We start from the raw sequence: 144179 nt of genomic DNA, 5'->3' as shown, positions 1-144179 counted from the left end.
TTGAAACACAACTATTGTCAATGTCCATAATAATATTAGTGTAAGACTCTAAATCAGCAACAAATGCTTCAATCTTAATATTATTATATTTGACCATTATATTCATAATGTCTAACCCAGTCTTGTTAAAAAGATCATGTAATTCATCCAACATAGGTTTATTGCCATCGACCCCATTTGGGTATCTCCACACTCTCAGTCCTTTCGGTACCATCCCCAGCTCAATATTCCTAGTTAAATAGCTGTTTTCAAGCTGGGTTCTCTTCAGTTTAAACAGTTTGTGCTCAAACTCTTTCAGTAATTCAGCCAAAGTTTTACCCATAATAGCATTGTTTTGATTAATGGGTTCGCAGTCAGAAGCAAAATTAAAACTATTGGATTTCCAATAGGCAGTGTTAAGACCAATTGGCTGCTTGTTACCAATGTCAAAACGCACTTCCTTAACATTCCCATTAAACAATGGGGGAACATTACAATCAGTTGTAACTGGCACAGTACCTGTGTGAGGGGTTGCTTGAGTAAGTGGCATGCCTAAACTCCCCAGTGAAGGTGAAATAGATGTAGGCAAATGTCTCTCAGTAAGGCTTTTAATTTGAATGGAATGTTCCTCTAGTTGAACATTAATTCGTTGTAATAAATCCATAATGCTGGTCAAGGAACATTTGTTCTCCATAACAAAATCCAAACCAAGAACCAAACCTCCACAATGGACCAAAACTGAAGAAAAAGGAAAACGAATCCAGGCCAACACAGGTTTATTAACGAAACACAGACGAAAGTTTACCTAGGTTTCGTCCACATAGGACTTCTTCAGAATACTGAAGTCACAATTAAAAACCATGTATATATATATACAACACCCATCAATCCAATTAAACAATTAAACAAAATTAATCAAATTTAAAAGTATACACATCGTCACTGCATACTATAAAATGCCTACAATAGATACATAGAATGCAAACAACTTTTGAACATTCTGTTTAATACTGCCTACTAAACTAAATAAAAATATATAAATATATGAATATAAATGTATATAAATAGAATATATAAATTGTTGCTAAAAATCTATACAACAACTATAACAATGATAAATATATTGTAACATACAATATTATATTAGTGAAAAATGTATATAAAAATGTGTATGTAGAGATGTATGTATATAAATAAAAATGTTTAAGTAAGAAAGAAATAAAAAATACAAAATACTAAATCCATAATAATGTTTGCACTACCGCCCAAAAATATGCTTCAATTTAAGATAGGGCTTTGCACTGTACTGCAAATTACAGAAATTAAGTTAAATGCAAGCCAATTGGCTACAATATCTATACCTGGTGTGGGTATCCACAGTAAGCGGGAGAATGCCCCTGATCTCAGAGTGTGGTTCTATGGTGTTCCAGTCTAGAGTCTTCACTATCAAACCTATTCCTGGGTCTAGCAATTAGTGACAGCTCTTTTGTTCAAATTTGTCCTCTCTTCTGGTTCAAAGTTGTGAAGTCAAGACATCTTCTGTTCAGATTCTTCCTCGCTTTGGGTTCCAGGTGGTGAAGTCAGTGCGAAACAGGGCTAGATAAAGGGTTGGAAACTATAAGGTATCATGTGAAAGGGCAGTTAACCAATCTCCTGAGAGAGGGGGTGGTACCATGGGGCCCAGGGTGTGGTTAGATGATGTAATCAGTATGTGTGTAGGCTGTCAATCAAACTAGAAGGCACCTCTAACAAAAAAGGAAAGGCTAATTTCAAAATGAGTAGTAGAAAACATTTTTAAATACCTGAAAGTTGCAATTTAAGCGTGTATGCACCACAAGGCGAAAAAGCATTTTCATACTCCTGACAGTCACTATTTAGATCTGTACTCGTCTTGAGATCATGAAAAAAAAATGAAACAGGGTGACTTGTTTTCTGTGTTACTAGTTCACCAGATAAACCATGCCAAGGTAGATGCTGTGATCTACAGAATGTAATTTCTTGACTGGCTTTTTCATATTAACAGCAGCAATTAGAGTTAATTATGAATTTATTTCCAAATCTTGGGTTAAACACTGCAAGTATTTTAGGTGTAGCTTATGCTTTACTTTCCTGAGTGCAAGCACACTATCCTAATCTGCCAGCTTAACTCCATTTTTTCAAGGTTGTCATTTTTGTTTCTTTCAATTGGACCCATAGTGAGCTTGTCCATGATGTGAAAGTACAAATTTCCATAGTCTGGGAAATCAAGGCAGTGCTTCATTAGTTGTTTTTTGAGGATCTGGAGCCTGATGTCAGACAGGCAGTGTGCCACCCAGATTTTGAACTTGTTCACAGTTTTCCCTATGTAAAAACAACTGCAGCCATTACATTGTGCATGGTATAGCACAAAAGCATTACTGCAATTACCAGAACAAGTGCTGTTACCTTTTCTCCTGAATACTGGGCAAAAGAAGTACTCCTTCTTGCTCATGTAGTTGCAGTAAGTTCAAAAGGTGACTGAGGTGGGGGGAGGGGTTCCACAGGGGTAAGTTCCTCTGTTGTCCTCCTCTGGTCTGAATTTGCACCCTACCCAGTTCCTGAGTGTATTGAAAACAAAACAAGGATGGGGTCATAGGAGGATTTCCAGTTGTTCATTGTCTGCAGTCACCACCCATTTGTCAGTCATGATCTTTCTGACTGTTTTGTAATCTGCTGTAAATGTGAGAACTATGCTTCTTTTTCTTTTGTCCTCCTGAGGTGTTGGTTTCTCTTGACCCCAGGTAATCTCATGGGGTGAGATGATTCTCTCAAAATGGGGTCCTCTGCATTCTTTAAAGTCCAATGGGGTTAAGGATAGAATTCAGTAATCTACTGCTGTACACTCATACAGGAGGTATTGGTGTAGGCTGATTAGATTTGTGATGAAATCTCTATGCTCTTTAAAGAAACATACAATTCTCATCCCCTGAGATTTTACATTTCTCTTAGCAATCTGGGGGTGCATGCATTTACTGTGTAGCAGCATATTAACCCTGTTTGGTTTTCTGAACAGGTTATTGGAGAGCCATTTTTTTCAGTGTCCTTAGATATGGTTATGTCTAAAAAGCAGATAGAGAATTTGCTTTGACAGGCTGTGAATCTCAGGAAGCTAGTGGGATTACTAATACGGTTGTAAATGTCATTCAGTGTGGCTTCATTCCCCTCCCAGATAATAAAGATGTCACCAGTGTGACAGAAATAGCACTTAAACGATGCAATGTTGGGACTTTGGTACACTGCATCCTTCTTCCATTTTCCAAGACCCACATTGGCCAGACTTGGTGTCATGGCTGCCCCCATAGTTATTCCAGTAGTCTGCTTATAAAACCTGTTGTTAAACATGAATTAATTGTTCCTAAGGGTTAGATCCATTAACCTTACTAGAACCCCTGTCCCTCCTGGCAATACATTCCTGTCCTTTTCATATAACTCAGCCTGAATACAGTAGCTGTGTGAAAGCACTGTATAAAGTGCTTCCACAATTTTTATGACCAGGATTGGGAATCACTGACTGAATATCTCTAATTTTACTCAGAAACTCCAGAGTGTCTAAAATAAAACATTTGTTGGCCTCTGCCATTGGTTTTATCTAGGAATTATTGTAGATAGTTATGGAAACACCACTTGCCACTAATAGCCTATATGGAGGATCAGAGATATTCTTATGGGGTTTTAGGATCCCTAAGAAGCTTGGTATTTTTGGGTGGGGGATGATCAAAAAGTCAGAAAGTGTAGCATCTAGTAAATTCATCCTTATGCAGCATTCTTAGTTGCTCTCTCAAATTATTATAAGCAACATTCACAATGTTAAAATGACATTTACTGTAAAATCTGGTATTGCCAAGCATGGCCTCAGTCTTGCAGTTATAAGTGGCTATATCAGTGACTAAGATGCACTTATCAGCCTTCATTATTCTGAAAGTCTTATCTCTGCTCAGATTTTTTTTCAAATACCCAGTTCCTCTTGCTACTGTTGTATAACTTCTTCCTAGGTGGTTTACCAAGGGTCCTGCGTATATTACCCTTACAGTTGCTCTCATACACAGGATTGGGTGCACAGGGGGGGCAAAAGACACTGGGCTTTTTACATTTTATACCATTGTCATTTCTATCAGGGTTGCTTCCATCCTCATTTTTGTCACTGAAAAATACTTTAAGATTCAAATTTCTCATTAACATCTATCACAGGTTTCTACCAAGTTACTTCTGTTAAAAGATACAAGTTTACGAGTCAGACCTACACCTAAGAATTCTTGCAATAGCTGAGTTAACAGTTTTGTAAAGTGATTCCAGACCTTAATCCTAACTTGTTGTTGGTTCTGGTGGGTCCCTTCTGTTGTGCTGATCTCTCCATGTCTCGCAGCTCCCTGGCCACTTTCCAGGACCTGTTCCTCTGTTGCTGGTGCCCTTGTGGAAACCTGAGTCAGGGTGAAAGGTTGCTCCATTGTGTGCCTCCCTGTTGAGGTCTGGTGGTTCCAGCTGGTGGGTGTCTCCCTCTGTGGTGTTATCCTCATGCCCTGTTGCCTCATGCTGGTGGTGGGTGCAACTAAGTCAGGTCCAGGTTCCTGGTGGCCATGGTTAAAATCTTGTCTGATGCCTTCTTCCACATCTGTCTAGTCAGAAATATGTGTGGCCAGGGTCCCTTGTGTCCCAAACTCATGCTTAAATTGGTGGAGAGGTTTATCGTGCCTCCAGTGGCCAGCAGAACATTTCCTATCATTTTACAAATGAGAAAATAAAGCATCATCTGCATTTGTTTCACAACTTGTGGGGGAAGAGATCTGAAAGGCATAATCTAAGCCAGAAAAATCTTCTTCTTCAGAGAAAGATGAGGAGTGTCTTTTTCTTTTCACAGGAATAGAAAAAGAAAATGTATATAAAGATTGAATGGTACGAAAAGCCCGAGGGGCCTGAGCAGAGTTAAAACAGTCCTCTTCTTTGCTGGTTTTCTGACAGGAAAGTGGAGTAGAGGGATTAAAATATGTTTTGTTTTCTGTGTACACTTACAAGGAACTTTCAGATGTATGGCCTAAGGATGGAAGCAGTAGGTCTAACCTTCATCATGCCCAGGATGTCCTCATGTACAAGACGCTGATGAATCACTCCTTCAATCTGTCAAAACTAGCCCAGGTTCTCTATTCTAAGCTAATTTAGCAATACAGTCAGTCATATCAGATGTGCTGTGACCTTTAGTGATAATGGCCTCCAAAGGGGGCGATATTACAAGGACCAAGAAAAACAGACAGTTTGGGGGGCGCAAAGGCATCTTGGCAGAGTTACCTACCTCAGACTGTCTAAAAGAACTGAACATCTGGTTACTATCAAGTGCATATCCAGTAGATTTTATTTCTTTTCTGACTGAGTGGGAAAATTTGAGGGCAAGGCCAGTGATGCCATGGCAGTGTGAGCTAAGGTCTGGAGATGTTTGTTTTTGTGGTAAGTCATAAGAGTATTTACTCTGGTTTGAGTTGTTTAGGGTAAATGCCTGACAAATATGACAGTTTTACATTTTGCACAAAATGAGTTGCTAGCTGTGTAAATGGAGCATGAAGCCAACACCATAAAATAAATTATCCACTCAAAACGACCAACGTTCCAACCATAGGCAGAAAGTAAAAAATAATTCCAATAGCATGTTCTAAAACTGTTTTATTCTCTTCCAAACAGCTTAAACTTCAAAAGGTTAGCACATTCGTGGTTATATCACACCATTTCATCAGACCATAAAAAGCTGTTAAAAGCATTGATTAATATAGCATTTCACAAAATCAGTCATCCTATCACTGCACTGCACTAATTAACAATTTAAAGAAGCAGAAACATATATAAATATATACTATTACTAACATCCACGTCTCATGTTCATAATAAAACTTTAAATATTGCTCTACATAATTAAATTTCCTAATAAATATGCAAATGTTTGCTAAGTATAATCCATATTATATAAAAATGTAAAAAATACATATCTAGACATATATATATATATATATATATATATGTATGTATGTCTGTATGTATGTATGTATAAACAGCTAAAATATCAAACACATATCCCCTAAGAATAAATAAATCAGTTGTATTATGTAATATGCAGTTTGTGTATAGACATTCATGTACATGAAATATAGCTGTTCATCTAGAAGGACGTCTACTTTTTAAAAAGACTTCTATTTTTTTAAATAGGTTTCAGGGGTATTCTGTCATTTATTCCTTTGCCCCTGTCTGCCCTTAACCTAATGATCCATCTAGTCTCTGAGGTTTCAGTGTGATTAATCAAACCCCCCCCTCTTTCATTCTCAAATACCTGTTCTAATACCTGAAACTTAAATACATGTGATGCATCAGTAAGGGAGACATGTTTTGCCAGGGCATTAGTAATAACACATTTCCTAATGTTCAACAAATGTTGACGTATATGAAACCTCAACTCCCTGTTGGCTTTTCCACCATAAAAAGATGAACATATCTCACAAACTCCCAAATATATCACATTCTTACTATTGCAGTTCGCTTTTACCTTAAAAGTAAACATCTTTTGCATGTCTGGATGAAAAAAGTGTTATGTGCTATAAAAGGGCACTGATTACATTTCATACAGGGTACAGTACCCATTACACCTTCCTGCTGCCCCTTGAATTCATGTTGATAAGACAACATTCTTTTTAATGATTTTTTGTTTTTAAAAAGGAAGCTTGGTCTATCACCTACTAGTTCTCTAATTGCTGGATCATGTGTTAGGACTGGCCAGTATTTCCTAACTGTTTCTGTTACTACATCAACATTGCTGGAGTAGTAAGTGGGTACTCTCACTACCTGCCCCATATTTCCTTTTTTCTTATGGGTGTACGTTCTCTGTTTGGATGAAAAATATGGTTTCCCAACATCTTTTCTTTTGACTATACTCTCCTTCATTATGCTGTCCATTTTATTGTCCTTATAACCTCTCTCGTATAACCCTGTCCTTAAGTTATTTATTTCTTCTTTAAACTTAACATCTTCTGCTTCCAACCTAGATGTTCTAAGGACTTGTCCTTTTACTATATTATCAAAAATATAGCCAGAATGTATACTACTCCTGTGGATAAAGGTATTCTTATAGCAGTCTTTCTGATATATGCTTGTAGAGAATTCTCCTTCTACACGTTTGTATATATTTACATCTAAAAAATGTATCTGCTCATTAGAAAATTGCATTTCAAATCGCAAAAACTGTGTACTAATATCCAATCCACAATGGCACATTCTGAGTTCACTCTCATTCTCTTTCCACAACAGGAAAAGGTCATCCACAAATCGTCTATAAAAGACGATTTGATTCCATTTTCCTGATACAATCTGCTCTCTCCCACATCGCCATAACTAGATTTGCGTAGCTATTGGCACTTAGCGTGTCCACAGCCACACCTTCTTTTTGTAGGTATAAGCAATGGTTAAATAGCATCACATTATGCTTCAAAATCAAATCCATAAGTAGGCATACTAAATCTATTTTCCTATGATCACATGTGCCATCATTAACCTAACATTCCCTTAGCATTTCTATACCTATTGTATTTGGGATAGATGTAAATAAAGAGCAGACATCCATGGTTATCTAATATTAATGAACTCCTTTCTTCTTTTGTGCATTCTAAAAAATCATACACATCCTGTAGAAATTGTTTTGTATCTCTTAAAATAAAAGGATTGGTGTCTACCACTATTCTAATAGTTTTTTCTACAAAGATGGATAAAGGCTCTGTTAGCCAATTCCTGCCTGACACTATCAGTCTAAGAGGAAATTTATATGGGTTCTTATGAATTTTCAGTAAACCCTGTATTATCGGTGTCAAAGGTTTAGACACCGAGAAATAATCATATAAGTCTCTGTCAGTCCATCTAGCAAACAATCATATAGCGCTATTTCAATACTACTCACTATTCCTTCCAAATCAGATTCCTTTATTAATTTATATGTTCTCTCATCACTCAACATTTCCAGCATACTCTCTTTATATAAAGATGTATTCATTATCACTATTGGGCCTCCCTTGTCTGCAGGTTTAATTGTTATATTGTAATCAGACTGCAGCCCTTTTAAAGCCTGTTCCTCATTTCTAGATATATTGCTTCTCATCATATGTATATTATCTTTGTTACTCAACATATCAAAAACTTCATCTTCACATAGTTTAATAAACATATCTATATTAGGCTGGCCCATTGGCACAAAAGTGCTCGTTTTTTTAAAAATAGAAACATTGTTATTATTTGTACCATTAAATAGCAGCTTCAGTTGTAAATTCCTGCTAAACATTTTAAGATCTAAAATAGTGCCTGTTACCTCTAAGGACTGTGTAGGGATGAATGACAATCCCCAGTTCAATAGTGAAAGTTCTGCTGGTGACAAACATTTATTGGAAATATTCCAAATTAATGTTCCATTCTTTGTCTCCAAATGCATTTGGTTCTGGTCGAAGACTCCTGTGAATATTTCTGCTTCGTTCTGCTGCTCGAACGACCCCTTTGTTCCATTAACGGACCCAAACATATGGGGAGTGTTGAAAAAAACAGGTCTTGTCCTGTCTGATTCAGTGCCTGTTGATTAACAGTTCCCTTTGATGTATTCAGATGTTGCACATCCATATTTTCAGCATTTCTGCTCTTTTGTATCAAATCCTCTCTTTCCTGTTGTTCCTCTATCAAAAAAACACTCACCAGTGCTGCTGTTGCCTTCTGTTTGGTGCCAAGACGTTCACTTTCATTACTCCACTCTTTATCTCCCCGGTTTGACTGCTTAACTTCCATTTTTTTCTCTGAATCATTTAGGGTAGTCTTGGGTAGTTCTGTTTGTTCTACCCATGCTTTGGGCCATACAAAAATATGACCCTCCTTAAAGTCTGCAGTGTCCTATTCCAAAGTATGGAACTTCTGTCTTAATAGTTTATTTTCATATGCTGTAATAGAATCTAATAGAATGCCCATTCTCTCTTGCACTACCTGTGCCGGATAATTTTCATGTATTTTATTCTCTTGCTTCAGGATCTCTTCTATGATAGCCTTCTCCTCTTTTCCTCTTGATTCAATTAATAAATGCATATAATTGAAACTTGTTTCCAAGTTAAGCTGCTGCCACTTGGAAAGCAGTTCAGGCTGTCTTTCACCTTGAGTGGGCATTTTTAATATTCTAAGCCCTCTCTGTATCACTTTGTGTTTTAGGCAAGCCTCTAAGTGATAACACTGGGCTTGTTTTCTTTTCCATTTATATAGGGCATCCTCTAATACATGCACCTCCTTCAAAAACTGTGTGTAGTCAATGCCAGGTGCATCATGCCCTTTTTTTAAAGTCAGTGCATGTTGGATTAAGTAATGGATTACCTTTTCTCTTGGTTTGTTCCAACATTTTAGCAAACTTCACACAATTAGCCATTCTTTGCGATTTAAGAGCATTCCCTTCACATAGTTCATTACCATTCTGTATGGATCTCTCAATCTCTCCAATTGATCCTTTTCTCTCATGCCATTGTCACAGCTTGCCAACTACAAGAATTCACCTGTCCAATGTGCACAAAATGAGTTGCTAGCTGTGTAAATGGAGCATGAGGCCAACACCATAAAATAAATAATCCACTCAAAACGACCAACGTTCCAACCATAAGCAGAAAGTAAAAAATAATTCCAATAGTATGTTCTAAAACTGCTTTATTTTCTTCCAAACAGCTTAAACTTCAAAAGGTTAGTGCAGTGATAGGATGACTGATTTTGTGAAATGCTATATTAATCAATGCTTTTAACAGCTTTTTATGGTCTGATGACGTTTTGTGATATAACCATGAAGTTTAAGCTGTTTGTAAGAAAATAAACCAGTTTTAGAACATACTGTAGGAATTATTTCTTACTTTCTGCCTATGGTTGGAATGTTGGTCATTTTGAGTGGATTATTTAGTTTTACATTTTGTTCAGCCAGCCCCTAAACAGAATAAACAACTCAAGTGAGAGCCCTTGTACATTTCTTTTTCTTGAGACACATAAAAATTTCTTACAAAAATTTCTTGAAAAGAGTTAGAAACCTCCAATGAAGCTGACCAAAACAGATGACTAGTAGTCTGGATACATGGACTAGCAGTAGCAGTAAGAAAGTTTTGGTATTTCCATATGTTCCATTTGTACTAGCATATCAGCTTGTGCTAAGGGCAGATGTAAGGCACATGAGGGAGGAGCCTGAACTTTGCAGAGGGGCCAGAATCCCAGGATAAGAACCATTTAAATACTGCAACAGTCATTTTATGAAGAAAATCATTCCACTCTCTGACAATAGTTTCCAATAATAATTTTTTTAATAAAGTTACTGAAAATGCAATTACTACTAGAACTTTGATGCTTAATAAATATTGTAAAGTATGTGAAATTTAGTTGTTCCTCTGAATACAGCATCATGGTCTTTATAGTCTCATGGATTCTATAAATTCTGTTAATTTATGCTTGAACAAACTATTAAAAGGACTCATGCTTTTACTTTTAACATTGGCATTTTATATATATATATATATATATATATATATATATGTATATATAGAGAGATTTGTCAACAGCACTACAGATAGCATAGGTTCTGTTTTGGTACTAGTGTCACTACTGTGAACTTTCTAAATGGATGAATTCAGTTCTTCCTGACTAGTCTGGTTGCACCTTTTCAATAAAGAATTCTCACTTATAAGTTTCTCTGTTCAGTAGATATTCTCATGTGGAGTGGAGGCAACAGAATCAAGATTTACTCATTATAGATATTTTAGGGGGTAAATCTATTCTGGCTTATAAAGCTTTTAATGATAACATTTGGTAGGCTCTTTAAGGTATTAATAAATCTGTTAATTCTTCAGGTTATTGGAAATAAATGATGCACTTCCCTTTCTAGGCACAAGTTTATTTAAGCACTGTATTTAACATCAGTAACTTAAGCTGTGGTGGTACAGCGGTAGCGTCGTTGCCTCACAGCAAGAGGTTCTCCTGTCCGATTTTCAGCTGGAGTGCCTTCTGTGGGGAGTCTGCATGTCCTCCCCGCAGTCGTGTGGCCTCCGAAAGACATGTGTGAATGGGCGTGCCTTCGCTGAAGGTTGGGCTGGCAACTCGGCACCATAAAAAAAAAATCTACTGCCAATCATTAGCAGACCGGAGTTCCGCTGTGGTGACCCCTAACCGGGAATAACCGAAAAGACAAACAAACATTTAACATCAGTAACTTAACTCCTTACAAAGGGCTCATGCCAGCTCAAAAGTTCAAGTAATTGCAAAACTTATGTTGGCCCATTTAAAGGTGTTATTTTACAACTGTCTTTCAATTTCTTTAGTGTTTTCTCTTAGTGAACCACACATTTTTCACTTTTTTCTTTCAGACTTAAAGGAATTTTTTTTGTGTTAATACCTCTCAGAGCTCTTTGCGAGGGAAATATACTACTGAGATTATTTCAAGACTATGGATCCAGTTACCATGTAATGTTAGGACCTCAATAAATATTACTCCGTTTAAACAGAATCTAGAACTACAGTGGATATAAAATGTGTACACACCCTTGTTAAAGTGCCAGGTTTTTGTGATATAAAAAAATGAGACCACAATAAATAATTTTAAAACTTTTCCAACCTTTAATGTGACCTGTAACCTGTACAATTCAATTGAAAAACAAACAAATCTGTTAGGGGAAAAAATATAAAAAAACAAAGCAAAAAAAAAAAAAACATACAAATAAACTGGTTGCGTAAGTGTGCACACCCTTAAACTAATACTTTGTTGAAGTACCTTTTGATTTAATTACAACATTCAGTCTTCTTGGGTAGGAGTCAATCAGCATGGCACATCTTGACTTGGCAAGATTTGCCCACTCATCCTTGCAAAAGCGTTCCAAATATGTCAGATTGCAAGGGCATCTCTTGTGCACAGCCGTCTTCAGGTCCCCCCACAGATTTTCCATAATTTTCTTCTGGTGAAGCCATTCTTTTGTTGATTTGGTTGTATGCTTGGGGTCATTGTCATGCTGAAAGGTGAAATTCCTCTTCATCTTCAGCTTTCTAGCAGACACCTGAAGGTTTTGGGCCAAAAGTGACTGTTATTCGGAACTGTTCATAATTCCCTCCACCTTGACTAAAGCCCCAGTTCCAGCTGAAGAAAAGCAATCCCAAAGCAGGATACTGCCCCCACCATGCTTCAGCGTGGGGATGGTGTTTTTTTGGTGATGTGAAGCGTTGTTTTTGTGCCAAACGTACCTTTTGGAATTGTGGCCAAAAAGTTCAACCTTGGTCTCATCAGACCATAACACATTGTGCCACATGCTTTTTGGAGACTTGATGTATTGTTTTGCAAATTTTAGCCGGGCCTGGATGTTTTTCTGTGTAAGAAAAGGCTTCAGTCTTGCAACCCTACCCCATAGTTCAGACATATGGAGAATACGAGAGATTGTTGTCACATGTAGTACACAACCAGTACTTGCCAGAAATTCCTGCAGCTCCTTCAGTGTTGCTGTGGGTCTCTTGGCAGCCTCTCTGACCAGTTTTCATCTTGTCTTTTCATCAATTTTGGAGGGATGTCCAGTTCTTTGCAACGTCACTGTTGTCCCATATTTCTTCACTTTTTGATGGCTGTCTTCACTATGTTCTATGGTATATCCAATGCTGTGGAAATTTTTTGTACCCTTCTCCTGACTGATACCTTTCAACAATAAGATCCCTTTGGTGCTTTGTAAGCTCTCTGTGAACCATGGCTTTTGCTGTAGCAGGCAACTGAGTAAATGTCAGGAAAATCCAACTAGGACAGCTGAACTTTATTTGGGGTTAATCAGAATCTCTTTAATTGATGGCAGGTGTGTACCAAGAAGACTGAATGCTGTAATTAAATCAAAAGGTGCTTCAACAAAGTATGTTTAAGGGTGTGCACACTTATGCAACCAGCTTATTGTAAGTTTTTTAGTTTTTTATATTTTTCCCCTAACATATTTGTTTGTTTTTCAATTGAATTGTACAGGTTAAAGGTCACATTAAAGGTGGGAAAGGTTTTTAAATAATTTATTGTGGTCTCATTTTTATATCACAAAAACCTGGTATTTTAACAGGGGTGTGTACACTTTTTTAAATCCACAATTGTTCTGCAATTCTGACACCTGCTTGCTTTCCCATTAACAATTTTAAATTATCCTTTACACTGTATCAGCAAAGGAAAGCTCCTCCAAGTAAGAATCTGGGGACATAGTGTTCTCCTCTTCAGACAAAAAAAAACAGGTGAGTAAATCTGAGAGAAGAAACCTACGTAATCCCCCTCTGAATGACTTTTCATCATCATCTGAAGTATTCCATTGTCTCTTCAAAGTAGAGGAAGGGCATAAAAAAGAACTGAGGGGGCTTAAGAGAGACTGAAACCTTAAATAGCCCTTTAGAAAAATCACATAGGTTGGTACTAGGCTATCGACCCTAGGGCCTATACAAGCCTAGTCATAACAATTCCCTGGCTATTTCTTCCCACACTATTTACTTCCCTGGACCCCTGTCTAGCAGGGCGACTGACGTGATCCCCGGGGTGAATTTCCTTTCTCCCATCCAATTGTCAAGGTTCCTTTTGAAGAGAGCCAAAGAGGCGCTCTGCTTGACATGTATGGGCAGTCTATTCCAGAGTCTGGGGAGTCTCTGGGTCAGGAACCTATCCCTCCAGCATGTTTTGTTTACTAAGATGACAAGGTTTAGATCCCTGGAGCGTGTGGCTCTGACGGATTGGGATTTCTTTAAGTGTAGCATGTCCAACAGCTCTGGGTTTGACATGCCCTTGCATGTTAAGCAGAGATCACCTCTGAGTAGATGATATGCGACAGTATAGCTGAAGTTTTTTAAGGCGGTCAGCATAGGGCATCTGCTTTAGGCCTGTGATTCTTTTAGTGAGGTATTTCTGTGGCCTTTCCAGTTGTTGCAGATGTCTTGAGAGATACATACCAAATGGGGCATTGTACCACTCCTTCTCTGGATCTCCGACAGAAGGGGGCGAAGCAGAGGTATGCTTGGTTTTCTGCTTTTTCCTAGAACGATGAAGAGCTTGTACAAAACAAGGAGGTTCTGACCCCTGATGTACTTCAGTTTGGAAACAATGGTATTTCCTGTCTGATAAGCATCTGAGAAATGCCACTGGTTCCCTATGAAATAATCAGCCTTAGTTCTTCCTTTGCAGCAGTGGCAGTCATCTGATCCGTAGCGGTTAACATGCTAAGGGGTAATGCTTTGTCAACCTCCAATGGGTTTGTGACAATAGCAGCAGTCGATGCATCCAGATGGCCTGAGTACTCATTAAAAGACACAACAGAGAAGTCCAGATTGACCCACACAGCAGGATCATCAAATTTATTTTTCTTAGGCTTCTTCAGTTGATGTAGCGTAGCTTAGCAGGAAGAATCAGATTCCTCTTAATGCTCCTTTAGCCTCTGATTTTTTCAAATAGATCTTAAGAGATGACAAATGGCTCTTAAGAGTATTAGGAATACAGGGCTGACAAACAGTACACCATCTATAGTCTTGACTGGCAATTAGGAAAAATAAACATAGTATGGTTGTCCCCATAAGGTATTTACCTTACAAAATCATATCAAAAAGATTCATTTTGTCAGACATTAAAAAAAAAGACAAAGCTTCCCCAAAGAAGGTACTTAACTGCCCTGGGGAAATAGAACTGGCAAACATCTTACATCTGACAGATGGAAAAACAGAAACATAGGTTCAGTGTTCAGGCTGGCAGTGAGAAAGTTCTGAGGTACTTTGCACCCATATGTCCCTTATGTACCACATAGCCTTGGTTAGATTTATATCCTCATTTACTTTTCATCTTCCATTTCTATTAATATTCCATTTTATAACCTTCATTGTATTATTATAACATGAAAAGAACAGTATCAAATGCGTCTATATTACAATGTCGATACGTAATATCAAACACCTAAACATCGAACTGTATTCATCGAAATGCACTTCCCACGTAGCAATCCCACGTAAGTAACCTAACCTAAAACAACCCCACCCATTTGAGGGGCTTTGTCCCCCCAACTAAATATACCAACTCCAAGATCGCACTACAGCTGAGAAAAGGACAACATCGTGTAGCTGGCCAACTACATCTTTGCCCTGGAAGTATTAATTGATTTGCATAAATGCATTTCGATAAATACAGTTCGATGTTTAGGCATTTGATATTACATTTCAACGTCGTACTACAGAACCTATCAAATCATAAACAAAAGTTATATTCTTTCCGTAACATTAAATCCAGATTGTCTCCTTTTTTTAATTTTTGCAATCTTTTGGGTTTCTAATACCATGACGGGAATGGACCTCATTCCTAAGTCAAAGTGCAATTAAAGTTCATGAAATTATTATTGTTTCACTCGTTATTGTCAGACAAAATTGCTCTTGGCAGCACCCGCAGTATGCCCAGTAATGACTCCTTCTGCAGTTCGTATGGAGTTACATGTATTGGTAGCATATCTAAATAAGATTTTAAGCTTTCCTTTACAAGACATTTCGCTCCTACTACTATTGGAACTATCTGGGTATCTTTCTTCCACATTGCTCTCGTTTCTGCTTGGAGATCCTGATATTTTATAACTCTATGTCTCTCTGTGCGCAGGACACTGTAGTCACTGGGTGTGGTGATTTCAATGATCAGTGCTACTCTTGTCTTCTTTTCCTAGACCACTATATCTGTTTTTCTAGCATCTATCTTTTGAATTGTTGGTAATGGATGATCCCATGTAATGTAGACTTCATCATTTTCTATGATGCTTTGTGGCTCATGTTGCCACGGCTTTTCATCCACTTCAAAACAATAATGTTTGCACAATCTCCAGTGCAACAGTCTTGCCACATTATTGTGCCTTTCAGTATACAGTCCTTCTGCCATAACTTTTGTATCCGATGTTATCTTTTCTGTCCTACTCAGTGGATTGGGCAGATTCCCCAACTAATTGTCCAGAATGGCAGAGCTGAAGAGTACACGGGATCTAGATTGCATATCCAACTTGTAATGACAAATAAAGGAGTGAAAAGTATACCAAGTAGCTGCAGCATAAGTCACCTGTACGGGTACTTTGCAAACTAGGCGGGAGAAGCTGTAACTGCTCTGGTTGAATGAGCTCTTGGCTTGTGAGGTAGAGAGAAATAATTTTCTTTATCTACAAAAGTAATGCAATTCAAAAACCACATTGACAATGTGACATTTAAAACACCACATACCAATTTGGCTCTTGAAAAAGAAATAAAAAATTGATCTGTTTTCCTTAAACCATTGGTAGGATGCAGGTAAAAACTCAAATGACAGTGGACACCCATCAAATGTAAGGTGTATTCTCATTTATTAGAAAAACTGGTAAGTTAATGGACTGGTTAATGGCAGTGTCTGAGGCCACTTTTGGAAGAAAACTTGGACTGTTTCGAAGAGATACCTTGTCCTTATGAAAGATTAAGAATGGAAGCTTGCAAGATAAGGCCTGCAAACTCAGAAATTCTCTTAGCTGACGTTATGGCCACCATGAAAATAGTTTTACAAGATAGAAATTTCAGCTCTGCTGATGGTTCAAAAGGAGGTCAAGTGAAAGCTTGAAGTAATAACATAAATGTCCCAGGGAGGAACTGGATCCTTGATACAGGGTCTGAGAAGGAATGTTCTCCCCAAAAGAAAGTTTCAAGGATGCAACAGAGTTTTGGTTTTCTCCCACATCCCAGAAGGGATATAGCTGCTAAATGCACTTTAAAGGCAGAAAGACTAACACTTTTGTGAAATAATCCCACCAAATAATCCAGAATAGGTGGTAAAGGTACTGACAAATTATCTAAAACCTTTGAAGATGCCCAGAAAAGCAAACCTCTTCCGTTTACTGTTGTAAATCTTTCTAGTGTTCATTTTTTATGAAAGGATAAAATATGGATCGCTGACCTGAAAAGCCTGGCATCCCTGAACATCACTGTAATTGGAAGAACCACTTTCCTGAAATAATCTCACCAAAAAATACAGAATAGGTGGTAAAGATGCTGAGAAAGGATCTCGAAACCTTTGAAGATGCCCAGACAGCAAACATATTCCATTTACCTTTGTAAATCTATCTAGTGTTAATTTTTTGCAAAAAGGGTAAAATGTGCATTGTTGACCTGGAAAGCCTGGCATCCCTGACCATCACTGGAACTGGAAGAACCAAGCAGTTAGTTTCAGGGCTTTTAACTCCTGATAACGCTAAACGGATGGTTGAGAGAGAAGATCTGCAAGAGGGTCCAGCACCCAGGAAGTGGAGTTTTACGTGAGGCCAAAGGAAGGGGAACCAAAACTGATGGGGCCAGAATGAGGCAATGGGAATCACCATTGCCTTGTACCAAATAGCCTTCTGAAGAAATTTTTGTTACGAGGGGAAAAGCGGAAATGCATATAGGAGACCGGGGATCAAGAACCAGAGCATTCTTCAGTAATTAACCCTCTCAGGAGATCCGGGAAAAACAGCTGCTGCACTTGGTGCTCAGATGGGATGCAGACAGAGCACAGCATGGGTGGCCCCAGCAATTGACAATCATGGTTGCCACTCGTGTGGCAGAAGAACAGACCTACACATTTTGTCCTCTAAAACACTTGCTCTCCCTCTGATGTGCATTGCCACTAGAAAGTGTTGGGAAGATATTGCTCACTGCTGCACCCACATAACTTCACTACATAATGGTATGAACAGCCATGTTGTCCATCTGGAAAGCTATCACACCCTGAGGAGAGAATAGGGCAAGGCCTGAAACACTAGGAGGAGATTGTGATCATCTTAAAGATACTGACATAAAGTCTGGCTTCTGCCGATGATCACATGCCTTGAACAGTCTTGCCTTTAAAACATCCCCCCACCCCCACCCCACCACAGAAGGGAGGTGTCCATGGTCATAGTGGATTTAGGGGGTGGAAAAATGGAAGGTTGACCCCCATATCACTAGGGGAGAGGTCAACTACTAATGGATGTGATATCTGCATTTTAGCATAAGATGGATTTTGAATCACGTGGATTGATGAGTCATTGACTATTGGATAGAGGGTCCACTGCAGTACTGTCATATAAAATCTCGCTTGAAGAGCCAGTGTAATGGATGCATTAATTGATCCCAGTAGTCAAAGTATAAGTTTTGGTGGGGGATTTGAAGAACAGAGGATCTCGGAAAGTTGGTGATGTAGGGAGAGTACTCGAGCTCAGACGTTTGGCAACTTGAGAGGTTGTGCACCTATGAATTCTACTGTCCAAGTTGGTGCCAGCTGGCTTTTGTTTAGGTTTACATTAATCCCCAAGTGATGAGAGAACTGAAGCAAGAAGTTCCTGGATTGAATTAGCAAATCCTTAGTGGATGTGGTGAGTAATTAGTCTACACAAGGAAACACTTGGAAAACTTGCAGACTCAGAAATACTGCCATCACAGTCATGCACTTGATGAACACCCTGGGAGCTGTGGTGAGACCAAAGGGCAGTTTTCTGAACTGGAAGTGTCTGGCCAAAAGCTGAAAGTGGAGAAAATTCCTGTACTGCTTCTCTCTCTATCTTGATATGATAGCAGGCACCCTAGAGGTCTAATGAGCACATCCAGTTGTACTTCCTCAGAAGAGACCGAATGGACTGAAACATGAACATCTGGAATTATGTCTGTTTCATAAACTGATCAAAATGATTGAGGTCCAGAATGAGAAGTTCCCTGTCTATTTTGGAACCAAAAAGAATAATAAATAGACTTCAGATCCTTGCTGGTCTGAACGGACCTCCTGGATGACTCATTTTTCTAGCAGCTTTGAAACTTCTGCTGCTGCCAATTTCCTCTGGGTGGACCATTGGAAATGTTCCTCTTGTTTGCTGGGGGAAACAGAAGGGAACAGTATAGCCACTAGTGATTATTTTCTGCATCCTAGAATCTTGAATGGCTAGTTAGGCATGCACGTGCAGCTCTCTTCACACTGGGGAATGTGGACATCTGTGCTGTACTGAGACTTGGTATAAAGGCGCAGAAAGTTTTCCAGCAGTGCAAAGCTACAGTGCCTTCCACACATTTAAACCAACAGCAGCACAGACAGAGGCTAAAGGTGGAGGTGTCTAGATCCACATTAGTAACAAATACAACTCCAGCTTGCTTAAACAGGATGATGCTCTACTAGAGGCGCTCACCATCCAACCAAATATCCTATTCATGAGAGACTAACTACTCTTCTATAGACTGGGAAATGTACACTGCCTTTAATTCACAGGCATGTTTCCTGGACTTTATCAACAGGAACACTCTGGACCAGATAGTGCACACTCCAACCAGATAAAACATACTGAACCTAGTGAACACCACCACGGGAAAGCAGTGCACCCTCCCTTCTCTGTCATGTCCTCAATGGTAAGGTTGGACCACAAAAACGTTTCCTTTAAATAAAAACTAACCTGGAAAAGCCAACTAAACCCATAACAGTTAGGAACTATTTTAAAGCAGACTGCATCCTACTATGAGAGAGGTTTTTTTTTAATTCATGACTCCCCTAAACACCAATAATACAGCTACCTATGCAGAATTATTCACAGAAACCCAGTACAAACATGCAAACTGTTGCATTGAGGCTGTTATACCTACAAGAAATGAACCCAAATCTAACACCAAAAACAAACCCCACTGATGGAATCCCTGCCTTAACTGGATATATAACAAAAGAAAAAAGTCATGTCCAGAATCAGAAAGATCAAGTCTCATAGAGACTAGAACGCTCCAATTTAACTAAACAAGAAATTAAGAGGCCAAATAAAGTCCACCAAGGCCACTTTCAAGGCAAGATAGGCTCCCAAGGTAAGGAAATCACAAAACCTTTCTTCAGTTATGTCAGGAACCATCAAGGCAACACTCAGCAGTGTGCAGAACTGGTCATAAATGGCACAACCTTCATTGACCACAGTGACATAGTGAATTTACTGGCTAATAAATTTAGCTCTAACTTCACCCCCCCCACTCCCCCCAATACTCCCTGTGAAATCACTTTTAGCATATCCCAACTATCAACACGCATCAGGTCCTGGCGGCGCTTACTAAGGCCAAAAACACTGCCTCTATGGACCCAACAATATCCCTGACTGCCTCTTAAACAGCCTAAAACATGACCTAGAAGGACTACTTGAAGCACTCTTCAGCTACAGCCTCAAAACAGGTTACGTGTCAGGTGAATGGAGGACTTCAATGGACTTCAATGGTCATCCCTCTTGATAAGGGTGGACCATCAACTGACCTCAGGAACTACAGATCCATAAGTCTGACAAATCTAATATGCAAAGCCATGGAAAGAATTATAATGGAAATGATCAACAAAGACATTGGCAACCTATAGACACTGAACCCATCCCAGTTTGGTTTTGTTAAGGGAAGGTCTTGCTTATTCAGCCTAGTAGACTTCTACAAGAGGGTCTCCAAGGCTATAGGTGAGGGGGAAATTTGTACATACTGCCTACCTTGACCTGGCTAAGGCATCTGATGCAATACTCCACTCGGGTATTATTGAAAAACTCTCAGAACTAGTTATAAATCCCTACATAACTCACTGGATTGCTGGCAGGCTCACAGATCGAACCCAAAAGTCAGGACTGGTGAGGTCACCTGAAACAGGAGATTGGTCACTAGCAGAGTACTCCAGGGCTCTGTGCTGAGCCCACTACTGTTTGCCATCTACTTTTCAGAAGTCAATGCTAATGTCAAAGGCCTATGTCTCACCAACTTTGCAGATGACAGTAAATTGAGAGCTATCACAGACCCCCCCCCCCCCCACGGCACCAACATACACTGCCTTAGGCCTTATCTCTATACTCAGTCTCCTAAAGGTGAGAGAGATGATCTATGCCTGGCATATAAAGCATCCTCAGATCCAGCTCTGATGGATCTCTTGCATACCTGCAAAACAAATAGCACCATAAACACCGGATCCAAGGACCTGAACTTTGCCTGCGACATAAACAGAACATGCTGGAGAGACTGATTTGTGTCTCAGAGAATCCTGCACTATGGAATAAGCTCCCATTTACATGATGCAGACCCTATTCAAACAAACCTTGATCATTAGACGGGCATCCACAAACTCATCCCAGATCTGGCCCTTATGTCTCTGATGCACAGAAGTTGACAGTAAGTAAGTTAATCCCCAACTAACATACCACGTACAGACAGACACACACAACCCTTAGCTACCTCCTTAATAACATACACCACCATATAGGCTTCCAGTCTATCTGGGGACAAAACTGGGTCGGGCTGCAAAGCTAGGTATATAAAGACTCTGGTGGTCATTAGGGTAGTATAATCCTATGAAAGGATTCAAAGTGCAAAGCATTTGGGACAATCATCTATCTCAAAAACCAAAACAAAACAAAAAAATTATCAAATGATAGCCTCGATAAATGCATTAAAGACCTTGACATACTTGTGAACTCCAGGACCTCTGCTGGTAATCACATATACCACTGCAATGCATAAATAAACAAGGTGTGGCCAGATCTTATCCCCTGTGTGAAAGTACAGTTTTGTACCTACCATAAATGTAGATGTTCGAAGATCTACATTGCTGCAGTCCTTACATATGGGGTAGTCCGCTGTCCTCGGTCGGCCCGAATACCAAAGTATTAGGCTGACGTCGGTCAAGGCGCTTAAAACTGACATCAGGACGTCAGGGTACAAAAGCGCATGACCGACGTCATTTCCTCAGTCTTTTCTTGCCCCAGATGTCAGAAGGCCCTAACAAGACAGGCCAAAGCCAAAAACCAGCAAAACCCAACCAACCACCCGTGCACTAACCATATTTACAATATGTACAACACAAACCACACCACCACCTTCAACAACAGAGGGGAAGGAGGGAGGGTAAATTGGACTGCAGCAATGTAGATCTTCGAACATCTACATTTATGATAGGTACAAAACTGTACTATGTTCTTCATCTCACATTGCTGCAGTCCTTACATATGGGTAGAATCCCAAAGCAGAGGTAAGGGAGGATGGCAAAACTATAAAGCATTAGGAGCTGCCAACATGCCTTGTAAAATTGCAGTTGCAAATCCAGCCCTAGATTTAGAGTAAAGTGGAAGGTGGTAATGCTTAGAGAAAGTATGCACTGAACTCCAAGTAGCTGCTTCCAAAATATCTTTAGTAGCCACCCCTTAAAAAGCTGTAGAAGTGGCAGTAGCCCTAGTGGAATGAGGCCTAATCCCAGCTGGAATCTCCTTACCATGATGGGAATAACAGAAAGCAATACAAAAACCAATCCACTTAGAAATAGTTTGTTTTAAAACAGGTTTGCCCTGAGAACCCAAAGCAAAAGAAACAAACAACTGCTGAGACTGCCTGAACCCTTTAGTTCTGCTCAAATAATATCGCAACTGTCTGTGAATATCCAAAGTGTGCAAAATCTTTTCCCCTTTATTTTGGGGGTTTGCATAAAAAGTAGGCAAATGAATAGTTTGGTTTAAAGCCACACTAGAAACCACTTTAGGCATAAAAGAAGGGTTAGTATGCAAAGACACCCTATCCTTGTGGAAAATTAAGAAAGGCTCAACTGCCATAAGGGCCTGTAATTCAGAAACCCTTCTCAGAGGTAATGGCCAACAAAAAAGCAGTCTTCCAAGATAAATATTTCAACTCTGCCAATGCTGCAGGCTCAAAAGGTTGTAGAGTGAGTTTCTCCAACACAAAATTGAGATCCCAAGCAGGAGTAGGAGCTCTACGTGGGGGTCTTATATTCTTTGCCCCTCTAAGGAATTGCTTAAACAAAGGCTGAGAAAATAATGGTGGGTCACAGTCATAGTGAGCAGAGATTGCTGCAGCATGAACCTTTATAGAGGAGAAGGACAAACCTTTGTCCAATAACTCAGTAAGGTATTGAAGCGCCACACTTAAATTAGGTTTAGAAACATCAAAGTCCTTTGCTGTACTCCAAAATAAAAATCTCCTCCATTTATCTGCGTAAACTTTCCTTGTACTAGGCCTTCTGGCCTCCAAAATAACATTCAAAACTTGTTGTGGAAGCTGAGACCCTCCAGGGTTTAAACCAGAATATGCCAGGCTGTCAGATGTAGAGAATGAAGTTTGACATTGAGTAAATGACCGTTCTCCTGAGACAGCAGGTGAGGAATCGAAGGCAAAGGCCATGGAGGCTCCTGTACCAGACTTCTCAGTAATGGGTACCAGTGCTGTCGAGGCCAATCTGCAGCTATTAAAATCATGTTTGGCTTGTCCTGTCTGACCTTCAGCAGTACCTTTGGGAGGAGAGGCAGAGGTGGAAAGGCATACACGTGAAGATTGCTCCAATTGAATGAGAGAGCATCCACTTTCCAAGCTGAGGGATGAAACCGTTTTGTGCAAAACTTTGGCAGCTGGTAATTTAGTGGAGAAGCGAACAGATCTATGTCTGGAGTTCCCCATAACACTGTCAACCTCTGGAATACATGAGGATCCAATTTCCACTCATGGGGATCCATAATTTGTCTGCTCAACACATCTGCTAAGGAGTTCTGTGCTCCTGGCAGAAACCTTGCCTGAAGATTTAGCTGTAAACTGAGAGCAGTCTCCCACAAAATCATTGCTTGTCTGCATAGAGGATAAGAATGTTCCCCTTGCTTGTTGATGTACCACATGACAGTTGTGTTGTCTGTTTGAATCAACACCTGCCCTGGAAGAAGTAAATCCTTGAAAGCTATCAAGCTATCAATGCAAATTGGACTGCTAACATCTCCTTCAAGTTGATATGTAGATGTTGAAGTCTGGCAGGCCACGTGTCTTGTATCCATTTTCCATTTAGATGAGCTCCCCAAGCTTTGTCTGAGGCATCTGTCGTTAAAATCTGACTCGCCTCTGGCCGGGTCACAGAGAGTCCCTTGTTTAGGTGACATTCCTGAGCCCACCACAAAAATTCCTTTTGAATGCAAGGTATTATTTGAATGACAGTGTCCAAATCTTGGCAGTGTTGTGTCCATACATTCTTGAGATACCATTGTAGATTCCTCATATGCAGTTTGGCATTGGGAAGTACCAGAATACAAGATGCCATGAACCCCAAGGCTTGAAGGACTGTCCTTGCAGTCAGCCTGGACTGATGAGACAACTGGTGGAAGTAAAGAGAAAGATTCTTTTGTTTGTCCGGGGTCAAAAAGGCCATCTGGGATGCTGTATTCAGTCTCACACCCAGAAAGCACATGTCCTGAGAGGGTACTAGACTGGACTTTATTTCGTTCACAGAATACCCCAGGCATCTTAACACTGCCATCACATACTGTAAATGATGAAGAAGTTCGTCCTTTCTTGGGCCAGTATCAGGCAATCGTCCAAATAAGGATAGATCTGTATTCCTCTTAGCCTGAAAAAAGCTACCACTGGAGCCAGAACCTTCGTGAACACTCTGGGTGCAGTAGATAAGCCAAAGGGCAATGCAGAGAACTGATAATGTGAAGTCCCAGCCCGAAAACGCAGATACTTCCTGCAACTGGGCCTGATAGGAACATGAAGGTAAGCCTCTTTGAGATCCAGAGTCACCATCCAGTGATCTTTGCCCAGCAGAGGTAAAAGCTGTTGTAACGTTAACATTTTGAACTTGGGAATGTCCAGATATGTGTTGAGAATGGATAAATCCAAAATTGGTCTCCACGTGTTTCCTTTCTTTGGTACTAGAAACAGGCGAGAATAAAATCCTAGGCCCACTTCTGGCAGAGGAACCGTTTGTATGGCCCCTATTTGAAGTAGTAAAGAAATTTGCTTGCGAGCCTCTAGTCTTTGCTGAGGAGGAACGTCCGGCATGCCTTTGAAAGGAGGCAAGGTATGGAAATAAAACTTGTAACCCTGGTGTATGATATCCAATACCCATTTGTCTTGGGTAATCAACATCCAATTTTCCTTGGAGTGTGCTAACCTTCCTCCCAAAGGTGCTGCCAGGCAAGAAGGATCTGGCAGCTGAAAAAGTAGGTCATTGGGCCTGTTTACGAAAGGACTGGCCCCTGCCCTCACCCGAAGATTGTGCAGGTGAACTCCCTGTTCTAGGCCTGAAAGAACTCTGAGCTCTGCCCCTACCACGTCTAGATCTACCCCTAGACTGAGAATCATAAGAAGGATACGTCCACCCCTTAGCAGGCCAATTCCTACTAAACTTCGGAGGCTGAACTTGCAAAAAATCCTTAACAGCCTGCATAGACTTAGCCTTGTCTTCCATTTTCTTCAAGACTGATTCCACAGGTGAACCAAACAACACATCAGACTGCAAAGGAGCATCCAAAATCCTTGTCTTAACATGGTCAGATAAATTCTGATCCTTTAACCAGGCGTGCCTGCGAAGAACTGAGCCAGTGGCAGCCACCCTAGACGAGGCCTGCACAGCATCAAAACCACACTGTAATGAATGCTTACCCACTTGTTCAGAGACATGCACCAAATCTTGCAACTCTTTACACTCAATGCCTTCCGCCAGAGCATCCACCTTAGACTTCAATTGAGAAAGAAGAAAGTTTTGATATTTCAACATATGAAACTGGCAATTCAAAGCCCTCATAGCTAAGGTAGAAGATGTATAGACCTTCTTTCCCCATCTATCCAAAGCTCTGGCTTCTTTATCTAGAGGAACCGGATTTTTTACAACAGAGGCCTTGACACCCTTAGGTCCCTGACTAATAGTTTCTGGGTCCGCCCTAGGACTCTTATAAAGATATTTATGAGCCTCAGGCACCCTGTAATACCTATCCGGTTTAACAGGAGCAGGAGGCAGAGAATCAGGATTAAGTGAAGCCTCTGCAAACACATCTTCCACAACATCCAGAACAGGGGTATAGCCAAGGGCCTATGCTGGGGTAACAGCAAAACTCCCTAAGCCTTTTCCTAGAATCAGAGAAGTCCTGACCTTCCCACTTAAAATGTTCCCTCATAGAATGAAGTGTCTCTGAAAAGAAAAATCCTCTGGAGGAGAAGCAGAAGGAGTGGAATCATCTGCATCAGAATCAGAATAAGGAGAATACTCCTGCAAGTCTTCAGCTGAAGACTCTGAAATATCCGAAGCCTGCTCAAAACTTCCCAACTCTGGCTCCACCCTAGGCCTCTTATCAGGAGGGGCATAGAACCTCTAATCAGAGTAATTAAATCTTCTGCCATTTTAAGCATGTGCTTCTTAGGCACAGACCCTGCTGAACTAGGAGTGACACCAACAGAAGCTGAAACTGGCCTGCCTCTGGGAGAAGCCTTGGAAACAGAAGGAGAAGGCCTAACCACCCTAGGAAGGGAGGGAGTACAGTAACTTGGGAAGCCCCTTCAGCCTGACCTGCCTCCTGAGAGACCACCTCCTGCAAAATCAAAGTCTCCCCTGAGACTCCAGAGAAGTCTCCGGAACCACCGGTTCCACTGAAGCCTCTAAAGAACCGGCGTCCGAACGGACGACTCATCTTGCCTGGGTTTAACTGTTTTGTCTTTGCGCTTCGCAGAAGCGGCCGGAGAATCCGGCGGCATATTATAATTGCACCGCTTCCCAAAGACCAGCCTAGCACAATCCAACCTTCGCTTAATAGTGCGTTTATTGAACCTAGCACAAAAGCGACACCCAACAACGTCGTGCTCAGGCCCCAAACAAGGAATACACAAAGAATGATAATCCCTATGCGGTATCTGTTTCTCACAAGAAATACAGTTATTCACTTTTTCTGACATCCGGTAAAACACTGAGGCAAGAAAAAACCAAAATAATCCCCAACGGGGTACTTAGCCAACTTGGATTCGGTCTGAAACTCCGAATTCGAAAAATTTCAGAACGCCGAACGGCACTTGCAACGCTGCTTCTGCATCGGACCATGCGGCAAAAAAGACTGAGGAAATGGCGTCGGTCATGCGCTTTTGTACCCTGACGTCCTGATGTCAGTTTTAAGCGCCTTGACCGACGTCAGCCTAATACTTTGGTATTCGGGCCGACCGAGGACAGCGGACTACCCCATATGTAAGGACTGCAGCAATGTGAGATGAAGAACATCTAGCCATGATAGCCTGCAAACCTGCAACTCAGCACAATCTAATACTGCAGGCTAATTACATTCCATCAGAGCAGAACACAGTAGCAGGCACATTCAGCAGATCCTGGACAAACCCTCATGAATGAATGTTATATCCACTGCTTTTCTGGCAGGTTAGACATCAGTAGGGAACTCCTCAGACAGATCTGTTTGCCTCCGTTCACAACACATAATTAAAGAAATTCTGCTCTAGGACATCTTGCAGTAAGGCCTGGAAGATGGATCCTTTTTCCTTTCCCATGGACAGGAATGTTCCTATTATGCTTTCACCCTCTTCCTCCAATAAACAGAGTTGTTTTAAAGATCCATAAGGACACTTCAAAAATCATTCACATTAACTCCCTCTTGATCCAGAAAACACTGTTTCTCCCTTCTCATGAAAATGGCGAAGGGCAACTACCACAGACTTCTCCACAGAATGGGTCTACTCATATAAGCCAAGAGATTACTGATTCACCACAACCTACAGAAACTTCATTTGACTGCTTGGATGATAGAATTTCGATCCCAGTTTAGGGTTACCACCTGTCCCACTTTACGAGGGACAGTCCCTCTTTTGGCAGTTGTGTCCCGACAAAAAAAATTTAAAAATGGCAAATGTCCTGAGATTTTAGGACAAAATTATTTCCTATATTTTATGTAATAGTTGCATAAAACAATTATTCTGTATCTAAAATACCTAAATGTTATAAGAAACAGAATAAGCAACTAAAATGCTGCAAGAATAAGCTTTTATGTAGGCAAAAAAGTTAAGTTCTATCCTTTGTACTGACCTTGGGTATGTGTCAGCCTGTAAAATCTGATGTTTGTCCTGAAAATGTCCCACTTTGGCCAATAAAAGGTGGCAACCCTATCCCAGTTAGGTACATTTTCTCAGAAAATGTGCAACTGGTATTAAAGGAGGCTTGAAATACTGCTACTAGGAAATTTTATTCAGCCAAATGGAAGAGATTTTCTTGTTAGTGCCATAAAAGAACCAAGATCCACCCCAAGGCAGAAGCCACTATGGTTTTCCACTACACCTGTATGAAATGCTTACATCAGGCCTTTTTTAGTCATCCATTAAAATTCATCTTTTGACTATTTCTCTGTCTGTCTTCCTTTAGATCTCCCCTTTCTTCCTTATTCCAGGTAAAACCACTTTTGAAAGGTGGGTTGCATATCTATCCATCTCAGATTTAGCTGGCTCCTCCCTAGGATCGCAACTATATTTTTTTAGAAAAAACTCATTCTACTACCCTTTGAACCAGCTCTTCAAGCTGACGTGGAAGTTCTTGACATGGAAAATTGCTTTACTCACGGCTCTGAATACGGCAATGTGAGTATCAGATTTGCAGGTTTTGATGGTGACTCAATCCTTCCTCAAATGAAGAGTGAATCTTACATACTCCTGACATCCACAAACACCTCAGATACTTCACTGACAGAACAAAAAATCAAAGAGCTTTGGATCAGCTCTTTATCTCTTTCAATGCAAGCAAAAAAGGGATGGCCAGTGTCAAATCAGTTTTTAGACAGTTATCCCATTCTATATTTTTGTTATTCTCACTACAGTAAATCCCTCCCCTCAGAATGCTAAAGCTTACTCTACCAGAGCTCTGACTACTTCTAATGCATTTTGGAAAGGGGTACACTCAAGAAATATTAGGTTTTCTTTTCACACCTTTGCCAAGCATTACAAAACTGAATCATCTTCCATGTTTAGAGCAGGATTTGCTAGATCAAATCTCCAGGGGCTCCTGATTTCAGTCCCGCTGTCCTCCTTCCTAGCTATCTAGGCTTTGGCAATCATCCTGTACAGTTATATACTACTACTACAACAGTGATTTAATGTTGAACATGGTACAGTTGGGCAAGTAACTTGTTCGAATAGTACAATAGAACAGTACTGCAACCCTCCTTCCATTCCTAATAACCAATCATTCTGGTGGTTATCATCCCTTTCTGCATTCTATTTATATATATATATATATATATATATATATATATATATATATATATATATATATATACATACACACACACACACACACACACACACACACACACACACACACACACACACAACATATTTGGCTAAGGCAGGGCTCCCTTTGCATCAGACCCTTTTCCTCCTAGAACATAACTATTTTAACCTGGTCAAGCTGCTTCCAAACTATAGCCTCCTTCCTGGAGACAGGCAAGGAAGCTCTGAATTTTGGTGATTGCATTACTTCCTTTACAGCAATACCCTCTCCTGCTTCCGTGGTCATACAGTTTGTGTAGAAGGTGCCCAAAAGCTTTAGTATACTGGTAGGGCACACTGACCTTGGCAGGATACACCCCATACACTGATTTACTATAGTAACAGTGATCTTCTATCAGAACATCTGCTGTCATGGCAAGTTTAATTACACAACTGTACTTTCTTTGTCATTTCCTTCCAGTAAATTCCAGCATCTTCTTGCCTATTTTTTAATACTCCTACTTGCAGGCATTCTCACTGGTAAAATCTCCTTTCACCATTCCCATGCTGACTCTCTTCGTGCAATGTTTTCTTCTATGTTATGAATATAATATTCTGTATAGTTGTTAGTTATTCTACTTGAGGACTTGCACCAAAATCCTAGTCTATTCTCAAAATCCATATTTCATAACCATACTTTTCCACTTTGACTTGTACCCTTCTTCTTGAGTTGTGCTTATGAAGTTCAGCTACATAGCTCTGCAGTAGCCTCTTCAAATCAGGAACCCCTAAAACATCTTGTGTGGACAGAATAAGTTTCCCTCACCTAACTCTTGTCCTCTTCCCCTCAAATACTTTCAACTCTATTAATCATTCACAATTTTCCTTTGGCTGATAAAAATATGTAAAACCTGCATAGAAGAAATAGGGGACAGAAATATTTTCATTGCTGGTATTGCACTATCCATGTCCACAATAAAGGGCTTTCCTTTTCTCTCTCTCTCTCTCTCTTTTTATTTGCATCATCTTTTGTTTACTTTCTTCCCATACAGTTATAGCAGCCATAACATAATCCTTTTTAATACATACACCCAAATATTTCATCTTACCATGGTCCCCATACATATGGATGTCGCTTAACCAATTTATTCATTGGTACTTACTACTATTTGTTTTATGTTCATTTATTTTATATCCTGAAAAGATTTGAAACTGTCTTAACATGTTGCACAACGCTGCAATGTCCTTTTCTGGATTTAAGTACAAAATATTTTCACCTGCAAATAAAGTTAATTGTGTCTGAGTACCTGTTTTATCATGAATTTGTGAAGCTCTTATTTTCTTTGCCAAAAGTTCTAAAAATAAAGCAAACAGCAGGAAAGACTATATGTGTGCCTGGTTCCTCTACTCAAAGCTTGTCAGAGAGGAATCTTACCACTTTAATTCTTGCCTTAGAGGTCAGAGAGGAACATTCCAACCTTAATTCTTGCTTCTGACGCTTCATATATCCTTCCTTACTTATCCTACTATTCAATCAGAGAATGCAAATGCTACCATTGTTCAACGTTGTAATATCTTAGCTGATTTTATTGAATGCTTTCTCTGCATCATGACCTAAAACAACAGTGGCATTTTCTTACACTCTGCTTCCCTGTGGATCATCACTGTTCTATTAACATTGTTAAATGTTCGCTTCACCTCCACAAAACTATACTGTTCCACATCTATCAGCTTTACCATTCTCATAGCTAGTAAGACAAACTATAAATCATGCTTTAAACTGAAATGAGTCTATATGAAGCTGGATGTAAAGGTCTTTATCCTCTTTGGATAATAACAGCCATCACAGCTTTCTTCCAAGATGTTGGTACCCCCCCCCCCCCCTTTGAGATGTTAGCACTTCCAGATCTTTAACACTTCCTCCTTCCTAACTTCCAGATTTCCTCAGGAATACCATCTGTTTCTAGAGAAATCCTTGCGGTTTGATTATACATCATTCTTGTTATCTCTTCCTGTCTTAGCTATTACCTGTTGGGCTTCATCTTTCTCTAACCTTGGCATAATTAAGGCTTCCAAACATATTTCCATCTGTGTCTTTTCAAAGTTCCCCATTCTTCTGCTTTATACAAAGTTTCATAAAATTACTGAAGTATGTTTAATACTTCTGTAGGATCTTTGTTTTTCTTGTCACAGTCTCTTCTGTTTAAAGAATTGTGCTAATGTTTTGCACTGTTACAGTTGTTATTAAAACAGTAGCTTATCTGCAACCTTTATAAACTCAGCCACATTATCCAAGTGCTCCCTAATTCTCCTGTTTAACACTCTGCAGATGCTCCTCTACGTGTTCTGCAAAACTCCCCTTATTCTGCCATACTATAAGAATTTAATTTAATTCTTAATAATCTGTACTACTTACTTCATATATAGCTTCCCTTTTTACCATGACAAACTACATTTTCATTTTATTTTGCTCACTAGCTATCTCTTCTAAAATATTTTCTACCTTCGCTAATAACTCTATCATATCCACTACCCATTTCTTAAATTCCTCTTTTTTAGCAGATAAGCAAGAAAGCACCATTATCTCATTTTTACATCACCCTGCATTGCAATCTTAACAGTGCACAATCTGAAATAGTTAATGGATGGCACTCAAAGCTTTCAATTAAAGACACTCACATTCCTGGGAAATAAAACAACTATCCATTCTAACCCAGCTATTGTACCTTTGGGAATAATATGCAAATTTCATCTGAGTTCCTGCTAGTAAATTCTTACCTTCCATACAAAATATTCTCATATACTTTTTCATAAATCTAACCTGTTTTGTTATAGTTTCCCTTCAAGGTCTCTCTGATGCATCCTTACAATTGCAAATTAGATTCCAGTTCACACCCATAAAGATTCTTTGTTGAAACTTATTTTTCCCAAAAATCTACTATGGTCCATGAAGGACAGTTGTGTAAGCAAGCTTACCATAAAAGTAGATGTTCTAATGACCACTACTGCAATAGCCTTAGCTATATGGGTTACATCCTGCCAAGGACACCACAGCTATTCAGCTTCCAAAGCTTCAGAGCACCTTACGAGCACCCAAAGTGTCAGGCAGCTCGAGTGTAACTGACTAAAATACAAGTCTGAGCACCAAGCCCTTCAGAGCTTTCCTGCCAACAGAAACAGGAAGGACAAGCCCTGAAAGGACAAAGTTTGGAAAAACAAAAAATATATAACCACACCCTGGCATAAACAACATACCAAAAATATGGGGGATAGGAGTGGGTGGCTACTGCAGCAGTGATCACTTGAAAGTACAGTTGTGAACACTTACCATAAATGTAGATGTTCGAGTGTATTCACTGTTGCAGTCATCACGTGTGGGTTATCCATGCTGTGGTAGCCCTCAGCCAGCCCGTATACCAGAGTCAATGTTTTTGTGCACCGGCTGCCAATGCCTGAAGTCTGACATCAAGTCGTCAGTGCTATAAAGCAAGGCAGCCAACGTCATTACATCAGTTCTTCTTGCCCTAACCCGTCAGAAGCACAAAGGAAAAGAGAGAAGTGGTCCTGGTGGCTAAAAGCCACCTTGGGATGCTTGTGTTCCCCCCAGGGGAAGATGTTAAATGGGGATGGAGGGAGGGAAACCAAGACTGCAACAGTGAATACACTCGAACATCTACACTTATGGTAAGTGTACACAGCTGTACTATGCTCTTCATGTTTCACTGTTGCAGTTATCGCCTCTGGGAGGATTCCCAAAGCTGAGGAAAAGGGTAGAAGGATAGGTTGAGTCCTAGGTATGGGTCAGGAGGCCCTGCAGAATTGCAGAGGCAAACCCTGCTCTAGACCTAGAAAAGAGAGGTAGGTGGTAATGCTTTGTAAAGGTATGGACAGAGGTCCAGGTGGCTGCTTCCAAGATGTCCCTCATAAGTATGCCTCTGAGGAAGGCAGTGGAAGTGGAGGTTGCCCTAGTGGAGTGGGTACGGATAGACTTAGGGATGGGTTTCCATGTAGTCTGTAGCAAAAATGGATACAGTGTGAAATCCATTTGGAAATGGTTTGTTTGGAGATGGGCTTCCCCTCTGCCCCAGGGCAAAGCTTACAAGAAGCTGGTTTGTATTTTTCTGAATGGCTTAGTATGATCGAGATAGTACCTGAGTTGTCTGTGCACATCTAGTGAGTGTAGAATTCTTTCCCCCTTGTTTTGAGGGTTGGGAAAGAAGGTGGGAAGGTGCACATCAGATACCACCTTGGGCATAAAGGAAGGGTTGGTCCTCATGGAGACTCTGTCTGCATGGAAAATTATGAAGGGCATGACATCTTGAAGTTCTGAGACCCTTCTGACTGAGGTGATAGCTAGCAGGAAGGCAGTCTTCTAAGAGAGGTATTTCAGTTCTGTTGAAGCGGCACATTTGAAAGGAGGTAAGGTTAGTTTCTCTACACATAAATCAGGTCTCAGGGTGGTGTTGGGGGCCTTCTGTGAGGCCTGATATTAGAAGCCCCTCTGAGGAATTCTTTAATCAAAGGATGAGAGAAGAGGGGTGGGTCTGAATCATAACTGGCAGAGATGGCCTAGGCATGGCTATTAATAGAGGAGAAAGAGAGGCCACTATTGATCAACTCTGCTAGGTAATCCAGGATGACAGGGATGGAAAGTTGGGAGGTACTGCCCTGTTTTGATCGTTTCCAGGAGCAGAATCCTTTCCATTTTCCTGCATATGATTTTTGTGTGCTGGGCCTTGCCTGCCTCTGTGATGATGTCCAGGACCTGTTTGCTTAACAGGGACTCCTTGTTAATTTTTGGTGAATAAGCCATGCTGAAGGTTTGAGATTCTGCAGGTCTGGGTGCAGTACCCTCCCCCTCTCCTGGGTCAAGAGGTCTGACATCAGGGGAAGCAGCTTTGGGGGCTGTAAGGTCAGACTGCGTAAGGGGTATCAATGCTGTCTGGGCCAATCTGGAGCAATGAGGATGGCCTTTGGTCTCTCCTCTCTGATTTTGATCAAAACATTGGGAATAAGGGGCAGAGGAGGGTATGCATACACAAAGAGGGAGCTCCAAGGGAAAGTCAAGGCATCCATCTTCCATGCTAGGAGGTGGTACTCCCTGGTACAGAACTTATGCAGCTGGTGGTTGAGGTGCAAGGCAAAGAGGTCCACTTCTGGGGTCCCCCACTCCTGGGTGATTTGCATAAAGATTTCTCTGTGGAGATGCCATTCATGGGGGTCCAGAAAGTTTCTGCTTAGGTGGCCCGCCAGTGTGTTGTTGATCCCTGGTAAGTATTGGGCAATTAGGTGTAGCCCCATGGAGGTGACTATAAGCCAGAGACTCATGGCTAACCTACACAGGGGGTAAGATTGGATGCTCCCTTGCTTGTTGATGTACCATATTACTGTGGTGTTGTCTGTTTTTATAAGAAGGACCCCTGGCCAGAGATGGTGCTGGAAGGAAGTCAGAGCCTTTTGCACTGCCATCATTTCTTTCTGGTTGATGTGCATGTGAAGTTGCTGGGCATTCCAAAGGCCTTGGGTACACCTGCCAGGTAGGTGAGTGCCCCAAGCAATGTCCGAGGCATTGGTGGTGATGGTCTGACCAGAAGGGCGGAGGATGAAGGGAAGACCCTTGTTCATGGCACAGGCCTCTGCCCACTAGAGAAATGTGGCCCTTATACAAGGGATCAGAGGGAGAGTGGTCTCTAGGGACTGGGAGTGCTGACACCAAAGATTCTTTAAGTACCACTGAAGTTTTCTCATGTGAAGCCTGGTGAGAGGAATGAGAAGGATGAAAGATGCCATGTATCCCAGGGTTTGCAGGAACTTCCTCGCAATGAGGTGTCTTCTGGAAGCCAGCTGGGTGAAGAAGAGAGGCAGGAAGCCCTGCTTTTCTGGGGATAGGAAGACCATTTGGGTTGCTGTGTCTAGCACAGCTCCCAGGAAAACAATTTTTCTGGTGGGGTTTTGCTTTGATTTTTTTCTTGTTGATGGGGAACCCTAGGGGAATTAGGAGTGATTTGACAAAGAGAAGATCCTGGAGCAACTTTTCTTTGCTGTCTGCCTGAATGAGGCAGTCATCCAGGTAAGAGTAAATCTGTATATTTCTCTGTCTGCAGAATGCTATAGCTGGGGCTATGTATTTGGTGAATACTCTAGGAGCAGTAGATAAGCCAAACGGCAGTGCAGAGAAATGAAAGTGCCGATAGCCAGCTCTAAAGCACAGGAATTTTCTGCACAATTCCCTGATGGGGATGTGGAAGTAGGCATCTTTTAAGTCTAGTGTCACAAGATAGGCATTTTGTGTGAGCATAGGCAGGAGCTGCTGCAAGGTTAGCATTTTGAATCTGGGGACCACCAAGGAGGTGTTCAGTTTGGATAGCTCCAGGATGGGACACCAAGTGCCCTCTTTTCTGGGAACAAGGAATAGTCTGGAGTAAAAACCTTTCACGTTTGATCTGGAGGGACAGGTTCTACTGCCCTCTGGGATATTAGAGTTTGGACCTGTTTCAATGTCTCTGCCCACTGGTTTGGGGGGGAAGTCTGTGTGCCCTCTTGGAATAGGGTGTTCACTGAAGGAGAATCTGTATCCCTGAGAAATGATTTTTAAGACCCATTGGTCCTTGGTTACGGAGACCCCATTGTCCTTGAAGAGGGTGATCCTTCCTCCTAGTTTTTGATGAGGGAAAGGAGGGCAGAGGGGGGAGGGAAAGTCATTGTGAGTGCTTACCATAGAAGCTTGGCCTAGAACTCCCTGCCTTAGAGATGGAAGTGGTCCATTGTTTGCTTCTTTGCTGGCCCTGGGATAGGGGCTTGGATGTGCTGTCCCTGCGGGGCTTACCTTGGCCCTGTCTGCTAGGTGCATGGAAGGCCCAGTGCTTAGAGGGGAAGTTCCAGCTGAATCTGGGAGGTTGAACATGAAATAAATCTTTTACTATTTGCATAGATTTTGCTTTGTCTTCAATCTTTTTAAGCACCTCTTCTGATTTTCCCCACACAGGTGTTCTTTATCTAGGGGTGCATCAATAAGTTTAGACTTGACATGATCAGGGAGAGGTTGTTCCTTCAGCCATGCATGTCTTCTAATAATAGATCCTGTCACTGCTGCCCTGCTAGAGGCTTCTAGGGCATCATATCCACACTGCAATGAGTGTCTGACTACTTGACAAGCAGTGTGTAGTAAGTCTGCCAGCTCTTTTGAGTTGGCACTGTCAGGAGAGGTAGCAATCTTCTGTTTTAATTGTTCCAAAATGTGTTGTTGATATTTTAACATATGGAACTAACAACTGAGTGCTCTCATAGCTAAGGTTGCAAAGGTGTATACTTACCACATCTGTCCAGAGCTCTGGAGTCTTTGTCAGAAGGAAGAGGATTCTTGGCAGAACTAGTCTTAGCTCCTTTGGGTCCCTGTGTAATGACCTCAGTGTCTGCAGCAAGATTCCTGTACATGTATTTCTGAGAATCCAGTACTCTGTAGTACCTGTCAGGTTTAGTTGGAGCAGGAGGCAGGGCATCAGGGGCTAAGCTGGATTCATGGAAAACATCATCCACCACTTCCAAAATAGGTGGGATGGCCAAAAGTCTGTGCTGGGGCAGATCCAGAAACTCTCTAAGTCATTTCTTTGACTGTGGGAAGTCTTGTGATTCCCACTGAGAATGTTGCCTGAGGGAGTAAAGGGTTTCCCCAAAGGAGAGGTCCTCTAGAGGGGAGGCAGAAGGGATGGATTCCTCTGCATCTGAATCCTCATAAACAGTTAAGGGATGTTGTTCCTCTTCAGAAGCAGAATAATCAGATTCCTCAGACTCTTGGTCTGTCATAATTTCTGGAGAAGGATGCCTTTTCCTTTTTGGAGTGGGGGCCTGAGTACCTTGGATAAGGGAGATGAGATGCTCCACCATTTTAAACATTTGAGCTTGGGGTGGGGGAGCAGTAGCAAAATGGTGGCTAGAAGCAGAATTCCTAGGAGTGGCCTGGCTTCTGGGCCTGAGAGAATCCGTCTGTCTCTGAGAAGCAGTAGTTGGATGCAAAGACGTCGTTTTTTTGTCTAGAATTGGTAGTGCGAAAGGCCTCCTCGGAAGCTGGTGACTGAGTTGCGGCTTCAGACCCAGCAAAGGCAGAGACAGCCAAAGGCTAGGAATACAAAGTGGATTTCTGCGGCATTTCAGAATCCAAAAGGGTCTCGGCAGAGGCCTGCATAGGAAGCAAGTCGGGCATCAGGGGCTGCAACAGCGCCTCACTGAATTCCGTAGAATTGATGACTTGCTTAGCGGTAGCGTCATCAGAAGGCTTAGCCTTGTGTGTCCTGAATCTATCTTTATTTCTCTGTTTTTTTTGGAATGTCGACAGATTGTTGGCTGATGAATGCTACATCGCAATTCAAAGAAGGAACATGAAAATAATTGTCTACAAAAAGAGCTCTACGGCAAATGGTTTTCGCATTAAAGAGGGCACAGAACTGGCAACGAGGGACGTTGTGGTCTGGGCTTAAACATGTGATGCAGTAAGAATGAAAGTCTCAGTGTGGGATCTGCTTTCCAAAGGTGAGACAATTGTTAATTTTTTCGGACATTGGTTAGAGCAAGAAAAAAGGGTCCCCAATGGGGTACTTAGCTTTAGATGTTTTCTGCTGAAATTCAACTTCTGGTAGCGACCGACGGGCACTCATGTGAACTGCTTCTGCTATGGGCTCCAGGGCAAGAAAGACTGATGTAATGACTTTGCTGCCTTGCTTTATAGCACTGACAACCTGACGTCAGACTACAGGCAACAGCAGCCGGCGCACAAAAACATTGACTCTGGTATTCGGGCCGGCCGTGGGCTACCACAGCAGGGATAACCCACAGGTGATGACTGCAACAGTGAAACATGAAGAACATCATATATTCATCATATCAATCACTGCTGCAGTAACCTTTGCTATATACCTCATTTGGGAGGTGGAAGAGTCCAGGAGCCACTGGATAACGGACCTTCAAAGATCTAGACTTAAAGAAGGAATCAAGCTTATAGTGCTTTATAAACGTATGTACAGAGAACCAAGTTGCTGCTTCTAGAGTATTTCTAGAATGTAACCTTTTCCAAAAAAGCACAGATGAAGCCAATGCCCTGGTAGGGTCAGCCTTGACCCTGCCCACAAAAGTTCTGTCGTGGTGAGTGTAACTAAAGGTAATAGTGTTAGTCAACCATTTGGAAATGGACAGGCTGCCCCTTCTTCTTACCTTCATAAAAAATAAACAATTGATCTGAAGGGCTTACAGATGTAGATCTATCAAGGTAGTACCCAAGTTGACTGTTTGCATCCTAGGCATGGAATATCTTTTCTCCCTCATTTTCAGGTTCAGGAAAGAAATCAGCGAGATGGACAGTGACTTCCCGTTAACTCATATATACCACTTTAGGCATAAAAGAAGGATTAGTTCTCAAACCCTGTGGAAAATGATACTGGGCTGACTCACCATAACAGCTTGCAACACAGATACTCTTCCTCCAGAGGTCACAGCAATCAGTAAAACTGTTTTCATGTTAAAATCCTCAAGTCAACCAGGTTAGCTGGTCCAAATGTAGACAGTGTTAGCTTTTCTAACACAAAATTAAGATCCCAAGGGAGGGACCACCATTTTTTGGAGGCGTCTTATACAAAACTCCTTTCAATAACATTTTGACATGCAACTGCATTGAAAGAAGAGGATCCATGGACTGACATGCTGAAATGGCTGATAAATGAACCTTGATAGAGGAGTAAGAAAGACTATAGGATAGTAACCCACACAAATATTGTAAAGAAACAGAGAACAATTATCCCTGAATGGGTGTTGTTTATGCTGTTGGCACCAACAAGAAAACCTTTTCCATTTGCTAATAAAAGATTTTCTAGTAGCAGGTTTTCTTGCCTCCGTTAGTACCTGCTACCTATCCTCAGTAAAGAGGTACCTAAAAACAATTAAGCCTCTATCATTAAAAGCAATTAAGCCTCTATCATCCAGGCAGTCAACTGAAGTTCTTCTGTTTTGGCCAGTGTCAAACATCCTTGTTCTTGTGTGAGTAGATCCAGTCTGTGAGAAAGCTTGTGATCATTTTCAAAAGAAGGAAGAAATACAGTTGCCTGGGCCATAAGACAGTTGCCACAATAATCTTGGGGGATTCCTTCTGAATCTTCAGAAGTACCCTGGACATTAATGGAAAGGGCGGAAGAGAATTGTGGAACATTCCTGTCCAAGAAAAAGAAAAGGCGCCTTTCTTCCAGGCCTTCTTGCATGGAATCCTGGAGTAGAAACTTGCCAGCTGATTGTTCAGAGGAGGCACAAAGGTCTACTTGAGGAACTCCCCACAGATGGTTCAAATCTTGGAAGAGTCCCTAATCTAGTTTTCATTAGTGAGGTTCTGCCCTTGTACTGCTCAGTTTGTCTACCACACAATTATGCTCTGACAGATTGTAGGATGCCTATAAAGTGAGATTGTGCTGTAAGCTATATCCCAAGCAAAGATGACCAGCCTGCAAAAGGGATAAAACCTGGTTTCCACTTTCTTGCTGAAGTGCAACATGATTGTAGTATTGTCTGTAACAATTTGAAGAGGTCCTGGAGACCAAAGATGACTAATCAGTTGAGTATCTTGATCAGGACAAGCATCTCTTTTATATTTGTGTGTTAGCATCTCTCCTTGATGTCCCAATCACCTTGCAGTTTTATCCCTCCTGAAACTGCTGCCCAAGCAAAGTCCTGATGTATGGGTTGACTGACTACTTTGGAACATGCAGGAATAAAGGGAGACCTGAATTTAGGGTTATCTCTTGTCTCCATCAAGTGATTTCTTTTCTGACAAACCCCAGCACTGGGACTTGAAAGGACAAAGGGTGTTGGCTCTGGGACCAAAGGGACTTCAGATACCACTGGACCTTTGTTGTGTAGGGTCTTGCCAGGGATACCATGGAAATCGTAGAAGCTATGAGACCCAAAATCCTGAGATATTCCCTCACAGTGACCAAAGTCTGAGTGGAAAACCCTAAACAGATCTAGAAATAGATCTGTATTTTCTTGTGAAAGAAAGTTCTTTGAACTGTGGTGTCTACTTGACATCCCAGAAAAACAATGCTGTGAGAAGAGGTAAAGAAAGACTTTAGAATGTTTGCTTGAAATCACAGCTTGTGTAAGAGTTCTCTCACCCTAGAGAGAGAGACAGATTCCTTATCCTTTGAAAAAGACTCTGCAAAGATAAACACGTCATCTTGATGTGGCAAAATATGGATACCCTGTAGCCTGCAGTGAGCTATAATTGGAGCTAGACACTTAGAGAACACTATCATTGCAGTGGATAGTCTAAAAGATAAGGCAGTGAACTGATAATGTGACACAGACACAAAAAAAAAACCCTTCAACACCTGAAATCTGTATAACTATGGATGTTATAAGCATCTTTAAAATCTAGTGTTACCATGAAACTTGATTAAGAAGTGGCAACAGGTTGTTAAGTTACATCATTTTGAATTTGGCATTATCACAAACAGGTTTAGGAATGAAAGATCCAGAACCGGTCTCCGAGCATTTTCTTTCTTTGGCACTAAAAAACATCCTTGAATAAAAGCGTCTATATCACGTTATTGAAAGTTTACTTAATTGAATCAATAAAGGTCGAACTTTATTGATCAATTAATTAAAACATTGAATAACGTAAAAAAAAAAAAATTAAAAAAAAAACTGGCGTAGGCAAGGGGGCAAAGCCCCCTGCACCCCCCTACTTAAATATACCAACTCTGAGTCCACACTACATGGAGGTAAATGGAAATCTCCTCTTACTGAGATTTCCATTTACTTGCACGATGTTCTTCACTTTTGAGATTGCCGTGCCGACAGTATCAGACTCGATATTGTCAGCTTACAACAAAGTGAAGTAGACCCGAATAAAACCCCCTTTCCTACCTGGGAAAAGGGAACTGGTTCTATCACTCCCTGGGACAGCATGTGATGAAGGGCAGAGATGAGAGACTCTGTTCTGGAAGATACGGAATTACCGCTGAAAAGAAGGAATGTCCTCCCCTTGTCATCTCTAACTTGATGAATGATCTTCAAAACCCATTTGCCTGAAACTGTTCCCATAGAGAAAAATGGAATTTCAGGATTTCTGGAAGACAAAATGTGCATGTGTGAGGAACAAAGTCTCATAAATAGTCATTCTGACTTACTAAACTGTCTTTGGTTTTGGGAGTTTCCAGAATTCTTCTTGGACGCCCGTGAAATTTTTTCTTAAACTTCTGTTTACCTGCATTTTGTTCAGATTGTTTATTTTGCTTCTTACTAAAACTGGATGAAGAGTTACAGAATCTCTTGGAAAATTTGAAAAAGAATGGCTGAAAAATCTTAGAGATTCCGCATACCAGCTTGTCCCTTTCATCACACTTTTGATCACCTCTGAAGCAGAAATTAAATCTCTATACAAATAATTCAAAACCTCATTTGTAACATCTGGAAGGTTCTGAGATTTCACACTTAGTCAGGATAAACCTTAACATATGAGCCTAACCATTCGAAATTATAAAAATCAAAGCTGAAGAAGCACACACTTTCTGCCATACTTATTAAAAATAATCTCCCATCCTTATCAGAAAGAGGAGGATTGGATTTAACTAAGTATTTAGCAGCAGAAGAATTAACTAAAGCTATAGCTACTCGATCAGGTTTGGGAAGAGTATATAAAAACTTAAAAGACTGAGGAACTTTATAAATCTTATCTGCCTTTTTAGGAGCAGCTGGCTGACTGTCGGGAAAACTGCAGGCAGTAACACATCCGCCAAGGCATTCAAAACTGGAGGAATGGGTGCAGGTTCTGGAAATTCCTTCTGTAACAGCTCAAAGTAGTTTCTGAGGGACAGTGTTCTCCCAGTGAAAACACTGGCATATTCTAGAAACAGTCTACGAGAAAGAGACCCCCACAGGGATGATCAGAAACTCAGCTCTCGTTAGAATTTGAATCAGAAATCTGAAGAGAAAAACCTGCATCTGTCCCCTTCATCCTCCTGCACAGATTCAGAATCTTGAAGCTTTTCTGGAAAGGAAGTATTCCTCTTCCCTTTAGCAGAAATTACCTTACAAGAAGGCTCAAACAGCCTGAAGTAAACCTTGAGCCAGAGTCAGTAAACTATTCCTGTCTAAGGAAATTTGAGGAGTATACACATGCTTAGTCTTCTTCCTGACAGGAAAAATGGGGCCAACAGTGTTATTAATAGCAGTGACTTCCCTAGGGATGGGCATAATATTGACAAAACAGGAAAGCCTTCCCCATTCCCTCTTCCAGGACCAGTAAGAGTGACTCTTCCTTGCCCAGAGACAGTCACAGAGGACGTGGCTAACCCAGAATTTGACTGTAGGTGCTACACCATAGGGAATTGGGATAAAAGATGAGTGGTCTGAGGAAAAACAAATTGCCACAGCAGTTACCCATCTGCAGCTGAAACAGATTGCTAGCCTGCTGTGCTGCAAAAAGTTAACTTTTTCTTTTTTGCAGCTGGCAGAAGGACTAATCATGGCACCGACAGTTTGTTCCATGATCAAGCCAAAATGGTGCCCATTTCCCAGGGAAAACAAACAACAAATGCTGGTAAAAATAATGTCTATAAAAAACATGTTTCCCCAGACAAACACAGTAAAAGATATTTTAAAACACTAAGCCAGTCTCATACACAATATTTATCCACAGAAAAAATGGCTTTCAGTTACCTTAAACAACTTTTAAACAGACAAGAAAAAAAGAGCTCTTCTGTTTAATAGTAAAGTCTCATGACAGTCTGTTAAAACACAAACACCTAGCTTTAAAATAACTTTCACGAAGTAGAAAGTATAAATAAGCAAAAAATTAAATGGAAGTTTCCCCCCAAATGGAACTTATCTCCCCAGAAAATGAACAGCACAAGACGATCATTGATTCTCAAAAGCCACAGAGGAGTGTACTCTTCAGCAGCAGTAAAGCTCATCCAAAATTGTCTTTTAGTCAGCTCTGTTCAAGCTGACAGTTTGGGCACATGGAAGGTGTTTTGAAGCTTTGGAAGCTGACTGGCGGTTATATCCCTGGCAAGATATAAACATACAGCTAAGGCCTATTGCATCAGTGATTAATGTAATGAACATCAGTAGTTTTAGGTGGAATATAAATACATATCAGTGTAATCCTCCTCTCATGAAATTAACTCTTAACTACTACAGATCTGCCATCTTTTTCCCTCTTTTACTATAATGAAGCCCCTCTCACAATCATTATTATTACTGCCCTTTTTGTTTTGTCACTTATACTCTGGTGAATACTCATTCTAAAACTCTCCACTGTCAAACTCACATACTCATTTCTATCCAGGTGTGCCTCCTGTAACAATCAAATATTTGCACCCTACATTTCTTAACATAATTCAATAATGTTTGCTTGTCATCTATACCTGTAAGCCCATTTACGCTCTATGTAAATACTGGCAAAGCAACCATTCTGATAAAAATCACTCTAGGGAAACATGTTTTTTTATAGACATTATTTTTACCAGCATTTGTTGCTTGTTTTCCCTGGGAAATGGGCACCAGTTTTGCAGCTTACATGCATACATAACAAGTTATTTCTTCACATCTATATTTTTTTACCTCATGTCACATTTTCCCCATACTTTTCTTTACAATAAAAATGCTCAAAAACAGAAAAACTAAATTATTTTTTAAAACTCCCTACTACTGTTAACCCACATCAAAAACGCAAAATTATACACTTTCTAAAACTGAAATTTATCTTTCTCAACAGGAGCAGTTACCTAAAATTGATGGTTGCACCAAAAGGCATTACGTATCTGCTAGGGTTAATCATGCTAAACCACCTGTGCTCCTCCTTGTATAATTACTGCATCCTTACCTTATCTCTACTCCCCCTCTCAAGTGTGAAAAATTAGAATGCTTTCAGTACACTTTAACGTTTAGCCTGAAGAACAAGTGCACTAGCTACCCTAAAATAAATTATGCATTGTTGTATTTGATGCATTAAAATAATAAGACTGCTAGCAAATACTTGTATAACTACTCACTTCCCACAGTTTCAAACTTCATTTAATTTCACTGAAATGCTTGGCAAGTTCCCTTTAAAAGTTAATTATATTGTACCTTGTACATTTCACTAAGAAAGAATAGTTATGCAAAATCTTACCATAACCAGAGATGTCCTTCTCTTCTATGCTGCAGTATTCTTTACATGAGGGATGACTGCCGTAAGCGGTCCCACCATTCAGGAAGTATACAAAGGCCTTTAAGTACTACAGGGTGCATGTGCGGACAGCAATGGCCATAAAAGTGACGTCCACACATACCATCCTCAGAACTGAATGCCCCAGTAGGAACACCAGCTTAAGGAACAAAAGGAGGTAAACGTACATTCGCAAAAAAAACATGAACCAGGGAGAAGGGTGGGAGGGACAGAATACTGCAACATAGAAGAGGACATCTATGCTTATGGTAAGATTTTACACTATTCTATGTCCTTCTGTTCCTATGTTGCAGTATTCTTTACATTTATTTATTATTTATTGGCATTTGTTTACAGGGAAAGTCCACTGGGCCAAGAGAACCCATTTTCAGTGGAGGCCCGGGGAGAAAAGTTCCACAGTATAACAGTACAAAACATACAAACAGTAAATACGATATAAAATGGCTTCCAGATACAAGCAAGTAAACACAATGCATACATAGTAATATACCATAATTTGTAAGGGTGGCACACAAATGATATGTACATGAGTACAGATGAACATAACTAGTATAAGTTACAAAACTAGAAAAGTAATCGAGTTATTAAACATAATTAAGTGGTATATGCAAGGTATTTTGTGAGACTGGTTAGTAAAAGGATGAGAAGACGGCAGTAAGAGGTAATGTAGAAAAGATGGATAGAAGAGTAAAAGTTTGGCAAGGTTTGTTGTGGTAGTGAGTATGAATGAGTTTGAAGAGGGGAAGGATGTAGGACAGTGTGCGAGTAAACTTAAGAGTGTAGGCATTCAAGTTATAGAAGAATGAGTACAGAGGCATATGCATTGCCAGATGGTAGAGAGATGTAATTGCAATCCTTTTTTGAAGGATGTGATTTTACTAGAGGTTCTGATAGCTGATGGTAAAGAGTTCCAAAGCTTGGCGACAGAGAAGGAATAAAGCATGTTGCCGGCAGGGAGTTTAGGTTTGTATACTTGCAGTAGTAGTTGGTTTTCAGATCTACAGTGGATATAAAAAGTTTACACAACCCTGTTAAAATGCCAGGTTTTTGTGATATAAAAAAATGAGACCACAATAAATCATTTCATAACTTTTCCCAGCTTTAATGTGACCTGTAATCTGTACAATTCAATTGAAAAACAAACAAATCTGTTAGGGGAAAAAAATATAAAAAATAAAAAACGTACAATAAGCTGGTTGCATAAGTGTGCACACACTTAAACTAATACTTTGTTGAAACACCTTTTGATTTAATTACAGCATGGCACATCTTGACTTGACAATATTTACCCACTCTTCCTTGCAAAAGCGCTCTAAATCTGTCAGATTGCGAGGGCATCTCTTGTGCACAACCCTCTTCAGGTGACCCCACAGATTTTATATTGGATTTAGGTCAGGGCTCTGGCTGGGCCATTCCAAAACTTTAATTTTTTTTTTGGTGAAGCCATTCTTTTGTTGATCTGGATGTATGCTTGGGGTCGTTATGTTGAAAGGTGAAATTCCTCTTCATCTTCAGCTTTCTAGCAGATGCCTGAAGGTTTTTGGCCAAAAGTGACTGGTATTTGGAACTGTTTATAATTCCCTCCACCTTGACTAAAGCCCCAGTTCCAGCTTTACAAAACCAAGCCCAAAGGATGACTCTGCTACCACCATGCTTCACCAAGGGGATAGTGTTGTTTTGGTGATCCGAGGTGTTGTTTTTGCGCCAAACGTACCTTTTGGAATTGTGGCCAAAAAGTTAAACCTTGGTCTCATCCGACCATAACACATTTTCCCACATGCTTTTGGGAGACTTGATGTATTGTTTTGCAAATTTTAGCTGTGCCTGGATGTTTCTCTGTGTAAGAAAAGGCTTTCATCTTGCAACCCTACCCCATTGCCCAGACATATGGAGAATACAGGAGATTGTTGTCACATGTAGTACACAACCAGTACTTGCCAGAAATTTCTGCAGCTCCTTCAGTGTTGCTGTAGGTCTCTTGGCAGCCTCCCTGACCAGTTTTCATCTTGTCTTTATATCAATTTTGGAGGGATGTCCAGTTCTTTGCAATGTCACTGCTGTCCCATATTTTCTCCACTTTTTGATGACTGTCTTCACTGTGTTCCATGGTATATCCGATACTGTGGACATTTTTTTGTATCCTGCACAAAAGATTTGCAACCAATAAATCTAAGCACAGCAAGCAGTCAGATACCAATAAATCTAAGCACAAAACAGTGTTTCTGCAAGTCCAGCGTAAAAGTTTTTTGTGCCCTTCTCCTGACTGATACCTTTCAACAATGAGATCCCTTTGATGCTTTGTAAGCTCTCTGTGAACCATGGCTTTTGCTGTAGCAGGCAACTGAGTAAATTTCAGTAAAATCCTACTAGGACAGCTGAACTTTATTTGGGGCTAATCAGTTTCTTTAATTGATGGCAGGTGTGTACCCAAGAAGACTGAATGTTGTAATTAAATCAAAAGATGTTTCAACTAAGTATTAGTTTAAGGGTGTGCACACTAATGTAACCAGCTTATTGTACATTTGTTTTATTTTTTTATATTTTTCCCCTAACAGATTTGTTTTTCAACTGAATTGTACAGGTTAGAGATCACATTAAAGTTGGGGAAAAGTTTTGAAATTATTTATTGTGGTCTCATTTTTTTATATCACAAAAACCTGGCATTTTAACAGGTGTGTGTAAACATTTTATATTTTATATTTCTGTGTGTTGCTGAACCATTAAATGCGTTTGGATTTTACTTGGAATTCGTGAGTTTTTTTTGGAAGATATCGTGGCTAGATCTCCCGTTCATGTTTTTTCCATTTTATATCCACTGTAAGTGGTCTGTTAGGGTGGTAGTGGGTGAGGATGAAGAGAGGGCTAGGCAATCTGAAGGTTTGTAAATTATTTTGTGATCTGTGAGTTGCTGCAGGTAGGTAAGATGATGGGTAGGTTCGAGCCACTTAAGTGATTTTAAGGAAATACAATGATGGAAAGAGTACTTTTGCACTGGTTGCAAATTTGGCAACCTTGTTGTAACAAGTCTCAAGCTTGTTTTAGGGTACAGTGGATATTGGCTAGGAGAGGAACACCAGTGAGTAGTGAGGGTAAGAGAAAAGTTAAGGCAAGAATACGTTTGGTAGAGCAGACGAGATAGTATTTTTGTATGTAGAGGGAGCCTAGCTTATAGTTTTTTTTTTTTTTTTTAATATTATTATGGATATGGAGTTCAAATGTCAGGTTTTCGTTGATGATAACCCCTAGTAATTTAGTGTGGGAAACAACTTCTATAGTTCTGTTGGTTTGAAAATGAATGGTGAAGTCTGTCTTGTTGACAGAGATGTCACATTAGGGAGAATACCATAGCTCATGAAGACAAAATGGAGGAGGAAGGAGCAGAGAGGCACTCCCTAAAAAGCCATGAAGAATGGCCCTAGTAAAGCCCATTCTGGATCTGGAGATGTCATCCGACTTGTAGTCTTTATTGAAAGTGTGAACATAAGTCCAAGTGGCTGCTTACAAATATAGTAGTGTCATTGCTCTCTCCCCCACATACCAGTATATCTGGCAGTGAGAAGGTTGGCAACACGAACACCACACCTCAAACACCACCCACACCTACACAACACACCCCCACATATCTGCAGGCCTCAACAAAAGCATACCCAAACAAAAGAGACCTCCAAGGCATAAATGCACGTGAACTCCACTGCCCACTACACCACACACAGTCCACACACCTGTGTCCCTCAGCCACTAAAGCCTAAACATAAATCCAACATATCATAGGAGACTCCATTGTGACACACACAGACATGCCCCTCACTAGGCTGGATAAGGAGAAAGCCATGGTGAGTTGTTTGTCAGGTGCCAGAATCCACCACATCACCAATGCACTCAAGTCTGTCAACAGGTACTGTTATGACTCTGTCATAGTCCATGTTGGAGTGAATGACTTGAGATGTACCTCCCTGGACTATATGAAGAGAGAGATGATCGAGCTTGCTGAGTATGTGTCCCAGGCAGGTATGTTGGTAGTCTTAAGCAGCATTTTACAGTCACCCAGAATGATGCCTCAATACAAACAGAAAATGACTGACTTTAATACTTGTAGCTTAGTTTCTGGTGTCATTCCAAGGGGATCCAGTACCTGGCAGCCTGGGATGACATGATTGACAAACTACAATGCTTTGCCAGAGATGGCCTGCATCTTTCTCCCTTGGGCTTCAGGCTCCTGGCAAAGGCTCTTGCTTCTCCCATAGTGCCTTTTTTAGGCAATGCCATGAGGTCAAAATTACCAACATGAAAATTTCATCAAAACGTAAATTAAAGATCATGTTGTTAAATGCTAGGAGTCTAAACATGAAACTGCACTCATTGCAAGCATTCTTAACCCTGGAAGAAGCTGACATTTGTGCAGTCACAGAAACCTGGTTCAAAGCTGCGGAGAGCACCCCAGCCATACCAGGTTACTCATCCTATCATTCATTCACACACCAAACTGTGGGCAGCAAAATAAAAGGAAGTGGAGTTGCAATATATAAAAAATGCATACACACCTCTAGCCTGGTCAAACAGTATGATGCACAGGAAACACTCCAGGTGCAGTTAACTAGCTAGGGTCAAAAAAAAAAAAAAAAAAAACTACTCCAAAGCTGATTATAACCTCCTGAGGTAAGGTATAAATAGCTTCACAGTCCCCTCCCCCACCATAGGAACTGGCACATATGTCCACACCTACACCAATGTACTATATGAGCATTTATACAAATGCATGGAATCAGGAATACCAAATAGGACGAAATCCTCCTCCTCAAGGAAGAGTAAACCTGTCTGGTGAACAGCTGCAATAAATAAATTTTATAATAAAAGAGAAAAATTGCTGTCCAGTACCAAGAAGGACCAGGTGCCTATTTAAAAATAATCTCTCCTTAGCCTGAACAAGCAAATAAGAGCACTGGTGAAATCCTCCAAAGCAAACTTCGAGTCCAAACTGGCCACATCTACTAAAAACTATCATAAGGCCTTCTTCACATATGTCTGCAATCTCAAGGGAACCACCCAGATCTGCTCAGAGCTGGTGGTCAAGGACACCACATAGACAAATGCTGTAGATACAGCCAACCTGATGGCAGACAGTTTCAGTGAAAACTTCACTCCTCTGCTCCCCCCCCCATCAGTAAAACAGGACATCGCCAGTACCTGCCCCCCTTATCTCTAGGGAGCAAGTCATCACTGCCCTCTCAAAGGCAAAAAAATACAGCCTCCATGGGACCCAATAACATCCCAGGCTGCATTCTACATGAACTCAGGCAGGAACTTGCAGCACCATTAGGCACCCTATTCAACCAAAAGACCAGTAACCTAGTAGAATCCAGAAGTATTTTATTCACTCTTCACTCTCCGGCCTTTTCAGTCATCAAGATCATAACCAGACAAATTAACGATATATGAATGACAGTTACCATTTACCCCTTTTCCGTTGTGGGAACTGCTGGGGTTGTTGTTGCCAGTGTCCATTATATTGTCCCTCTCTCTGGCGTTTCTTGCTCTGTGGTCCCCCATATTGAGTACTTGTGCTGTTCCGAAAGTTCTGCTGATGCTGAGCCCCAATTTGGGGTTCTGGAAGTAGGAGAAATTCATTTTTATTCACAACATGCATCTCCTCTTCTCCAGAGGAAATAAAATTAGTGGAAGCATGCGCTTGAATGAAACTCACCATAAAACTTTCTTCCGGTGAGTCCTGGAAAGGAAGGACGTACCATTATCTTAGTCACGGGTATCACGAGTCAGTTTATGCAGTTTTCTAACCAAAGTTTCCTTCTCATAATTCTGTAATTTGACATTAACATCTTTTAAGATTTTATGAAGAAATTCTGTGTTCGTTTTAGAAACCAGATCATTACATGTAGAGCTAATTTTTGTTTGCAGTTTTTGTTGTTTCACCCTATTGCATTCAATCAGTATAGCAACCCATTCTAAGGTGCACTTGTGTGCTGCACACACCCGCCTTTTATGAAAAGCAACATCTATTTCATATTTCATATCAAAAGGGGTTGCAGGATCCTTATATGCCCTTAAACCATGGGGAGTGATATCAAGCTCCGCATATTTATTCAAACTATGTAAGTTAAGGAACACAGAAGTTTCCTTAAAGAACAATTTCTCTAAGGAATCACACAGTACCTTAGTTTCAGGATTCAAAGATGCATCAAATCTTCTGCCCACATTAGAGAAGGGATTTTGAAGATGATGGTTGCGAACAGATTATTTTATTTTGTTTTAGTTGTGTATTACCGTATTCAACCAAAGCCTGAGTACCAGCTTTATCCCAGCTGAGTTGAAGACAGCTACTGTCATCCCTTTGCATAAAGGTGGAACGTCCACCAATCCAGGAAATTACAGACCCATCAGCCTAACTAGCCTGATCTGCAAGGCCATGGAGCAGATTATCATGGACCTCATTAACAAGGACATTGGCAGCCTCCAGACACTTGATCCCACACAGTTTGGTTTTGTCAAGGGGGAGGTCATGCCTGTTAAATTTGGTTGACTTCTTTGAGACAGTCACCAAGGCCACAGACACGGGGAAGATGGTGCACACCACCTACCTTGACCTGGCCAAAGCCTTCAATACTATTCCCCACTCAGGTATGATAGATAAACTCTCTCAACTAGGCATCAATCCATATGTTACCAGATGGGTAGCAAACTGTCTCACTGTTAGAACCTACCTAGTCCAAATAGGGGAAGCCACCTCAAATAGTAGACCCGTAACAACCAGTGTACTCCAGGGATTGGTATTGGGGCCTCTGCTGTTTGGGACATACTTCTCGGAGATGCAGGCCAAATCTAGTGGGCTATGGCTGACGAAGTTTGCAGATGACTGCAAACTAGGTACTGTCATCAATTCCCCTAGTGATGTGGACATCTTCCAAGAGGGTCTCACCCAAACAAACGACTGATGCCAGAAACATGGCCTCAAAATGAATGCCAAAAAATGCATCATCCCATTTGGGGAGAGTGATGTCCCCACAGATTATCACATTGATAATAAGGTACTACTTCTTTGTTCACCAGTGGGAGTGGGGAGCACTGAGCAACCTATCTGTCCCTAGAGGAGTGGTTCCAGCCCAGCAACTTGTAGTTTATTGACCATTTTGGGTCAATTCCTGGCTCTTTTCAACCCCCTGCTATAAAGCCCATTTTGTACGCTTTTTCACTTGTAAAAGACTCAGCACAGCTCCTCGTGGTGTCCTGCAGAGTTCTACAAGCAGCAGAGAGTGAGAGTGTGACTTTCCTTGATTTTTAAGTATTTTTTCTGGCTTTCGCTTTAATTACTGCATCTCGACTGCATTTCGCCTAAAAATCAGCTCTGCATATTGTTTTTACTGTACCTGTGTAGATTCTAAACTGTTAGCACTTTAAAAAGTTATTTTTGTTTAATTTAACTGTTAGGCTAACACACTCAAGTGCGCTAGCCGTTTTATAGCATTTACTGTTTGCTACTGTATCTATTTCTTCTGTCTCTGTAAAAAAAAAAAAAACAAACAAAAAAATATATATATCCTTGTTTTCCCGCTTTTCTGAACTAGAATAGTCCAGTCTTCAGATTTTGCTGATCTCTGGGCTTTGTCTTAGTTCCTGTGCTATCCGTATCCTTATTTGGATAAGAGGAAGCTTCTTTGTTCACCAGTGGGAGTGGGGAGGACTGAGCAACCTATCTGTCCCTAGAGGAGTGGTTCCAGCCCAGCAACTTGTAGTTTATTGTCCATTTTGGGTCAATTCCTGGCTCTTTTCAACCCTCTGCTATAAAGCCCATTTTGCACGCTTTAGCGCGAATTAGCGCGAAGTTGCTCATAGAGCAGCATCGGGCAGCGCCGGTTAATCAAGTTTAAACTATTTCTGGCCCCGTAAAGTCTGCTCTTCAATTTTTCCCATAGAACTGCTCTACTTGCAATCTAAACAGCCTATACTCTAACTGAAAAGCTCAGCACTTGCTCCTAAAGCATTTTTTATACAGGTAAAGCACTCTTAAACAAAAGAAAGTACTTCATTCACCTAAATTCCCTTGAGTACCCATTTCCCTATAGGTCCTTTCAGACTCAGTTACAGAGCAATCTTTTTCACTATTCTAGCATGTTGAAGGGTCAGTTGCTGGCGTCCTCTCCTGTTCAGCTGGTGAATCTGGGAATCTTGAGGCAATGTTACAATTGCCTCATGTACACAGACAACCCTCTCCTCCTACCAACAAATACAAACATATGCGAGAGATGCAACTATATAGCCAAACTGGAGGCTGAGCTCTCTCTACTCAGTACTGGCAAGACCAGTCAGGAGGAGAAGGTAACCACGCACACCACAAACCCAGTCTCACATAGAACTATCACAACTGCAAACCAAACACATAAACACACAAAAACATACTCGGAGGCGCTGATTAAAAATCTACCAAAACAACAGAGGCCTCCAAAGCAAACATCCAAGCAACCACCACCTCAAGACATAGCACATGCAACACACAGTTCACAAAGTCAGTGTGCTAAACAGTCACAGCCCTTAAGGCCAAACAACATGTCAGACACACTTGTAATAGGTGACTCCATAGTCAGACACACTGACGTCCCGCTCACCAGACTGAACAAGGAAAGGGTCACAGTAAGCTGCCTGTCGGGAGCTAGAATCCGCCACATAACACAAGCACTCAGGTCACTCCACAGCAAGTACAAATATGACTCAGTCATTGTACATGCCGGTGTGAATGACCTGAGACGTACCTCCCTGGACTACATGAAAAGAGACATAGAGGAGCTCTCTGATTATGTAGCCCAGGCTGGTATGACCCTGACCCTGAGCAGCATCTTACCCTCACCAAGAATGATGCCACAGTACAAAGACAAAATTATCAGTTTTAACAATTGGCTTAATTACTAGTGTCATTCTAAGGGGATCCAATGTCTGGCTGCTTGGGATGACATGCTCGACAAGCCATGCTGCTTCGCAAGGGATGGCTTACACCTGTCACCCCTGGGCTTCTGGATATTGGCCAAGGTTCTTGCCACCCCCATAGTGCCTTTTTTAGGCAAGGCTCAAATGACAAACCTACCTCCCTAGAAAACACAAGTGGAAAAAAACTAAGGGTAATGCTGCTCAATGCCAGAAGTCTAAACCTCAAGATGCACGCTCTCAAAGCCCTCCTCAGTATGGAGAACATCGATGTCTGTGCAGTGACTGAAACCTGGTTCAAGGCTCCTGAGAGCACCCCAGCACTATCAGGTTTTACCTCATATCATGCTTTCCGGCCCCAAAACTTGGACCGAACCACAAAAGGAGGGGGAGTATCCATATTCATCAAAGATACCCACACCTCCAGGTTAGTGGCAACGCACGAAGCATCGGAGACCATCCAGGTACAACTAACCATAGGCAAAACTGCCTTACAGTTTGTAGCATGCTACAGACCACCCTTCTCAAACTCAGGAACCCCACACAGCCTTCCTGAAGACACTGGAGAGTATGAATGTCTCTCCAAATACCATCATACTGGGAGACTTCAACTACCCAAACATAGACTGGGAACATTACTCAAGCCCCAACACCCTAGCCCAAAGGTTCCAAGAATTCATAAACTCAAATGCGATGGAACAACTAGTCACCATTCCCACAAGAGGAGACAATATACTAGATCTGATCATCACAAACATGGGGACAAAATGCTCCACACCAGAAGTATATCCCTCATTGGTAAGATCAGACCATAAATTAATCTCACTGGAAATCCACATCCCGCCCCCATCCCCTGCACAAAAGACCACAGTGAAGAACTTCTCAAAATCCAACTTCACACTTCTTAAGACTGAAGTGGTATCCTTAAAGGGCCCTGGGCCAGAGGAAACCACAACCCACACTGCTGAATCCTTTACAAATGCCTTCTACGGGCACCTTCAAGAATGCGTGGATCATGCAATCCCAAATAAAACCAAGACCCATTCCCCCAAAGGCAGGTGCCTGGTCTGGTGGACCCCAGCCATAAACAAACTTTACAACATGAGGAGGAAGCTACTACATGACAGAGCAAAATCCCTAAAAGGGAAGGCATCTCTGATCAGTACTAGCAAAAAACTACGATCACTCATAAAATCATCCAAGGTCAACTTTGAGAGAAAAATCGCAAAAGATACAAAAGACAATCACAAGGCCTTCTTTAGCTATGTTAGAAACCTGGGTGGAAACTCCCAGATATGCCCAGAGTTAGTCCAAAATGGCACAAAATACACAGAACCCACTGACATTGCCAACATTCTGGCAGACAGGTTCAGTGCAAATTTCTCCTCCCCCTCCCCCCCCCAAAAGGAGAAATAACTATCCCAGCAGAGTGCAGCCTCCCAAACATCTCAGATGCCCAAGTGAGAGCTGCCCTCTCTAAAGCTAAAAACACAGCATCAATGGGACCGGACAGTGTCCCGGGCTGTGTGCTACATGAACTCCAAGAGGAACTAAACCCACACATAAGGCTGCTGTTTAATCTTAGCCTTACTACAGGATACACTCCAAAGAGTGGCGTACGGCAACAGTGGTCCCACTTCACAAAGGCGGTGCTTCTACGGACCCTGGAAATTACCACCCCATAAGCTTGACGAGCCTGGTCTGTAAAGCTATGGAGAGGATCATTATGGAACTCATAAACAAAGACATTGGGGACCTACAGACATTGGATCCTACCCAATTTGGCTTTGTCAAGGGCAGATCCTGCCTTTTGAACTTGGTCGACTTTTTTGAAACAGTCACTAAGGCCATTGATGAGGGTAAGGCAGTTCACACAGCCTACCTTGACCTTGCAAAAGCCTTTGACACAATACCCCACTCGGGCATCATAGACAAACTCACCAGCCTAAATGTAAACCCATATGTCACAGGATGGGTTGCAAACTGGCTCAAGGACAGAACCCACAGGGTCAGAGTTGCTGGAGCTATGTCAGACTCTAAGCCGGTCACAAGCGGTGTCCCACAGGGCTCAGTCCTGGGACCCCTCTTGTTCGGCATTTATTTTTCCGAGGTACAGGCAAACACAGGAGGATTGTGGCTGACAAAGTTCGCAGATGACTGCAAACTGGGCGCCATAATTGATACTCCAGCGGACACAAACATCCTTCAGAGAGGCCTCATAGAAACGGATAATTGGTGCCAGAGCCATGGCCTTAAGCTGAACGCCAAAAAATGTATAGTCATACCCTTTGGGAAAAACAAGGTACCCACAAATTACCACATAGGTGGTAATCCATTAAGTATGGAAGAGGTAATCAGGGACCTAGGGACCCAGGTTGACAGTAACCTCTCATTTGACACGCACACTGCCAAAGTGGTTAGGAAGACCTTCTATATTGCCCACCTTATCATGAAGGCTTTCACATCTAGATCAGGAGAGGTCATTGTGCACCTATACTCTTCTCTTATCAGGCCAATGATTGAGTACAATGCCTCATTTGGGATGTATCTTACCCAACACCTGCAGCAGTTGGAAAGACCCCAAAAGTTCCTCACCAAGAGGATAAAGGGTATTAAACATATGTCATATGCTGCCTGACTGAAAAAACTCCAGCTCTATTCAGTCGCATACCGCCTACTCAGAGGTGATCTGTGCCTGACGTACAAGGCCATGTCCAATCCAGAATTAATGGACATGCTCCACCTCAGAAAATGCAAATCCATCAGAGCCACGAGAGCAAGAGACTTAAACCTCAACACAGAAATAAATAGGACATGCTGGAGGGGCAGATTCATAACCCAGAGGCTCCATACACTCTGGAACAGAATCCCAATCCATGTTAGGCAGAGCCCCTCACTAACTCTATTCAAGAGAAATCTTGACGAGTGGATGAGAGATCGTAGGTTTACCCCGGGGGTCATCTCTGTGTCACTATTAGACAGAGGCACAGTAAACTAAACCCTAAATGGGCATAGTATTCTCATCCTAAGGGGTGGTGAAAGCCACACACACTCTGGCTAGGCTTATAAATGCCCTAGGGAAGATAGCCTAGTATGAACCTATGAACCTAAGCACGTAATCAGTCGTGAGGGACTTGGGCACCCATGTTGACAGCAAACTGACTTTTGACCACCATATTGCCTTCGTTGTATGGACAGTTTTCTACATGGCCTACCTCATTAGTAAGGGTATCTCATCCAGGGACAAGGTGGTCATAGCATCATTGTATTCTTCCCTTATAAGACCCATTATTGAGAACAATGCCCCTTTCACCATGTACCTCACAGAACATATGCAGCAGCTGGAGAGACCACAGAGGTTCCTCACCCAGAGAATCCAAGGCCTCAAACATCTATTCTACACAGATAGGCTAAAAGCCCTGTCCCTCTATTCAGTCTCCTACAGACTCCTCAGAGGTGACCTCTGTCTGGCATACAAAGCAATCTCAGACCCTGCCCTGATGGGACTGCTGCATATCTGCAAGTCAACCTGGTCTGTGACATCAATAGGACTTGTTGGAGGGACAGATTTGTGTCCCAGAGATGCCCCTTTTGTGTAACAGACTTCCTCTCCACATAAAGCAGAGTACCTCATTAAACCTTTTTAAGTACAACCTGGATAACTGGAAGGGGAACAGAAAATACACCCCTGAGATTCCACCTGTGTCCCTGCTGGACAGTGGCATAGGGTGCTGACTTGTTGGAACATGATCTAAATTCTTGGCTAGGCTTTTAAGGGCCGCAGGGCCAATAGCCTCGCAACGTCCTATGATCCTATGAGTTGTAGTATCCAAATCCTTGAAAAGGCACAAGAAGAGGCAACAGTTCTAGTAGGATGAGCCTTAACAGGGGAAGAGAGATACTTAGCATGAAAAACATAACAAAATGAAATGGCCTTGGAAATCCAAGTAGAAATTGTCTGCTTGGAAACAGGGTTTCCCAGAGCCCTGGGATGAAAAGACACAAAAAGCTGATCAGTTTTCCTTTTAGCCTTAGTTTTATGCAAATAAAATGTGAGTTGTCTATGCACATCCAAGGTATGTGAGACCCTCTCACTAGGGGATTGTGGAGAGGGGGAAAAGGTGGGCAAATTACTAGACTGATTAAGTGACAACTCACTCAGAAGCTTGGGCATAAAGGATGGATTGGTACACAAAAAAAAAAAAACATATCTTTACGAAAAACTAGGAAAGGTGGAAAGGCCATCAAAGCCTGAAGCTACGATACCCTTCTGGCAGAGGTGATGGCAAGTAATAGCACAGAGTCAGAGAAGCTGTGGCTGCGGGTTCAAAAGAAGCCACAATAAGATTTTCCAGAAAATACTTTAAATCTCAAGGAGGGGGAACAGGTTTTCTAGGAGGCTTAATATGAATGACACCTTTTAAGAAAAGTTTATCCACTAGTATAGAAGCCAAAGGGGGAGTCAAAGGCAGACAAGTAGTAATGTCTGATAAATGAACTTTTAACAGAAGAAAAAGACAAGCCAGCCTCCAGCAGTTCACACAAGCAGGACAGAACCAAAGGAATGTCCACAGATAGGGGATCTAGGTTAAGAGATAGACACCAGATGGAAAACCTCTTCCATTTAGATGAGAAAGATTTCCTGGTATTGGGTTTCCTGGTCTCCTGCAGAACCCTAAGCATGTCCTCAGAAAAGATGACTCAGATGTAGAGTTGACAGATGTGGATGTATGACAGATTCCTTGTCTTGTGTGAGAAGATCCACCCTGTGAGGTAACTTGTGATGACTGTCCTTAGCTAAATGCAGAAAAGGGAACCAATGCTGTCTTAGCCAAAAGGGGGTCACCAGCAAGATTTTCGGTTTGTCCCGTTGAATCTTCAGCAAGACTTTCTGAATAAGGGGGGGTGCATACAGAAACATCCACTTCCAAGAAAGTGAAAGGGCCTTACATCGTTTTTTCTTGCCCTAACCTGTCAGGAGCCCCTAAAGTAGGAGGCCAGGTTCTGGTGGAAGAACCCCTCCAGTGCAAAATAAATACCAATATGTCCCTTGTAGGGAAAGGAGAACAACAAGGAAGAATGGTAACAAAAGGAGAAAGAGAAAAAGGGGGACAGAAGGAGGGAAACCAGGACTGCAACAGTGAAATAACTCGAACATCTACATTTATGGTGTGTACACAACTGTACTATGTTCTTCGTGTTTCACTGTTACAGTCATCACATTTGGGTAGATTCCCAAAGCTGAGGAAATGGGTGGAGGCAGTCAAGGAAGCTAGGAGCTGGCCAGGATGCCCTGCAATACTGCAGAGGCAAACCCTGCCCTGGATTTGGAGAAGAGAGGCAGGTGGTAATGCTTGGTAAAAGTGTGAACAGATGTCCAGGTGGCAGCCTCCAGGATGTCCCTGGTAGGGACTCCTCTAAGGAAAGCTGCAGAGGTGGAGGCTGCTCTGGTGGAGTGTGTCCTGACCCCCTTGGGGGAGGCTTACCATGATGTTTGTAGCAGAAATGGATGCAGTGTGCTATCCATTTGGAAATGGCTTGCTTGGAGATGGCTTTGCCTTCTGCCCCTGTAGCAAAGCTAACCAGCAATTGATCACACTTTCTGAAGGATTTAGTCCTGTCCAGATAGTATCTGAGCTATCTGTGCACATCTAGAGAGTGAAGAATCCTTTCCCCCTTGTTCTGGGGATTAGGAAAGAAGGTGGGCAAATGAATGGATTGGTTGAGAGCCAGACTAGACACCACCTTGGGCATGAAGGATGGGCTAGTTCTGATTGATACCCGGTCTGCATGGAATATGATGAATAGTTCCACAGCCATGAGTACCTGCAGCTCAGAAACTCTTCTGGCTGAAGTGATGGCCAGAAGGAAGGCTGTCTTCTGGGAGAGAAATTTTAACTCTGCATATGAAGCTGGTTTGAAAGGAGGCAGGGTGAGCTTTTCCAAGACAAGGTTAAGGTCCCAAGCTGGTGTTGGTGCCCTTCTGGGGGGCCTCAAGTTGTTAGCCCCTCTGAGAAACTGCTTGATCAAAGAGTGTGAGAAAAGGGGCTGCTCAGTGGGAAAATGAGCAGACATAGCAGAGGCATGAATTTTTATAGAGGAGAAAGAGAGATCACTGTATAGTAGGTCAGCTAAGTAATCCAGGATAAGAGGGATGGAGGGCTGTGCCATATTGGCCCCCTAAGCCTGGATCCAGGTGCAGAACCTTTTCCATTTATCTGCATAAGACTTTCTGGTGCTAGGGCGTCTGGCCTCATGGATAAACATCCAGAACCTGTTTACTGAGGATGGCAAATTGGTTCGGTGTTAGGGAATAAGCCAATCTGCCAAACTGAGTGTCTGCAATTAGGGATGCATGAATTCCCCTTCCCTCTAAGTTAGGAGGTTTGGAATCTGAGGAAGATGTCATGTAGGCAGCAGGGACAGACTGGGTAGCAAGGGGTACCAGTGTTGTCGGGGCCAGTCTGGAGCTATAAGAATGGTTCTTGGTTTTTCCTCACTGATTTTGAGCAGTACCCTGGGGATGACAGGTTTGGTGAGGAGAAGCATAGACCGAGAGGTTGACTCAGGGGAAGGACAGAGCATCCACTTTCCAAGCCATGCAGTGATGCTCCCTGGTGCAGAATTTGCTGAGGTGATGGTTGGTGTAGGAGGCAAAGAGGTTAACCTTCGGAGTTCCCCATTTCTGAGTTATTAGGGTGACGGTACTTCTATTGAGCTGCCACTCGTGTGGGTCCAGAAGGTTTCTGCTTAATTGATCTCCCAGGGAGTTGAGAGAGCCTGGTAGGTATTGTTCTAACAGGTGTAGTTGCATGGAAGAGGTTGTGAGATAAAGAGTCATGGCTAGCCTGCATAGAGGGTAGGAGTGAGTCCCTCCCTGCTTGTTGATGTACCACATCACAGTGGTGTCTGTTTTGATCACAAGAACCCCTGGGGAGAGAAGGGATTTTAAAGCTACACAGCCATCATCTCTTTTTGACTGATGTGCAGGGGGATTTGCTGTGGGCCCCATTGGCCCTGTATGCACCTGCCATCCAGGTATGCACCCCAAGCATAGTCTGATGCATCTGTGGCGAGGGTCAGGGCAGCGGGGTTTGGGGAGAAGGGCAGTCCCTTGTTGTGGGAACATGCTTTTGCCCATCAAAGAAATTCCTTTCTGAGGCAAGGAATTATAGGTAGAAGAGTTTCCAGGTCTTGAGAGAGTTGACACCAAAGGCTCTTTAGGTACCATTGAAGTTTCCTCATATGCAGTCTGGCATATGGAATGAGGAGTATGCAAGATGCCATGAACCCCAGAGCTTGCAGGATTTTCCTTGCAGAAAGCTGGGGCCTGGTGGCCAGTTGAGAGAAGTAGGCTGACAGGAAAATGTGTTTCTCTGGTGTAAGGTATGCCATCTGGGATGCTGTGTCCAGACTTGCTCCCAGGAAGATTATCCTTTGGGTGGGCACCTGTTTTGATTTCTTTTTGTTGGGGTAAATTTGAATATTTCTTTGTCTGCAAAAGGCAAAGGCTGGAGCCAGGCATTTTGTGAAAATGCTGGGAGCAGTAGATAAGACAAAAGGAAGCACAGAGAACTGAAAGTGTTGAGATCCTGCCCTGAAGCAGAGATATTTTCTGCATGATTCCCTGATGGGAATGTGGAGGTAGGCCTCTTTTAGATCCAGGGTGGCTAGCCAAGCATTCTTGGAGAGCATGGGTAGCAGCTGCTGAAGGGTGAGCATTTTGAATTTTGGGATCACCGGGAAGGTGTTTAGAATGGATAGATCAAGGATGGGGTACCAGGTGCCCTCATTTCTGGGCATCAGAAAAAGTCTGGAGTAGAAGCCTTGGCCCATCTGTTCTGTAGGAACGTGCTCTACTGCCCTCAAAGCGAGCAGTGAATGGATTTGCTTTTGAGCCTCTGCCCACTGATTTGGTGGTAGATCTGGGAACCCTTTTGGGGTTGGAAGGGTGTGGCAGGAGAATGTGTATCCCTGAGACAATATTCAGAACCCATTGGTCCTTGGTAATGGTGGGCCAAATACTTGAGTGAAAGGAGAGTTTTCCTCCTAGAGGTAAGGGAAGGTGGGCAGAGGGAAGGATGGGTGGAGGTGAGTCATTGTGAGTTCTTACCATAAGGGGGTGGCTTAGAACTTCCTGGTTTTGAAGTGGATGTAGTCCACTGCTTAGATTTCTGCATTCCCTGGGGCTGCTGTCTGGGAGGTCTGTTTTCATGGGGCCTAGGCTGCGCCTGTTTACTTGGAGCAGGAAAGGACCAGTGCTTAGAAGGAAAATGCCTGCTAAACCTAGGGGGCTGGACCTGTAAGAAATCTTTAACTGTTTGCATAGATTTTGCTTTTTCTTCCATCTTTTTTAAGACCTCTTCTGCCTTAGTGCCAAATAAGTTATCTTTGTGCAAGGTGGCATCCAACAATTTAGATTTGACATGGTCTGGCAGGGGTTGTTCCTTAAGCCATGCATGTATTCTAATGACAGACTCAGTGACTTCTGCCCTGCAGGAACTTTCTAGGGCATCAAAACCACAGTGCAAAGTGTGTTTAGTTACTTGACTTGTAGACTGCATTAAGTCTTGTAAATCTTTAGATTCTGCCCAAGCAGGAAAGGAAGACATTTTTTGTTTAAGGAGTTCCAAGGTATGTTGCTGATATTTAGGGATATGGAACTGACAATTTAGTGCCCTGATAGCAATTAGCAGCCAAGGTGTATATATTTTACCCCATCTGTCCAGTGTTCGGGAATCCCTGCCTGAGGGGGTGGGATTCTTACCAGAGGTTGCTTTAATCCCTTTTGGCCCTTGAGAAATGACGTCAGCTGTTGGAGTTTTAAAATGATATTTGTGTGACTCAGGGACTCTGTAGTACCTGTCAGGTTTTCTGTGAGCAGGAGGTAGGGCATCAGGAGTCAAGCTGGATTCAAGGAAAACATCACCCACCACATCCTGGACTGGGGGATGGCCATGGGTCTGTGTTGTAGAAGATCTAGGAATTCCTTGAGTCTCTTTTTAGACTGAGGGTAGTCCTGACTCTCCCATTGGAAATGCTCCATTAAAGTATGCAGGGTTCCCTAAAGGAAAAATCCTCTGGGGGAGAGGCTGAAGGAATGGATTCCTCTGCATCAGAATCCTCATCAGTGGAGAGGGGTTGCATGTCTTCATAGTCAGATGCATCAGATTCATCTGACTCTTGTTCAGACAAAGCTACTGGGGACAGATCTATTTTCCTTTTTGAGGGGGTAGCTTGGCTTCCCCTGATCAGCATGATAAGGTCTTCCTCCATTTTAAGCATTTGAGACTGAGGCAAGGTAGCAGGCACCTGAGAGTGGGTAGTCGGTTTCTTGGGTGTGGTTCGAACCCTGGGCCTAAGAAACTTAGTTTTTGAAAGAACAGTAGTCACAAAAGAAGATGTCGATTTGTGTCGTGATTCGGTGGTGCGAAGGACTTCCTCAGAAGCCGGTGCTTGCTCAGCAGCTCTGGACACAACCAAGGTAGAGACGACCACAGGATCCTTAGACATAAGAGTTTTGCGGCATAACAGACTCTGAAAGGGTCTCAATAGCGGCCTGCAAATCAACTGAAGCAGGCATCAGGGGCTGCAAAAGCATCTCACTGTGTACCAGAGGACTGATAACTTACTTAACGGAAGCATCGCTGGTAGGTTTGGACCTGTGCGGTCTGTCTCTGTCTTTCGTTTTTACAGTAGATCTGTTGTCGGATGGCTTACTGAAGCCATATCAGAATTCGGGGACTGTAAACGAAAATATCTGGCTACAATAAGGGCCCGACAATGGATAGTTCTGATGTTAAAGCATAGAAGCGACAATGGGGGATGTTGTGCTCTGGGCCTAGACAAATGATGCAGTAAGAGTGGAAGTCTCGGTGTGGTATTTGCTTTCCACAGGCGAGACAATTATTAACTTTTTCTGACATCGGTTAGTGCAAGAAAAAAGGATCCCCAATGGGGTACTTAGCTTTAGAAGACTTCAACTTCAACTCGGAAACGAAAACTCAGGTAGCGGCCAACCGGCACTCGTGCGAACTGCTTCTGCTTCGGGGTCCAAAGCAAGAAAGACTGATGTAATTGCATCATCTGCCTTACTTTATACCACTAAGAACCTGACATCAGTCCTCAGGTGACAGCAACTGTCGCAGAATTACTAAGTCTCTGATATTCGGGCCGGCCGAAGGCTACCCTGGCAGGGATATCCCTAATGTGATGACTGCAACAGTGAAACACAAAAAACATTGTACGCCCATGGCAGACAGGGTCTTGCCATCCTTTTCACACCTGGCCAATGTGCCTTACTTCTGGGTTAAAAAGAGAAGAAGCTTCCACTGGAGCATTAAGAAAGGAAGACTTAAAAGGGTCCGCAAAGTTACAAAAGTGCATCCAGGTGTGCCGTCTCATGACAACACCTGAACCCACTGCTCTAGCCGCTCCTTCAGTAGTGTGAAAAATTAAACCCATGGAGGAGTTGAATATGGATTCCAGGGTCGCAAGCTGTGAGGCAACTCTGTCACGTACCTCGTCAGGAACTGCTCCTGGAAAGTTTTTGGGAGTTCAGAGACTAGGTCTCTCTGAAGCCTATTGAAGTGTGCCAGATAGTTCAAAGACCTAACGGCAAAGGTTGATTATGCAAAGACTTGCTTCCCTAACCTGTCCACTGCCTGAGGCTCCCTGTTTGGGGGGGTGGACAGTCTGGCTTTCCTCGACAAGCTCCTTCCTAGTGGCTGCTGCCACCACCATAGCATCTACAGGAAGACCCTTGGACCAGTGTGGGTGTTGCTCGGAAGGGGATAAAATCTTGTCTGGTTTCCGTGGGTTTGGTTCAATAGTATCAGGACTTTTCCATGTGTGCTGCACAATAAGTTGTACCAGCTCATCTGCAGGCGGGGTCACCCAAGAAGTAAAGGGTCGCGCACGAAAAGCCTGCAAGAATATGGACTTCTAGGAGGAGGGGTTGGTGGACTTCCAGTCACCCCGCTGTTTCAGGATTTCCAGGATGTCTCCAAAGGAGACATCATCAGGGGGTGACCATGGGGACCCCTTCCCTTCATCGTAGTCCATGTCTTCTGTGAGGGCCTCCTCAGGGGAATCCACGTGGTTTCTCTTGCACATCCTCTTACATGGTATCTCTTCAGCGGGAGCTTCTGAAGAGGACTCCGAAGAGGGGACACCCTGTGGTAGGGTATCTTGTGCTTGATGTCCCAAGGCAGTGGCTTGTGTCAGCTGTGGCTCAGAGGGAGGACATAACAGGTACTCCAATGCTAACGGCTTGCCTGCAGAGGCAAGGGCCCTCTCCATTGCCTGGAAAGCTGGCCAGCCTGAAGAGGGATGAGAGCCTTGAACTGAGAAGGACAACCTCAGAACTGGGGTCACACCCTGCTCCAATGGACCCGCTCCCAAGGAAGGAGCCCCAAGAAGACTAGGTACTGTCAGGACTCCCGGAACCATAGACAGCACTGTGGAAAAAAATGGCACCGTACTATGTGTCATGGTGCCCACAGTCCAGTCACGATCCTGAGAGTGGCTCAGCTTCGATTGAACCGAAGGCCAAAGGGTCAGCTCTGGAACCACAGTGAGGTCTACCAGAGGAACTGAAGCAAGGGGTACCGAGGAAGGTGTCAGTGCTGGGGACTTTGATGCCTGCACGGAGGTCAAAGGAGGAGAATATGCTTGAGTCTGTGCAAAGACTCTCAAATCCAAAAGGGGAGGGGAGTTTTAGAAGGTGCTGTAATCCTCCTTGCCATCAGCAGCTGATCCACAAGATGCACCACATCCAGTTCTGAGAGGCTCCTGGTTGAGCATGTCAATTTCCCTGATGGGGAGACAGGTGATTCTTAAAAGGGACTAAACTGCTGCCCGAAGAAAAGATCCACAATGGGTGAGTATCGGGTCCGGGCAGAATGGTCTATCAGCACCGAAGTCTCATGGGTGGAGACATGTGTGGAAGGGATGTCTGTTACTGAAACACATGAAGCAGATACTGGAGGCAGGCTTGGTGCCATAGTCATGGTTAGTGCCGTGGTCAGAAATATTGAGGATGGCACTGAGGCAGAAATCACTAATTTGGGCAAGGTTGGTGTTGAAGACATAATCAGTGCCGTGACTGGCACTGAAGACACAATTTTTTAAGATGGCACCATGGTCGGTACCAAAGGCGGTGCCGTGGAAGTCATTTTGGGCCCTGAAGCCAAAGAAGTAAATTTGAGTATCTTCTGTCTTGGTTCCTGCTTTTTATCACCAGAGGGTGAGGAAGGAACCGAATGCAGTCTCTTTTTATGTTCTTTACTAGAAGGGGGGAGCCCTCTGAACCAGAAATAGCCTCTGAGAAGGGTGTCTTAAGGAGACCCTTCAAAATCAATGCCTTTTTTCTCTCATTAAGGGTTTGAGAGCTAAACCCTTTACAAATGGAACAAGGAGGCTGAACAGACAGATGCGGAACACCCAGACAATACACACATGAACCGTGGGTGTCCAAATTCAGCATTTTGCAGCCACACTGGTCACACTGTTTAAATCCATAAGTTCCTTTTTTTCTGACATGACGGACAAGGAAAATTATCAACTACTACAACAACAAGTATAAAGAAAGTTAGAGGCAAGTTTTTTTTTTTTTTTTTTTTGAAAGAAAGAGAGGAAAGGGAAAAAGGGAATACCAACAATGGCATTAAAAATACCTCAAGGGTAAGGTAAAGAGAAATGGAGAGAGAAAGGGCCTGTATGGTAACAATGGTACTAAAGATTACCTAAAAGGTAAAGGAAACAGTAAAACAACAACAATAGTAATAGAGTGTGTAAAACTAACAATAAACTAAAGAAATACTTAAAAGGTTTGAAATACAAGAAAACTGGAAATTTTAAAGTACTTAGCTGAGAGCTGGCTTGACATGGCTTTACAGCTATGTGGCAAATAAGATCTGAGGTAACAGGGAGAAGGGCACTGTGGGTAAAAGCTTAGCTTGAGAGTTTTTCTGGCTGGCACAAGATTGTTATAAAGTCGACTTAGTTCTGAGGACAGAACAGACACTCATCAGTAAGGAATGAATAAAGTTTAACAACATCAGATGCCAACTTTAGGTCTGTTTGTATCCTGCACCCCAGGAAGACATGGCTCTGGGAAGGGGTGAGGAAGGACTTTTTGAAATTTACTGTGAAACCCAATCTTTGCAGAAGGGAAATGACGAAAAGAAGATCCTGTTGCCATGTCTCTGGAAGTGATGCCTGGAGCAGCAGGTAGTCCAGATAAGGAAAGACCTGTATGCCCTGGATTCTGCAAAAAGCAATGACAGGAGTCAAGCATTTTGTAAATAACCTTGGTGTCATAGAGAGACCAAAGGGCAAAACAGAGAACTGAAAATGAGAGGAAGCAACAGAGAAACAAAGCAATTTCCTACTGTGGAAATTAATGGGAATATGAAGGTAGGCATCCTTGATGTTAAGGGAGACCAGAAAGGCCTGTGGAAGGATGAGAGGAAATTAAGTCTACAGACACAGCATGCTAAAGGTTGGAACCTTTAGGAAGGTGTTGAGGTAAGAAAGGTCTAGAATGGATCTCCAAGGGTCATCTTTCCTGGGTAGACGAAACAACTTGGAATAAAAACTCTCCCCTTTTGGGGCAGTGGAACTTCTTGTATTGCTCCCTGGGGTTTCAACTCCTGAAGCACCTTTGGAAAAAAACTAATTCCCATGAGAGGAGGGAGAGTTCTCCAGACCATGAAGTACCCTTTGTGTATAATGGAAAGGACACAAAAATCTTGAGTTATCTGTTCCCAGGCTGGGAGAGAGAAGGAAAGACACTGAGAAAGGGGATGTGGGAGAGGCATGGGTGGTAGTTACAGACTACCTGGCTTGTCAAGAAAGGGATGCTTCTGGAAAGGTGCAGACAGAGGGCTTAGACGCAGGAGCTTCCCTAGCTGTCCTCTTACCTCTAGAAGGAGGAGTACGAGATTGTTTCCTAACAAAATTTACAACAGTTGCTAGATTTTATTATTATTGCAGAATGTAGATTTTTTTTTACTGCAGAATGCTGCATAAAGCTGTATGACTTCTTTGCTTTGTGTGTGTGTGTGTGTGTGTATATATATATATATATATATATATATATATATATATATATATATATATATATATATATATATATACACACACACATATATATATATATATATATATATATATATATATATATATATATATATATATGCTAATAGGTTTGCCATTGTTACTGGAGCTTTTCTCCCCATGCCTCCACTGCAAACTGGCTTTTTTTAGGCCCAGTGGACTTCCCCGGTCATCAAACTGAAATAAATAAAATAAATAAATAATGCATTTTTAGCTGGATAATTCCTTTGAAATTTAGGAACCGGAGACACAAAAATGTGCCTTAAATCTTGTAACGGCCTTCCCTTTCTCCTGCAGTGACTTGAACAGAGTAGCTGCAGCAGTCCCAGACAGGGCAATATTGTCTAAAGGGGCATCCATAATCTTAGCCTTGAAATCATCAGGAAGTAGTCGAAGCCTCAACCCAGAATATTTCCTCAAGAAAGAGCCTGAGACAGCAGCTACAGAAGATGTCTCAGCTGCATCATAGCTGCATTTAATGGAATGACAGGCCATTTGAGAGGAAGCAATGAGAACAGAGCAGAGCTGGAACTTAACTTCTGAATCTGGAAGGTCAGAGAGAAGCTGAGGAGACTGAGAAAGAAGGGCCAAGGTGTACTTAGTCATAGCTCCATAAATGGTGTTTTTGGCATATGCCAAAAAAAAAAAAGTTAATGTTGTTTACTCCAAAAACAAAAAATACCATCATTAACAGACAAGACTTCAACATACGATGCAAAAACACAAGAACAGGTAAACTGGTAACACACCAAACAGCCGATACTCAATCCAGCAAGTTTTTCTTTTATTTCTTTTCCAAAGGACCTGGTACCTCGGCAATTCGCCTTCAAAGGATCACAATCCAATATAGCACAATGGCAGTATTTATATAAGCATTAATTGAATCAATCAATCAATTAGTTATATAATTAATTCCAAAAAAGGAGAGGGAAAAGAACTAGTATACATATTTAAAGTGATCATACTATAATAAATTTAAATAAATATTCACATGAATTATATACATCCTAAATGTGCTAGTTATATTATTAATATAATATATAAATATAAACATATATTCTACTTTATAATATTTAATTATCAAAAAATATTACTAATAAATCAAATAATTCATCAAATAATTCATCACATTCCCAATTCCAAATTAAGATCAAAAGGTTTTAGAGTATTGAACTTTAAAATCATTCTAGTTTCTAGCTCCAATAATCTATCACAAATATTGTCACCTCTACAACAAAAAGGCTTACCCAAAATGCTGAATTTTAAACTATCTGATTTTCCTTCATGAGCTTCAAAAAAGTGTTTAGCAACTGGACTAGATAAATTTAAATTCCGAATGTCTCTTAAATGCTCTAGAATTCTAACTCTGACCATTCTTTTAGTTTGTCCAAAGTACCATGTATTATTACAACTACAAGTAAGTGTATATACAACGCCTATAGATTTACAATCAAAATAGTGCTTGGGGTAGTGGTTAATGTTGTTAATAGAATTAACATTAATAATTCTATCACATAGACTACAGGAACCACATCTAAATGATCCCAAGTTAGTAGTATGAGAGATTCTTTTTATTAAGAGGTTGTTGTTTAACAATTCTTTTAAATTCTTTCCCTTTTTGTATGAAAATGTTATGTAGTGAGGAAAAAGCTCACCTATACACTCATCCTCACTAACCAAATACCAAAATCTTTTTATTATGGAAACAAATTTTTCAGAAAAGGCTGTATACCTAGTTACAAAAAATACCTCTTCCACATCTTTATCTTTTTTGGTTAAATCTAAAACATTCATTTCAGATTTCCTGAATGTTTTATGCTTGTTCACAACATTATTCATACATTTAAATAATTGCTTTTTTTCATACCCTCTTTCACATAATCTAAGAAATACCTCATTTAACTCATAATCTAACTCAGATTCTATGCTAGTATGCTGATATATTCTTTTGAACTCTCCGTGAGGTAAAGCTCTTAACAAATGAGGAGGATGCATGCTGGTAGCATGCAAGAACATATTAACTGAAGTACTTTTCCTGTAGGGTCTAAATCCGATAGAATTATTTCTTTCAAATAGGGTTAGGTCCAAAAAATTAATTTGATTTCTATTAATCTCATAGGAAAATGAGAGATTATGTTCATTTGCATTCAAAGATTCAAAAAATTCACAAAATTCTAATACATCCCCTTTACATATAAAGATTAAGTTGTCAATAAAACGCTTGTACAAGATGACTCTATGTTTAAAGAAATCTGTGGGGTAAATGAACTTTTTTTCAAAGGAGTCCATATATATGATGGCATAAGTGGGAGCATAAGCAGCTCCCATAGCCGTCCCCTTGGTCACTAAAAAATACTCATCATTGAATACAAAATAATTATGAGTCAAACAAAATTCCAATAAAGAAATCAAAAAACTAGTCCTAGGACCTTCACCTAACATATTGTAAATTGCTACAAGCCCCCACCTAATATTAATATTTGTATATAAGGACTTAACATCAATAGTCACCCAATAAAAATCACTATTCCAAGAAATTGTCGATACTTCATTAATCAAATCCTGGGTGTTACTGATGTGAGCGCTCACCCTATTAAGATAAATTTTCAATTGAAAGTCCAAAAAGATATTGACATTCTCCAAAAAAGAGCCTATCCCTGATACTATGGGCCTACCAGGGGGCTCTATTAAATCTTTGTGGATCTTTGGCAAAGCATATAATATGGGTGTGAGAGGGTCCTTTATATACATTTTCTTAATATCAGCATGCAAGAAAAATCCCAGTCGTTCTCCTCTTTCTAAGAAAGTTAACAATTCTTCATTATAAAGTTTTACAGGGTCCCCATGAAGTTTACTATACTCTTCACTATTAGAGAGCAATCTATTAACCATCATGCAGTAGTCAAGTCTATTCAAAATGACCCAATTACCCCCTTTGTCAGCACATTTGAATATGTAGTCATTTTTAAGTTTTTTAAGATCTTTTAAAGCCTGCCATTCACCTTTACTTAAATTAAATTGTTTTTTCTCTCTACAAAATTCCTTAAACATTGACTCTGTCTCTTTTAAGACAATTTTTTGAAAAACTGAAATAGCTGGTATGGAAATGGTAGGTGTAAACCTACTTCTAACATTTCTAAATTTAGGCATCATTAACTTTCCATATCCTGTCAAATAATTGACATTAGAGCTAATATCAGTATTAAGGCAAGTAAAACAATCATCACCTTCCTCCAAAGAGCAGTCAAATTCATCATATTCATAATTATAAACAGATAAATTCAGTAAACTTTCATCAAGATCAATTTCATTGGACACTCCATCTTGAACTGAATTAGAAATAGTAGCATTTACATTTGCATTCATATTCTCAAATTTTCTAAAGTAGACTCTTAATAAGAGCTTACGAATGAATGTTTTCACTTCTAGATAAATATCAGCAAATGAAGGGAAAATGGTAGGAACAAATTTACTCCCCTTATATAAAACATTCAGCATATCATGATTTAAACACAAATCCGATAGATTAACACACTCCAAAGAAGTTGCATTATAACTAATGTCATTAAATGCAATTGTTTTCAAACCTTCATTTATAACGGTTTCGCCCCTTTCTACCATTTCTTCCGTTTCTTTCCTTAGTATAGTTGTCGTTTTGAAAGTTCATATTCTCCGCTGTACTGAGGTTAGAAACTTCATTAGAAGCTTCTACAACTTCCCTATCAGTAACTCGGTTCGGAACAACAGTTCTAGCAAAAGAAACATTCTTGGTAACTGTTTCTTTTTCCGTAGAAGAAAAAGAAGACGCTGATGCTGAATAGTTCCTTCGTTTGGAGCTGCGAGTCCAGCTCCTCCCCCTAGAGTGATTGCGTACAGGCTCACGCTGCCAATTGAAAATAACGCCTGTCTCATAATCTTTTAAGTCCCGGACTAGTTTGTTACGTTTTCTCTGCACAATATCGGCCTCTAATTTATTCATTTTGTCACTTATGTTGGCCATCTGGGCTCTATAGTTGACTTCAGCAACAAGTTCATTTTGTAATGACGAAATCTCATTTTTAAGTTTGTCATGAGATTTTTGGTTTCGTTTAATCAATATACGAAGCCAACCTATAGTGCATGAAAGAGAAGTTTGTTTCCATTCCTCTAAAAGATCAGATTCATCATCTGAAAAAGGCGCAGCTGGTAACTTGTCAATACGTAACCCTCGGGGGGTGATGTTAAGACTCACATACTTCTCCAGGAGCCTAGTATCAAAATACAGCGCAACTTCCTTGGCCATTAATTTATTCAACTGACCAAAACGACCATCTGCGTCTGTATCCCCCCCCCCAAGTTCCAGGGATCATTATTAGTGAATATAATATATCCACCACCATGTCCTGAAACAGCATAGCATTAGATACAGGGCTCCGTTATAGCATCCGCTACTCGACATAAATGAAAACCAGTTCAATAAATTCATGTGAATGTTTGATCAAAGTTTTAGATCAAATGATCACTGAAAATATGTATACTAGTTCTTGGATCCAATATTAAATAAACCATACGATGCAAAAACACAAGAACAGGTTGATTGATTCAATTAATGCTTATATAAATACTGCCAATGTGCTATATTGGATTGTGATCCTTTGAAGGCGAATTGCCGAGGTACCAGGTCCTTTGGAAAAGAAATAAAAGAAAAACTTGCTGGATTGAGTATCGGCTGTTTGGTGTGTTACAAGACTTCAACATACTCTCATTGACTTCAATAAAACTTGAAACTGTAGCCAGTACCAAATTATTAGGTGTCATTACAGATGAAAATCTAAAATGGGATTTACATATCCAATGCAATATACCAAAAACTTGTAAAAAAACTCTGTCTACTTTACAGGCACAATACATTCCTCTCCATACCAACCAAACAAGCATTAGCTCTCTCCTATTTGCTTCCCTCTCTAACATACGGAGCCCCCTTACTGACCAACCTTCAGTCATCCCTGAAACAAAAGCTTGAATCGTGTTATAATAAAATCACTAAGTTTGACTCTAATACTCGTTATTCTACCCATCACTGTATAGCCCCGAGAAATCTCCAATGGCTTGAATTCCCACATTATTTATCACTCCTTCAGCTTACTGCATCCCATAAACTTATTTACAAGCCACAAGACTGCCCTTCACTCAGCTCCTTATTCTCCTTCTAGGTCTCTTTGATCTGAAAACTAGAATGTACTAACAAATCCACAAATCAAACCTTTCTGCTGGTAAACTCCTACATAGCTGAACAATTGCCAGATCCTGGAACAATCTCCCCTCATGTCCAGTCTATACAACAACCCTCTAACTTCAAAACCCCCCTACACAAACATCTCCTCTCCAACTGGATCTGTAACTGCACCACTCAGAATTGTGCCATAACGTAACCCCCCCACCCTCAGTACTGTTTCTTTCTACTTTCCAATCTCAATAATATTATAATTTCTTCAGATGAATTAATCATCTCTTCCTGAATTTCTGCTTAACATCTCCTTTCTCTTCACCTAAGCCTTCTACTCCATAACTTTTTCCTAACTTAATCCTAGAAAAAAAATGCAACCCATCTACAACTTATCATTGTTACTTTAACTTGTCAAGCTATCAAGGTCATCATTATCTTTCTAACAAAACTGACAACTTTAATTGTTTAAATTTTTTTCTCATTTTTCTCATTGTCTCCTTATATTTTTGTACTATTAGAATCTTTGTAACTCTGTGACCCATTCAGGTGCTAAATGTAATGTAATTTAATATGTAATTGTAGCTTTTCTCTCCCGGGCCTCCACTGAAAATGGGCTCTTGCCCAGTGGACCTTCCCGGTACACAAATGTCAATAAATAAAATAAAAATAAATATTCGTCTGGTAGTTGATAGCACAAAAAACCTGGGTAGCTGAGGTGTACACCTTTTACCCCAACCTTTCTATAATTCCACTCTCCTTATCAGTAGGGAGTAGTGTAGTGGATGACACAATACTGGATGGTTTATCAGTAACCACAGAAACCACAACTGGATCAGCAGAAGGGCATTTCAAAAGGAATTTTCAGTCCTCAGAAACTTTGTAAAACCTATCTGGCCTTGTAGGGGCAGGAGGTTGAGTATCTACAGCCTCTGATGCAGAAGGGAAGGCATTAAGAAAGGCTGGTAAAACAGGAGGCACAGCAGATGGTAAAAGAGAGTCCATATGAAGTAAGTCATAGTATCTTTTCTGCACCTCAGTAGTCCCTGATGCGTGCAATAGTCTCACTAAATGTGATATCCTCATTAGGAGACTCAGTGCCATTAGATTCTTCTTCAGGGAAAGACTAGTCCAAAGGAGATGTATCTGGGCACAGTAAGCCAAAGATTCATCTTCTGAGGAATCCTCCTCATCAGAAAGAACCTGTCCCCCTAACTCTTTTGTGAGGGCAGGAAGTAAGAGGGGAGACTCCTGAGGTAAGCCTTAAGGCCATGAAGGCATTAAACAGGCTTTGAGAAAAGGCCTGCCATTCAGACGATGAATCTAGAGGAACAGAAAACGTGTTTAGTTTTCTGCTTCTTTTTAAGGTGAAATCTAGTTTCTGTAAGGTGGAGGGGCCTGACGTAGGCCTACCCAGAGTAACCACTGCCGATGCATCCTCCTGGACTAAGATCTGTGGGCTACCTCAGGGTCCTTCCAAAGCAGTAAGCCTAGGTTCCCCCTGTCTGTCCAATGTGGACATCTGCAAAACCTCTGAGGATGTGCCAGTAGCTGAATCCCTGACTGCCTCCAAAGTGGTGCCCGCTGAAAAATCCAGGCCAATATCCAAATGGACCTCAGGGCCTTCATTGTCCTTAAGATGGACATCTGGAATGGCAGGTGCAGCCTAACTTACAGGCTTGAGTTTCTTAGCCTTCTTCAAAGGCTCAGCAGAAGGCCCAAACATACCCTCCATAATGCTGCGTGCTAATCTCTTAAGCTTCTGATTTTTCAAGGCAAATACTAAGAAAAGAAAGGTTGCTCTGTAGGGTCTTTAGAACAAATGCCTGACAGATAAGGCAAGATTTATGGTTAGGCTCTAAGTAGAAAAGGCACTGATCGTGAGTGTCTTTATGTGGGATTTATCTGCTACACTGGCACTTGCCTTTCCTGGATGAGGTAAGTTCATACAAAAGCAATAGTGAAAGGTAAAAAAGAAAACCCCAACAAGGCACTTATCTGAATCTTGTACACTAGCAAACAACTCGGGCAAGCAGACCAACAGTTGAAGATGGCGTTTGGACTGGCAGCAGAGAAGTTCTGAGGATGGTATGTGCGGATGTCACTTTTATGGCCAACGCTGTCTGCAGAACTATGCGCAATGGCCCACGTACCCTACAGTAGTAAAAGGCTTTTGTATACTGGCCGGATGTCAGGACCGCATACGGCAGTCATCCCTCATGTAAAGAATACTGCAACATAGGAAAAGAAAGACATCACAGTGTACAGACCTTTCATGACTTAATTGCTTGCACAAGTAGACATCATCTCCACCTAAAAGCATTTGCTAACAAAAAATACAGCTTTGCAAATGCAAGAAAGAACCTTTGGAGATTTCACTCTGACACCCTGATCAGATCTCTCATAATTAATTGCTTACACTTCTTAGCTCCTTGCCTCCAGCTAAAATATGGTATTTATTGGAAAAATAACTGGTTAACTTTGCAAATGCAAGGAACTACCACTTTTCTTGATTTTCATCATTTTCTCTTCTACTTAGTTAAACAAATATAAAACCTTGTCCATAGCTTTAACCAAGTACAACAGTCTAGATGTCCACCTATAACACACACACACACACACACACACACACACACACACACACACACACACACACACACAATGTCTTTCTGAAGTATCTCCAAAGCCATTGCAGAAAATAGATTTGGCCCAATCAGACATCCTGGAAAGTAAAGTATAAATAAATAAACATACAAAGATTTACTATTTGATATGCTCCCATTTAAGTAATACATTACTCCTATCACTCTGTTGCTGAATTTCAGAAACCTCAGAAATGAGGATATGTTTAATAAAAGCACTAGGTTATAATTTCTTGCAGCAACTGGAAGGAGGACTGTATATGGTACATGTTGAAGTATACCACTGGCATTTCATTATGTTCTGGTTATGTGTAACTAAATATATCAGTTCACTACTTCAAAGCAAAATACCAATACAATTATTTAAACACCAAAACTAATAATAGGGTACATGAAACATTCTCTGGGGATAAGAGTGATGAAAGAAAATGTGACAGAAATGAGGGAAGTAGGTAAAAAAAACACATGGCTAGAGCTATAACAATGGCATTGCTGCTTCTCTTTGATAAAATCACTTCTAATATAACTGGTGGCGTACTTATTACCATCTAAAATTATTAATCAGGCTTCTGATGTGCATCGACATTATATGATAGCAAGAGATTTTCAGCATTATTCTACTCATCTTTTACAAAAATGCAGTTATTAAAAAAAATAAAAGAAAACATAAAACCTTATCTTAAAAGAAAAAGGTACAGTTGTGTAAAAATCTTACCATAACAGTAAATGTCCTTCTCTTCAGTACTGCAATATCCAGAACAGAAGGGATCTCCTGCCCAGGGCAGACAGATGCTCAAGCCAGCACCCTAATGATCTTCTTGTGCACTGCATGTCACATTTATGCTACCCACACAGAACGTAGGGCATAAAAGGGACGCACTGAAGCAACCACCCAGAATTGAAATGCCCAGAAGAGAACAGTCTCCATAGGACAAAGGAAGCCATGCACATTCAGAAGGAAAAAATACAGGAAAAAAGGGGAAACCCTCAGCAAGAAGGGAATCTAAAACAAATAACAGAGCAAACAAAAGGTGGTTGAAGGGTGGAAGTGAATACTGCAACAGCTTAGAGAAAGACATCTACTGTTTTAGTAAGATTTTACACAACTGTACAATCCCCTTCTATATCACTGTTGCAGTAGCCGAAACAGAGGGGAAAGTAAAAAAAGCTCAAGAAACAATATGGGAGGAGGAAGGCTGAGAAAAGTCCTCAAGATACCCACATAAAATGGGTACAGCAAAACCTGCTCTGGCCCTAGAAATCATATCCAACTTATAATGCTTACCAAAGGTATGACCTAAAGGCCAAGTAGCAGCTTCAAGGATGGAACTGGTGTCCAGAAGAGGCAACAATCCTTGTGGAATGAGCTTCAACATAAGCAGATACAGATTTGCCATGAAAAGGATATGGTCTTAGATATCCAGGAGGACATAGTTTGCCTAGAAAGAGTCAAACCCAAAGTCCTGGGATAAAAGGAAACAAAAAGCTGACTTACAAATTGCCTTAGTTTTATCTAAATAGAACCTGAGCTGTCTGTGCAAATCCAAGGTATGCAGGACCCACTCACTAGCAGACTGAGGAGGAAGGAAAAAGGAAGGGAGTTGTACCGACTGAATCAAGGCCAACTCATTTACTACCCTTGGCATAAAAGAAAGATTAGTACAAAGGAACACCCTGTCCCTGTGAAAAGGGTTGGGAGGGTGGCCTAATGGTTAAGGTGTTTGCCTTACAAACACAAGGTGCTGGGTTCGAGTCTCACAAGGGATAATTGGCTAGGCTTAAAATGGCTCGCAAGGGCAGTTAGCTTAGTACTAATCTATGAATCTATGAACCTAAAAAAAAAACAATAAAGAAGGAACTCAGAAACCCTCTGAGCAAAGTGAGTCAGAAACAAAACAGTCTTCCAGGTAAAAAGTTGTACACAAGCTGAATTTGAAGGCTCAAAAGTTGCCGGAGTCAATTTTTTCAAAACAAAATTAAGGCCCCAAGGAGGAGGAATAGTCCTCCTTGGAGGCCTAATATGCAGGGCACCTTTAAGAAATTGTTTGATGCAAAATGAGAAGTCAAAGGAGGATTCAAGGGCAGACAAACAGAAATGGCTAAAAAGGGCCGTTACAGAAGAATAGGCCAGGCCAGACTGGAGCAACTCATACAAATAAGAGGACCAAAGGGACCCCCATTGAAAAGGGGTTCTGGCTATCAACATGACACCAGGCAGAAAATCTTCTCTATTTGGACATATAAGATTTCCTGGTAGAGGGTTTCCTTGCCTCCTGTAAAACCTTGAGCATGTCCTCAGAAAAGAAGTGCCTGAAATGGATCAAACCCTATCAGCTACACTGTCAGTTGAAGAGTGGACAAGTGAGGATGGATGAGAGACTCCTTATCCTGTGTGACGAGATCCAACTGGTGAGGTAACTTGCGGCGACTGCCCCTGGCCAGATTCATTAAGAGAGGGAACCAGTGCTGTCTTGGCAAAAATGGAGTCACTAGCAAGATTTTCGAGAAGTCCAGCTGAATCTTCTGCAGGACTCCTGGAAGTAGAGGGGGGGGGGGGCATAAAAAAATTCCCTTCCAAGGAAAAAAAGGGCATCAGTCTTCCACACCAGAAGGCATGACACTCTAGAACAGAAGAGAGGAAGCTGCCTGTTCAGAGGGGAGGAAAAAGATTTACCTGAGGAGCGCCTCACTGACAGACAATATCCAGAAACATGTCTCTGTAAAGCATCCATTCGTGAGCCTGTATCTTGGACCTACTCAGTCTACCACTATATTCTGCTCTGAAGGAATGTATAATGCCAGAATAGTTAACTGATAGCCACCTCCCAAGCCTGAAGAGCCAACCTGCAGAGGAGGTAAGATTTCGTGACTCCCTGTTTGTTGACACACCACATCACTGTAGTGTTGCCTGTGTACACCTTCAAGGGACCTGGAGAGTACATGGGGTGAAAAGCTTGAAGGGCCAGAATCAGAGCTCTAGCCAGACAGCTGATGGGTAGGCAAGAGACCTTGAACTTTCAGGTGACCAATAGAAGCACCCCACCCCATGTCCAAGGCACTAGTGAACAGTTCATGATAAGGGACTGGAAGTTGAAAGGGCCAGCCCAAGTTGAGAGCAAACTGTTAAATCCACCACACAAATTCCTTTGTTACAGAGGAAAGGATAGGTAGACTGAAATCCAGAGGGTGACAATGCTGCAGCCAAATTGACATGAGGTACCAATGAAGCTTATGCATATGCAGTTTGGCAAGATAAAGCATTGTAATAGAAAGGGTCATGAACTCAGGGCCCATAGAAACTCCCTGGCTGGCATGGCAATCAGAGGAAGAAGAGACTGAAAGAAGGTTGTCAATGGCAAAACTTCTGGTGGAAGAGAGGCCAACACTGGCACTGTCTGAATCCTGCATCCCAGATACACATGATCCTGAGAGGAAGCCATGGCAGACTTTTGGAAGTTGATAGTAAACCACAGACATTGAAGAAGGGAGACGGTGAACTTCAGATCCTGTAACAGATGACTGGGGGAAGACATCTGAAGCAAGAAGCCATCTAGATGAGGAAAAATCTGAATGCCTTGGAGTCTGCAGAAAGCAAATCACAGGAACTAGGTATTTTGCAAATACCGTTTGGGGAGTACAGAGGCCAAAGGGCAAAGCAGAGAACTGAAAATGAAAGGAAGACACAGAGAAATGTAAAAACTTCCTGAAAGGAGGGTGAATAGGGATATGAAAGCACGCATTTTTTCAGATTCAAGGACACCAAAAAAGCCTCGAGTAACAAAAGAGGAAACAGGGTTTGAAGAGTAAGCATGTGAAAAAAATGGACTTTTTGAAAAGTGTTGAGATAGGATAGATCCAGAATAGGCAACCAAGTGCCCTCCTTTTGAGGAACCAGGAACATTCTGGAATAAAAATCCTTTCACACCTGGGAATGGGGGAGAGGTTGAATGTTTCTTTTGTTCACCTGGGACACTAGAACCTCCTGAAAATGAGGAAGTTGCTTTAGAGGAGGTTGAGTAATCCCTGAAAAAGATGGGAGAGACCTCCATATCATGAAGTACCCCTGACGGATGATAGAAAGAACCCAAGAGTCTGAAGTAATGAGACAACAAACTGGAAGACAACCAGAAAGTCAAAGGGACAAAGGAACCTGGTCTGAACGTGTGAGTGAACTGTCAAAGGGAAGCAGGCTTATAAGATAAAGGAGGCTTCTGGGCCACAGAAATCTGAGAAGCCTTAGCAGAGGGGGCCCACGTACTACTCTTTCTGCCATTGGAAGCCTGGCATGGTTGCCTTCAAACAAAAGCGGATCTAGAAGGATAATTCCTCTGGAACTTAGGGATAGGAGAGACAAAAATATGTTTAAGGTCCTGCAAGGCTTTGCCTTTCTCTTGAAGAGAATTAAACATGTCAGCAGCAGCAGTCCAAAAATTATGTTTTATTATCCAAAGGAGCATCCAATAACTTGGCCTTCATGTCCTCAGGCAGAGACTGAAGATGAAGCCAAGAATAATGCCTCATGACAGACCCAAAAGTCACAGCCCTAGGAAAAGGCCTCAGCAGCATCATAAAGTACAGTTGTGTACACTTACTATAAATGTAGATGTTTGAGTGTATTCACTGTTGCAGTCAACACCTGTGGGTTATCCCTGCTGTGGTAGCCCTCAGCCAGCCCGAATACCAGAGTCAATGTTTTTGTGCACTGGTTGCTGTCACCTGTAGTCTGACGTCAGGTTGTCAGTATGTTAAAGAAAGGCAGCCAACATCATTACATTGGTTTTTCTTGCCCTAACCCGTCAGAAGCACAAGGGAAAAATGAGGTGGTCCTGGTGGCTAAGAGCCACCTTGGGAAGCTTGTGTCCCCCTAGGGGAAGATGTTAAATGGGGGATGGAGGGAGGAAACCAAGACTGCAACAGTAAATACACTCAAACATCTACATTTATCGTAAGTGTACACAACTGTACTATGTTCTTCGTGTTTCACTGTTGCAGTCATCACCTGTCAGAGGATTCCCAAAGCTGAGGTAAAGGGTGGAAGGACAGGTAGAGTCCTAGGTATGGGTCAGGAGGCCCTGCAGAATTGCAGAGGCAAACCCTGCCCTAGACTTAGAAAAGAGAGGTAGGTGGCAATGCTTTGTAAAGGTATGGACAGAGATCCAGGTGGCTGCTTCCAAGATGTCCTTGGTAGGTTCTCCTCTAAGGAAGTCAGTGGAAGTGGAGGTTGCCCTAGTGGAGTGGGTACGGATAGACTTAGGGATAGGATTCCCATGCAGTCTGTAGCAAAAATGGATAGTGTAAAATCCATTTAGAAATGATTTGTTTGGAGATGGGCTTCCCCTCTGCCCCTGGAGCAAAGCATACAAGAAGCTGGACAGTTTTTCTGAATGGCTTAGTACGGTCCAGATAGTATCTGAGTTGTCTGTGCACATCTAGTGAGTGTAGAATTCTCCCCCCCCCCTTGTTGTGAGGGTTGAGAAAGAAGGTGGGAAGGTGTATAGCCTGGTTAAGCATCACATCAGATACCACCTTGGGCATAAAGGAGGGATTAGTCCTCTGGGAGACTCTGTCTGCATGGAAAATTATGAAGGGCTCGACAGCCATGAGAGCTTGAAGTTCCGAGACCCTTCTGGCTGAGGTGACAGCTAGTAGGAAGGCAGTCTTCCAGGAGAGGTATTTCAATTCTGTTGAAGTGGCAGGTTTGAAAGGAGGTAAGGTTAGTTTCTCTAACCCATAATTCAGGTCCCAAGGTGAAGTAGAAGGTCTTCTGGGAGGCCTGATATTAGAAGCCCCTCTGAGAAATTGCTTAATCAAAGGATGAGAGCAGAGGGATGGGTCTGAATCATAATGGGCAGAGATGGCCAAGGCATGGATTTTAATAGAGGAGAAGGAGAGGCCACTATTGAGCAACTCTGCTAAGTAATCCAGGATGAGAGGGATAGAGGGTTGGGAGGTACTGTCCCTTTTTGATTGTTTCCAGGAGCAGAATCTTTTCCATTTTCCTGCATAAGATTTTCTTTTGCTGGGCCTTCTGGCCTCTGTGATGATGGCCAGGACCTGTTTCCTTAACTGGGACTTTGTTAGTTTTTAGAGTATAAGCCATGCTGAAAGTGTGAGAGTCTGTAGGTCTGGGTGCAGTACCTTCCCCCTCTCCTGGGTCAAGAGGTGGCTGTAAGGTCAGACTGTGCAGTAAGGGGTACCAATGCTGTCTGGGCCAATCTGGAGCAATTAGGATGGCCCTTGGTCTCTCCTCTGTTACTCTGATCACAACCTTGGGAATAAGGGGCAGAGGAGGGTATGCGTGCACAAAGAGGGAGCTCCAGAGGAAGGTCAAGGCATCCACTTTCCATGCTATAAGGTGATACTCTCTGGTACAAAACTTGTGCAGGTAGTGGCTGAGGTGTGAGGCAAAGAGGTCCACCTCTGGGGTCCCCTACTCCTGGGTGGTTTGCAGAAAGATTTCTCTGTTGAGCTGCCATTCATGGGGGTCCAGTAAGTTTCATTTTAGGTGGTCTACCAGTGTGTTGTTGATCCCTGGTAAGAATTGGGCAATTAGGTGTAGCCCCATGGAGGTGGCTATAAGTCAGAGACTCATAGCAAACCTGCATAGGAGGTAAGACTGGGTGCCCCCTGCTTGTTGATGTACCACATTACTGTGGTGTTGTCTGCTTTTATAAGGAGAATCCCTGGCCTGAGATGGGGTTGGAAGGAAGTCAGAGCGTTTTGCACTGCCATCATTTCTTTCTGGTTGATGTGCAAGTGAAGTTGCTGGGCATTCCAAATGCACTGGGTACACCTGCCTGCTAGGTGAGTGCCCCAAGCTATGTCTGAGGCATCAGTGGTGATGGTCTGGCCAGAAGGGCGGAGGATGAAGGGAAGACCCTTGTTCATGGCACAGGCCTCTGCCCACCAGAGAAATTCATCCCTTATGCAAGGGATCAGTGGGAGAGTGGTCTCTAGGGACTGAGAGTGCTGACACCAAAGGTTCTATAGGTACCATTGAAGTTTTTTCATGTGAAGCCTGGTGAGAGGGATGAGAAGGATGCAAGATGCCATGTATCCCACGGCTTGCCGGAACTTCCTCCCAGTGAGGTGACTTCTGGAAGCCAGCTGGGTGAAGTAGAGAGGCAGGAAGCTCTGCTTTTCTGGGGATAGGAAGGCCATTAGGATTGTTGTGTTCAGCACAGCTCCCAGGAAAACAATTTACATGGTGGGGTTTTGCTTTGATTTTTTCTCTTTGATGGTGAACCCTAGGGAAGTTAGGAGTTTCTTGACAAAGAGAAGGTCCTGGGATCAACTTTTCTTTGCTGTTTACCTGAATGAGGCAGTCGTCCAGGTAAGGGTAAATCTGTATATTTCTCTGCCTGCAGAATGCTATAGCCATTGCCAAGCATTTGGTGAATACTCTGGGAGCAGTAGATAAGCTAAAGGGTAGTGCAGAGAACTGAAAGTGCTGACTGCCTACTCTGAAGCGCAGGAATTTTCTGCACGATTCCCTGATGGGGATGTGGAGGTAGGCATCTTTTAGATCTAGTGTCACCAGCCAGGCATTTTGTGTGATCATAGGCAGGTGCTGCTGCAAGGTTAGCATTATGAATCTGGGGATCACCAAGGAGGTGTTCAGTTTGGATAGATCCAGGATGGGGTGCCAAGTGCCCTCTTTTCTGGGAACAAGGAATAGTCTGGAGTAAAAACCTTTTCCTGTTTGATCCAGAGGGACAGGTTCTACTGCCCCCTAGGATATTAGTGTTTTTACCTGTTTTAATGCCTCTGCCCACTGGTTTGGGGGGAGGTCTGGGTACCCTCTTGGAACAGGGAGTTCGCTGAAGGAGAATCTGTATCCCTCAGAAATTATTTTTAATACCCATTGGTCTTTGGTTATAGAGACCCAATTGTCCTTCAAGATGGTGAGCCTTCCTCCTAGTTTTATTTAGATGAGTGAAAGGAGGGCAGAGGGGGGAGAATCATTGTGAGGGCTTACCATAAAAGCTTGGCTTAGAACTCCCCACCTTAGAAGCAGAAGTGGTCCATTGTTTGCTTCTTTGCTGGCCCTGGGATAGGGGCCTGAATGTCTTGTCCTTGCGGGGTTTACCTTGGCCCTGTCTGCTGGGTGCATGGAAGGCCCAGTGCTTAGAGGGGACGTTCCTACTGAATCTGGGCAGTTTAACTTGAAAGAAATCTTTTACTGTTTGCATAGACTTTGCTTTGTCTTCCATCTTTTTAAGCACCTCTTCTGCTTTTTCCCCCAAACAGGCGTTCCTTATCTAGGGGTGCATCAATAAGTTTAGACTTGACATGATCAGGGACAGACTGTTCCTTCAGCCGTGCATATCTTCTAATAACAGATCCTGTCACTGCTGCCCTGCTAGAGGCTTCTAGGGCATCATATCCACATTCAAATGAGTGCTTGACCACTTGACAAGCAGAGTGTAGTAATTCAGCCAGCTCTTTTGAGTTGGCACCGTCAGGAGAGGTAGCAATCTTCTGTTTTAATTGTTACAAAGTGTGTTGTTGATATTTTAACATATGGAACTGACAACTGAGTGCTCTGATAGCTAAGGTTGCAGAGGTGTATACTTTCTTACCCCATCTGTCCTGAGCTCTGGAGTCTTTGTCAGAAGGAAAAGGACTCCTGGCAGAACTAGTCTTAGCTCCTTTGGGTCCCTGTGTAATGACCTCAAGGGTCTACAGCAGGGTTCCTGTACAGGTACTTGTGAGAATCCGGTACTCTGTAGTACCTGTCAGGTTTAGCTGGTGCAGAAGGCAGGGCATCAGGGGCTAAGCTGGATTCATGTAAAACATCATCATCCACTTCCAGAATAAGTGGGATGGCCAGGGGTCTGTGCTGAGGCAGGTCCAAAAACTAAGTCATTTCTTTGACTGTGGGTAGCCCTGAGATTCCAACTGAAAATGTTCCCTGAGGTAGTGAAGGGTTTCCCTGAAGAAGAGGTCCTCTGGAGGTGAGGCAGAGGGGATGGATTCCTCTGCATCTGAATCCTCATAACCAGTTAAGGAATGTTGTTCCTCTTCAAAAGTAGAATAATCAGATTCCTCAGACTCTTGGTCTGTCATAATTTCTGGAGAAGGGTGCCTTTTCCTTTTAGGAGTGGGGGGCTGAGTACCTTGGATAAGGGAGATGAGATCCTCTGCCATTTTAAGCATTTGAGCTTGGGGTGGGGGAGCAGTAGCAAGACAGTGGCTAGATGCAGATTTCCTAACAGAAGCCTGGCTTCTAGGCCTGAGAGAATTTGTCGGTCCTTGAGAAATGGTAGTTGGAAGAGAAGACGTTTTTTGTCTAGAATCGGTAATGCGAATGGCCTCCTCAGAAGCTGGTGCCTGTGTTGCAGCTCTGCAGCCAACTGAGGCAGAGACAGCCAAAGGCTCAGAAGACGAAGTGGATTTCTGCGGCATACCAGATTCCGAAAGGGTCTCGGCAGAGGCCTGTGTAGAAAGCAAGTCGGGCATCAGGGGCTGCGAAAACATCTCACTGAATTCCGGAGAACTGAAGACTTGCTTAGCGATAGTGTCGTCGGAAGGCTTAGCCTTGTGTGGCCCGTCTCTATCTTTACATTTTTCAGAATGTCAACAGATTGTTAGCCGACAGATGCCATATCGGAATTCTAATCTGGAATACGAAAATAATTGTCTACAAAAAGAGCTCTATGGTGAATGGTTCTCGCATTAAAGACGGCACAGAACCAGCAACGAGGGACATCGTGGTCTGGGCCTAAACAAGTGATGCAGTAAGAATGAAAGTCTTGGTGTGGGATCTGCTTTCCACACGCAAGACAATTGTTAACCTTTTCAGACACCGGTTAGAGCAAGAAAAAAGGGTCCCCAATGGGGTACTTAACTTTAGATGTTTTCTGCTGAAATTCAACTTCTGGTAGTGGCAGACCAGCACTCGTGCGAACTGCTTCTGCTACAGGCTCCATGGCAAGAAAGACTGATGTAATGATGTCGGCTGCCTTACTTTATAGTACTGACGACCTGAAATCAGACTACAGGTGACAGCAGCCGGCGCACAAAAACATTGACTCTGGTATTCGGGCCGGCCGAGGGCTACCACAGCAGGGATAACCCACAGGTGATGACTGCAACAGTGAAACACGAAGAACATCTACAATAGAGCGGCAAGCCACTTGAGAAGCAGAATATAAAAAAGATAAGGCAGATGATTTATCTTCAGAATCAGGAAGGTCAGAAATAATCTGAGAAGCCTAAGCAATCAAGGCCAGAGCATACTTGGTCATGTGGGTCTGGTAATTAACAGTCCTAAAGGCCAAAGTAGGAGCAGTCTAAACTTTCTTACCAATCTTCTCCATTGTCCTACTATCCTTATGAGAAGGTAAAGGTTTGAAGGTTTGTCAGAAGAGACTGACACCACAGTAGGATCAGAAGGACATTTAAATAAAAACTTACAATCTTCAGGAACCTTATAGAACTTATCAGGTTTCTAAGGAGCAGGAAGCTGAGAATCAGAGACTTGGAAGCAGCAATGAAAGTATCTAACAAGGCAGCCAACACAGGAAGAAATGACTATGGTTTAGGAGTAGCCACCTGAAGCAACTCGTAATATCATACACTTGAGAAGAATCCCACTTAAAGTATTCCATCAAGCTAGCAATTGTCCCTAGAAGACAATTCCTCAAAAGGAGAATCAGGGCTAACAGACTCCTCTTCATCAGAACCATAAGCCAAAGGAGAAGGCATCTATGAAGAATAAGACAAAGATCCCTCATCAGACATTGAATCTACATCCTAGGAATATGGTTTCTTAAGCCATTTAGAAGGGGTACAGGTCCAAGGAGGTGCATGTACTGAAACCCTTTGAGGAGGCTTTAGGGCCATCAAGGCAGAAAGCAAGCTCTGAGTAAACTCCTGTCATTCCCTTTGAGAATCCTTAGGATGGACAGAAACATGCCTCAGTTTTTGTCTTTCTTTGGAAGGGACATCAGCCCTAACAAATACTACAGGTTCTGACCCTTGGCAAGATTCTATAAGAGAACCCAGAACCTTCTCACTGACCAGTATCTGTGGAATCCCTCTAGGACCCTCTGAGATAATCAACCATGGTTCCTCCTTGATGTCTGCACAGCCTCAGAGGATGTGTGGAAGGACGTATCCATGCTGGCCTCCAATGGTGTCGCGGCAAAAGAATCCGATGTAGACAGTGAATGACTTATGGAGCTATTACCTGCTTTTAGAGGGACGTCTGGTAGTGGCTGGACAGCTAAAGAATCTGGCTGAGACTTATTGGCCTTTTTCTTATCTAGCAGGAATATCTCAGGGTTAAAGGATTCTGCCCATGGGATAACGGTTTAAGATGTTGGTTTTCAAGATAAATGGCAGGGAAGACAAATGGCTTCTGAGTGTCTTAGGCACAAATGCCTTACAGATACAATAAGAGGTATAGTTGTGGGAAGCATCCAAACAAAAATGACACTGTTCGTGATGATCCTTATGGGGAGTCTGCCTCCTATACTGACATATTCCCCTCTTGAATGACATGAACTCTAGGTAGCAAAATAAAGTACGACCAAGAAATCAAAAACTGGCACTTATTTGGTGCTAAATATTCAGTACACCAACAAGGCATTCAGACCAACTAGCAAAAGCAGTTTCAACTGGCAGCAAAGTAGTTCTGGGTAGTTGCATCCATACATCCCTTTTATGCCCTACATTCTGTGTAGGGACCATAAAAGTGATGAAGAATGCATACAAGATCATTAAGCTTTTACATACTGGCCAAGCATCAGACTGCCCTGGGCAGGAGATCCCTTCTGTTTCGGCTATTGCAACAGTGATACAGAAAGACAAACTTTTACATGTGCTACTTGTATTAAAACTTCACCTTACTCTGTTGTGCATCTTGATGTAAGAAAAGAAACAACCTGGGGCATTTGCTATTAAAGTCTGTAGGATTATTGTATGTCCCTTATGGTCTGTATTATGCTTAACTTTGTAATTGATCAAAGCAGTCAATCATTGAATAAGACCTTTTCCAGTCATTCAGTATTCTACATGCTTCTGGGGCAGGCACATAAGACTTTTGAATGAGTTGATGAAATCTTTATTACAGTTTAGGCAGATATTTCAGCAAAGGGATTTAACATTTACATTACACTACAGTCCTGTAGTGGAGTAATGCTGACTGTCCTGTGGTCAGATAGGAAATTCACCCCGGGGATCATGTCAGTCTCCCTGGTAGACAGAGGTCCAGGGAAGTAAATATTGTGGGAAGAAATAGCCAGGGAATTGTTATGGCTAGGCTCGTATAGGCCCTAGGGCCAATAGCCTAGTACCAACCTATGAACCTATTATAACCTTTGAATTTGAGGAGCAAACTGAAAATTGTTTTTTGGAACAATAGAAAGTTTCATCAGATAAAGCATCATATATTACGGCTTTGATGAACTTGCTATAAACGCGTACTTACTATAATAACAGAACCCGCAGGATGTATGTGCAGGTCTTAGGACCACTTGGCAGATAACATTTTCCTAGGTTGGAAGCCCAGTACAACTCAAAACCACCTCTCTCCAAGTCCTACCCCCAGCAAAATGCTGAGGCATTTATCCAAGAAACGAGGTGGCAAAAACTCCTCAGAAAGTCAGGAAGTTGGAAAGATGGGCCTTCTTCTTGAAGGTCTGTCATTAAAGTACCTACGTCTTTATGTGATAAGTTAATCTCCTGGAGGATTCCAAGATGGCTGCAGTCTGAAAAGCAGGTTGATTAGAGCTCTCAATGTGTGATAAAAGAAGAGGTATAAAAAAAAAAAAAAAAAAAAAACAGTAAAAGCTAATAATTTGGAATTCATATGCTGGTTATTCATTACACTGTCTGCACTGCCTGGATGTCAACAAAGAAGACTTCTGGGGAAATTAAGAGAAAATCAACTAGGGAAAAAAAAACTTTGGTGGGGAAGAGTCTTGCAGCTGTTCAGCAAAATGCAGTCCAGGTTTCAGCTTTGGTACCAGAGATGACTTCCAGTAATTCAGACGGAAAAATCAAATGCATTCATAAGTATTTAAAATAGGTGTGGCACTGGAAGAATACATTAAGTCAAATGACAAAAGGTTGGAAAGAAGAAGCTTCAAGTAGTTATTCAGATGAGCTGATAAAACTGCACTTTGTTTTTACACAAGTATGACAGATGGCTGAACAAAAGAAATCTATGAGCAATTGTATAGTATTACAAAACAGGAGAATAATAATGCCTGGTTCAAACACTCACCACTTTGCTATAATCTTAAGAAATTTCTGTTTTTAGTTTTGGAAAAGATAATGTTTGAAGAGATGGTGGTTGGTGGAAAAATTCCCTTTGCTATATGGAATTAATCTGGTAGACTAAATACACTTGACTACCCACCTGGTTTAACTCATTAACCCAGAGTACCTTCTCAGGACGACTCCGAGCGCTCTCTGAGACACAAGAAAAGGTAGCTGTTCCACCAGAGTGCCTTCCACAAGCGCCGTTAACTTTGTAGTAAAGTTTTAGCTCCACTGTTACAAATTAAGTTGAAAAAGTACCTAAACTTTGTCAGGTACCTTCTCAACTTAATTTTCAGTGTGGATTAAGATCATGTTTATATTTAAAATTTATGAGAAAATCGGCTTGCCATGCACTGTGTATCTGCTTGTGATCACAGCAAGCCAATTCTGTATGTGTTGTGGGAAGCAAATGGTGGTAGCCAATTGGATTCAAGCAATCCAAGCCACCACTTGCCTAACACCTCCAGCCCCTGACCTAACTTGACTTTGTTCCGTTACAATAAACGGAGGGTCCTCCAGTAGCAATTCCCTTTCTTTTTCTGTCATCTGCTATATTGCTACTACATTCTTCTATCTACTGTAACAGAACATTTCTGTGCACCTTTCGGGAGACCACTGGTAATTCATCCCACAACTGAGATTACATCCGTGAGAAACCCTAAAAGGCAAGTGCTGTACAACTGCAAGGGAGATCTTCTGTACATCAAGGTGCTCGTTGTAGAGAAGTGTGCCCTGTAATAGCTGCAAAAATAAGTTTCAACGATAACAGTTTTGAAAATTTATTGACCATCAATATGTAGTTCTTCGTTAAGTTTAGGGGCTTGTTTTTCATTTATTTTTTGGGATTAATTATGCGGCTTTTAACTCCGCCAAGGACGGTCCCAAGCCCGGCTGAAAAAGGAGGAGGGTTGGGCTTAGGGTTAGCAACCCCATCCCGTAAAAAACAAATTGCTACAAAAACACCAACTACAGGAAACACAGACAATCTTGTCTTGGAAGAGGAGGGTTCTTCAAATGGAAGATTTTTGAAGTTTTGTGGCCAAAGCCGAAAGGACGCCACAAAGCAGAGCACCCTTCTCTCTATCAGGAAAATAAACATTGGCACATGGAATGTCAGGACCATGTATGAGCTAAGCAAGGCAGCCCAAGTAGCAGCAGAAATGAGAAATAACAACTTGAGTTTGTTGAGAATCAGCGAGACAAGGTGGACAGGGGCTGGTCAGTGTTGATTATCTACAGGAGAGTTGCTGCTTTATTCTGGACATGAGGACAGTGAAGCACTTCACTCCCAAGGGATTGGTCTTATGTTGGCTAAACAGGCCCAGAGAGCCCTGATTGGATGGGAAGTACATGGCACCAGGATCATCACAGCTTCATTCCGTACAAAGAAGAAGAAAATTGTAATGAATGTGGTCCAGTGCTACGCACCAACTAATGACAGTGAAGAGGAAGATAAAGATCAGTTTTATGAAAGACTGCAGCAGATCCTCGAGACCTACCCAGACAAAGACCTTACTATCCTTATGGGCGATATAAATGCCAAGGTCGGATCCAGTAACATAGGATATGAGCAAATCATGGGTACACATGCTCTGGGAACAATCAACGAGAATGGTGAAAGGTTTGTTGATCTATGTGCTCTCAACAATTTGGTCATTGGAGGCAGCATTTTTCCCCACAAACGGATACACAAAAATACATGGGTCTCCCCTGACTACACAACAGAAAACCAGATAGATCATATATGCATCTGTAGAAGGTTTAGAAGAACATTACAAGATGTCAGAGTGAAAAGAGGGGCAGATGTAGCATCTGACCATCACTTGGTGGTGGCTAGACTGAAGCTAAAGCTAAAAAGAACCCAGGTTCAAGAGTCATCTAGGAGAATCAAATACAATGTTCATCTATTGAAAGATTCTCAGACAAAAGAACAGTTCAACATTGCACTGAAGAACAAATTTGAAGTGCTACAAGAACTGGTTGAGGAGGGTGGAGTAAACAGCTCATGGCAGAATGTGAAAAAGGCTGTAGACTTAGCTTGTCAAGAGACACTGGGACCTAAAAAGTATCATCAGAAAGAATGGATCACTGCAGAAACATTGGTAAAGATAGAAGACAGAAAGAGGAAGAAGGCAAAAGTAAACAACAGTAAAACCAGAGCTTCAAAGATCAAGGCCCAAGAAGAATATGCAGATGCCCACAGAGAGGTCAAAAGATGCATTAAAATAGACAAGAACAATTATGTGGAACAGTTGGCAGTTGAGGCAGAACTGGCAGCTTACAGTGGTAACACAAAAATGTTGTATGATATCACCAAGCAACTTTCAGGAAAGTACAGTAAGCCAGAGAGACCTGTTAAAGATAAGCAAGGGAAAACCATCAATAGTATAGAACATCAACTGAAAAGGTGGGTGGAACACTTTGAAGAACTTCTAAACAGACCGTCACCTCTAAACCCTCCAATTATTGAGCCAGCCAATGAAGATCTACCAATCAATTGTGAAAAGCCAAGCAAGGAGGAGATCAGGAAAGCCATCATCCAAATGAAAAATGGGAAAGCGGCAGGACCAGATAACATCCCGGCAGAGGCCCTTAAAGCAGACCTGAATACATCAGTGGAGATGTTGTACCCATTCTTTGAAAGAATCTGGGCAGAGGAAACTGTTCCTTCAGAATGGAAAGAGAGCCATCTCATTAAGCTTCCCAAGAAAGGGACCTTAGCAAATGCGACAACTACAGAGGCATCAATCTTCTATCAGTTCCAGGAAAAGTTTTCAACCGTATCCTTTTGGAAAGGATAAAGGACACCACTGACAAAAAGCTGAGAGAAGAGCAGGCAGGCTTCCGCAAAAATAGATCGTGTACTGATCAAATTGCAACGCTCAGAATAATTGTGGAACAGTCAGTTGAATGGAACTCACCATTGTATATCAACTTTGTTGACTTTGAAAAGGCGTTTGATAGCGTGGACAGAGAGACACTGTGGAGCCTTCTGAAGCACTATGGTATACCAACGAAAATAGTAAATTTGATAAAGAACTCATACAATGGTCTATCATGCAGGGTTATACATGGAGGGCAGCTCTCTGAAAGCTTTCAAGTAAAAACTGGGGTCAGGCAAGGATGCTTACTGTCACCATTCCTCTTCCTGTTAGTTATCGATTGGATTATGAAGAAATCTACTGCAGGACAGAAAAATGGGATCCTATGGAGTCAGCTGGAAGATCTGGACTATGCTGATGACCTCGCCCTCATCTCTCACAGCCAGCAGCAAATGCAAAACAAGATAAATTTGGTGGCAGTTACAGCACTAGAGGTGGGTCTTAACATTAACAATCTGAAGACAAAGATCCTTAAATTAAACTCCACAAATACTAACCCTATCACTCTGCAAGGGAAGCCACTGGAGGAAGTGCAGTCCTTTACCTACCTTGGCAGCATAATTGACAAGCAGGGCGGATCAGAAGCTGATGTCAGGGCAAGGATAGGAAAAGCAAGAGCAGCCTTCATACAGTTAAATAGGGTCTGGAAAACAAGAGAACTATCCTTGATCAACAAGATAAGGCTGTTTAACTCTAACGTGAAGTCAGTACTGCTGTATGGGGCAGAGACCTGGGGGTTAAACAAGACCACCACTAAAAAAACTTCAGACATTTACAAATAGCGGTCTCAGGAAGATTCTACGGATTCGATGACCAGACACTATTAGCAATGCCACCCTTTTGGAAAGGACCAACCAACTTTCGATTGGGGAAGAAGTTAAGAGGAGGAGGTGGAGATGGATCGGGCATACTCTTCGCAAACCAGCAAACAACATTACAAGACAGGCGTTGCGCTGGAATCCTCAGGGGAAGAGAGGAAGAGGCCGCCCACGAAACACCTGGAGGCGAGACTTTGAGGCAGATGCTAAGCTTAGAGGCTACACATGGAACCAAATAGAACAGCTGGCCCAGGACAAGATTCGGTGGAGAGCTGTAATTGGTGGCCCATACCCTGTCAAGGGTGACGGGCATAAGTAAGTAAGTATGCGGCTTTTATGTGATTGGTAGGATAAATGACTGCAGCTTATTCTTATGTTGTTGCCTTATTGTTATGCTTTACATGTAACGGGGAGTGTAGTGGTGTGCCCTGACAAGACAGAATGGGGTTGGCAGGAAATGTCTTGGATAAGGGAGGATATTATGTGACTGTTTCTGTTTTCAGCTGCAGGAGTGTAATGAGAGTGATGGGCTAGTTTGTTTTTTTTCCCCTGGTAGTTTGGTTTCATTAGCATTTTTGAAAATGTATTAAGTTGGTATCGGATATGTAAGAACATATCTTCTGAAATTTGTTTTGGTGAGCTATTACAATGCCATTTATATACTTTTACATGCTTTGACAGCTCTTTGCCGAATGCTTGCAGTGTTTCATTATTCAATCAAATTATGAATTTAAAGGGGGTTTACAAGGGTTGTAGACATTTGTGTTAACATATAGTTCTTTCTGGGGATGTGGGTAATAGTTTATTCTTTTTTTTTTTTTGACAGTCTAGTCCCACCTACACCACCCAGATAAAGAAGTCATTTTTTTCTATGTATGCTGGCAAATAGATCAACTAACATAGGCTGGTGTTTTGCAGAAAATAAAGGAACAGTATTTACTTCAGGTTTACTGGTAGGGAGCAATGGGTCGAGCCCATTTATCTATTTGCTTATTTTTTTAAGCGGGGAATTGGCAGTTGTAATAGTTAGTGCCCCCCCCCCCCCTTCCCTAGTCTAATGATAAAGATTAAGTAAAAGTATAGCAGAAATGAGTCTAATGATAAGGATTAAGTAAAAGTGTAGCAGAAATGAGTCTAATGATAAGGATTAAGTAAAAGTGTAGCAGAAATGAGTCTAAGTAGAAGCTGTGCATGTACTCTAGTATTAATTTTTAGTATATTTTTTTTTATATAGGCATTTGTTGCTATGGGTGATTTCCCCAATTTCTTTAAAATAAGTTGCAAAAAATATGTAATATGCAGTACAGTGTCATTGAGTAGAACTGCAAAATATGGTTTTGTCAGCTTGACATGATATTTTTACATTTTGGCAATTTTTAATCTTGACACACTTTCAGACGAGGACTCTAGGATGTGTTTTTTTTTTTTTTTTATCAAACATTGTTTCATCCCAAGCATGTGATCAGCCAAGCTAAAATTATTTCTGAGGTATGCCTGATGGTTCATGGTTGGCGCCTATGATTCCTGGTAGTTTAGATGGCCCTGAAGGCACTTGACTGGAATAACGTCTCCTTTTTTTTCAGTCTTTTTAGAGAGCAAGCACACATTAGTATTAGCGTTTGCTGTGGAGATGGGCTGACTATTTTCTTTCTTGTTTCATGAGTTTGCTTAAGTTTATATTTATACACTAAAGCAATTTGCTTTCCTATCATAGTATAGTTAGTGTGGGCAACTCTTAGATTTACTGATAGTAAACTCTTGATTGCATTGGCGATGTGATGCAACTATTTGAAGAAGACAAATAAGCGGCAGTAGCCATTAATGCGAAATCGGTCCTTGTACATTGGGTTCATGCATGCTGGAATAAAGTAAATGTTAGCCACCCTAATTCGCTGCTTTTTCCCTTGGTGCATTTTATAGAACTGTCAGACGCAACATTGTTTGCAGATTATCAGAAACTAACCTGTATTGTAAGAAGGGGTGGGGGAGATCACAGCCAAACATGATTTAGAATGGGACAAAACCTCATTCAAAGTGAAATGTAGCTGGCCATTGCAGTCTCAGAAAACAGAGACATTTTTAGTAATTTGCATACACTTTTGAGAATGTTTTTATATGGGTCAAACAGGAAGTGCGCTTTGTACCAGATGGTCAGCCATGTCCTCTGGACTGACTGTACAATGAATATAGAATGGCTGTAGAATTACTGCATTTCTGTAGTGTACAGTTAGACTGATTTTTCTTTTCCTAAACTCAGAACTACTTGAGGGGTTGTTTCAGGCAAGCTGTTGGAATTTCTTCTATTGTATGATCTGTTAGACATTATTTGGGAGTATAGCACTTCCTCTTACATATAAGACCCAGGATGCAAAGGCAGACATAACTCAGCCAGACAGCAAGCTATAACGTCTTTTGAACAATATCAAAACTATTTGCTGATGTACTTATTCTAATAAGCAAAGGTATTCATGCTTAGTACCACTAATAAGCCAAATAAGCAGAAAGTGAATGGTTTAAATATTTTGAAAACATTGACCACATTCACCTTGTGTCTTTCAGCTTTTCCCGGTTAGGGGTCGCCACAGCGGAACTCCATTCCGCTAATGACTGGCAGTTGATTTTTACGTACCGGCTTGCCAAGCCTGACTCACAACCTTCAACGAAGGTACGCCCATCCACGCACGTCTCCATGCAGAAGACGCTCTAGCTGAGAATCGAACCGGACAGCGTCTTACTGTGAGGCGACAACGCTGTTTCTTGAAATTATTTTTCATTTCCCAGAATGTATTATTCTCAAATCAGTTAATTACTTGGTTTAGATTTGTGGATTTTGTGCAATGTTTCTTAATCATGCTGCAGTGGCATATGTTTGCAATTACAAAAATAATGACCAAAATAAAAAACTGGAAACTTGTATGCCTTTACTCTTTGTGATATACATAGACAAACATGCAGTTCACAATGAAAACTTAATACAGCTGAACGCTTAGTGCCGTAACTTGAATACTGATGTTATATTTTTAATTTAGGCAAATCTGTGCTAATTGGATTGGTGCTGTGAATGTTGCTTTTATTGGTACTGACATATGCTGGATATTGTAGGTTTGTCATTATTGTTTTTCTTCATAATGGGGTGCTGCAGTCCTGAGTTTGTCCTCCTGTACATGACATACATAGTAACTATGAACCTGTTTTCAGTTTTCCATCCATTCCCTATTGCAATATTGCTAGCAGGCATTGCATTTGTAGATGAAACATTGAAATATAGAGTTGTTTGCTAGCAGCAACCTGTCATTAGTTATATGTGGAATTATTCATATGACATTTACAGAGATTGAGCATATTGACTGATATTGGTGGACTGCAATGACAGAAGTTTGAGTGTCCTAATATTGATGGATTGCAACGATAGAAGTTTGTGTGCCCTTTTATAGTTGAAATTTCCTGACTTTGGCAGTTTTGGCATGATTGGTTCATATGGTTTGTTTCATTGCGTACTGGAAAAATGTTCAAAACTATAATTTTAAAAGACCCTCTGACAAGTGATGCCATATTATACACGGGATATAATTTAGTTCATATGTAGGTACTAGGCTATCGGCCCGAGAACCTATGCAAGCCTAGCAAAAAAGTACCCTGGCTTTTGCCACCCAAGAAAATTATTTTCCTGTGCCCCTGTCAAGCAGAGCCACAGAGGTGATCCCTGGGGTGAATTTCCTATTTCCCATCCAATCATCAAGATTTTTCTTGAAGAGTGCTAATGAGGAGCTTTGTTTGATATAGATAGGTAGTTTGTTCCAGAGTATGGGAAGTCTCTGGGACAGGAATCTATCCCTCCAGCATGTTCTGTTTATTGTGGTGACAAGGTGTAGGTCCCTAGAGCGTGTATCTCAGAGGATTGGGATTTCTTTAAGTGGAGCATGTCCAACAGCTCTGGGTTTGACACAGCTTTGTATGTTAGGCAGAGATCACCTCTGAGTAGGTGATATGTGATGGAGTAAAGCTGGAGTTTTCTGAGACGGTCTGCATGAGACATCTGTTTGAGGCCGGTAATCTTCTTTGTGAGGCATTTCTGTGGCCTTTCCAGTTGTTGTAGGTGTCTTGTGAGGTACATACCAAAAGGGGTGCTGTACTCTATAATGAGTCTGAGTGACGAGTAAAGGGGAACAATCACCTCTTTTTTCCTGGATGAGAAACCTTTTGTGATGAGCTGAGCCATGTAGAAGGATTTCCTGACTACTGTGGCAATGTGATTATCAAAGGAGAGACTACTGTCCACCTGTGTCCCAAGGTCTCTTATCACACTTTTGGTGTTAAGTAGACTACCACCTATGTGGTAGCTCATGGGTACACAGTTTTTACCAAAGGGGATGACCATGCACTTTTTGGCATTGAGCTTGAGGCCATGGCTTTGACACCATGCATCTGTCTCAGTGAGGCCCTTTTGTAGGATGTCCACATCATTAGGAGTTTCAATTATGGCTCCTAGTTTGCAGTCATCTGCGAACTTCATTAGCCAAAGACCTTGTGTGTTAGCCTGTACTTCAGAAAAGTAGATACCAAACAGGAGAGGACCCAGGACTGAACCCTGTGGTACTCCACTTGTCACTGGTCTGAAGTCGGATTTGGAGTCTGCTACTTTCACAGTGTGGGTTCCGTCAGTGAGTCAGTTGGCAACCCCTCGTGACATATGGATTTATACCTAGTTTAGTGAGTTTATCTATAATTCCAGAGTGGGGGATGGTGTCAAATGCCTTGACGAGATCTACATAGGCTGTGTGAACTACCTTACCCTCGTCTACGGCTTTGGTGACAGTTTCAAAGAAGTCTATCAAGTTTAGGAGACATGATCTGCCGCTTACAAACCCGAACTGGGTGGGGTCCAGAGTTTAGAGATTAGCAATGTCTTTGTTTATAAGTTTCATGATGATACGTTCCATGGCTTTGCAGACCAGGCTTGTCAGGCTAATGGGACAGTAGTCCCCGGGGTCCGTGGTGGCTCCACCTTTGTGGAGTGGCATAACCGTAGCTGTGTGCCATTCAGTGGGTACAAAGCCCAAGGTGAGGCTATGATTGAACATGGTGCTTAGGTGGGGTGACAGTTCATTCTGTAGTTCATGTAGAACGCAGCCTGGGATGTTGACAGGTCCCATGGATGCTGTGTTCTTGGCTTTGGAGAGTGTGGTTTTTACCCGCGCAACCATGATTACAGGAACTTTGCATTCTTCTGGTACAGAGACGGGCCCTTTAGGGGGGTGAGAGGGGGGTAAGGTTAGCAATGAACCTATCTGCCAGGATGTTGGCAATATCAGTTGGTTCTGTATATTTAGTACCATTGTGCTGTAACTGAGAGCAGATCTGAGTGTTGCCATTGAGATTCTTGACATAACTATAGAATGCTTTGTGGTGGTCTTTAGAATCAGTGGTGATTTTGTTTTCGTAACTAGCTTTGGAGGATTTTATGAGGAATCTCAGCTTCTTACTGAGGCTGCCCAGGGTGCTCCTCCAATCATGGGATTTTACTCTTTTTTGCAACAGTTTCTTTCTTCTGTTGTAGAGTTTGTTTATGGCAGGGGAGCACGAGATTGTCTTCCTTTTTTTGGAGGATAGCACGATCCATGCACTCATGTAAGTGCTTATAAAGTGCATTTGTGTAGGATTCAGCAGTCATACCTCTATTGTCCGTTTGCATGGGTGTCGTAAAGTTTGCCACTTCTGTCTTAAGAAGTGTGAAGTTGGCTTTGGAGAATTTTTTTACGGTTAGTTATTATACATTAACATTTATTGAAATGAGGAAGGTGAATTAAAGTACTTTTGCATGGTCTAAGAGGCCGATGGTTTGGAAACAGCCCAAAGGTAAATGTAATCTGCCAATGGCCAGATGCATTTTCTTTCAATGTAGGTTTCAGTGCCGTTTCAGTGAATGTAAGTTTCAAAAGCATAGGAGTTGCAATGCCAAGTCTATTCTCATTGTGAGACTATTGTTTAGCAAATGTCTATCAGTGTTTGTGCTACAACATTTGAAGTAAAAGTTTTACATTAAATACAAGTATCTGTTATCATTGTAGAGGTGAAAGTTGTGAACAGTGTTTATGGCAACTGGGGAGAAATAGAGAACTAGCCAAGTAGTCAGACTATAGAATAGTATGTGTGGTGGGGATACCCAAATTGCACTCATTTTGCTTTCATGTACATGTCCAGAATTTTGCTCAGAAATGTGATTAGAATTATGCTCTCCTTTTTTTTTTTTTTGCATTAATATTAAGTTATCTGATGACAGCAAAGAAATGACTGGAAGGACATACTCTGTTATAGTAGGACATTACTAACCATGGTTTGCCTTACTTCCGTATTCAGCAGATGTTGCATTTTATAAGCAGCCTTTAGTTGATTAGACATACTAAGGATTTTCCTGAAACTGCCGTTCAGGCCTTCTACCCAGTTACAATACTTGATTTAGAGATGAGTCAAGCTCTATGTATAATACTCCTCAGCTTTTTTTGATAATAAAAATTGGCTAAAGGAAGTAGCTAGAATTAGTTTTTGGTGATCATTTCTGTTAGCATTTTCCTTTTGTACAAAATACTGGCAAAATGGTCACTCACAGTAAAGCTAGACATGTTATTCTTGGTGTAGAAAAATGACAAGTTACTTTGCAAGGAACATGGAAAACTATGAGAAATATGAGAACTGTGTTTATCAAGATACTGCATTACAGGTGTGATGTGATTGCTTGGGTGGAGGGCTCATTTTGGTGCATGTACATGCCAGTTCATGTTACTGAAGGATCATTTGATGAAATATTTCATTATGGCACTTGTGCTAGCATCATTTTATTTAACAGGTTGCTTGGGGGAATCCTTCATTTTGGTGGTTGCACATATGAGCAAATGTGATTGTGCATACTGCAGTCTTTTACTGAAGGGGTTGCTTGGGTGAACGTCTCATGGTAGTGCATGTGTATGCCTGATCAGACTAATTAGGATTCTTCTTGGGGAAACACTTCTTTGTGCATCAGGGAAGTGCTTGTGCATACATGGTCAGACTGCTGAAGTGAACACTGGACATCATAGTTTATTGTGTCACTCTGGTATGTGTGCATACACAAGGGGGGGGGCTATCTTCTGTACTGTAATACAATATACAATATTTCTGTCTTTTTTAGTTCTGTGTTTTATTTTAACCAGAGGGTTGGCTAGGTGAGAACATGAATTACTAATTTTTGGTGAAAAACTTACATGGATGACCCAGATAAGTTTGACATTTCTGCTTGTAATTCTCTTTCTGATTATACTCAGTAGTTGCCTGACTGAGGTAAAGGTTAGTACTTGCTACCTACTACAGCATGGAGCTACCATTTAATTCACACATTTTTACTTGCTTTGTCAGTCGTGTGGAAATTAGGTCGGAGGAATGGTTCAGTAATATCCAAGTGTTATACTATTTTTACTGAATGACTTGGGTCTTCTCCTAACAGATGATAATGACTCTGTGTTACATGACTGCTGCACAAGGTAATATAATGAATGCCTACTCAACGGGTTATGTGCAGCAATTATCACCTGTCTGAGCATGCAGAACTTTGCAGTAATGAAATGCAGCTCATTATCACATTAACAATAAGTGCAGTTACAATATAGCACTGAGTCATTATCACTTTCCAGGTAAAACTCTCAGCAGCTGTCACTGTTATTCACATAAGTAGAGGTCGTTAATCACACTGATGAATGCACAAGCCAGTTTTGGGTTTTTGTCTACATGGAGTCATTTTTCAAGCCACCCCCCCCCCCCACCAGTTTCATTCTGTCATTTTTACAATTTGTCTGATACACAGTAAAGTCCTGATTGTGATTATATGCTTCATATTTTTGTGAGCTACTGCACTTGAACATTGTATCATGTAGTAATTGCTTTAAGTATCTGCTGTTTTACTCTAGTGCCATAATTAATGAAAAACTGTTAAATTCTTATGTTTTTTCTCCTATGTGAATGTAATTCCTACTCTGTCTTAGTTAACAGACTCTTGAATAATGTATCACCTTTATAATTGCTGTTCTTCTTATAATCTGCTATGCTTATTACTGTTATTGCTTGTATCTGTGATTTGGAGCTTTTCTCCCTGGGCCTCCGTTGAAAATTGACATGTACCCAGTCGGACTATCCCGGTTAACAAATGTAAAATAAAATAAATAATAAATAAATAAATTTCCTGTATCGCACAGTTAGTATATAGTTTTCTGGTATGTTCTCCTACCTCTGATGTGCTGGGTGAACCTCCTGTTACTTGGGGCATTGAACTTGCAGTCTCAGTCTGTCTTTTCACATGTTGTTTCTTGGTTTAGCTCTCTGCACAGTCTCCCTCACTTCTGGTGTAGCAAATGTATGTAGGTCACGGCAAGAGGCTTTAGATTAGCTCCCTCCTTTGAGTCCTTATGGCCATTGCAGAAAGGACACATGTAAATGGAAAAGGCAGAGGTAAGGCACTGCATGCAATTGGGAGTCATTGCTGCTACCAGCAGTCTGAGTGAGCAGCCAGCACAAGTATGGGACACTTCAGACACCCACCATCTGAACCCCCATGCCTGTCCTCAGCATATTAGTGGAGTGGCGGTCCTTACCCTACTTTTTCTCTTTACGTGTGCCCGTTTGTCAGTTATTGCGTGTAATTTGGTGTTTTCACAGCTGGTAGGTATATACCTTTCCAGCATCACTCTGTGTGTCATTTGGTTTTGTTAAGGGTGGTAGGTATGTACCTTTGCATCATCACCAGTTATGTACCTTATCAAAAGAATAATGCCAATGTGGATAGGAGTGAAGATAAGGATAAGCTAACCAGGTAATGCTATTGCTGTATTCCTGTGCAGGTGCGTCCACCTTGTGACAGTGACATGGCTTCATGAGCAGGAGAACGATAAGTGACAGTGTGGGTGTGTGGCAATTCACTGGGCTGCCAGCCATGACTCCAGAAGTGAAAACCACTACAACTTCAGCTTCCCCACATCTAGTGTAAAGGTGTACTGGATTGTAAGAAGAGGTATGCATTGGAGCAGACTCCTGCAGTTGTTGGAAGAGAAGTGTTCGATCTACCCGGAGCCTGACATTCTTGTGCTGCACACTGGAGGGAATGATGTCATCGCTCACCCACTCGGAAGGCTACATTTTCAAATCAAAACAATTTTTGAACACCTGCAATCATGGTGGCCACATTGTCATTATGTGGTCTGACATAATTCCTCGCCAGATATGGAAAACAGCAAACAGTCAACGGGCAGCACACAAGGCCAGATGTTTACAGAATGGGTTCATGCATGCCTTGATGCACAGGATTGTTGGATCAACAATCTGCCATAACAGCATCACCACAGATGATGTTCACCTTTTCAGAAGCGATGGCGTTCGCCTGAGGATGGCATTGCGTTGTTCTTGACTGTCCTCCACAATGGTGTGATGACAGCTATGCACAATTTATTGGTAACATGCAGCTAGTGAGAACGAATGGACAACAGCTATGACCAAGTAGGACCAGTATGGTAAGAAACTCTATTCTTATATTTTATGAACACCATTGTCACAGAACTGCTAGGAACTTGTACACATGCTGAGTAACACTTCATTTTTAGATTGTAAAATAACTATCTGTATGATGTGCGCAGGTACAGACAATTGTTTCATTATGAATTGGTTTATGTAAATTATGATATTTTTCTTAGTTTGGCAAACTGTGGTAAGGAGACGGTGAACATGCTGAGTAAGAAGAACTTCTTGAGGAGAGTGCCACGTACAAGAGAATATGTCAATAACCATCTTGTACACATATTCTGTCTTGGGCTTTAAACAGTATCTGCAACATCAGCAGAATGGTTTGGAGGGACAGGTGTATGTCACAGAGGCTACCACTACTCTGAAGCAGACACCCATCCACATAAATCATTGCTCATCTCTGTCCATATTTAAGGACAACTTGGATCTATGGATGATACATAGAAAATTTAACCCATGACTGCTCTCTGTATTACTAATGGACAGAAGCAGCTCCTAAATTGTTTATTCGGTTTACCATTAAAATATTGATTGCATACATTTTAGATTATTCTGGTGATTCAGGACCTATTAAAGTTAGTGTGGTCTCCTTTAAGGCCCCGAGCCGACAGAAAACAGTACTCAACCTAAATGATTTCAAGAGAATGGGAAAGGTTTGTCCAATTTACCGACCTACCATTGAATGGCCAACCCCCTTTAAAATGTATCTATCGTAGGGACTCAAATTTTAAACAAATGTTTGAATTTGGCACTTCCCTTTCTAAATGTACAGGTTCCCGTGGGTTTGGGACATACAAATGGGGTTTTTGTTCCCAGTGTCCCCATATAGGTAACAAAAATCCAGTCTATTTGGAGGCAAGAAATAGACTACTCACGAGTAGGGGAAGGTTCAGTTTTAACAGTTATGGAGTAATATACCTTGCTACATGTAATCAATGTACCTCCTTTTATGTGGGGAAGACAGAAAGAAAATTGAAATGTCGAATTTATGAACATTTGTACGAAGTAAGAAAACAGAATAGTAAAAATGCTTTATTTAGACATCAAACAATTTGTCCTAATGCAGTATTTTCTTTCTTTGTTTTGGAATCTGTCCCCAGGGACATAAGGGGAGGTATGTGGGAGGATAAATTGGAATATAAGGAGTTATACTGGCAGATAGTTTTGGAATCCAATAAGCCTCCTGGCTTAAATGATTTTTTATCTATCAAACCAGTACTTAAACTGAGATCAGCCAAACTCTGACAAGTTAATTGTATTTCCTACTAATGTCATAAGAGGGCAGTGTTGTAACAAATATTATTTAGGAATTTGAACCTGGTTGACCAGTTGTTATTAAATATTTTTTTATTTTAAAACATTTTCATTTAAATAAGTATGTTCCATAAAACATTTTAAATGTTTTTAAATATGTGTTATAAACCTGTTTTTATGTATAATATGAATGTATTTAGAATACTGGTATCTATGTGCCTGACTCCTCTCATGGTTGCAAAGAATGTGATTGATCAGTTTTTTTCATTGGATAGATCATTATACTATTAGTTGCACAGAGTATATAAATTACTAACTAATTGTTATTGACGTTTTGATTCTGAGGAAGAGGTTTGTCGAAAATGTACAAGATTTGCGTTAGTTTGTGGTTTTAGTGGAAGTGTATGCCATCGGAATAAATAAACTTTCATTATTTTTTATCCGTTTGTGTTGCGGGCCCTCTATTGGAGTTTCCAGGTGAATTTTTTGAGGTTACATATTTAAGGACAACTTGGATCTATGGATGATACATAGAAAATTTAACCCATGACTGCTCTCTGTATTACTAATGGACAGAAGCAGCTCCTAAATTGTTTATTCGGTTTACCATTAAAATATTGATTGCACATAGTCGAATGTTCACATCATCGAGAAGTTTACATGAAATCCATACTGCCGAATTTTCACAATGCTAAAATAAATCCGAACGTCAACATTTCCGACCACTCCACACCTAAAAAACAAGTGCTAACTTGGGTCAAAGGGGGGGGGGGGTTTGCGGTTCAGAGTATCGGTGTTGGACATTTTTAGCAGTAGGAGTTCGCTTGAGGGGTGTCGACGATGTGCAATCAACATTTTGATGGTAAACCACTTCATTCTATACATGGGTCCCCTCACCATTATGTATGGTATGATCCAAGTTGTCATCATTAGGGGTAGTATATAATTATCCACCATGGGATGGATAAGGCCAGTCTCTAACCAAATGTGATAGGTTAATTTGAATATAAAAAAGCAAAATTGGCTAGGCTTAAAAAGTTCTGCAAGAGCAGCTAGCCTAGTACTTGCCAATGAACAATATCACAGTTTGGTTACAATTATGGTTATGAGAGTTATGATTTCTTTTCCTATTGTGCTAAATAACTTTGTCAGGGAACATGTCATCAGGGTAAGTAATACCAAATTTTGAAGGCAGTATTATTAGTTACAGGATGGAAAAAGAACTGTGTCTGTATGCTGGACAAATGTACAGATATCACATTATGTTTAGGACTTCAGTTATGAGAATTATGATATTGTTTCATATTTGAATAACTTTGTCAGGGAACATGTCAGCATGCTAAGTAGTAGCTCATTTTGAAGAAAGTATTAGTACTGGCAAGACATAAAAATAACTGTATCTGGATGCAGATATCAGTTTGTTTGGGACCAGATATCAGTTTGTTTGGGACCATGGTTATGAGAATTATATTTTTTTCATATTTCGCTAAATAACTATTACGGAACATGTCATAAGGGTAAATAAATAGAAGTTATGTTCTTACCATAACGTTCCATGTTAGTTGTCTTCTTCTTGCCTTCTTTCTTGCTGGATGGGTTCGGAGCCGACCTCGGCTCCGACTCGGCCACTCTAAAAGCTCGAGAGTTGGTTCCACCGGCTCGAGGCTCCCCTTATATCCCACAATGCTAGGCGGTATTACCTCAGATCTCGTTTGTAAGCTAGGCCCAGCTAATAATAAAACCAGAACTACTGGAAAAGGGAGAACCCACCTCTATAAAAAGGAAGGGAAGAAGGTGACCTGAAGCCTGATCAAGGAATATATGCACAGCAGAGCATATACCTATAGCAATAGAGGTGGTAGAAAGAGAGGTCACAATCAAACTCCTCTAGGTCTGTCCAGGCTAGAGGGAAGGAGGGTGGGGCCTTAAGAAAGAAGGCGAGAAGAAGACAACTAACATGGAACGTTATGGTAAGAACATAACTTCTATATGTTAAGTTGTCTATCTCGCCTTCATTCTTGCTGGATGGGACCGCGTCCCTAGCACCTTGTCCCGGGTGGCCTATCGGAACAGACTCTTGAGAACAGTGGAACCAAAGTTAGCTCTATGTCTAGAAGCTAAATCCAACTTATAATGAGAAATGAAAGTGTGAGGAGTAGCCCAAGTAGCCGCTGCACAAATGGTGTCAATAGGCAGCCTGTCTTGGAAGGCTATAGAAGTAGCCAAAGCTCTGGTGGAGTGGACCTTAGGTTTGTTAGGCAGCTTTTGATGTCTAATTTCATAAACAAAGGAAATCAGAGATGTTAGCCATCTGGAGAGTGATACCTTCGAAACTGAAAGTCCCTTTCTGCCTTCTGCATAAGAGACAAACAACTGGTCAGTTTTTCTGATCTGTTTGGTCCTATCCAAATAATACCTTAACTGACGATGAACATCTAGCCAATGCAATTTTTGTTCAGACCTGTTAGAAAAGTTAGGAAAAAACACAGGGAGGTCAATGCTTTGATTTAGGTTAGACGCAGAGGCTACTTTAGGTAAAAAGGATGGATTGGTTCGTAAGGATACCCTGTCTTTATGAAACAATAGATACGGTGGTCGACTGCTGAGTGCATGAAGTTCTGAGACCCTTCTAGCTGAAGTAATGGCTACCAGAAAGAGAGTCTTCCAGGATAGCAATTTCAATGAACAGGAAGCTGCAGGTTCGAAAGGGGGAAGAATCAAAGATGTGAGAACTAAATTAAGGTCCCAAGAAGGAGGAGGATTTCTTATAGGAGGTCTGAGAAGAAAAACTCCCTTCAAAAAAGCTTTGTAAAGCTTGTGAGACATGATGGCAGAATCTGAAATGCCCACATGAAAGTTAGATATAGCTGCCAATTGGACTTTGAGAGTAGAAGGAGATGAACCTGCGTGAAAGAGTTCAGCTAGAAAATCAAGAACTATTTGGATGGGAGCAGTGAAAGGATCTAAGTCCCTTCCTTGAGCCCAATAGGCAAAACGTTTCCACTTACTAAGATAAATCTTCGAGTGGAAGATTTATGGGAAGCTATCAAAATATCTCGAACAGTGTGAGATATTTGAGGAAGCCTGGCTAAGGCAGGAACTGGAGGAACCAAGCAGTGAGGTTCAAAGATGGGAGGGAGCGATGAAACTGACCCGACTGATGGATCAAAAGATCTGGAACTAGGTCCAGATGCCAGGGTTGCTCCAACAGAAATTGATGTAGAAAGGGGAACCAAACCTGTCGAGGCCAGTAAGGAGCAATGAGGATCAATGAGGCCTTCTGAGCGATAGCTTTCTGTATCACTTGAGAGATTAGTGGGAAGGGAGGGAATGCATACAGAAGTGCCCGGGGCCAAACTTGGACTAGAGCGTCTCTGCTGGGCTGGCCTGGTAAGGGGAAGAGGGTGAAATAATCTTTGCACTTGCTGTTTTGGGGAGTAGCAAAAAGGTCGCAGCAAGGCTGACCCCAATTGAGAAAAACTTTCTCCAAGATAGAATCTTTTAGAGACCACTCGTGAGGCATGAGGATAGCTCTGCTCAACTTGTCCGCGATAAGATTTGACTTCCCGGGAATGTGCGTTGCTATCAGAAAACGCTGAGAAGAAATTGCCCATTGCCACAGTCTGAGTGCTTCTCGACATAGGGGGTAGGACTTGGTTCCGCCTTGTTTGTTGATACACCACACTACAGACATGTTGTCCGTCTGAATTGCTATCGTTCCCAAGGGAAGAGAGTCCTGAAGGGCTTGCAACGCTAAAAGCACTGCTCTCATCTCTAGAACATTTATATGCAAGTGGCGTTCGATTGGTTGCCATATGCCCTGGACTGTTCTGCCCTGATAATGCCCCCCCCACCCAATCAGGGAGGCGTCCGTTGTCAGAGTAGCAACCGGAGGGGGAAGGACAAAGGGTCTTCCTAGGAAGAGCTGGGGGGAAGAAATCCACCAAAGAAGATGATTCCTGCATGCTTGCGTAATCACAATGGTGTGGGACATCGGAAGTTGCTGGTACGACCACTGTGTGAAGAGCATCCATTGAAGGATTCTCATGTGAAATCTGGCTAAAAGAAGTAGAGGGATAGCAGCTGCCATAATCCCTAGTACTTTTAGAACCAATCTGACTTTGACTCTGTTGCTGTGGAATAGAAGGGAGACCAATTTGTGTATGTCTGCTATTCTTTGGTCTAAGTCTTGCAGACATGTTGACTGTATCTAGATTTGCGCCTATGAAGGTAATAACACGACAAGGCGACAAAACAGACTTTTCGCAATTTATTGAGATACCTAACTTTTGAAAAATGCGAAAGGTGTAGTCTCTGGCAATCAGAAGAAGATGCTTGGTAGGAGCTGTGAGGAGCCAGTCATCTAAGTATGGAAACACCTGGAATCCTTGACGTCTCAGATGAGAAGCTACCACTGCCATGCATTTGGTAAACACCCGGGGGGCAGTGGTGAGTCCAAAGGGCAGGGCTCTGAATTGAAAGTGACTGGTTCCCAGCCTGAAGCGGAGGAATCTCCTGGAGCGTCTGTTCATTTTTATGTGATAGTACGCATCCTGAAGGTCTATAGAGCACATCCAGTTTTCCTTTCCCAATAGGGGTAGGATGGATTGTAGCGTGACCATCCGAAATCTTGTTTTCTTGACAGACTTGTTCAAGATACTGAGATCCAAAATTGGTCTCCAGTCCCCTGTTTTCTTTGGAACCAAAAAGAACCTGGAGTAGATTCCGGATCCTTGCTGGTCTGCTGGCACTGGCTGAATGGCTCTTTTTGCAAGCAGCTTTGAAATTTCCAATGCTGCTAGATCCCTTTGAGCGGGTGGAACATCTGGAAGGGATTTTTTGGATTGGTTTGGAATGCGAAAGAACGGAATGGAATAGCCTTCAGAAATGATGGACTGTACCCACTTGTCTTGAGTTAGGGATCACCAGGCTTCTGGGTACAGTGATAATCTTCCCCCGACTGCCTCCGAAGGTGGACAGTCGGGCAACACCTCAGGGATGCTGGAAGGGCTTATCGGAAAAGGTTTCCCGATTGCCCTGGTTCTGCGGACCCCCCCTGCCTCTAGGGCGACATCTACCATTATTGTTCCCCCCTCTGCCTCTAGAGGGGAACCGACTCTGTACGTCAGGCAAAGTTCCTTGAGATTGTTTATGAACCACATCTTTCCACTTTTCTGGCCTTTGGGGTAAGGTCTAGAAGGAGTAGAAAAACGGACTCCGACGGCAGAAAGAGTTTTGTCATCTGTCTCGCACCTTGTCAAGGTTTCTTTCACTTGAGGACCGAAAAGAGACGATCCATCAAACGGGGAATTAGTGAAAGATGTTTTAAAGGGGTCCGCAAAATTGCACAGCCGCATCCAGGCATGCCGGTGTAAGGCCACACCTGTCCCTGCGGCTCTGCTCGCTCCATCAGCCGCATATGAAAGGAGGCGCATGGAGGAGTTGGCTATAGAATTTAGGGTAGCCAGCTCAGTGTTCATCTTATCCTGAAAACCCGCAGCTGTAGGATCCTTTAACATCTCACTCGCTTCCTTGATCAGGTCTCTCTGAAGACGAGTGAAATGACAGAGGTAGTTCAGCGAACGCATAGCAAAGGTCGCTGACGAAAACATCCGCTTTCCGTACCTGTCCATAGACCTAGATTCCTTGTTAGGAGGATGGACAGGCACCGAAGGATCAGCTAGCTCCTTCTTAGTGGCAGCAGCTACCACCATAGCATCCACAGAAACTCCCTTGGTCAGAAATTGCTTATCTGCTGGTGCTGTGATAAACTTTGAAGGTCTCCTGGGGGTAGGGTCCACAGAGTCAGGAGCCGTCCAAGCCTTTTTAGCTACCACCTGCATGACGGGGTCAAAGGGGGGGGGACACCCAGGAGGTGGAAGGGCGAGAGCCAAACGCCTCAAGATACACAGATTCATCCTCCAAAGGGTTAAGGGCTGGCCAATTTCCCCTCTGTTTCAGGATCTCTAGAATGTCTGCAAAGGAGACATCTTCAGAAGGGGAACGGGGGGAACCCTCGGAATCCTCTAAATCTGTGTCAGAGCTGACAGACTCAGGTGAGTCTATGTGCTTCCTCTTACACTTTCTCTTCCTAGGGGGCTCCCCTGCCAATTCAGGAGAGGCCTCGGAAGAGGATGAGATCCCCACAGGGGATTCTTGAGGAGCTGGCTCTCTGCAGTCTGGGATGAGGGAGTGAGTAGACATAACCTGAGGCACCGAAGAGGAAGGGGCGGACAGAGCCGACTGTGGAGTTGAACCAGGTTCCAACACACTCTGCATGACCTCGAACGCACCTCTGTCAGGCAAAGCCAGAGGTCCCCGCTCCGAAAAGCTGAAAACCTCCCTCGGCACCGACAGCGATGGCTCCGAGGCCGATGTCGGATCCGAACTCACCAGCACCGAAGCACCGAGAGGGAGAGCGGGGTCGGACAAGGGTCCGATGCCACTCACCCCCTCGGAGCCGACGAGGGAAGTCCGGCGCCGAGATTCTTTCAAGGAAGAAATCGGAGCCGACGACGGAGCCGAAGACAAATGTATCGGCTCCGACGGTATCACAGTCTCTGGTCCGAAACGCCCCGGCTCCGAGCTCAAAGGAGTCGGAGGAGGAATATTCTGAGAAATAGGGTTGAGCATAGACTGATGAGTCGGGCTCTGTAGCATCTGGGCCAGTGCCTTGGACTTAAGAAGTCGACTCACTACCCTCTGAAGGTCATGGTCCGAAAGCCTCGAAGACTTAGAGGAGTGCGATCTATGGCTCTGTTCAGACAGCAGGGGAGAAGCTGGAGCAGAGTGAATGGAGCCGAGGGACGGTGACCTTGACCTCTTCCTAGATGTCGGCTCCGAAAGCCTGATCGGAGCCGACGTAGCAAATTCCAAAACCTCGGCTCCGGCCGGAGCCGAGGGAACCACCAAAGTGGAAGTTAGAGTCTCATCAGCTCCAGCCGGAGCCGATGCAGTAGTAGACTTAGAAGTCTTAGGTGCCGACTCAGTAACTGGAGCCGAAGACCTAGAAGCCTTAGAGGGTTTGCCCAAAGATGCAGTCGGGGGACCCTCAGGCTTTAACAAGCCCCGTAAAATAAGCTTGTTCTTTCTTTCCTGCAGGACTCTCGGGCTGAAGCCATGGCATACAGCACAAGAGTCCTGCAGGTGTAAAGGTCCCAGGCAGTACACACAAGAAGTGTGACCGTCTGTCAGAGACATTTTCTGACAGCACGAGTCACACTTCTTGAAGCCTGAGACCTTCGAATCCTTAGACATGACACAAAACAAGTGCAATCACACTAAACACAAACACACCGATTACACTGTAGAGTAAGTAAAGGTAAATTAAACTAATTTAAACTAACTTAGATTTAAAGATAGTAGTTTAGAAATCTTAAGTCCCTACAGAAAAACACACACACTCTCTGAGGGATAGGAGGGCCCGAAGGCCTAAGGGAAGAACAGATAAGTTCTTGTGGTAAGGAGTGGGAGAAAAACACAGGAAAGGGATTAGAAACCTTTAAAATAAGGGGATACTAACCAAAAAACTAATTTAAAAGGGGTTTACTAAGTTTTTAAAACTATTTGGTACACTAACCTGGAGCCGGTAAAAGCAACACACCTCGATAGCTGTAGCGGCAAACTAGATCTGAGGTAATACCGCCTAGCATTGTGGGATATAAGGGGAGCCTCGAGCCGGTGGAACCAACTCTCGAGCTTTTAGAGTGGCCGAGTCGGAGCCGAGGTCGGCTCCGAACCCATCCAGCAAGAATGAAGGCGAGATAGACAACTTAACATTACCTCATTTTGAAGGCAGTATTAGTAGTTATAGGTTGGAAAAAGAACTGTGTCTGTATGTAGGACAACTGTACAGATATCATATTTTGTTTAGAACTTCGGTTGTGGAAATTATGATTTTTTTTCATATTTTGGTAAATAAGTTTGCTAGGGAGCATGTAATTGTGCCAAGTCATACCGTATTTTCAAGACAGTGTTAGTCCTTACAGCATGATTACTGCTCAATTTCTGAGTTGTTTGGCTTCTGCTACATACCTACAATCAACTCCATTATTAGCTGAGAAGTACACATTTGCAGTGTTAAAGATTGTACTGCATTTTATTTTATTTTTCTGTGTATTCAATTGTTTCATTGGTCTGTGTCTCTCTCTAGTTATTTTTCTATTTAATTGTTTCATAGAGTACTGTGGTCTCTCTCTGTTTCTGCAGTTAGTGGGGGCTATTGTTCATAGGTTCATAGGTTTATACTAGGCTATCTGCCCTAAGGCATTTACAAGCCTAGCCCAAAGTTTTGTGGCTTACGCCACCCCTTATATGAAAAATACTGTGCCCATTAGTTTGTTGTGCCTCTGTCCAGCAGTGACACAGAGATGATTCCCGGGGTAAACCTACGATCTCCCATCCACAGGTCAAGATTTCTCTTGAACAGAGCCAGCGAGGTGCTCTGCCTCACATGGACCAGGATTTTATTCCACAGCATAGGGAGTCTCTGAGTGATAAATCTATCCCTCCAGCACGTCCTATTTATATCCGTGCTAAGGTTTAAGTCGCTTGCTCTAGTGGTTTTGGTGGATTTGAATTTTTTGAGGTGGAGCATGTCCATTAATTCCGGGTTGGACATGGCCTTGTATGTCAGGCACATGTCACCTCTGAGCAGACGGTATGCGACTGAATAGAGCTGAAGTTTCTTCAATCTGGCAGCATATGACAAATTTTGGAGTCCCTTTACCCTTTTGGTGAGGAACTTTTGGGGTCTCTCCAATTGCTGCAGATGTCGGGTGAGATACATCCCGAATGGGGCATTGTACTCGATCATTGGACTGATAAGTGAAGAGTACAGGGGAACAATGACCTCACTAGATCTGGATGTGAATCCCTTCATGATCAGGTGGGCAATGTAGAAGGTCTTTCTAACCACTTTAGCAACGTGAGTGTCAAAAGAAAGGCCACTGTCAACCTGGGTCCCCAGGTCCCTGATAACCTCTTCTGTGCTTAGTGGATTGCCGCCTATATGGTTGCTTGGGGTTACCTTGTTTTTCCCGAAGGGTATGACTATACATTTTTTGGCGTTTAACTTCAGGCCATGGCTCTGGCACCAGCTATCTGTTTACATGAGTCCCTTCTGAAGGATATCCGTGTCCGATGCACTTTCCACTATGGCGCCCAGTTTGCAGTCATCTGCAAACGTTGTCAGCCGAAGTCCTCCCATGTTGGCCTGTACTTCTGAGAAGTAGATGCCGAACAATAGGGGGCCAAGGACCGAGCCCTGTGGGACACCACTTGTGACCAGCTTGGAGTCTGACATAGCGCCAGCAACTCTAACCCTGTGGGTTCTGTCCTTAAGCCAGTTTGCAACCCATCTTGTGACATATGGGTTTACATTTAAGCTGGTAAGTTTTTCTACAATACCCGAGTGCGGTATTGTGTCGAAAGCCTTTGCAAGGTCAAGGTAGGCTGTATGGACTGCCTTTCCCTCATCAATGGCCTTGGTGACTGTTTCGAAGAAGTCGACCAAGTTCAAAAGGCATGATCTGCCCTTGAGCCAAACTGGGTTGGGTCCAATGCCTGCAAGCTCCCTATATCTTTGTTTATGAGCTCCATTATGATCCTCTCCATAGCTTTGCAGACTAGACTTGTTAAGCTTATGGAGCGGTAATTACCAGGGTCCGTAGAGGCACCGCCTTTGTGGAGTGGGACCACAGTTGCCGTACGCCACTCCTTGGGCACGTATCCTGTGGTAAGGCTGAGATTAAACAGCTGCCTTATGTGCGGGTTTAATTCCTCATTTAGCTCGTGTAGCACACAGCCGGGGACACCATCCGGTCCCATTGATGCTGTGTTTTTAGCTTTAGAGAGAGCAGCTTTCACCTGCGCATTTGAGATGTCTGGGAGGCTACACTCCGCTGGGATAGTTATTTCTCCTTTGGGGGGGGAGAGGGGGGTGAAGTTTGCACTGAACCTGTCTGCCAGTATGCTGGCAATGTCTGTGGGTTCAGTGATTTTTTTATCATTTTGGTCTAATTCTGAGCATATCTGGGAGTTTCCACCCAGGTTCCTAACGTAGCTGAAAAAGGCCTTATGATTGTCCTTTGAATCCATGGCAATTTTTCTCTCAAAATTGGCCTTAGTTGATTTTATGAGTGCTCGTATTTTTTTACTAATAATGATCAGGGGTGACTTCCCTTTTATGGATTTTGTTCTATCATGTAATAGCTTTCTCCTCTTATTGTAAAGTTTGTTAATGGCTGGGGTCCACCAGACTGGACGTTTGCCCTTTGTGGAAAGAGTCTTGGTTTTATTTGGGATTGCCTGATCCATGCAGTCCTGGAGGTGTTCATAGAAGGCATTTATAAGGGCTTCCGCTGCTTGGGTTGTGGTTTTCACTGGCTCAGGGGCTTTGAAAGATACCACACCAGTCTTGAGTAGTGTGAAGTTTGCTTTAGAGAAGTTCTTCACTGTGGTCTTTTTTGTTTGGGGTGGGGGCGGGATGTGGATTTCCAGTGAGATTAGTTTATGATCAGATCTCACCAATGAGGGATATACTTCCGGTGTGGAGCATTTTGTCCCCATGTTTGTGATAATGAGATCTAGTATATTTTCTCCTCTCGTGGGAACAGTGACTAGCTGTTCCATGGCATTTGAATTTATGAACTCCAGGAACCATTGGGCTAGAAAGTTAGGGCTTGAGTAATGTTCCCAGTCTATATTCGGGTAGTTGAAGTCCCCAATATGATGGTGTTTGGAGATACATTTATACCCTCCAGTGTCTTCAGGAAGGCTGTGTGGGGTTCCTGAGTTTGAGAGGGTGGCCTGTAGCATGCTACAATTTGTAGAGCAGTTTTGCCTATGGTTAGTTGCCCCTGGATGGTTTCCAAAGCTTGATGCGTTGCCACCAACCTGGAGGTGTGGGTATCCTTTATGAATATGGATACACCCTCCTTTTTGTGGTGTGGTCCGGGTTTTAGGGCCGGAACGCATGATATGAGGTAAAACCTAATAGTGCCGGGTGCTCTCAGGAGCCTTGAACCAGGTTTCAGTTACAGCACAGACATCGATGTTCTCCATACTGAGAAGGGCCTCGAGTGTGCATTTTGAGATTTAGACTTCTGGCATTGAGCAGCATTACCCTCAGTTTCTTCCCATTTTTGTTTTCTAGGGTGGTAGGTTTAGAATTTGAGCCTTGCCTAAAAAAGGCACTATGTGGGTGGCAAGAACCTTAGCCAATATCCGAATCCCAGGGTGACAGGTGCAAGCCGTCCCTTGAAGCAGCATGGCTTGTCAAGCATGTCATCCCAGGCAGACAGACACTGGATCCCCTTTGAATGACACCAGACATTAAGCCAATTGTTAAAGCTGATCATCTTGTCTCTATATTGTGGCATCATTCTTGGTGAAGGAAGGATACTGCTCAGGGTCAGGGTCATACCTGCCTGGGCTACATAATCAGAGAGCTCCTCTATGTCTCTTTTCATGTAGTCCAGGGAGGTGCGTCTCAGGTCGTTCACACCAGCATGGACAATGACTGTGTCATATTTGTACTTGCCGTGGAGTGACCAGTGCTTGTGTTATGTGGCGGATTCTAGTGCCCGATAGGCAGCTTACTGTGACCCTCTCCTTGTTCAGCCTGGTGAGTGGGACGCCAGTGTGTCTGACTATGGAGTCACCTATGACAAGTATGTTTGGTGTTGTATTTGGCTTTAAGGGCTGTGACTGCTTTGCACACTGATTTTGTGGTTTATGTGTTGCTTGTGGGGTGTCTTGAGGTAGCAGTTGTTTGGGTGTCTGCTTTGGAGGCCTCTGCTGTTTAGGTAAATTTTTACTCAGAGCCTCCGAGTATGTCTTTGTGTGTTTGATTCAGTGGTGTGGTAGCATTATGTGAGGCTGGTTTTGTGTAGTTGCCTTCTCCTCCTGTCTGGTCTTGCCAGTCCTGAGTTGAGAGCTCAGCCACCAGTTTGGCTAAATAGCTGCATCTCTCGCAAGTATTTGTGTTATGTGGGAGGAGGAGAGGGTTGTCTGTGTACATGAGGCAATTGTAACATTGCCTCAATATTCCCAGATTCACCAACTGGGCAGGAGAGGACGCCAGCATCTGGCCCTTCGACATGCTAGAAAAATTAAGAAGTTAGGTATGAGACTGAATAAGAGAGGACTTAGTAAGGAAGTGGGTACTCCTGGGGGGGTTTCGCAAGTGAGGGACTTTGTATAATATAGAAGTGACAAGTGCTGAGCTTTTTTTTTTGTGTTTCACTTCATTGATATTCAGTGTTAAACTCTTAGCCTAGAGAGCTTCTGTGTATTTATAAGTGTTAGTCACATATCTTTGAATTTATTACTGCTCAATTTCTGAGTTATTTGGCTTCTGCTACATACCTACAATCAACTGCATTATTAGCTGTCTTAAGTACAAACTTAGTGTTAAAGATTGTACTTAATTTTATTTTATTTTTCTGTGTATTTAATTGTTTCATTGGTCTGTGTCTCTGTAGTTATTTTTCTATTTAATTGTTTCATAGAACACTGGTCTCTCTGCGTCTGCAGTTAGTGGGGGCTATTGTGTTTCACTTCATTGATATTCAGTGTTAAACTCTTAGCCTAGAGAGCTTTTGTGTATTTATAAGTGTTAGTCACATATAGTACAGTTTTGTACCTACCATAAATGTAGATGTTCGAGTGTTCACACTGCTGCAGTCATTACACTTGGGTTATCCTGCTGTCAGGCGGTCCCACAGTCGGCCAGAGTTCCAAAGTCTTGGTCCGGCGTCGGTTGCTGTCGCTTCTTCCCTGACGTCAGTGCACCAGGGGTATACAAGATGCATCAGACGCCATTTTCTTCAGTTTTTCTTGCCCCAGATGTCAGGTGCCCCCAAGTAGGTAGGCAATACATATTGCTAATAAAACATACATAAAAAATAAAAACAATACCTTCAGTTACAAGCAAATACACCCCAAAGGTTGTATGGGATAGAAAGGTATAGATAATTCCAGCTAGGACAGAGGGGATGGAGGGTGGGTAACCTGGACTGCAGCAGTGTGAACACTCGAACATCTACATTTATGGTAGTTACAAAACTGTACTATGTTCATCATGTTACACTGCTGCAGTCATTACACTTGGGTAGAATCCCAAATCTAAGGTTGGGTGGCTGGTCTATGAAGAGTTAGGCTTGGCTATGAGGCCCTACAGAACTGCAGTGGCAAATCCTGCTCTGGATTTAGAGTAACGAGGCAAGTGGTAATGCTTGGTAAAGGTGTGCACTGAACTCCAAGTTGCAGCCTCCAAAATTTCCTTGGTTGGTACTCCTCTGAGAAAGACTGTTGAAGTACCTGTTGCTCTGGTAGAATGTGGCCTAATGTTATTAGGGACTGATTTTCCTATCCATTTGGAAATAGTCTGCATTGAGATAGCCTTGCCCTGTGATCCTGCAGCATATGCTACAAACAGTTGCTCAGTTTTCCTGAAAGCTCTTGTTTTGTCCAAGTAGAAGCTTAGCTGCCTGTGTATGTCCAAAGAGTGCAGAAGTTTCTCCCCTTTATTCTGGGGTTTGGACAGAAAGTTGGCAAATGGATGGTTTGGTTAAGAGCCACACTAGATACCACCTTTGGCATGAAGGTAGGGTTTGTACTTAAAGAAACCCTGTCCTGATAAAATATTATAAAAGGTTCCACTGCCATTAATGCCTGTAGCTCAGACTCTTCGTGCTGAAGTTACTGCCGGGAGCAGAGCTGTTTTCCATGATAAAAATTTTAGATCGACTTTATTGGCTGGCTCAAAAAGTGGCAAGGTGAGTTTTTCCAAAACAAAATTGAGGTCCCACGTTGGTGTTGGTGCTCTCTGGGGCGGTCTTATGTTTTTAGCCCCTCTGAGGTACTGCTTTAGCAAGGGATGAGAAAATAAAGGAGGATGAATGTTGTAATGAGCTGAAATGGCAGAGGCGTGGATCTTAATTGATGAGAAGGATAGGCCTTTGTCCAACATCTCAGTTAAGTATTGTAAAATCTGAGGAATGTTTGGGACAAGAGGGTCAAGGCTTTGAGCCTGGTTCCAGGCACAGAATCTCTTCCATTTTTCTGAGTAAGATTTCCTGGTGCTAGGCCTCCTGGCCTCCAAAATGACATCCATAACAGCTTTAGAGAGAGGTGTTGCCTGTTTGACTAATGAATCTGCCATGCAGCCAGGTTTAGGGTTTTGAGCTGACCGTGCAGGATCTGATTGTTTTGTTGAGACAGGAGGTGTGAAATTTGAGGCAAAATCCATGGTGGGCCTTGAGCTAAGTTCTTTAAGATTGGGTACCAGTGCTGGCATGGCCAGTCTGGAGCAATCAGGATCATCTGTGGTTTTTCTTGTCTGGCTTTTAGGAGTACCTTTGAAAGGAGAGGCACTGATGGGAAGGCATAAACTTTTAGGCTTTTCCAGCTGAATGATAGAGCATCCACTTTCCATGCTTGTGTGTGGCAAGTCCTTGTGCAGAAATTTTGTAGTTGGCAATTCAGTGGGGAGGCAAAAAGATCTATGTCTGGGCACCCCCATTTTTGCGTTACCATGCTAAAGATTTGTGGATTACATTTTCATTCATGAGGGTCCATGATATTTCTGCTGAGATCGTCTGCCAGAGTATTTTTCTTTCCTGGCAGGAATTGTGCTTGCAGATGAACTTGATAAGTTAGAGCTGTGTTCCACAAGGTCATGGCTTGCCTGCATAGGAGATAAGAATGAGTGCCCCCTTGCTTGTTTATGTACCACATTACTGTGGTGTTGTCTGTCTTTAATAATACTTGGCCTGGATGCAGAAGGTCCTTGAAAGACGTTAGGGCATTTTGAACAGCCAACATCTCTTTTTGTTTGATGTGAAGATGCATTTGGTCTGAGGTCCACTTGCCCTGAATACATTTTCCTACCATGTGTGCTCCCCAGGCGTAATCTGAGGCATCTGTGGTTAGAGTCTGCCTGGCTGTGGGTTAAGTGAAAGGCTGACCCTTGCTGAGCTGACATGCCTGTGCCCACCATCAAAACTCCTGTTGTAGGCAGGGAATTATTGGTATTACTGTTTCTAAACTGTGAGAGTGTTGAGTCCAAACACTTTTTAGGTACCATTGTAATTTCCTCATATGCATTCTGGCATATGGAATTAGTAGTATGCAGGATGCCATGAATCCCAGGGCCTGCAGAATTTTTCTTGCAGGGAGATAGGACTTTTTTGCCAGTAATTGAAAATATTGAATCAGTTGTCCTTGTTTGTCTGGCGTGAGATAAGCCATCTAGGCCGTTGCATCCAAACTTGCACCCAGGAATATTATCTGTTGTGAGGGCACTTGTTTTGACTTCTTTTCATTTACTGTGTACCCTAGAGAAATTAGCAACCTTTTTACAAACGCCAGATGCTTTAGAAGAATGTCCTTTTTCTCTGCTTGAATGAGACAGTCGTCCAGGTATGGATATATTTGAATTCCTTTTTGTCTGCAAAATGCAATTACTGGTGCCAGGCACTTTGTGAAGACCTTGGACGCAGTAGATAAGCCAAAGGGCAGTGCAGAGAATTGGTAGTGCATTGTACCAGCTTTGAATCTGAGGTATCTTCTGCAATCTTGTCTGATAGGGACATGCAGGTATGCCTCTTTCAGGTCCAGAGTAACAAGCCAAGCCTTCTTGCCCAGCATGGGAAGAAGCTGCTGTAGTGTCAACATTTTGAATTTCGGAATATCCAGGTAAGTATTTAGAGTTGAAAGGTCCAGTATGGGTCTCCAGGCTTTGTCCTTTCTGGGGACCAGGAAGAGTCTTGAGTAAAATCCTTGTCCCTGCTGTGGTACTTTTTGAATGGCTCTCATGTCCATGAGGGCTGAAATTTGTTTTTGAGCCTCTGCCCATTGATGTTGTGGCAGGTTTGGCATTCCCTTTAGCCTTGGTAAAGTGTGAAAGTGGAACCTGTTTCCTTGAGACACAATATTCAGAACCCATTTGTCTTGGGTGACTGTTTGCCAATTCTGAGAAAAAAGTGCTAGTTTCCCCCCTAAGGGAGCTGCCAAAAGGGAAGTGCTTGGCATACGAAGGGGGAAGTCATTGGGACTGTTTCCTGTAAGGTTGAGACTTGTCCTCACCTCCTTTTGGGGTTGAGGTACCCCACTGTCATCTGTAAGAGCCTTGGGGTTGAGATCTGCCTCTAGGGCATCTGTATCTGCCTCTATGTGGCCTTTCTGACACTGGAAAGGACCAATTCTTTGTAGGCCAATTTCTGCTAAATCGAGGTGGCTGTACCTGTAAGAAATCTTTGACTGTTTGCATAGATTTAGCTTTATCCTCCATTTTCTTTAACACCTCTTCTGCCTTAACACCAAACAGGGTATCATGCTGTAAAGGAGCATCCAATAATTTTGCCTTAACATGGTCAGGTAAACTCTGTTCTTTTAACCAAGCATGTCTTTGAATCACAGAACCTGTAACTGCGGCTCTACAAGAGGCCTCTAAAGAATCAAAACCACTTTGCAGAGTATGTTTTCCCACCTGTTAAACTGTATGCAATAAATCCTGCATTTCTTTATAGTCAGGAGCTTCTGAGCTTGTAAGCATTTTCTGTTTTAACCGAGCCATTAAAATATTGTTGGTACTTAAGCATGTGAAACTGGCAATTTAAAGCCCTTACTGCTAAAGTTGCAGAAGTGTAAACTTTCTTTCCCCATCTATCCAGTGCTCTGGAATCTCTGTCAGAGGGGACTGGATTTTTTGCAATGGAAGCCTTAACCCCTTTGGGACCCTGGGAAATGGTTTCTGGGTCAACAGAAGGGTTTTTATAAAGAAACTTGTGAGACTTAGGGTCTCTGTAATACCTATCTGGCTTGGCTGGAGCACGGGGAAAAGAATCAGGAGATAAGCTGGATTCGGGGAACACATCATCCACGATATCTAACACAGGCGGAATAGCAAGGGACCTGTGCTGAGGCAATAAAAGTAAGTCCCTGAGCCTTTTCTTGGATTCTGAATAATCCTGGCTTTCCCAATGGAAATGCTCCCTCATGGTATGTAAAGTTTCCCCAAAAGAGTAATCCTCAGGAGGAGAGGCTGAAGGAATAGATTCTTCAGTATCAGAGTCCTCATAGGGGGGTAGAGAGTATCCCTGGTCTGAAGAGGAATCAGAGGAAATGGAAACCTGATCAGAGGAATCATAGTCTGTATCCTGCCTAGGCCTTTTCTCAGGAGGGGGATGGGAACCCGATTAGAGTAATGAGGTCTTCGGCCATTTTGAGCATCTGTTTCTTAGGCATGGAGGATTGTCCTGGAGAATGCTGGACTTGCTTCTTTGTCTTTAATGGTGTTTTTGTCTTGGCTGCTGCTTTAATGGTAAGTTGTGAAGGTCTGAAAACACCGTCAGAAGCCGATGCCTGCTCAGCGGCTCTGGACCCATCTGAGGGATTAGTTTCCGTAGGCCCAATACCTTGAGTTTCCAGAGGCCTAGTTGTCTCCACGTGGGAGTCGGAGGCGGACTGTGGCTCTGAGGTAGCGGGTGTCAGGGGCTGTGAAAGCACCTCACTGAGAACCAGCGAACCGGTGACTGGCCTAGACTAGGCTTCGTCGTTGGTTTTGGACCTCGGATGCTTGTCTTTGCATTTTTTATGAATTGCGGTCGTCGGTTGTTCCGACGGCATTGTATAATCGAACCTTCGGACAAAGTAGTACAAAGCAAAATCAAAACATCGTTTTATAGTGCGTTTGTTAAATCTAGCACAAAACCGACAACTAGCGACGTCGCGATCAGGGCCTAGGCATGGAATACAGTAAGAGTGGAAGTCCTTATGAGGTATTTGCTTCCCACAAGAAATACAATTAACTTTTTCTGACATCGGTCTGAGGCAAGAAAAAAGTTTCCCCAATGGGGTACTTAGCTTTATTGAAGACTTCGGAACTGAAATTCGACTTTGAAAATCTCAGGAGTCGGCCGACCGGCACTTGCGAACTGCTTTTGCTTCAGGCACCGCGCGGCAAGAAAGACTAAAGAAAATGGCGTCAGATGCATCTTATATACCCCTGGCGCACTGACGTCAGGGAAGAAGTGACAGCAACCAACGCCGGACCAAGACTTTGGAACTCTGGCCGACTGCGGGACCGCCTGACGGCAAGATAACCCAAGTGTAATGACTGCAGCAGTGTAATACGATGAACATATTTGAATTTATTACTGCTCAATTTCTGAGTTGTTTGGCTTCTGCTACATACATACAATCAACTGCATTACTAGCTGACTTAAGTACAAACTTACAGTGTTAAAGATTGTACTGCATTTTATTTTATTTTTCTGTGTATTTAATTGTTTCATTGGTCTGTGTCTCTCTCTAGTTATTTTTCTATTTAATTGTTTCATAGAACACTGGTCTCTCTGTCTCTGCAGTTAGTGGGGGCTATTGTGTTTCACTTCATTGATATTCAGTGTTAAACTCTTAGCCTAGAGAGCGTCTGTGTATTTATAAGTGTTAGTCACATATCTTTGAATTTATTACTGCTCATCTGAGTTGTTTGGCTTCTGCTACATACCTACAATCAACTGCATTACTAGCTGACAAGTACAAACTTGCAGTGTTAAAGATTGTACTGCATTTTATTTTATTTTTCTGTGTATTTAATTGTTTCATTGGTTTGTGTGTCTTTGTAGTTATTTATTTTTCTGTTTAATTGTTTCATAGAATACTGTGGTCTCTCTCTGTCTCTGCAGTTAATCTTGGTGGCTTTGGAATTGCCCGCCCCTCCTGTAAATTTGTTTGTACACTCCTCCTGGGTCTATCTCTGCTCACTCAACTGAGTACAGTGAGATCAAATTTTGACTTCAGACACTCCTACCAGTCCCATCTGTTCAGCTCTATCCCAGCTCTATTACAGTTTAGTGTCACTAGCTCATTCTTCCTAATACAGAGAGAACATTTGTGAAGGGCAAGACACTTAGATCCTTAATTTTGAATTATCTTCTGTTTCTCCTTTCTCCCTTTCCAAAAAAATATTCTAAGCTTGTTTCCTGTCTTCATAGCCGGCCTTAGGCATAGGCCAACTAGGCGGCCGCCTAGGGCGCCACTGTAGAAGGTGCACTTTTCCAGTATTTATTTGGTGTAGGTAAACCAGGATGGGGGCACCTGGGTGGTGTGGGGGGACACAGTGCAGCAGTTTTGCCTAGGGCACCAACTGACCTAAGGCCGCTGCTGCCCGTCTTTCCTGTAACTAGTTTAGTCCAGATACAGATCTGCTGTAACCAGGACTGTTTGTAAGCTTCTGAGCCCCTAAAGCCTTTCTAAGTTGGAGGGAAGCCTTCTAGCTTATCAGTGGGAGTGGTAAGCACTAGGTAGCCTTTCTACCACAAGAGTGGTTTCTGGCCCAGAAATTGTAGTTTATTGGCCGTTTGGGCAGTTTTTCCATCTCTTTCAACTTTTTGGTTTAAAAGCCTTTGTTTGCAGTTGTTTCCCATCTTTCCTATAACTAGTCTAGTCCAGATACAGATTTGCTGTATCCAGGACTGTTTGTAAGCTTCCGAGCCCCCAAGCCTTTCTGTGTTAGAAGGAAGCCTTCTAGCTTATCAGTGGGAGTGGTAAGCACTAGGTAGCCAATCTACCACAAGAGTGGTCTGGCCCAGAAATTATAATTTATTGGCTGCTAGGGCAGTTATTCCATTTCTTTCAACTTTCTGGTTTAAAAGCCCACGTTTGTGCTTGTTTCCCACCTTTCCTGTATCTAGTCTAGTCCAGATACAGGTTTGCTGTATCCAGGACTGTTTGTAAGCTTCTGAGCCCCCAAGCCTTTCTGTGTTGAAGGGAAGCATACTAGGTAGCCTATCTACCACAAGATCCAGGTATAGATTCTTAGTTTTAGAACTTGAATTTGCTTATTCGTGCTCAGCACTTGTTCAGAATTTGTTGTTAGCACTAAATAAGCTACAAATTATTATAGCACTCAACCTTCCTCTTTGCCTAGAGGAAAACAGTTTTTGTACTTACTTTCCTCACTTGTTTAGAGAAAAACAGCTCTTATACGCACTTTCCTCACTTGTCTAGAGGAAAGTAGTTTTTTATTCAGGCATGTCCAAGGTTCAGCTCCCAGTGTTCTCTCCTGTCTATCTGATGAATCTGGGCATCTTGAGGCAATGTAGCAATTGCCTCATGTACACAGACAACCCTCTCCTCTTACAACCCAACACCACAACCTTTGAGAGATGCCCTTATCTAGCCAAACTGGAGGTAAAGCTCTCTCCAACCAAGACTGGACTTGACAGTCAAGTGGAGAAGGTAAACACTTGCACCACACTACACTCATCACGTAGTCCCACTAAACCTACACCACCAAAATTCACACATAGAAACACAAAAACATTCATAGAGGCTATCAATAATAATCTGCTCAAGCAACAGAGACCCCCAAAGCAGAAATGCAAGCAACCTCCACCCCCAACACAACCCAAATGACACATAGCACATAGACTCAGTGTGCCAATAAACCACAGCCCATAAGGCAAACCAACGTACCAAACACATTAGTCATAGATGACTCTATAGTCAGGCACACTGATGTGCCACTCACCAGGCTAAACAATAAGAGGGTTACTGTCAGCTGCCTGTCAAGTGCCAGGATCCACCACATAACCCACGCACTCAGGTCACTCCACAAGTACAAATATGACTCTCATTGTTTATGTTGGAGTGAATGACCTGAGATGTACCTCCCTGGACTACATGAAAGAGACATGGAAGAGATCTCCGATCTTGTAGCCCAGGCAGGTATGACCCTAGCCCTAAGTACCATCCTGCCATCACCCAGAATGATACCGCAGTACAAGGACAAAATGATTGACTTCAACAATTGTCTAAGCTTCTGGTGTCATTTAAGGGGATCCAGTATCTGTCTGCCTGGGATGACATGGTCGACAGACCATGATGCTTTGCCAGAGATGGCCTGCACCTGTCGCCCCTGGGATTTTGGATACTGGCTAAAGGTCTTGCTGCCCCTATAGTGTCTTTTTTAGGTAAGGTTCAAATGACAAATTCACCACCATAACAGGAACAGGCAAGAAAAAACTGAGGGTACTGCTACTCAATGCTAGAAGTCTAAAGCTCAAAATGCACTCACTTGAGGCACTCCTTAAAATGGAGAACATCGATATCTGTGCAGTGACTGAGACCTGGTTCAAGGCTCGAGAGAGCACCCCTGCATTACCAGGCTATAACTCATACCACACCTTTTGGCCATCTAACCTGGACCAGAACACCAAACGCAGAGGTGTGTCCATATTCATTAAGGATATCCACACCTCCAGGCTAGTTGAGCAGCATAATGCATCCAAGGTTATCCAAGTGCAACTAACTCTGGGCAAAACTGCAATCCAAATTGTAGCTTGCTACAGATCCCCTACCATGCTGCAGGAGTCGCGCTCCTCTTTTCTTGACATACTGGAAAATATTAGGGTTCAACCAAACACCCTAATAATGGGCGATTTCAACTACCCACCATTAACTGGGAAAACTACTCATGTACCAACTCCTTCGCTCAATGCTTTCTGGAATTCATAAATTCCAATGCCCTGGATCAACTTACCCTAACCTACACCAGGGGCAACAATATCCTAAACCTAGTCATTACCAAGATGAGTGACCGGTATTCCACACCTGAAATCAACTCCTTGTTATCTGTCCATAAGCTAATCATCCTAGATATCTGCATCCCGCCCCAACCCACCATTAAGGAAACCATGGTAAAAAATGTCTTCAAAGCCAACTTAATGCTTCTTAAGACAGAAGTGGCGAACTTCACGACACCCATGCAGATGGACAATATAGTTATGACTGCTGAATCCTACACAAATGCACTCTATAAGCACTTACAAGTGCATGGACCATGCTATCCCAGACAGAACAAAGACAGTATCCACCAAAAAAGGAAGACAATCTGGTGGTCCCTTTCCATAAACAAACTCTACAACAGAAGGGAGAAACTGTTGCAAAAGAGAGTAAAATCCCATGAGTGGAGGAGCTGCCTGGTCAGCCTCAGTAAGAAGGTGAGATCCCTTATAAGATCCTCCAAAGCTAGCTATGAAAACAAAATTGCCACTGATTCTAAGGGCAACCAGAAAGCATTCTATAGCTATGTCAAGAATCTCAATGGCAACACCCAGATCTGCTCTGAGTTACAGCACAACAGCACGAAAATTACAGAAAAATAAGTTATGTCTTACCATAACGTTCCATCTGTATTGTTGATCCTCGTTCAGTCATTACGTGTAGGTATTGGTTCCGACCTCGGAACCGAGCTGGCCATCTTCCAAGCTCGTGTCAGCTACAAACTCTCTAGCTAAATCCTCTTACCCAGAATTCCCCTCTCCTCATTACCTCAGATTGAGTTTGCAAGTCAAAAGTAGGTAGAGGCTACCTCTGGTAAAAATGACCTAAAAGAACCGGATGGTGAGATCCACTAGAAGCCACAGGAGGGGGAAGGCGGGAGGGTCATAATGACTAAACTAGAATCAACAATACAGATGAAATGTTATGGTAAGACATAACTTCTTTATCTGATATTGTTAATCCTTGTTCATTCCTTACATGTGGGACCTCTATTCCTGGGAGGCTCTCATGGAAGGACATTCCTGAGCACCATAGAACCAAAAGATGCTCTTCCCCTGGAGTCCAAATCCAATTTGTAATGACTGATGAAGGTATGAGGCGTAGCCCAAGTTGCATCTGCACAGAAGTCATGTAAAGAAGCTCTGGCATGGAAGGCAACAGAAGTTGCCACCGACCTTGTAGAATGAGCCTTTATGGTAGCAGGTAATGGAATATTACGTTGTGTATAAATGAAGGTCACATAGTGTTTCAACCATCTAGCCAATGTGACCTTAGCAACAGCACAACCTATTCTGGGCCCAGAATAGACCAAAAATAACTGGTCTGATTTACGAGAGGCCTTAATCCTGTTCAAGTAGAAACAAATATGCCTGTGAATATCTAGGGTATGTAGGCAATATTATCCTTTGAATAGTTGGGGAAGAAAAAAATAAGTTATGTACTTACCATAATGTTCCATGTGAGTTGTACATCTCACCTTTTTGTTCTTACAAACGGGTTCGGAGCTGATCCCTCGGCTCCGAGTCGGCCTCTTTCCAAGCTCAGGCTCTCAGAGAAACTCAAGACCTAGTGGATATCCCATGATTCCCTGCTGTAACTCCCCAGATCTAGCAAGCTGCAACACAGGAAAACAAGGAAAGGTACCAACCACCTGAATCGTGAATTCCAGAAGAAAACAGGAATAGAGGAAGGAGGCAACCTGCACAAGGATAGGCTGATCTAAAAATGACCAAAACTGACCTCCCTGGTAAGGCAACCATCACTCTCCATGGAGGGGGATGGAGGGAGGGAATGTAAGAACAAAAAGGTGAGATGTACAACTCACATGGAACGTTATGGTAAGTACATAACTTCTTTATGTGAAGTTGTACTATCTCGCCGTTTTGTTCTTACAAACAGGTAGCATCCCAAGCACCCTAATCCTGGGTGGCTCATGGGAGAACATTCCTGAGCACAGTGGAACCAAAGGAGGCCCTGTCCCTGGAAGCCCTGTCCACTTTATAGTGAGTGATGAACATGTGAGGCTTAGACCATGTGGAAGCTGCACAGATAACATCTAAAGGCAAATGGGCAGCATACGCCAGGGATGTAGACAACGCCTGGGTAGAATGGGCTTTAACGTCAGAGGACAATGACTGATTGGTAGATGCGTAAGCAAATTTGATACAGTTAGCCAGCCATCTGGATAAAGTGGTTTTTCAAACTGCATGTCCCTTCCTGTTATCAGCGAACAAAACAAACAGTTGTTCAGTCTGTCTGAAATCCTTAGTACGGTCAAGGTAGAACCTTAGCTACCGGTGCACGTCAGGCTTATACAACATATATTCTAGTTTGTTGGTGTGAGGTCTGAAGAAGGTAGGAAGTTCGATGGATTGATTTAGGTTGCTCTCTGAGCACACTTTGGGAAGGAAAGTGGGGTTAGTCCTAAGAGAAACTCTGTCTGGGTGAAAAATTAAATAAGGCGGTCTGGAGGACAATGCCTGCAGTTCAGACACTCTACATGCGGAAGTAATGGCTACCAAGAAAATAGTCTTCCATGAAAGGAATTTCAGATGGCATGAAGAGGCTGTTTCAAATGGGGAAAGCATCAATTGTGATATGATATTTAAATTCCAGAGAGAAATAGGGTGTCTAACCGGTGGTCTGAGGTGATGGGTTCCTTTTAGAAACGCTTTACAAAGCCTATGAGCCATAATGTTAGATCCATCACATCCTACATGAAAGTTTGAGATAGCGGCCAATTGTACTCTTATGGAGGCAGCTGCTGAGCCCTTATTGAACAATAAGGATAAAAACTCCAGAATGATATGAAGTGGCGCCACAAATGGATCAATGTTGTAGCGAGCAACCCAATGTACGAATCGTTTCCACTTACTATTGTATAATTTCCTGGTAGACAGTTTGTGAGAAGAAACTTTTAGTTATGTACTCACCATAACTTCAGATGTTTGGGATCCATCTCGCCTACATTCTGAATGATGGGTTCGGAGCCGATCCTCGGCTCTCACGGGCACTGCTATGCCAAAGCCAAGTCTCTATTGGCTGAGCTTACTATATCCCCAGGATGCACCACCACCAGTCCCCCCCAGATCTAGTTGTTTCGCATACATGCACACATGCATACCCTGCTTATATAAATGAAACAAGATAAAACAGTGGAGGGATCCCAAACATCTGAAGTTATGGTGAGTACATAACTAAAAGATGTTATGTGATCCTGAATCCTGGGTGGCTCACTGGAAAACACTCCTGGGAACCAAATGATGCTATAGAAGTAGCCATAGCTCTGGTAGAATGCTGATCCATTTTGAGATTGTAGCTTTCAATTTATTATCTAGGACACAAACAACTGGTCTGAGAGTCCTGTCTAAATAGGAGCAGACCTTTGGGACAAAGGATGGATTAGGCCTAAGTGATAATAGCCACTAAGACAGATATTTTAAAGCACCAAATCAAGATCCTAACAGACTCACACCTTTAATGAATGCATAGTCTGCTGCTCATCAAAGGAGGATCCGTGGATTCATGGAATTTAGAGTTAGTGGTGGGTTTGTGGATAAAATGTGAACAACTTCCGGTCTGTGTGTGACTTCTAACTAAGGTTGGAAGTGGAGGAGCCAAGCTGTCAATTTCAGAGATTGAAGGACTGATGCCAATGTCCCACTGATGGATCCGGGATCAGGTCTAAGGTCCGCTTTTCAGGTAAGGAAACCATATCGAGGCCAGTATGGGGCAATCAGAATCATTGAAGACCCTAGCTGAGAAGCTTTTAACTTTGGGAAGGGAGGAAAAGCATAAAGTAACCCTGTTGGCCAAGGTTGTGCTAGAGCATCCATGGCTGGTACTTCCTGATGGAGAAGAACCTTTGGCACTTGGTGTTTTGTGGAGTGCCCCCATCTCTTGAAAACCTGGGCTGCTACGCGGTTTAGAGACCATTCGTGAGGAGAGAGAATTGTCCTGCTTAATTTGTCCGCCAATACATTTGACTTTAGCTACCAAGAAGCGGTTGGTCATGGCCTCTCTGCAAAGGATCTGGTCCCTCCTTGTTTGTTCAGATACCCACCGACATGTTGTCTGTGTGGATGCCCTGAGGAAGAAACTTGTGTAAGGCCTGTAGGGATAGAAGTACAGCCTCATCTCCAGCACGTTGATGTGGAAGCCAGGAGCCCTGAACTAGCCTGCCCAGACAATGCCCCCACCCTATCTGGGAGGCATCTGTCGTCAGGGTAACCACTGGAGGGGAGAACAAAGGGTTTTCCTGATCCAAGTTGGATGTCTGAAGTGATGATTGAGGGGAAGATCTTGAAAGGACCATTGAGTTGACAAGAGCCACTGAAGAATCCTCATGTGTAACCTTGCTAGAGGAACTAAAAGTACCGTGGCAGACATTGAGCCTAGAACCTGTAGGACCATCCTGGCTGGGGCTTTGGAGCTTGAACTTGGCCCTGTACCTTTCGGCAGGAAGAATCAATCTTGAGTCTATCTCTGCTCCTATAAACTTTATTTGACCAATTGAATGTAATCCTAGGGAAACACCCAGGAGATGGTGGCTTTGAGGTTGTCCATAAGTAGATGCCTGGTGGTGGCAGTCAGGAGCCAGTCGCCGAGATAGGAAACACTTGGAATCCAAGACTCCTCAGGTGAGCTCACTACTGCCAAACACTTGGTGAACACCCTGGGGCTGTGGTGAGACCAAAGGGCAGAGCACAAAATTGGTAATGACTGACTCCCAGGCTGAAGCAGATTCGGTATGTGATAATAGAGAATGGATTGCAACGTGACCATAATTTGGATTTCGGATAGGTTCAGTCTGCTGAGATCCAATATTGGTCTCAGGTCCCCTGTCTTTCTGGAGTAATTTCCTGATCCGATTTGGTCTGTGGGGACCGGTTGATGACTCCTTTTCTAGCAGCTTTAAAGCTTGGGTGGTGGGTCCGGATTCTCTTGGACGGAGGGAGTATTTGAATTATCCGAAGCACCCATCAGTGATTGACTCCCAGGCTTTTAGGTGCTTGGCAAGAGCAGCACAGCCGGGCAATCCCTCATGTAGGCTGAAGAGCCAAAGGACGTCTCCAGAATTCTGGTCTGGACGGGAATCTTCCTGCTGTTGGGAGAAAAACTTAGATTTTCGAACCACATTTTCCCCTCCTTTGGCCTTGGGGTAAGGCCGAGGAATAACGGCCCCCTTTCACCTTGGGTCCAAACAATGAGGACCCATCAAAGGAAGGAAGACTTGAAGGACGCCTGTGCCTGCCGCTCCGCATAGGAAATGAGCCTCATGGACGAGTTAGCAATTGACGTAGGATAGCCAACTGAGAGCAACGGACTGGGCTAGCTGCTCAGGTAGGTTACCCGAGAGGGAATCTGACAACTCCCAGATCCTCTGAAGCCTGGTAAAATGTGCCAAACAGAGACCTTAAGGTAAAGGCTGAAGTCTATCCATACTCCTAGACTCCTTATTAGGAGGATGGATGGACTGAAGCCTCTGCCACGTCCTGTTGTGTAGCAGATGCCACCACCATGGCATCTACAGCCACCTTTAGTAAGGGAACTCCTTCCAGATCGGTCAAACTAAATCCAGAAGCGAGACACCCAGGAGCTGAGCCCCAAAGGCCTTGAGGAGCACTGATTAGAGGGGGTTTGGACATCCCGTTGTTTGAGGATCAAGATGTCTGCAAAGAGACATCATCCGAGAGGGACCCTCCGCATCATCCATATCAGTGTCGATGTAACCACGTGCTTCCTCTATCTCTTGGGGTTCCTCTGAAGACAACTCAAGAACCCAGGGGAAACCCCCACTGGGGTAACCTCAGGCCTCGGGCTCCGCTGGCTACGGACAGCTGCCAAAGACCCAGTCTCCACGCCCAGGAACTGAGAGATGGGGCCAAGGCACTCCTCATGGCCCTGGACCCCCAGAATCCTGGGAGTGTCCGTCTCTTGATGGAAGCACCGAGAGGCTCGAACAACATCACCCCGGTCCAAAGAAGTCCTGAGATCTCCACCGCTCCAAGAGCACCTCCAAGCAGTCGGAGGAGGAATGGCAATGGGTGTCATGGTCATCGAGCCAACTGGGTCGGAAAACAAATTTTGGAAGACTGGGGACTGGAACAGTCTTTGGAGCACCCTGTCTATATCAGAATCCGACATTCTGACCGAGGAAACAGAACGGAGAAGACCTCTCCGGCCCCAAGGGACTAGGGACCGCCTCAGGCGACTCGATGAGAATAGATTCCAAGGTGCCGAGGAGGAAGTGTGAGCAGTAAGGTGACCCGCCTCGATGCCCCAGAGGCATCGAGGCAGACCGTTCCGGAGAGGCCTGCCTAGGTTCCGACGGACTGGTCGAACCGAAGCCCTTTCTTTTTGGCAGGAGCCGGAGGGCTTCTTCAAAAGAGGGTTTAATTAACCCTTTGAGAATCAATTTATTTTTCCTCTCCTGGAGGACCCTTGAGGAAAAAGCGTGACATACGCTGCATGACTCCTGCAAGTGCTTTGCCCCTAAACAATATACACAAAGTAGATGGTCATCAGTAACAGACATCTTGAAAGCACATTTAGAACATTTAGCCGAAGGCCTAGGGTTTGAGACATGATGTTAAACAATTTCTGACAGGAAATTTAACAATAGCTGTAATAGAAAACACAACCTTAATAACTAAAGCTTCAGTTATAAAAAAGGCCCTGGATTGTAAACAAACTCAACCCAATCACACACAACAAATTTCACTACTCAAAAATAGCGTTAAAACGGCTTTGTGATATAAAAGAGCAAAACTGACAGAAAAAGTAGTTAATAAAGCTACTCAGCCCAGCCAGCTCGAGACCACGTCTTTGCAGGAAGCGGCAAGCGAGATCTGGGGGACTGGTGGTGGTATCCTGGGATATAGTAAGCTCAGCCAATAAGAGACTTCTTTGGCATAAACCCATCATTCAGAATGTAGGCGAGATAGGATCACATAACATCTATGATATGCTGGACGGCAGGGGACAAATCAGTAGACCTGGCTAAAGTGGGAGTTGGAGCAGCCAAGCTGTCAGATTTAGGGAGAGAAGGGAAGGATGAAGAACTCCTGACGAATGGGTCAGCAGGTCCGGCACTGGGTCCAAGATCCACGGTTCTTCCAGTTGATCTTTCCGCAGAAAGGGGAACCAAATTTGCAGAGGCCAGGATGGGGCTATCAATATAACTGTCCTTCCTAGACTTTTGGCTTTCTGAATAAATCTGGGAATTAAGGGGATCAGTGAAAAGGCATATAGGAGACCTGGGGGCCAATCACGCACGAGTGCGTCCCTTGGTTTGTTCCCCAGTGGGGGATAAAGGGCAAAGTAGCTGCTGCATTTGGCATTCACTGGGGATGCAAACAGGTTGCAGCACGGCCGGCCCCATCGGAGGAAGATCTGTTCCGCCACACCCTGTTTTAGAGACCACTCGTAGCATAGCCCTGCTTAAACTGTCGGCTATCACGTTGGAAGATCCCGAGATGTGCATTGCTGTCAGAAAGTGTCTGGTGGATACAGCCCACTGCCATATTCTCAGGGCCTCACGGCATAGGGGATAGGACTTAGTTCCCCCTTGTTTGCTGATGTACCAGACTACCGACATGTTGTCCATCTGGATGGCAATCGTACCTAGAGGTAGAGAGTTGTGAAAGTGCTGCAACGCTAGGAACACTGCTCTCAGCTCCAGGACGTTGATATGCAAATGAGTCTCCATAACCGACCAAGTGCCTTGGATAGTCTTTCCCTGAAAAAGCCCCCCCCACCCTATCAGGGAAGCATCCGTGGTCACTGTGGCTACGGGTTGGGGAAGAACAAAGGGATGACCGATTATCACTTGGTCACTGATTAACCAAGTGAGATCTTTCTTGCAAAGAGTTATCAATCGAATCTCGTATGATAAGGGTAGACTCTGGTAGGACCATTGAGTAAAAAGTAGCCATTGTAATATCCGCATGTGCATTCGGCCTACGGGAACTGTTATCAAGGCCGCCGCCATTGTGCCCAAAAGTTGTAGTATCTGTGATGCCGGTGCTTTGTCGAGAACTAGGAGGCTGGATAACTGATCCCTCAGTGAGACCATTCTGGATTGAGGCAACTTGATTTTTTCGTTGACGGTGTCTATTTCTGCTCCTAAGAAGGTAATATGCTGCGAGGGCAATAATGCAGATTTCTTGAAATTTAGAGTGATACCTAAATGAGAACAAAGATGTATTAAGTATTCTCTTGTCTGCAGAAGTTGATACTTGGTGGTGGCGGTAAGGAGCCAGTCGTCCAGATACGGAAACACTCGGAATCCTAGTCGTCTCAGATGAGCCGTAACCACCGCCATGCATTTGGTGAACACCCTGGGGGTTGTGGTGAGACCAAAGGGCAGGGCTCTGAATTGGTAATGACTGTCTCCCAGCCAAAAACACAGTTGATCTCTGGATGCTCTGTCCATTTTGATATGGTAGTATGCATCCTTGAGATCTATAGAGCACATCCACTCCCCCTTTGACAAAAAAGGGAGGATTGATTGCAGCGTGACCATCCGGAACTTCTCCTTTACAAAGGCATTGAGCCTGCTGAGGTCTAGAAAGGGCCTCCAGTCTCCAGACTTCTTTGGCACTAAAAAGAACCTCGAGTAAGTTCCGAATCCTCTTTGGTCTGCCGGGACTGGCTGGATGACTCTTTTTGTCTAGAAGATTTTGAATCTCTATTCTCTGCTAGTTTTCTTAGACTGGGTGGAACGTCTGGACTTTTTGCAAATACAGTGGGATTTCTTATAAAGGGAATGTGGTAACCTCTGGTAATGATGACTTTCACCCAGGAATCTGTTGTGATGTTTAGCCAGGCATTTGGGTGTAAAGCTAAGCGACCCCCGACTGTCTTCAGAGTAGAGCAGCCGGGCTTCCCTTCAGGAACACTGATAGGGTTTGCCAGAGAATTGCTCCCTGTCACCCTGGTTTTGCGGACCACCTCTGTCGATTGGACGGCGTCTTCCATTTTGACCTTTTCCTCTGCCTCTGGAGGAGGTATCTGTAGGCGTGTTTTGGAAAGCTTCTTGAGGTTTCCGGAACCACATTTTCCCACTTCGTTGCCCTTTGGGGTACGGTCTGGTTGGAGTGGAAAAATGGACTCCAATGTCAGATAGAGTCTTTCCTTCTTGCTCACACCTCATAAGCGTCTCCTTAACTTTTGGACTGAACAAGGCTGATCTGTCAAAGGGGGTGTTCACAAATGAAGACTTAAAGGCTTCCGCGAAGGAGCACAGGCACATCCAGGATTGTCTCCTAAGAGCTATCTCTGAACCCGCCGCTCTACTCGAACCGTCGGCAGCATACGAAATGAGCCGCATGGATGAGTTGACTATGGAATTTAGGGTGTTGAGTTGTGCATTCACCTTGTCAGAGATTGCATCAGCTACATTACCCTGGAGAGTGTCTCCTAGTTCTTTGAGGAGATCTTATTTAAGACGTGTGAAATGAGTTAGGTAGTTTAGTGATCTCATGGAAAATGTCGCCAAACTGAAAATGTGTTTTCCATATCTGTCCATACTCCTGGAATCTTTATTAGGAGGATGGACAGTAGAAGAAGACTCCGACATCTCTTTCTTAGTGGCCACCGCCACCACCATAGTATCTACCGGAACTCCTTTTGTCAAGAAGGACTTGTCTGATGGTGCAGTAATGAACTTATTAGGCCTCCAAGGGACTGGTTCCATGGTGTCAGGAGACTCCCCACACCCTTCGAGCAACTAGTTCCATTAGTTCATCGAAGGGCGGAGTAACCCAAGAGGTGGATGGTTGAGATCCAAAGGCCTTCAGGAGAACCGACTCGTCCTCAGTAGGGGCAAGGGACTGCCAATCCCCTCTCTGTTTCAGGATTTCTAGAATGTCTGAAAATGACACATCTTCCGAGGGGGACCGTGGGGACCCTTCTGATTCCTCCAAGTCAGTATCTGATGTAAGAGATTCCTGAGGGGAATCTAAGTGCCTCCTCTTGCACAGTTTCTTCCTAGGCACTTCCTCGGTGGGAGCTTCTGGAGAAGTATCTAGGGAGGAGAGGTCACCCGAAGGGGATTCCTGAGGCCCTAGATCTCGACGCTTAGAAGGGATCTGAGGAGAAGAGGTAGAACGAGGCCCTTTGGGAAGAGGTGAAGACAGATCCGAGGTAGTGGTGGTCTTAGCAGACAAAACCTTCCTCATGGCATCGAAGGCGCCAGAATCCCGATTCGAAGAATCGACCGACTTCAAAGAGATCGGTCGATCTCTCTGAACTGAGACCCCACGCTCCAAACCAGAGGACGGGGCCGAGGACATCTGCGCCGAAGCACCGAGCGGTAGAGTCGGAACCGAAGTGTCGGTTCGACTCTCACAACCGAAGTCGACGAGTGACTGTTGGTCCCGAGGTTCTTCCGTCGGTACTGAAGAAACCAAGGCTGGAGCTGAGGGAAGAGGATCGAACCTCGGCTCCACAGGTTCTACTAGCATTGGTTCCATCAGCCCCGGCTCCGAAGATTTGATGGGTTCCGGAGGAGGAGGAATGGAGGAAACAAGGGGCAAATTCGGCTCCGAAGTCACTTGACTCGAAGTAGATAACATTTTGGCAAGGGCCGGATTCTCCAATAACCTCTTCACCACTTGATCCAGATCCACATCAGCTAATTTGGAGGAGTGTGAAGAGTGATGGGTCGAAGGAGCCGAAGAATGCACCAACTGGAGGATAGGTGATTGGGGTGCATCGAAAATCGGCTCCACCACCAGATATCAAACAGGTGGATAGATACTCGGTCCCGAGGTCTGTGGAACCGATATTCGAATCACGCCAGAGGTACTCGGAGCCGGAGACTTAGGCTCCGAAGATCCTCTAGAAGACTTAGACCCCTTCGACGTCTTAGAAGAGAGGTCATCTTTTTCAAGAGCGGCCTGAAAATCCGGTTTTAGAAGCCCTCTATCTACCAACTTCCTTCTTCTTTCTAGCAGAACTCTAACACTGAAGGAGTGGCAGATAGAGCAGACTTCTTGCAAATGTACAGAGACAAGACAATACACACATGTGGTGTGATTGTCAGTAATGGACATCTTCTGTCCACAACCACATCTCTTAAAACCTGACTTTTGTTTTTCGGACATACTAAAGTCCAACAAAAAACACAACAAATAAGCTTAAGTATTCTACTATAATTATATATAGATATATATATATATATATATATATATATATATATATATATATATATATATATGTAAAAGAGAAACTCCGACTAAATTATCCTAAGATATTATAAAGCTTAAACTACTAGAAAAAACACTCCACAGCACACTTGACAATAATATGTATATAATAATATACTGACAGAGCCCTGTCAACTACTAAGGAGAAAAAACCCTTCAACTACTAAATTACTATAAAAAATCTACTCTACAAAAACTAACTAATTTAACACTATCAAAGAAAATAAATTCTTAAACTACAAAAATTTTTAAGTAAGAAAAGTTTTCACTGGCCCGAGCTTCACTTTTTTTTTTTCAAAACAGATCCCGAGCTTCACTCTTGAGAGCTTGTGATCGTTGCAGCGGCAAACTAGATCTGGGGAGTTACAGCAGGGAATCATGGAATATCCACTAGGTCTCGAGCTTCTCTGAGAGTCTGAGCTTGGAAAGCGGCCAACTCGGAGCTGAGGGATTGGCTCCGAACCCGTTTGCAAGAACAAAACGGCGAGATGGTACAACTTCACATCTGGCAATTCAATGGTTTGATTAATGGACATTTCAGAGATCACTTTTGGCAGAAAGGAAGGATTAGTTCTCAATGACACTCTATCTCTATGAAAAATGAGGTATGGACTCTTGATGCATAAGGCTTGAAGCTCAGAGATATGTCTGGCAGAAGTAATGGCGACCAAAAAAGTACAGTTTTGTACCTACCATAAATGTAGATGTTCGAGGATTCCATTGCTGCAGTCCTTACTATTGGGTATAGTCCGCATCCAGTCGGCCCGAATACCAGAGTATAAGGCTGACGTCGGCCATGGCGCATTAGACTGACGTCAGTACGTCAGGGTACTAATGCGTATGACCGGCGTCATATCCTCAGTCTTTTCTTGCCCCAGATGTCAGAAGACCCTAAAAAGACAAGGCCCAAAAAACCTGCACCAAAACATGAACAACATATACAAAAATATAAGAATGGAAACTCACCTACACAACCACCCCTAAACACAGAGGGGAAGGAGGACTGCAGCAATGGAATCCGAACATCTACATTTATGGTAGGTACAAAACTGTACTATGTTCTTCGTCTTCCATTGCTGCAGTCCTTACTATTGGGTAGAATCCCAAAGCAGAGGTAAGGGAGGCTGGCAAATCATAAAGAAGTAGGAGCTGACAACATGCCCTGCAAAACAGTTGTGGCAAACCAGCCCTAGACTTAGAGTAGATAGGAAGGTGATAATGCTTAGAGAAAGTATGTACTGAACTCCAAGAAGCTGCTTCCAAAATATCCTTAGTTGCCACCCCCCTTAGAAATGCTGTTGAAGTGGCAGTAGCCCTAGTGGAATGAGGCCTAATCCCAGCTGGAATCTCCTTGCCATGATGGGAATAACAAAATGCAATGCAAAAGCCAATCCACCTAGAAATAGTTTGTCTTGACACAGGCTTGCCCTGTGAACTCAAAGCAAAAGAAACAAACAACTGCTGAGACTGTCTAAAATCCTTAGTCCTGCTTAAATAATAACGCAATTGCCTGTGTACATCTGAAGTGTGCAAAATCTTTTCCCCTTTATTTTGAGGGTCTGCATAAAACGTAGGCAAATGAATAGTTTGGTTTAAAGCCACACTAGAAACCACCTTAGGCATAAAGGAAGGATTAGTACGTAATGATACCCTATCCTTATGGAAAATCAAAAAGGGCTCTACTGCCATAAGGGCCTGCAACTCAGACACCCTTCTTGCAGAAGTAATAGCCAACAGAAAAGCAGTCTGCCATGACAAGTATTTCAATTCAGCAGTAGCTGCAGGCTCAAAAGGTTGTAGAGTAAGTTTTTCCAACACAAAATTGAGATCCCAAGCAGGAGTAGGAGCTCTACGTGGGGGTCTTATATTCTTTGCCCCTCTAAGAAACTGCTTGAACAAAGGATACGAAAACAAAGGTGGGTCACAATCATAGTGAGCTGAAATTGCTGCAGCATGAACCTTAATGGAAGAGAAGGACAAACCTTTGTCCAATAACTCAGTAAGATACTGAAGAGCCACACTCAAATTAGGCTCAGAAATCTCCAAATTCTTTGCTGTACTCCAAAATAAAAAATCTCTTCCATTTTTCTGCGTACACTCTCCTTGTACTAGGTCTTCTAGCTTCCATAATCACATTTAAAACTTTGTTGAGGAAGTTGAGACCTGCTGTGTTTCAACACAGAATATGCCAGGCTGTTAGATGAAGAGAGTGAAGCTTGACATTGAGCAGATGACCGTCCTTCTGAGATAACAGATGAGGAATCAGAGGTAAAGGCCATGGAGGCTTCTTTACCAGACTCCGTAGTAGTGGGTACCAGTGTTGCTGTGGCCAATCTGGAGCCAGCAAAATCATCCTTGGCCTGTCTTGTCTGACTTTTAATAGTACCTTTGGAAGAAGAGGCAGAGGTGGAAAGGCATACACATGAAGGTTTTTCCAACTGAAAGACAGAGCATCCACTTTCCAAGCTGTGTGATGAAACCCCGTTGTGCAATACTTTGGCAGCTGGTGGTTCAGTGGAGAAGCGAACAGATCTATGTCTGGAGTTCCCCATGACACTGTCAATTTCTGAAATACATGAAGATCCAGTTTCCACTCGTGGGGATCCATGATTTGTCTGCTTAACACATCTGCTAAGGAGTTCTGTGCTCCTGGCAGAAACCTTGCCTGAAGAGTTAGTTGCAAGCTTAGCAGTCTCCCATAAAATCATTGCTTGCCTGCATAGAGGATAAGAATCGTTCCCCTTGCTTGTTGATGTACCACATGACAGTTGTGTTGTCTGTTAGAATCAACACCTGCCCTGGAAGAAGTAACTCCTTGAAAGCCATTAATGCAAATTGGACTGCTAACATCTCCTTCATGTTGATATGTAGATGCTGTAGTCTGGCAGGCCACTTGTCTTGTATCCACTTTCCATTTAGATGAGCTCCCAAGCAATGTCCGAGGCATCTGTCGTTAAAATCTGACTTGCCTCTGGCCGGGTCACAGAGAGTCCCTTGTTTAGGTGACATTCCTGAGCCCACCACAAAAATTCTCTTTGAAGGCAAGGTATTATTCAATGACAGTGTCTAAATCCCGGCAGTGCTGTGTCCATACATTTTGAGATACCATTGTAACTTCCTCATATGCAGTTTGGCATTGGGAAGCACCAGAATACAAGATGCCATGAACCCTAATGCTTGAAGGACTGTCTTTGCAGTCAGCACGGACTGATGAGATAGTAGATGGAAGAAAAGTGATAGACTCTTTTGTTTGTCCGGGGTTAAAAAGGCCATCTGGGCTGCTGTATTCAGTCTCACACCCAGAAAGCACATGTCTTGAGAGGGTACTAGACTGGACTTTATTTCGTTCACAGAATACCCTAGGCATCTTAGCACTGCTATAACATATTCCAGATGCTGTAGAAGGTCTACCTTTTCTTGAGCCAGAATCAGGCAGTCGTCTAAATAAGGATAGATTTGAATTCCTTGTAGCCGGAAGTAAGCTATCACTGGAGCCAGAACCTTTGTGAATACTCTGGGCGCAGTAGATAAGCCAAAGGGCAATGCAGAGAACTGATAATGAGAATCTCCAGTTCGAAACCGCAGATACTTCCTGTAACTTAGCCTGATAGGCACATGAAGGTAAGCTTCCTTGAGATCTAAAGTTACCATCCAGTGATCTTTGCCCAGCAGGGGTAAAAGCTGTTGTAACGTCAACATCTTGAACTTGGGAATGTCCAGATAAGTGTTGAGGAGAGATAAATCCAAAATCGGTCTCCACGTGTTCCCCTTCTTTGGTACTAGGAACATGCGAGAATAAAATCCTAGGCCTTTCTGATACAGGGACTGGCTGAATGGCCCCCATTTGGAGTAACTGGGAAACTTGCTTGTGAATGATGTCCAACACCCATCTGTCTTGAGTAATTAAATCCCAATTTTCTTTGAAAAGAGACAGTCGTCCTCCCAAAGGAGCTGCCAGACGAGAAACTACTGGCAGCTGAAAAGGCAGGTCATTGGGTCTGTTTACGAAAGGACTGACCCCTGCCCTCACCAGAAGTCTGAGCAGGTGAACTCCCTGTTCTAGGCCTAAAAGAACCTTGAGCCCTGCCCCTACCACGCCTAGACCTACCCCTAGACTGGGAATCATAAGCAGGATATGTCCACCCCTTAGCAGGCCAATTTCTACTAAACTTGGTGGCTGTACCTGCAAAAATCTTTAACAGTTTGCATAGACTTAGCTTTGTCCTCCATTTTCTTTAAAACTGCTTCCACAGGTGAACCAAACAACACATCAGACTGTAAAGGAGCATCCAAAATCCTTGTCTTAACATGCTCAGCCAAATTTTGATCCCTCAACCAGGCATGCCTGCGAGGAACAGAACTAGTGGCAGCCACCCTCGAGGAGGCCTGCACAGCATCAAAACCACATTGCAAAGAATGCTTGCCCACTTGTTCAGACACATAAACTAAATCCAGCAAGACTTTACAATCAATACCTTCCGCCAAAGCATCCACCTTAGATTTCAATTGTGAAAGGAGATAATTTTGATATTTCAGCAAGTGAAACTGACAATTCAACGCTCTCATGGCCAGAGTGGAAGAAGTATACACTTTCTTACCCCACCTATCCAACGCCCTTGCCTCTTTGTCAGTGGGAACAGGATATTAAACCACAGAGGCCTTAACACCGTTAGGCCCCTGAGAAACAGTTCCTGGGTCCGCCCTAGGACTCTTAAACAAATACTTATGAGCTTCGGGCACCCTATAGTACCTATCAGGTTTTAACAGGAGCAGGAGGCAAAGAATCAGGGTTCAGGGAAGCCTCTGCAAAAACATCTTCCACCACATTCAACACAGGAGGTATAGCTAAGGGCCTATGCTGGGGTAAAAACAAGAATTCCCTAAGCCTCTTCCTGGAATCAGAGTAATCCTGGCCTTCCCAATTAAAGTGCCCCCCCATGGAATGCAGAGTCTCTGAAAATGAAAAATCCTCAGGAGGAGAAGCCGAAGGAGTGGCATCATCCACATCAGAATCAGAATAATGAGGATACTCCTGCAAATCTTCCGCAGAAGACTCAGAAGCCCCTGAACCCTGTTCAAAACTGTCAAACTCTGGTTCCACCCTAGGCCTCTTATCAGGAGGGCCATAGAACCTCTAATCATAGTAATCAAATCTTCTGTCATTTTAAGCATATGTTTCTTAGGTACAGAACCCGAAATGCTAGGAGAAGCCTCTACTGAAGCTGAACTTGGCCTACCTCTAAAAGAAGTTTTGGCAACAGAAGGAGAGGCTCTAACTACTTTGGGAAGAGAGGGAAGAATAGTTACCTGAGAAGCCCCCTCAGCCTGGCCTGCCTCCTGAGAGGGTACATCCTGTAACAGTAAAGTTTCTGCCTGAGACTCCATAGAAACTCCTGGCAAAACCTCTGGCTCCACTGAGCCTCCTAAAGAACCGACGGCTGGGACTGCTGGTTCATCAACCCTAGGCTTCGCTGTTTTGTCCTTGCGCTTCTTGGACGAAGCGGGTGTCGGAGCATCCGACGGCATTTTATAATTGCAACGCTTCCCAAACACTAATCTGGCACAGTCTAATCTCCTCTTAATAGTGCGTTTGTTGTTAAACCTAGCACAAGGGCAACAACAAAACGAGTGCTCAGGCCCTAAACAAGGTATACACAGTATGGTAACCCTATGAGGTTTTGTTTTCCATAAGAAATAAACACTTTTCTGACATCCAAAATGTTGAGGCAAGAAAACCAAAATGTTCTACTCTGATTTTCTGAAACCCGTTTCGAAATATTTCACCTGCACTCTAAAACTGCTTCTGCATCGACCACGCGGCAAAAGACTGAGGATATACGCCGGTCATGCGATTAGTACCCTGACGTACTGACGTCAGTCTAATGCGCCATGGCCATACTCCAGCGACTGGATGCGGACTATACCCAATAGTAAGGACTGCAGCAATGGAAGACGAAGAACATCAAGCTTTTCCATGACAAGTATTTGAGGTCGCAAAACGAAGTTGGTTTGAAAGGTGGCATTGTCAAAGCTTGTAGAACTAATGACAGGTCCCATGGTTGAATAGGTTCTCTAAAAGGGGGTTTTAGATAATTCACACCTTTTATGAAGGTCTTGCATAATTTGTGTGACATGAGAGGAGTCTTGGACACCATCATGGAAATTAGATATTGCAGCCAAATTAGCTCTAATGGTAGAGGCCGACAGACCAGATTGAAACAAGTCGGCTAGATACTCCAGTACTATCAACACTGGTGCTGAAAAGGGATCTACCTGCTTTTCTTTCAGCCAAAAGGTAAATCTTTTCCACATACTTTGATAAGTAATTCTGGTGGAAGACTTATGAGATGTAATAAGAATGTCAAGTACTGGCAAAGAAAGATCATTCTGCCTGGCAATCAAGGGAATTAGAGGAGCCAAGCTGTGAGCTTCAGGCTGTCCAAGTTGGGATGAATCATATTCTGTGGATGGGAGATCAATCCCGAGGTTGGATGGAGAATCCACGGTTGTTCTAGCAGATGAGGCCAAAGGAAGGGGAACCAAATCTGACGAGGCCAATATGGTGCTATGAGCATCACTTTGCTCTTCAACCGACGGGCTTTCTTCAGAAACTGGGGAATGAGGGGGAGAGGTGGAAATGCATAAAGTAGACCAGAGGGCCAGTCATGGACTACAGGGTGACTGTCCCGCAGGGGGAATCGGGGCGAAGTAGTTGCTGCATTTGTAGTTGGTCGGGGATGCAAAGTGGTCGCAGCAAGGAACCCCAGCAGTTGAAGATCTCCGCCGCTGTCAAGGGGTTCAGGGACCACTCATGAGGTTGTAGAATGCACCTGCTGAGTCTGTCTGCTATCACATTGGAATTCCCTGGAATGTGAGTTACTAGAAGAAAACGGTTGGTAGCCATCGCCCATTGCCATATCCTCATGGCCTCTCGACAGAGTGGGTAAGATTTGGTTCCACCCTGTTTGTTGATGTACCAGACCACCGCTATGTTGTCTGATTGTATCGCAATAGTCCCAGACGGCAGCAGGGGATGAAATGCTTGCAACACCAGAGTCACCGACCTCAGCTCTAGAACATTTATATGCAGATGGGCCTCAATTCGGACCAAGTACCTTGGACTGTCTGTCCCTGACAAGCCCCTCCCACCCCATCAGGGAGGCGTCCGTGGTCACTGTAGCCTTGGGCTGCTGGTGGGAGAAGGGACAAGACCATTGTGATGGGTTGTGGGTCATCCACCAATTTAAATCCTGTTTGTAGTTGTGAGTTACTCAAATCTTGGCTGAAAGAGGATACTGAAAAGGATACCACTGGGTTAGCAGTAGCCAGTGGGATACTGAAAAGGATACCATTGGGTGAGCAGTAGCCACTATAGAAGCCTCATGTGAAACCTGGCCAGGGGGACAATGGTGATGGAGGCTGCCATAGAACCCAACAGCTGTAGGACAGAGTGAGCTGTGGATTTCTCGCTTGAAAGGATTGGGATCAGTTGTTGCTTTATCCTTAGAATTCTGTGCTCTGGAATGGATGCTCTGCAATTCTTTGTATCCAAGATGACCCCTATGAATTCTGTGGAGTGAGAAGGGGTGAGATTGGATTTTTGCCAGTTTATGGTTATGAAAAACAGATATGAAACTAACCAAAAAAAAATGTAGAAAAACGAAGAACTGAAGCAAAGGCACAACAGTCTCAGATCAGACCTTTTAATGTAAGCGCTTTCGGTAGAGAGGTTCTCCCCACCTTCCTCAGACAGAATAATACAAAATAATACAAAAAATGAAAAATGAAAAAACAGTCGCCATGGTTAAATACCAGTTTATGGTTATGCCTAGCCTTTCTGAAGCGAAGAGAGAGTATGCCAGGGCTTCTTGCAATAGATGTCTGGTGGGGGCTGAGATGAGCCAGTCATCTAGGTATGGAAACACCTGGAATCCTTGTAGTTGCAAGTGAGCAGTGATGACTGCCATGCACTTTGTGAACACTCTGGGGGCTGTAGAGAGTCCGAAGGGCAGTACTCTGAACTGGTAGTGACTGGCTCCCACACAAAAGTGCAGAAATCTTCTTGATGGCCTGTCCACTTTTATGTGGTAGTACGCATCTTGAAGATCTATCAAGCACATCCAATCGTCTTTTTCCAAAAGCAGGAGGAGAGACTGTATTGTGACCATCCAGAATTTTTGTACTCTTACAAACCTGTTCAATACACTGAGATCCAAAATTGGTAGCCAGTCCCCGGTTTTCTTTGGCACCAAAAATAATCTTGAATAGAATCCGGATCCTATCTGGTCTGGAGCGACACTTTGGATGACTCTTTTTCTTAGCAGCTTTGATATCTCTAATGCCGCTTCTTCCCTTTGACTGGGAGAAACGTCGGGTAAGTCTGTTAGGGGGGCAGGACAAAGATCGAAGGGAATATGATAACCTCTGGTTATTATCCTTTGTACCCAAAAGTCAGTTTTGATGGTTAGCCAGGCAGAAGGGTACAAAGAGAAATGACCCCCAACCACATCCAGAGGAAAGCAGTTGGGCC

This window comes from Protopterus annectens, chromosome 12.part0, assembly GCF_019279795.1.
Source record: "Protopterus annectens isolate FY-2018-M chromosome 12.part0, PAN1.0, whole genome shotgun sequence".
Lineage (NCBI taxonomy): Eukaryota > Metazoa > Chordata > Ceratodontiformes > Protopteridae > Protopterus > Protopterus annectens.
Note: the sequence above shows the minus strand (reverse complement) of the source record.